This window comes from Leguminivora glycinivorella, chromosome 21 (assembly GCF_023078275.1).
Source record: "Leguminivora glycinivorella isolate SPB_JAAS2020 chromosome 21, LegGlyc_1.1, whole genome shotgun sequence".
Taxonomy (NCBI): domain Eukaryota; kingdom Metazoa; phylum Arthropoda; class Insecta; order Lepidoptera; family Tortricidae; genus Leguminivora; species Leguminivora glycinivorella.
In genome coordinates this window covers 5,958,955-6,100,325 of record NC_062991.1, presented here as the reverse complement: position 1 = coordinate 6,100,325, position 141,371 = coordinate 5,958,955, and the positions used below count along the sequence as shown (strand labels likewise).

The 141,371-nt window shown below is 40.7% G+C and overlaps 5 protein-coding genes and 1 pseudogene across 7 annotated transcripts in view; 4 read left to right on the top strand and 2 right to left on the bottom strand.

Moving 5' to 3' along the window:
* The first annotated feature begins 25,103 nt into the window (after nucleotides 1–25,103).
* Nucleotides 25,104–81,987, top strand: LOC125237316 (tyrosine-protein phosphatase 69D). The gene is given in 32 exon segments (XM_048144305.1): nucleotides 25,104–25,350; nucleotides 35,778–35,964; nucleotides 37,687–37,758; nucleotides 38,077–38,163; nucleotides 39,800–40,062; nucleotides 40,682–41,429; nucleotides 41,833–42,034; nucleotides 42,523–42,629; nucleotides 43,888–44,032; nucleotides 45,265–45,356; nucleotides 45,805–45,945; nucleotides 46,343–46,561; nucleotides 49,243–49,319; nucleotides 49,773–49,876; nucleotides 50,265–50,395; nucleotides 51,165–51,309; nucleotides 51,955–52,140; nucleotides 52,869–53,033; nucleotides 55,909–55,995; nucleotides 58,208–58,333; nucleotides 58,722–58,807; nucleotides 59,240–59,343; nucleotides 59,682–59,830; nucleotides 61,466–61,657; nucleotides 67,556–67,664; nucleotides 67,667–67,704; nucleotides 68,757–68,934; nucleotides 70,166–70,281; nucleotides 71,402–71,533; nucleotides 71,899–72,050; nucleotides 78,754–78,889; nucleotides 80,075–81,987. Coding segments are annotated over 32 exon segments (4,830 nt in total). The 5' UTR covers nucleotides 25,104–25,268; the 3' UTR covers nucleotides 80,147–81,987.
* Nucleotides 81,988–93,389: 11,402 nt separating this feature from the next.
* On the bottom strand, nucleotides 93,390–112,894 carry LOC125237391. The gene is made up of 7 exons (XM_048144412.1): nucleotides 112,377–112,894; nucleotides 98,343–98,512; nucleotides 97,258–97,430; nucleotides 96,733–96,833; nucleotides 96,072–96,232; nucleotides 95,077–95,172; nucleotides 93,390–93,581 (listed from the first exon to the last, which is right to left on the bottom strand). Exons 1-7 carry the CDS (start codon nucleotides 112,787–112,789, stop codon nucleotides 93,484–93,486), a joined length of 1,212 nt encoding a protein of 403 aa, XP_048000369.1. The 5' UTR covers nucleotides 112,790–112,894; the 3' UTR covers nucleotides 93,390–93,483.
* Nucleotides 107,006–107,871, top strand: LOC125237390 (protein lethal(2)essential for life-like). Its single transcript, XM_048144411.1, has one exon. The coding sequence runs from the start codon at nucleotides 107,110–107,112 to the stop codon at nucleotides 107,641–107,643; it is 534 nt and encodes a 177-aa protein (XP_048000368.1). The 5' UTR covers nucleotides 107,006–107,109; the 3' UTR covers nucleotides 107,644–107,871.
* A 3,765-nt stretch (nucleotides 112,895–116,659) lies between the features above and the next one.
* On the top strand, nucleotides 116,660–128,087 carry LOC125237454 (heat shock protein 68-like). The gene is made up of 2 exons (XM_048144544.1): nucleotides 116,660–118,733; nucleotides 127,986–128,087. Exon 1 carries the CDS (start codon nucleotides 116,738–116,740, stop codon nucleotides 118,709–118,711), a length of 1,974 nt encoding a protein of 657 aa, XP_048000501.1. The 5' UTR covers nucleotides 116,660–116,737; the 3' UTR covers nucleotides 118,712–118,733; nucleotides 127,986–128,087.
* LOC125237453 lies at nucleotides 125,860–128,087 on the top strand (annotated as a pseudogene).
* A 2,524-nt stretch (nucleotides 128,088–130,611) lies between these two features.
* The window catches only part of LOC125237385, a 42,374-nt gene continuing 31,614 nt past the window's right edge, over nucleotides 130,612–141,371 (bottom strand). For all 3 annotated transcript variants that reach the window (XM_048144403.1, XM_048144404.1, XM_048144405.1), the window contains one exon: nucleotides 130,612–130,744. The gene's annotated coding sequence lies outside the window, so the exon portion shown is untranslated. The remainder of the gene's footprint in view (nucleotides 130,745–141,371) is intronic.

Below are 141,371 nucleotides of genomic sequence, written 5' to 3'. Positions count from 1 at the left end.
CATACCTTAGGCTGCCCCTGTTCGTAGTACAGGACGTAGGCGATTTGCGTGGCGTCCTTATGCGGAGACGATGGTGTGAAGGACTTCTTAACGATCTCTATGTCGAGATGCTTGTCTATGCCGTCCGAGTGAATGTTGTGATCTGTGGCGTTGTCATGGCAACGCTTCATTTAAGTTTACATACCTTAGGCTGCCCCTGTTCGTAGTACAGGACGTAGGCGATTTGCGTGGCGTCCTTGTGCGGGGACGATGGTGTGAAGGACTTTTTCACGATCTCTATGTCTAAATGTGTGTCTATGCCGTCCGAGTGTTCCGAGTGAATGTTGTGCTCTGTGGCGTTGTCTTGACGACGTTTCCTGAAATAAAAAAGGTTTTGCATTTAAATATGGACCGTTTTGTCTTGTTGCGGCGCGCACAGTATTATAATGTATAATAAACTATTGTAAAAATCTGTGCAATTTCCTGTTTTCCAATATGTATTTTAATTCTTTTTTGTAACTTACTTATTTCTTTTCTGTAATCTGTGTGTATTGTGACAAGCAAATAAACGGATATCTATCTATATATCTATCTATCTATCTATATGGTACAGTACAGAGATAATGTGTCCAAGACGTCGACAGAGTCGATAATATTACGCCGACTTGACTAAGGCCATCACCCATTATTTACAATGCTAACTGTAGGAAATATCGGCCGGTCGGTGGAATACTGGCGTACAACAATGTTGGTTAGGAACACTGTCGATCATACGTAGGTAAGGCAAGAACTTTGACAAATTTTCTCAGGCTTCGAGGATATATATCAATGGATATATATCAAGATATATATCCGATATATATCCAGCTAGGTTCGACAATATATAAATATCCGATATATATCTTTTTTTTTAATAAATATTTCAATACAAAAATGGTTTTGTATGTAACATTGTTAAAAAACTTGTCTTTTTTCTACAAAATTTTATGTTTTTTAGTACATTTTTCCTCATCTAAAGTAGTATTCATAAATAACGCAATTACGCAACAAAAAAATGAAATGCCTTCCATACAAAATGGATATATATCAAAGTTGATATACTTATATCCGATATATATCATAAATATCCGATATTTTGATATTTATTTATACATATCGGATATTTTCGAACCCTGAATTTTCTGCCGAGTGTTTTCAAACAGGCAACGAAAGTCGTTGTAAATGCCGGAACATATGGCGTTGAAAATGTTGTAAATGCATCGTCCCATTTCAACTGCACGGTCTTTCCTATACCAGTCGAATAAGTCGAATTCCTTAGCTGGTTCGTCTGCTTGCAACTCTCTTCGGTTCACGGTGGCGGGTGATCGTTCCACCCAGGTGCGGTAATAAAAATGAAGTATGTAATCATCATCATTTCAGTCATTAATCGCCCACTGCTGAGCATAGGCCTCCCTTCGTGTACGCCACTTATCCCGGTCCTGGGCTAATCTCATCCAGAAGTGCCCCGCAGTTTTTCGAATGTCGTCCACCCAACGAGCCAACGGATGCCAGGCGCTTCTTACATCCGATAGTGGCCACCATTCGGTCAACATTTTGGTCCACCCTTGTAATAACAATATAAAAAAAATCGTTTATTCTCAACATAAACCCTTTTTAACAATATTAAATCTTCTGCCAAACTGCAGGACAGTTTGTTGGCAGAGGGGACTCCCTTACATAATCTAAGTGGGTAGAACTATCTAAGTAAAGTTTACGCTAGGTACAGTTTTGATGTATAAATCTTACCTATGCCTATGCGAGCGTAGATCTCTCGTCCTCATCCCGTTCAGAATATCAGACGACGAAAACTCATCATTATACTTCAACTGGTCTTTCTTATACCGGTCGATTTCTTTAGCCGGTTCATCTCCTTGTAATTCTCTCTTCGGTTCCGGGTGGCGTGTGAAGTTGTTCGGCGGGGCCCAGAAGAGGTGGATGTCTTCCGATGTCACTGCCTTCACGGTTAGGTTCTGTGGCGCGGACGGAACTGCAAGAATAGTAAACTTGTTAAATATAATGTTAATAACATCGGTGGGTCTAGGCGCATACGCATTCTCTAGAAGTGCGAAAAGCCCGCAAGTCTATATCTATATCACACTAGCATGGTAGGCCGCAGATTTTTTGTAGGTAAAAACCCTTATTCTAAGTCAGGGATCACCAATTAATAGTATGTTCAGAGGCCTGGATTATAATTGTATATTACTACGAGTGCGAAAAAAACGAATTTCCTTTTCGCACGTGTATCGTACGACGTTTTTCAGTACAGATGGCCCTTCTTAGTTTCGACCCGACATATAATGAACCACTTCTCGCACTAGTGCGTAAAAAAAAACACAAAAATAAAATTACGGTTGCCGTCTATTTTGGAGGGCAGCAAAACGGCTGTCTGGATCCGAAGACCATGGTGTGACCCACGTTCAAAGAAATAGACTTGAAATATTTTATCGAAGCAAATACATGCCGAATGGCGATAAACGCAAACGAATTAAGATACTAAACAATCACAGGAGCAACGAGCATTCGTGTGGCCAATTTTGTACACTTATTTGATTTAATAGCTATTTTTAATGCCTTTACAATTGTCTACGCTAAATAAACATTCATAAATCATTTTTCAGTACTGAAAAACGTCGTACGATACAGGTGCTAAAAGGAAATTCGTAACTAGTGTCCCTTAGGTCGTGTTTAATTTATCGCCACTCGTTTCAAACTTCCTTTTTTACGCACTTGTATCGTAATGTTCTATTATACTATTACAAAACACCATTTAATACCAACACGTTCATTTCATAATAAACCTTTTTTATTAGCTTGTACCTGCGACCATTTCTTAAACAAACGACCAATATTTAAAGCTTAAGCACAAATGTCAGAATAAACCTTGCAGTTTTCCTCTTTATCTCTCGGTTGACCCTTGAAAGTGGATCAAGACTGTCCATTTTACACGGCCCGAGAACTCGCAAGCGAGTTATACATTGCGGTATTTGATTGGTGTGCTGCTGTATGTAACCTAAACAGTCCGCAATGTAACTAAAATCGCACCTTTAGTACCGTTTCGTAACTAAAAATTGGTAACGAGCTTCGAAACGGGAAAAAGAATCCCGTGTTGTAACTGGTTACAAAATGAGACTAATTCATTACCGATTCATAGCCATGGTTGGTAACCAGCTTCCAAACGGAAAAAAATATCCCGTATTGTAGCTGGTTACAAAATGGGATTATTTTGCCTTGTGAACACATAGGGTTGCAAATAGAAAAAAAAACCAAATGTTTTTTTTTTTTCAGAATTATGAAAAAAAAACATGAAAAAAAACCGAGACCATGGTTTTTTTTCTAAATATGGTTTTTTTCAGATGAACAAATAATTCTACAATACCGGTTTTTCGTGACTTGTAACTTGTTTCAATAACAAAACATACATTTTAATTCGATTAACATTCAGTATACAAACGTTTATTGGGGAATCCCCGATGCTGCGAGCAGCGTGGAGAGGCGGTGGTGTTGCCAACAGTAAATAGTGATAACTACCAACTACAGATTTCGTAAATGTTACTTTTATAAGACCAGAAATTAAAGTTATTTGATTTAATTCGTTTAATAGTTGACATTAAGTCAAAAAACCGTATAAAAGTCTTAACTGCTTTGCAAATTTTGAGATTTCGTACTTTAGAAAAAAAACATACTCCAGAAAAAAACTGTTTTTTTTTTCAAGGTTTTTTTTCATGTTTTTTTTTTCAAGCCAGAAAAAAAACGTTTTTTTGCAACCCTATGATCACATGATTTATTCGAATAATGCTGACATTGAGGGTTCCGTAGTCAACTAGGTTGACTAGGAACCCTTATAGTTTCGCTTTGTCCGTCTGTCCGCCTGTAACCGGCTACAAACCGGGAATCTTGATTCCCAATTTGTAGCCAGTTACAAAACTTAGTTACCAAACGGTACTACTCTGGCCCCATACGTAACCATTTTGGCTACCAAACGGTACTAAACCAAATCGCATGGGATGGGAGTTCGCGCGCCGTCGCCGTCAGTAGTTCCTAATTAGACTCAAGTTCAACTTAATGAAGAATAGTCAAGTTATTAAAAATAGATGCGGACAAAGTGCCAAAAATATGTATCCACAACCTTAAAGTCAAGCAATAAAGTCGTGTATACAGATTTTTGGCACTTTATCCGCATCTATATTTATAACCTTGACTTGGTAAGATTCAATGAAAATGAAAATGAAATATTTATTTTTCAAGTAGGCATATTACAATGCGCATATGAACGTCAAATAAAGCTACGCCGGCTCTAACCCTACGCCTCAGCCTCGAGAAGATTTCAGTCCCCCCTCAGTTGGGAGGGGGGTATCCACTATGGGACCGGCAAGAAACTCGGCGGGCAAGTTTTTTTCAAAACATTACATCTTATAATTAACATGCATTCAATAACAAGATACAATTTAACATGCAAAAGTATTCATCAAAGAATATGAACAGACTAGGTACTCTATGGAAATTAATTTCAATAAATTATATTATTGCTTAATAATACGTCGTTCTTCTTCAGAGAAAACATATCAAATTGTCACAGAAGAAAAAGATAATATGAATCTCAATGTCATTAAATATGTAATTTACACAACATAAAATATTTGATGTGCTTTCTTATCTGAACTGTGTCCTCTACACATAATACAATTATTTTAATTGCTATTCGTTTTTTGTAGTTTCTGGTTCGGGCCATGCATGTTTGTCTGTCAAATAGTCCTCGACTCTGTAATAAGCCTTTAACATCAATGATTTTTCATTCAAATTAGAATGGTATTGGAATCGGGTGCATATGTAATGTGGTGAGTCAGTCTTGACGTCACGAGTCGAGATGGACCTAAAAGCTTTTGGCCCAGACTTATCTATATCAATAAAAATAAAATGTTGGGTGGTACCTGACGGTATTTTAACACCAGCACGGCGGTTTTTGTTCGGATTATGAGTTTTGAGATGATATTCTCACACAGGTCGAACGCGATTAACGTTTTTAACCACCGACGCAAAAACGACGGGGTGTTATAAGTTTGACGAGTCTGTCTGTGTGTGTGTCTGTCTGTTTGTCTGTCTGTCTGTGTGTGTCTGTCTGTGGCATCGTAGCTCCCGAACGGATGAACCGATTTGGATTTAGTTTTTTTGTCTGAAAGCTGAGTAAGTCGGGAGTGTTCTTAGACATGTTTCATGAAAATCGGTCTACTATGTCGCGGTCGGGGTTTTTTCAAAATTTTAATTTTGTGGTTAGGTTATTAGAGAATAACTTCGTGTTACAAGATTATCCCTTTAAACTGAAATAATGATCCAAAACAGACAGACAGACGGAGAGAGTCGCACCATATAAGTGCGTTTTGTACATTTTTGATGCGTAACCCTAAATATGAAAAATAACGTATCAATAACAGTATTTTTGTAAATACCAGTTTCACAATGTCTGCAAACATACATGTAGTCACACAATTCTCAGCGTCGTTAATGTTATCTATTATAGGCAAATCGCGTAACCTACTCCCAGAACTTAGGTAGGGCGCTGCGCTTGCAACTTTTGCGGGCATCGAATATAGGCCTATTTATTTACAAAACATTCTGTCGACCTCCAGTATAACGAGAACTGCGGGCCTGGCCCACTAGCACAGTATAATAAAGAGTACTACCGTACAGTATGGTCACTCTCTGCTTTCCGCTGAAAGTGCCGTCCACCCACCCGCTCTCGGTTACCTCAAAGTTACCACCTGTCAAGAACGCGACAAGTCGACCTGTCTATCGCACTCATACAAGCATGGTACGCGTTCGCCTACACGAGCTTAAGACTGTGTGCGTAGAAACGCGCCTCTTTCATATATTTGATCGCCATTGTCCGAGGTATACCACTACTGCCACTAGTGTGAATAGCCTATCCTATCGCGTCGGTGCATCCGTCCCTCTCTCACTTACAGAAAGGGATAAGGACATACCGACGCGATAGGCTATCACACGACCATTCTTGCCCACCTGTGCGACGATGTGTATACATTTTATCCTCATTAGGTCAATGTCCTATTTTAGAACAACAGGTCCTTTTTTATCTTGTCCTAAAAATAAAATAGGCTACGAAAATATTTACATTACATTAATTCATAAGGCTTTATTGATTCTTCCGGTAAACATGTCCCATGTTTACCGGATGGGTCCCGAGAGACTGCCGCGTGAAGTCTTTTCAAAGATTCCTGTAAACGGGATATGCAATCTTTTAGTATAAACCTAGACAGTTGGGAGACACGCGCTAGCATGAGACCTGAATGGCGCCGGGACTTATCCGACGGGGTGATGGAGCACGACAAAGCCTGGCTCGACAACCTTAAGCAGAAAAGGCTCCGTTCCAGAGCTCCTCCTCCTCTTGACTCGCGTTTCACCTGTGACAGATGTGGCAAAAGGTGTCGGGCTGCCATCGGACTACTAAGCCACCAAAGACGATGTACCGGCACCACACAATAAAATCACTGCAACAATCATCTGCTAAGATGTCGTGGCCAATGATGATGATGTATTGATTCTTTAAAAACTGTTGAGAAAGATGTATATCCACAAGGGATCCCAAGTAATTTAAAAAATGTAAATTTTAAGCATTTTTCCTTGTGTTTGCTGCTATAAATTGTGATGATCCATACTAATATTATAAATGGGAAAGTGTGTGTGTCTGTTTGTTTGTCCGTGTTTCACGGCAAAACGGAGCGACGAATTGTCGTGATTTTTTAAGTGGAGATAGTTGAAGTGATGGAGAGTGACAAAGGCTATTTTTTATCTCTTTCTAACCCCCCACTTCCCTAAAATGGGGGGTGAAAGTTTGTATGGAGCATTCTGCAATTTTCGAAGCAAAGCCGCGGGCAAAAGCTAGTCTTGAATATTAATAAATGTTAAGTCTAATATTAAGTTTCAGCAGTCCGTCTGTACCGTTCCTTATATCAAAATGTGGATTTAAAACTATGTCCCCTTGTACAAATAAGTGTTGACGTGGTTTATACTGAGCTCAAATTGATACTGGCTCTAACGAAGTGGCGAACGGGAGCCCGGTTGACACGCTTAGCAAGTCGGTTCGACCCAGTTTACGACGTTCATAATGATATAAAAGGAAGCATTATGCGGTTGCATAAACTGCAATTTCGTGTTTGACAAGACATGTGTCGAGTGCTTTTTGTGACATCGTCGTCATGTTACTTTGACTGCCACGCCTACCGTGCGCGGCGCGTTACCGTAAAGCACCGGCCACATCAGAGCGTCGCGTGTCTCGGGGCGCGCAACGGACGTCCGCGCCACGCCACCTGAGTATAATTCAAAAAGCGTCTCCTCAGTACATTTTGTATAGGAAGGACGTAAGGCGCGCCGCCAAGCGGCGCGGCGCGCGCCACGCCGCCGCCACGCCACCTGGGGCGCGTCTTACGTCCTTCCTATACAAAATGTACTGAGGAGACGCTTTTTGAATTACACTCAGGTGGCGTGGCGCGGACGTCCGTTGCGCGCCCCGAGACACGCGACGCTCTGGTGTGGCCGGTGCCTAAACGGGCCATATTTTTCAAAGTTTTCCACCCCACTATTTTTGTAACATGGGTATTTTTTACGCGATTCATACTCAGAATCGAGAGCTCTTTCGATCCTGATAGGAGAAAAAAAAATGTCCCAAGTATTCCATACATTTTTTCGAACCTTCCATTCCGTTACCGCCAAACATGTCGCAGCAATAGCGATATAAAAACGTGAGTAGAGCCGTAGATTCATTAATTATCTTAACTAGATTTTCAAAGCCTGTATTTTGCCTCTAAATGTATCAAGGGCCATTGCCATAAACCTGGCAGGTAAACAACACCATAACCCAGTTAACGAAGGCTAAGAACAAAGTCTGTATTGACTCGAGACAATGGTTGCACAATCCATTGTGCCGAGTCATTGACCGGCCGAAAACAAAACCATAGGGCGAATATGGAGCGCTGTTTTGGGGCACGGATCACTTACAGTAGGTGGAGCATATCACCCTTTTCATAGAATTACTTTAAGAAGCTTTGTTTTGTCACTTTCTAAGAAACGGAAATGACGGAATTAGATAGGGACAACTGATTATCTGATCGGCGATTGACCCTAGTCACACCTGATGGGAAGTGAAGACAGAGTCTAAGATGGAGCTCAGTTTAAAGAGACCGAGGTCGTATAAATAAAATAAATATAAAATAAATAACCGAGGTGTAAATATGTATGAACTAGCTTTCTTGCCCGCGGCATCGCTCGCGAGAAATTCAAAAATTGCGGAATGCTCCATACTCTTCCACCCTCCATTTCAGGGAAGTTGGGGGATAGAAAGACACAAAGAGTAGCCTATGTTACTGTCCATTCCTTCAACTATCTCTACTTAAAAAATCACGTCAATCCGTCGCTCCGTTTTGCCGTGAAAGACGGACAAACAAACAGACACACACTTTCCCATCTAAATATATAAAAGAAGAAGCTGACTGACTGACTGACATATCAACGCACAGCCGAAACCGCTGGTCCTAGAGATCTCAAATTTGGCACGTAGGTTCCTTATATAGTGTAGAGGAGCACTAAGAAAGGATTTTCCAAAATTCACCTCCTAAGGGGGTCAAATGGGGGTTCAAAGTTTGTATGGGGAAACAAGATTAGTTTGACTATTTTATTCGAAACTTCACAGGAAGATTCCTTAAGACATATGACTGAATACGTGTTTCAGGTTTTTTGAAAATTTAACCCCTAAAAGGGTGAAAAGGTGGTGGTAAAGTCAAAAAACTAATATGGGTATCATTTTTAGGGTTTATTGGGTCGCTGATCACGATAAATACAACGTTTTTAAAATCTAACGAGGCGGAAGTGAAATACCTTCTCCCCTGTTGTGGTGCAATGGGGTTTAAATATCAAAAAAATATATAAAAGAAGAAACTGACTGACTGACTGACTGACATATCAACGCACAGCCGAAACTGCTGGTCCTAGAGATTTCAAATTTGGCACATATGTTCCTCATATAGTGTAGAGGAGCATTAAGAAAGGATTTTTCAAAATTCCTCTCCTAAGGGGGTGAAATGGGGGTTCAAATTTTGTATGTGGAAACAAGATTAGTTTGATTATTTTATTCGAAACTTCACAGGAAGATTCCCAAAGACATAGACTAAATACATGTTTCAGGATTATTGAAAGTTTAATCCCTAAAAGGGTGAAAAGGGGGTGATAAAGTCAAGAAAACAATATGGGTATCGTTTTTATGATTAATCGGGTCGCTGATCACGATAAATACAACGCTTTTAAAATCTAACGAGGCGGAAGTGAAATACCTTCTCCCCTGTTGTAGTGCAATGGGGTTTAAATATCAAAAAATATATAAAAGAAGAAACTGACTGACTGACTAACTGACATATCAACACACAGCCGAAACCGCTGGTCCTAGAGATTTCAAATTTGGCACATAGGTTCCTTATATGGCGTAGAGGAGCACTAAGAAAGGATTTTTCAAAATTCTCCTCTTAAAAGGGTGAAATGGGGGTTCAAAGTTTGTATCGGGAAACAAGTTTAGTTTGACTATTTTATTCGAAACTTCACAGGAGGATTCCTAAAGACATGTTTCAGGTTTTTTGAAAATTTGACCCCTAAAGGGGTGCAAAGGGGGTAAAGTCAAAAACACAATATGGGTATCGTTTTTATGGTTTATCGGGTCGCTGATCACGATAAATATTTAAAATCGAATAAGGTGGAAAAGAAATTTTCTCCCCTGTTGTTGTGCAATGGGGTTAAAATATCCAAAATAGCCATAAGTATAGGTTTAGTTTTTATCTTTACTTCTGGTTCAAGAGATTTCAAATTGACACGGAAGTTCCTTAGAGGAGCACTAAGAAAGGATTTTTCAAAGTTCACCTCCTAGCATGATAATTTGACAGGGGCAAGGACAGGGACAGGGACAGGGACAGGGACAGGGTCAGGGACAGGAATGGGATAGGGTTAGGGTTAGGGATAGGGAAGGGATAGGGGTAGGGGTAGGGGGTAGGGGGTAGGCGTAGGGGTAGGGAAGGGGTAGGGGTAGGGATAGGGATAGGGATAGGGATAGGGATAGGGATAGGGATAGGGATAGGGATAGGGATAGGGATAGGGATAGGGATAGGGATAGGGATAGGGATAGGGATGCGGATGCGGATGCGGATGCGGATGCGGATGCGGATGCGGATAGGGATAGGGATAGGGATAGGGGACGGGGATAGGGATAGGGGAGGGACAGGGGCAGGGACGGGACGGGGACGGGGACGGGGACAAGGATAGAGATAGGGACGGGGATAAGAATAGGGATTGGGGTCGGAATAATCGGTCGGCTCAGTGGGAAGGGATTAGTAAGTATGCATCGGCGAGTATCCTGCATCCGTAATAACTATTACATTCAATGTGCTGTAAGAAGATCGTTGTTTGCTTGCCTTTTATATGTTTACGTTTGCAATAAGTATAAGCAAAATGGAAAAAATTGTAAGCGATAATGCAAGGGAGTACTTTTTACCCTACCGACCATAGCGTCGAGATACTGGCTATGTGGGTTGTATGAAGTTTCCCCAGTATAAATATTTATATAGGTAAAATACATACATATTCGTACCTACTACCTACGCTGTGGTCGCTGTGTAACAATTCTACAATCATTGCAAGAATTTCTTTTAAAACAATAGTAATATGTGTAAGGTACAGTCAGCCAAAAAAGTGGTTTACCACTTTTTGATCAATAGAGTCGAAAAGTGGGAAACCACTTTCATGGCTGACCGTACAGCAAATAGATCAGTTACAATGGCCCCCCCAGTCGAGAATTGCCCCGCTTTACCTTAATCAAAATAATCGCGGACAGATGTACCTACACAGAAACCTACGGATCCAAATGAAAATCTTATTTTTTGTAAACGTTTCAATAAGAATACTTTTATTACGCGGGCGAAGCCGCGGGTAAAAGCTAGTTTATAATATTAGTATCCGAATAACTTACTCGTAAAGTCTAACATCAGCATTCGTGCTTCCAGACTAGGGATTGCAATCCGGTCCGGCGGATCCGGTAATCCGGCCGGATCCGGTGCTTTTTTCATGCTACCGGATCCGGCCAAATTCGCCGGATCCGGTACCGGATCCGGTAATGTAATTTATATGTTAGGATAGTGCAAAAAATAACATTTACTTAGCGCATTTGAACGTAGCTCAATGGGGGATTGCAATCCGGTCTGATTTCCAATCAAAAAATAATTTAATACGTACGTTTTTTGGCATTACTAGGCCGTTTGGAAGTAAAATAATGTGCTCAAGTGACGCGTCAAACTTTCCGTCTTTGAATCTGTAGTGAAATCTGTGCAATTGTTTGCTTGGATACAAAATGTGGAATAGTGGAGAGTGACAACGGGCCATACGACAAAACCTTTCGTTAACATGTCACTGAGGTCGATCCTTCGCGTTTTCTGGCCAAACACTATCCGAAATCAAGACCTATTGAGTATGCCAGCAAACACCCATTAGTGAGGAAACCGCGACACAAAAAGTACATAGGTAGCACACAATTTCAAGAATTCCCTCTAACGAAATAACGCAACCATTTCTTTCGGCTGGAAATCGCCTGCCGCTGGAAGGAGCCTTGGCTCCGGGCGCCCTGTAAACTCATGGAAGCGGTCTGTTGAGGATGAACTACGAGCGACCGGGTCGAGCTGGAGCGAGGCCACGAGGGTAGCTGAAGATAGGAAGGCATGACGCGAGCTTTAGAAGGCCCTGTGCATCTCTGTGGTGACGTAGGACTACAAGAACAATAACGTTTTCAGCATTATATAAGAAGTATGAGAGCACATTGCTACAAGAATCATAAAAAAACAATTCAAAGCTATGAACATTTTAAAAAGGTATCCAGTAAGATTGTGGTTTTAGCAATAGCAAATAATACTAAGGTCAATTACTCTTGATAACTTTAATTTAGCTACTGTAGTTTTTTTAGTTCTTTGCGTGTGAGAAAAGTTAACTGTAAAACATAATTATTTTTTTTAAACAGTTACCTCATAATGCATGTAGGTAATGTTATAATGTCCATTCTTAATTGTATCTTGAAAGCTCTATAGGTATTAACGTAAAACAATACAGTAAAAATAATTTTGTTATCCTATGTAAGTTTAAAAAGAACGAAAGAATTTTATTTGCGACTGATTATTTTAGTAAAATTTACTTGTTCCCAGATAAAAATATTGATTTCTAAGCTTTCAACTTTTGGTTTATTGATCGTGAAGCAAAATACCATCATATTTCGCTGAAAACATACAAAAAAGTTACTATTTGGGTACTTTTAATCCTCAAGGCCAATCCGGCCGGATCCAGCCGGATTGGATATCAGACCGGATTGCAATCCCTATTCCAGACATATTTAGCTTAGCACTAAAGCGTGCGATTGTTTTATGATATACAATTCCGCTCCCCTTATCAGAGATGTGTGAGATGACTTAAGATAAAAAATATCAAATATTCTACACCGGAGCTCAAACGACCACGCCATTTCCTTGCAAAATCGAGACAGTAGTTTGTGCGTCAAGGAGTAATAGATCGACAAATATACAGATACAGTTACTTTTACGTTTATAATCACGTTAAAGTCGACCCCCCCCCTCCATTTTAATGAAGTGGGGAGTTAAAAGAGACAAAAGACCTATGTCACTCGCCATCCCTTCAATTAATCTTCACTTAAAAAAATACGTCAATTCATTGCTCCGTTTTACTGTGAAAGACAGACAAACAAACAGATAGACACACTTTCCCATTTATAATATGAGTATGAATAACATTGAACATGACATGAGAATGATAAGATGTACAAATTAGGGAATGCTCCCGGGAATTCCCGGTACTAAAAGTACCGGGAAATACCGGGATTTTTGAACTTTTTGGGTACCGGTACTGGTGTTAAAAATTCCCGGTTCTTCGGTACTTTTCGGTACTGAAAAATGGACAAAGATTACAAACTAAAACGCTTTCAATCACTTCAAAAATTTGAACGTAATCGATGTAATATTCACTTAATGGTGTAATGTAAAAATTTCAAACGCGTTAGACTCATTCCGCGCGGTAGGTCTTCATCGGCAAAGAGACCTCGGCGTCGGTTATACTTGGAGGGTAAACCAAACTAACTTTGCTAATGTTAGAATTAGTCTATGTAGAGGTGTATGATGTTTTGCACACTTCGTCCAGGTTTCTCAAAGTATGCTTGTCTGGTATACTAAAATTTTGGTTCTAATAGTGAGAAGTTTGTTACACCATACTTTTTACAAAATACAAAAAAGCAAAAAAGAACTTGCACATGGTGTTCGTGGATCTGGAAAAGGCATAAGATAGAGTTCCGCGTAAGGTTCTGGGGTGGTGTATGAAAGAGAAGGGAGTACCAGAAAAGTGCGGCTTGTTTAGGCGATGTATGATAGATAGAGTTCAATGTGGCGGTCTACACCAGGGGTCGACTTTAAGTCATTCAGTCTTAAAGACATACAGGAGGAAGGAAGCTCTGGTGTATGCTGTTCGCCGATGACATTGTTCTTGTTGGGGAAAATACACTCGAGGTCCAGAGCAGGCTGGGAAAATGGCAAGAAAGGCTGGAAAGTGTGGGACTGAAAATCAGCAGAACCAAGACTGAACAGATATCCTGCAATTTCGGTGGTCTATCCAGTTTTTCTCTTATTGCCTTAGATGGTGCATACCTGCCAGTCTGCTACGACTTCCGGTATCTTGGGTCATTATTCCAAAATGACGGAAGCATCGACCGTGACCTGGTGGATGACGAAAGACAGAAAAGAATGGAAGAGGAAGACACTTTGTACCGACCCCACATAACGTGGGATAAGGGTAGGAGGAAGAAGAAGACTCTTGAACGTAGCCTATGGTTGCCGCTTTGCCAATACGGATATCGATCTCTGCGTCAAGGGAGAGATTGTTGGATACGGTCGACCGAAGGTAGCAAAACTTATCAACGACTTCCAAAGCTGTGCCATCTACTAGTATTTCCGCACAGACCCGCACTAACACGACTGTCTTTTTGGCATTGATGGGCATGGAGAACAAAGTGCAAGCCTGCGCAAACCTGTCCACGATGTTTTGCAACTCGGCTGCAGAGTTCGCCACAAAAGCTGCATCGTCAGCAAACAAGAGACGGGAAAACAGGAGCGACGGCTAAACACTTTTCACATGCGCTGTCTACGACACATTTGGCATAATTTTCTTGTAAGTAGGTTGATGTTTTGCATTAACAGATTATTTGAAATACCTATTTAAAACTCATACAATAGGGTTTTCTTTTTATATTTTGTTTTGATATAGCTAATATTCGCATTAAATTACATATTTCATTCTTAATTTTATGTTTTATTCATAATTTTGTAACAAATGTACTAGTAAACCCTCAGTACCGAAAAGTACCGAAGAACCGGGATTTCCCGGTTCTTTCCCAGTACCGGAAATCTCAGTCCCGGTTCTGGGACTGGTACCGGTTCTGCATTCCCTAGTACAAATATAATTTTATTTCCTTTCCGGTAATTTCATGCAATTAAGGACAAATGATTTTTAACGCTTGCGCAGAAGCGTGACCGATCCGCAAGATGCAACCGTAGCGAAGGTGTATGTTTGACCGACCCTGACCGAAAATTGTAGGCCATGCACGTTCTTGCAAAGATTAAACAACATACAGAGAAACACAAAAACGACGTAAGTAATAGTAGTATCGTACAGAAAAGACACGGTACAAGACCGAAATCTGACAACGATACACCTTAGCGGAAATGACAATCGTTAGCGCTATCGCGATCGGAACATCGTCTGGCTCTGTCGCGCAACTACAGAACAGAAGAGCTATAGGGAGAGGAGCTTTGATACGCTTACGAAGCGATTGTGACGTTGACTAGGTGCCCAGGGATGAATCATATTGTTGTAGGATTGCTTGTAGGACAGTGTGGCACCACTGGTTATGTGTAAAACAAAACACAAACGTATTATTAAGCGTTTCAATTATTTGACCATCGCGCGCAATTCGTCATCGTCTTCGTGCACCTTGTAAGCTGTGAGAATGTACGGTCACGGACTTTAATTGTTGATCCACTTCTAGCTCATTTTATACTGGATATTTAAGCATATAGTTAAGCTATGACGTCCAGTATAAAATGAGCTATAAGTGGCTCAACAATTTAAGTCCGTGACCGTACCTGAGTCGATATATGGTACACGCGAATAGACATCTTTGGCGACGAAAGGGGAAATTCGCGGGCTGATGGCAGACGAGGTGAATGAATAGTTACAAATTTATTTTTCTATAAGAACTTTGCTAATAAACAGATATCTGCATTTCATATCGATTTATTAAAACTTCCGATTATAATTTTTTAATGTAAGTAGGTAATTTTCGTAACTTTTAAGTAGCTACTTCCTATATTAGCCAATTTATACCAAATTATGAGTGTTTAAATTGAATTGCTAATAAGAACTCATAATATATTTTTTGCCGGGTAAAATTCATCAATGTCTACTTGTATTATTGTTAATAATGTTTGTGGCGAAGTGTGAAATCCTTAAGCAATAGTACAATATTGTATAACTGAGTAATTACAGGAATAGGATGCACCTACATAAATAAACAATCTGTCGAAATATGTCAGCGAACGCGTTAAAATATAATAATTTATGTAAAAAACTTTACATAAGCACCAATTTTATGTATTATACAATATAGTCGCCATTATAGATATGTCGGAGCTTAAGTTGAGGTGAGGTGGTGAATTCGCAATGTAACGCTTCGACAACACTGGGCGCGAGCGGCGAGCGACGCGGCTTGCGGCCACCGCTGTCGAATAAAAACAGACTCATTGAAGTTTATACATTTTGTTCGAGCCGCTTGGGGAGATGTGCGTCGGGCGGCAAGATCGAAATATATTGTAAGGACCTGTTATAGACAGCATCGTGCGTCCTTCCAGTCAGCCTTACTAACCCAGTTGTTGTAGTTGGAGAATAGGAATTATAGCACAAATAAAATCTAGTACAAACGTAGTAGAAATAATATGGACCTTAATAAAAAAAATGTCAAAGGAGGTATCAAAACAAATTTCAATATAGTCATACTAGTTATGAAAAAAAAGCTGCACTTTTGGATGGAAGCAAGCCGCTTTGCATGGTGATAGTAGACATCATAGTAAACGATTTTTTCCGAGGATGTCGAAATTTCATCCTTAGGAAGCCGAGCGTAGCGAGGTGCTTTATGAAAATTAAAAAAATTCTATCTTTTTATTGTGTAGTCCGATTTTGACAAAACGTATCTCAAATGAAAGGTATTAATTTGTGTAATTAAAAAAAAATACAAAGAAAAAAAATTTTTTTTTTGTATCTGTTCGTAATTGCCTTTTAAGAAAGAGGTTAATGAGCAATGACACGATTAGAAAAGAAAGTCCAAAACATTACTGTTTACCAACAAAAACAAACAACAATAATCATACAATTGTGCCTCTACTTCGTTTTTAGGGTTCCGTACAGAAAAGGTACAAAAGGAACCCTTATGGTGCGACTCTGTCCGTCTGTCTGTCTGTTTTTATTATAAACTAGCTTTTGCCCGCGGCTTCGCTAGCGTCAGAAAGAGACAGAAAGTAGCCTATGTCACTCTTCATCCCTTCAACTATCTCCACTTAAAAAATCACGTCAATTCGACGCTACGTTTTGCCGTGAAACACGGACAAACAAACAGACACATACACTTTCCCATTTATAATATTAGTATGGATATGGATAAAGATACATAATATGATGATACTTTCTAGTACCAGTGTGCAAAATGATCATTTATGTGCCAATGTCGAAACTTCATAGGACCATATTAAACATTGTACAATACACATGTGAAGAGGGAATTCGTAATTCATGTTGTTTAAAGCAATCAGTGGTTTTAATTTATAAACCCCTAAAATAAGTCAAGCTCAAGGCACACCTCGGACACATGGCGATCAAATACATGAAAGAGGCGCGTTCCTAGCACACAGTCTAAGCTCGTGTAGGTGAACGCGTATTATGCTTGTATGAGTGAAATATGACAGGTCGACTGTTCGCGTTTTTGAGAGGCGGTAACTGTGAGGTAACCGAGAGGGGGCGGGCGGCACTTTCAGCGGGGAGCGGGAGTGACCATACTGTACGATAGTACTCATTATTATACTGAGCTCAAGGCAAACACATTATTAGTTTTTTAGGGTTCCGTTCCAAAAAGGTGCAAAGGAACCCTTATGGCGCCGCTCTGTCCGTCTGTCTGTCTATCTGTCTGTCTGTCACATTACTAATTCTTTAGAACTACTTATGCTATTGATATGAAGTTTGGAATATCACTTGACTGGTTTTTATTTTAAAATGGAATAATCATAAATCATATACATTATTTTGCTTTCATGAGCAATAGTCACTAATTACAACCCAATTAACAGATGTCATGATTGTTTACGGTTTTTCTAATGCTGAAAAAACTAATTAGTGATCATATGTAGTAAAAACAAAACCGAATGATTATACCCTTGGAATAAGATAAAATTCGACAGTCAATAGAATAAACAGTTTATTAGTAAATGAGGTTAATGACATGCGCATTTGGCACAGATTAAAATACCATAACAATATCATAATCACTTTGTTTATCACTCTATCACTGATAAGGTTTATGTGTTAATGAACGTTTTGGATCCTTTACTTAATGGATTTATTTACGATTCAACTTTAAATAATAAAGCAAATTATAACAGATCGAGTTCAGAAGAAGAGGCTATATAGAAAATAGATAACTGTGATTTACTTTGCTCAATATAATCTGTGTGGCTAGCGATGACGCTCTTACTCAAGTGAACTGTTTGGGATGCTGCTTTTCTTTTTATATCACAGGGTTTCCTAGTGTTGATTCTTTAGGTGCTGTTCCACGGGCAACACAATTGCCAGCAATTCACATACCATTGCCATGTTTGCTCCATAGTTAGTTGGTGAATATTGAACAAACGTGGCAATGGTGTGTTGCTTGTGTAAGAGCACCGTTAGACACAGAGATGTATTATTTATTTATTTAAACTTTATTGCACATAAATCAAAACAATGTACAAAATGTACAAATGGCGGACTTAATGCCTAATGGCATTCTCTACCAGTCAATTATTACATTAAACCCACTGTGTATGTCATTGACAACCTACCATTGGTCATGCGACCCTGGTAGATTGTCAATGACCTTAGTAGCATTTCTACATCTCACACTTATCTCACAAACACAAAATGACAACATTCATGCACATAAACCACACACACATTTTACAAAACCGGCTACACAACAAGAACACTTATTACACGCATCTGTTTATTTACTAATTATTAACTATAGAAACTCTCAAACCCACAGCTACGGTAATAACCCCTATACTAATATAAATATGGATCACTTTATTGTTTACACTCACAGACAAGTAAATTTAATTTATGGATAGTCAATTAGAAACCTTATGTGACATAGATAAAATTGAAATTGCGAAGTCTTGTAGTTGTGATGTCAGGGATCTTATCACGCGCATTCCTTTAAACAAAGTGGACCTTACTATAGTTTCACAGAACATACGTAGTATATATTGCAATTACAACGACCTACAAATTACCTTGGCTGATCTCAATGTCCAAATAGACATAATAATCCTCACCGAGTGTAGAATAAAGCCAAATAAGCCTATCCCGGTTATGCCTAGTTACACTTCGCTTGCAACCGCTAACAACCTTAATCAAAATGATGGTGTAGTTAGTTACACTAGAAATAACCTAAACTCAATTATAAAAGAAATTAAACTAACTCATGCTTCATGTATCCAAGTGAGGATTAATAGTACAGTAATTTTAGGTATATACCGATCGCCGTCAAACTTAAATGCAACTGAATTTATCCACTCCCTTAGCTTGCACTTAGACACCCTAAAGAACTTTAAAAATATTATTATAACTGGCGATATTAATATAAATCTTCTCCCACGTCCACATGAATCAACGCAAGAAAAAATTAACAGAAACAGCTATTTAAAAATTTAAACATGCTATCTACACATGGTCTTCTACCTGCTCATACGTTACCCACCAGGGACGCAAGTTGTTTGGATCATTTCATGGTAAAAACTGAACCGGGAAAATTTGCCCCATTCGTAGCTGTACTTAATACCTCCATTACTGACCATCTCACAATATTTCTATCGGTATCTACTATCGATAAAAATAAAAATACTGTAAAAGGGAAAAAAATAAATTACCAACAAGCACTCGCTTATTTCCGTGAGATCGATTTTGAATTTCTTCTGCAAAACCCGGATCCAGAATACATTATTCAACAATTAATCATAAAAATCAATGAATCGCTGGACAGCTGTACAATAAAAAAGATCTCAAAAAAACAAAAAACAATCAAACCTTGGATTACCCCTGGAGTTTTAAAATGTATCAGAAATAGAAATAATTTACAACGGAAGGCTAAATCTGATCCTGACAATGAGGTACTGAGAGTCACTTTTAAGAGATATCGCAATTTCTGCAACAATTTAATTAAAAAAGTAAAAAGACAATATGACAGGGAACAGCTGGAAAACGCAGGGAAAAACCCCAAAGCCTTATGGAAAACGATTAAAAAAATAACCCATTATAAATCTAAGGATAACAATGATAATTTTGAATTACTAAATGCTAAACCATCTCCTTCAGCAGCTACCAACCATGCAAATAATTTCTTTGCTACGGTGGGACAAGAACTAGCAGAGGATATACAAAGATCTCATAATACAAACTTTCCTTCACATGTCCCAAATAGTGTTTCGTCGTTTGTTCTCCTTGACACGGACCCAAAGGAAGTGGATTCCGTTCTAATGAGTCTCAAAAATGATAGCGCTCCGGGATGGGATGGAATCCCTACCAAGTTTTTGAAACTAGCTGGTCAAGTAGTCGTCCCGATCATTAGTCATCTCACAAACTTGTGCTTTGCTCGGGGTGTTTCCGCACCAGCTGAAACAAGCAATTGTTACACCTGTTTACAAGTCTGGGGAGAGAGACGATGTCAATAATTACCGTCCAATAGCTGTACTACCGTCTATCTCTAAAATTATAGAAAAACTAATAAACTACAGGCTCACAAATTACTTAGAAAAATTTAAACTTCTATCAGACGCCCAGTATGGCTTTAGAAAAGGGAAATCCACAGAAGATGCAGTCTTGGCACTAACAAATAAAATTACTCAGATCACAGATAAGGGCAATAAATGTCTTACAGTATTTCTAGACCTGCGCAAAGCTTTTGACACAGTCTCTCTCCCCTTGCTTGTGAACAAACTTGAAAATATTGGCATCCGGGGAGCACCGCTTAATCTTTTCAAGAGCTATCTTAATGACCGCACGCAACGGACAAAAATCGGGTCACATGTAAGCGATGAGATTAGAGTAACATTTGGCGTCCCTCAGGGGAGTGTTCTCGGCCCCACGCTCTTCCTTGCGTATATTAACGATCTTACAGATCTCAAGGTCGAGGGAGGGTGCGTCTTCTCGTACGCTGACGACACTGTGATAGTTTTTGACGGGTGCTCGTGGGATGCGGTGTTTGATAAAGCTGAAAAGGGGTTACACAAGATTGCCTTATGGCTGAATAGTAGTTTATTAACGCTTAACATCACTAAGACCAACTATATATGCTTTTCAAAATACAAAAACACTCAACCACCTAAAGACCTAAAAATTAAAATACACACATGCAACTTGTCAAACACCCTATCTTGTAACTGCCAACCCATTGAAAAGGTTTCTTCAACCAAATACCTTGGGATTATCCTTGACCAGCGTCTCTCCTGGCATAGCCACATTGATTATCTAAATGGAAGAATCCGGAAGCTGATATGGCTTTTTAAAATCCTGAAACATGTCGCATCTACTCAATTACTTACCCAGATTTACACTTCTCTTGCCCAATCTATTGTAACCTACTGCATTCCCATTTGGGGTGGAGCCAATAAAACAAAGTTTCTAGAGGTTGAAAGAGCGCAAAGGTGTTTACTCAAAGTTATTTTTTCGAAACCTTACAGATACCCAACAGATGCTTTATACAAAGAATGTAACTTGTTGTCTATAAGAAAACTCTATGTCTTGGGATGTGTTATTAAATTGCACTCTAGTATAAAGTATGACACTGTCAATATAAATCGAAGGAGAAAGCCAAAACCTGCAAAAGTCCCCTCTTTAAATTCGAAATTTGCTAAAAGACAATTTTGTTACCTATCTGCCAAACTATACAATTATGTAGATAAACAATTAAACATTTATCCGCAACTTACATATACCTGCAAACATAACATTACACAGTGGTTAAAAACATTATGTTACTCTGAAATTGAATCTTGTATGTAATCAATGTAATCACACACACCCACACACACACACACACACACACACACACACACACACACACACACACACACACACACACACACACACACACACACACACACACACACACACACACACACACACACACACACACACACACACACACACACACACACACACACACACACACACACACACACACACACACACACACACACACACACACACACACACACACACACACACACACACACACGCACACATGCGCACTCACGTTCGTTCGCACACGCATACACACATTGAGATGCCTACTTATTATGCTCTCAAATAGTTTAGAACTTTTCAATTAGATAAGTAGTTAAAAAAATAAAAATTTAAAATGTATAACTTTTCTGCCTTATACGCACGTATAAGCATGTTAATTAAGTTAATTGTAGTGAAATAAAATTAAGATTATGTACATTAAACATAAGTATAAATTGGTTTGTAACCCTCAAATTGTATTGAAGAGCGGAGGCTTCTAGCACAAGTAAATATCTTACTTAAAAGAAGTCTTCGGTTTGTTTCTAGTAATGTGTTAAAGTGTAACCAATAAATCATTTTTCATTTTCATTTTTCATTTTCAACCATCGGGCTAAACAGAGACAAGTAAAAATGGTGCAAAGAGAATGAAAAATAACAAAGATTAGAATATGCTAATTTCCTATACTTAAAATAAAATATTTTATGCAGTGCACGAAATAAAGCACCGCATAATTCAAAGAAAAATATGGACAGTATTTACTTTTAAACATAATTTTTTATTTAATAAGTCAAGCAGAAAGATATAAAGTAAATGAAATGACTGTGATGTCACTCCTCAGTATTTCATAGTAATTCCATATTAGCAAATTGTTTTGACAGTTAGTTAAAAAGAAGCTGATTTGACTTAGTAGGAAACTAGCCTATTATAATTAGTTAGTGTTATCATAATCAGTTTTGTTTATAAGCTATTAGCTAAAATTAAATAAGTAAACAATCAATTGTAATACAAGAATAATTTGTTGTAGTACAAATGTACTTATGAAGGTTCCAGTTTTATCAGACAAATCCCAGTTTATAAGCACTGATTATTTCTATCTACAAACATGTTTTGACTTCTTTATTTGATGCAGGGTGTAGATAAATTCATTCATGTTTTTTTTATGTTAACTGAGTAATAAACATGAAATTCTGCATTTCCACAAAATTTATTTGATATAATCTGTTTCTAGGTTACAAACTATTTTACTTCAGATTATGTATTTCAAAAGAATACCTAGCACATAAATTCATGCACTTATGCAGTGTTTTAAAACTAACTCCTACATAATTACAATATCATGCTAAAAGAAAAACTATAACAAATAAGTGGGGTGCTAAGCGACGATATACATACTTAAATAGATAAATACATACTTATATACATAGAAAACATCCATGACTCAGGAACAAATATCTGTGCTCATCACACAAATAAATGCCCTTACCGGGATTGGAACCCAGGACCGCGGCTCAGTAGACAGCGTCACTACCGACTGAGCCAGACCAGTCGTCAGTCTTCCAATAAATTGGAAGTAGCTGCCATACAAGGCAAAAGCATTTCATAAGGGTCATTTAAGGCTTTAAGATTTTTAGTAATAAGGACTAATTCTGATGGACTTTTGTCTGCAATAAATGTTTTTTTATTTATTTTCATGGAATGCACCCAGTGCTTTGTCTGACAGGGTCTTAAAATCCTCTACAATGTCTGTGTAAAGTCACCGTCAATAGTAATTGCAAACAATGTAAGTAAACTGAATTCCAGCATTCTTTTATTGTTTGTATGGTCTAGGCTCATGGTGTGATAAGAATTGACTGAATAACACATTTTAAAGCCAGTATTTGAATAGTCAGAATGGAAATTAAAGGCATTTTGAATACAAGGTTTGTTTACATTGTTTGCAAATTCTATTGACGGCGACTTTATCTTGTGAGATACTGTATCAATTAATCAGTAATATTTTGACTAAGCTGAATTTGGTCATTCGGTTTTAGTACATAATGAAAACCTCAGTTTATATATCTATATATGCACATGTATGTATAGGTCAATTCACAAGAGCTGGCACGAATGGAACGAATGTTTGAATGAAAATATGCATGTGTGTGACAGATTAACCAATAAAATGGTGGCTCTTGACAGTTACGACTGTATACCAATACAGGTGTCACTCACACAATCAAAGTTTCGTTCATTTCATTCGTGCCAGCTTTCGTGAATCGACCTGTAATGATAGGACAAAACAAAACTTAAGAATGGGATAGGACGACAATACCACATATTCCTAGGTTGGGTTATTATAATTCATCCAATTTCAGTCATTAATGTCATTATAGTTATGCATGTTATTTGTATTCATTTGGACACATTAAAATAAAATTATGGGCATACACTGTGTGTTACCAATATGTAAAAATTATGTTTGAAAATGCTGTGCTTTATAACAAAATGTAAATAGGTTATTGTTTGGAATTTTTTACATAATTTTAAACCTTAATTTTTTTTTATGTCTGGTGACCAATTAGAACAATTTTAGTCATGCTTTACTAACAGCATTGAAGGTCGCATTGCCGCGACAACGGCACACGACAGGTCATTTAACCTGTTAACAGGTTAATTAATATTTCATTAACCAAGCGCGCAACACGCAATACATTTGCAAATAATATTACACAGGCGGACACGGGATGAGATTGACAGATACGGATGTTCCAAAGAGGCGTGAACATCTCAATGCGACCATAACCACCAATCCCAACCACTAATCTACGCTTAAAACACTAAATAAAGATTACTAGATAGATTTACTCACCGTAAATTTCCTTGCTTTCGTTGTAATTAGCTGCATTATCACAATGAACGCACAAAATAAATATAATAAAAATGGCTCCTAACATACACCGAATATACATTTTATAGCACTATATGCACGCAGGAACGTGCATGAACTGTTAAAAGGCATCCATAATCCACATTTTCACTTAGATGACGAATAAATATGGAAATAATCCACTTAATAAGTCAAAAATCCTTAAATTAAAGTAAGCTGCCTTCGGTCGAGACCCCGCCGTCTGTCATTAGTCTTGTCAATAAACAATTAATGTTGCCATGTATTTTCTAATTTTAAAGCTTCGCTATAGCTGTCACAGAAAAGGATGCGAGTTGCAACACTGTCCCTAACAAAAAAAGAAAAATTGTCTTTGTCTTTGTCTAGAAATGTAATTTTATTGGAAATTTCATCAAATTGCATTTTTAATTCTAACGTATAACTCGTGTAAGGACATGGTTTAAAATTATGGACGATTTATGTTTCAAATCCTTGTTCAAATGCTATCAAATAGTTCAAATACAATGCAGTCAAAATATAATACCATATCAAAAAAATGAATCATGCGTTTTAGATCTATTAATACCAATTAGAACACAAATTAAGTTTTGATTCAATATTATTTAATGATAATCAATATGTTTTTGGATATCTTTTATTTACTCGAGGTTTTACAAAAATTATTTACAAATTTGACAGCAGACGTGAAAAAAACATTTTTCATTCCACTGGTAACATTAAGCACCGGATTGTTTGTTCGGCAGAGTTCGGCTTTGGGTGCAGCCGCTTTGTGAATTTGTTTTTGTTTTAATTAAAGTAATAGTGAGTGATAACGGTGTAACACTTTTTGTAAAATGATATAACCACCGTGCAATGTCTTTTACACAGCGTGATTACGTGCAGTGTTTGTGAAAAGCAGTCGCTTCCGCCATGACGATGGCTCTCTTGGTCGGGAAGTATTCCATGATTCCTGTATACGTTTTGTGTATCGCGCTCTGCTATCCTGTTTCGGGTGAGTAATTAACTATTTTACATTATTTTAATTGATCGTTTAGTTATTTTGAGGGGTTTTTTACTGCAGTCAAGGGTCGTGAGCCTATGTGTTATCTTGTGCGGCGCGCATTTTTTTTTTTGTTACCTGTTTATGTATAATGACACAGGATAGGTTTTGCCAGGATGTGATGTTATTCTTAATTTTTGAACAGTGGTTAATGATAAAGTGCAGAACTCTTAAATTATAGTATTTAAGTCTCTAAAAGCCGGTTTGCGGCTCGCGCTTCTATCGTAACCCTCGCACGACGTACTTATGTGAAATATAGTTAACCCTTGTAAAGAAACTTTTATAGCAATGAATAATTGAATTCTGGCGTTCTAATAAAGTAGCTATGGTTCACTGAACCAGTTAATAACAATTTATATGAAAAGCAAAAACTTACTATAATAATCATTTACCTATTCACCCTCACTTTTATGTGGTTTTCTAATTAGCTCAGTATTGTAGTTCAGCATTTAATTTTCCTGTGGGATACAGAACATTTGCTTTGTTCTTGCAACTAAGGTACTATAGCCACATATAAAACCTTAATAAGGCCTCTGATACATGCTTGTAGCTAGCACAACTGGTATGCCAGCCACATACAAAATACTTGCATGCCAGTCCATTTGCCAGTAATTTTGTACACTGCAGTCTTGCCAGTTGTGCAAGCTATAGGCATGTGTACCTATCGCAGGCTTGAGACTATAGTAGGGGTATTATAACTATTGTGAACAATTTAGACTTGCTGCAGAGAAGGGCTCTGCAGATTTTTTTTGTATGCCCTTGGCCTCTCCCATATTTCTCCACCCTTCTTTTTCTCTCTTCCTCTCTCTGGCTCTAATCTTTTCCATGTACCCCATTCCATTTAGTAAATATGCTAAAAATGGAATAATTAGATAACTATTTTCTGAAGTTTAATAAAAATAAAAGGGGACTTTTTTCATAAAGAAAAAAAATTGTACATTTTTTATAAAGAAAAATATTTTAGGGTATTATGTTAAGCCAAATGAGGATGCCCTTAATGTCATTAAATTTTCTTCAGAGCAGGGTTTTCTTCTTTAAATCCTGTTAAAACCTGACCAGAAATATAATATGACTATGTGCCATGTTGCGGATTTTCATTAGAGCTATTTTTTTTTTTTTTTCCTATCATGGCTTTTATTCCTTGCTATTTTGAGCCAGGTGGATTCTGCCAATGTCGTGGTGACTTTTGACTTTTTTTTTTAACGAGAGTGTTCGGTGATTTTGATTTAATTTTTGGAAGGATAGGTCGGGAACCAAGAACGAAAAATAAAACACAATGTTATGGACGACACAGACAAAAACAAAACATATTACATGACACATATGACACTGTACCAACATTAATGAAAAAGAGCGAGAAGCGGATGACAGTTTGTTAAAGCAAGCAACATAGCGGATGAAATAGAGGAAGAAAAAACAAAGAAATAGAAATATAGAGCTATTTTCTTCATACTAAACTGAACTGTCACCACATACATCAGAATAACAGCACCCCCTTGACAATATATTTCTGATCAGGCGTTACCCTTTATGAGAGTACTTATTTGAATCATTTAAGTTCCAATTGGCATTAATCTACTCGACTCTCATAGGAAATATCTACCTTTTTGAGCTCCTCTTCATATGAAAATTGGACAATTTGTTTTATCTATCTGTGTATAGATTTTGAGACACTCATTTGCTGCACCAATTTCATTAAAATACTTCTTTTAAACAATAATTAGGCCAAAGAGTACTTGATATGTATAAGAAAAATGTGGATCTGTTATTTTAAAAATTATATGGTTTTCCATCAGAGAAGGGACCCTTCAGCTTAAAACGAAAAAAAAATTGTTAGAATTTCAGATGAATACATCCTTGAAGAATCCTCCCTTACAGATGTATTTTCATACACATTTAATATTAATAAAGCCACTGGATCATTACAAATACCATGCAGAGTTAACCTGGCCAGACTCTAGAGACAGAATTCTTTGCATGAGGAATTTTGTTTGATTGAACAGTTTATGAAATTCCATGCGCAAACATTCTCTCTTAAAATATTTGTAAACAAAGGGATTCATCATGGATCATATTCAATTGAGGTTTACTCATTTTCATCAATAATACCACTGTTATTTATAATTACTTATATGTAAACAAATTAAGAATGGATTTATTTTGAGACGTCAGTTTCATCAGTTCACAGTTCACCTTTCAATTAATAAAATAAAATAAAGATAGTTTGAAAATAAACTTGTTTACTGTTTTCCTTATGACCTATTTGTTATTATTATATAAATATCAATTAAAATCCAAATTAATAAAAAGCCAGGTCCACACAGAGCGAGGCACGGCACGAAGCACTTCGCGAGGCAATGTGCTTGCGCAGCAAACTTCCAATGCCGACAGTATGCCCTGACCTAGGCAAAAAGTGTGCCCTGCAGGCACTTCTTACATAGCTTGTCTGGGAATTGCCTCTTGCCATGCCTCGTTCTGTGTGGACCCGGCTAAACATGATCATTATAGTCAAGACCAAGATAGATTCCATGATGGAAGGATCCATAACCACTGACATGCTTGCAGTAGCTAGAGCTATGAGCTTCTTCTTCTTCTTCTTCTTCTAGGTTAGGGGCTTTGTAAGGCTTCAGGGCGCCTTATGTATCACTGCGACCATTTCTGATCTATTGTGATCGCCACCTACTACAACTCTCGATCAAGTCCTACAAATTCAAAGACTTGTAGTATCTTTTTGAGATCGAGAAACCTCACATCCTCTGGGAGAAATTGGTAGCTGCCCAGAATCATGTTACGTGTGCGCATTAGAGAGGGGCACTCTGCCAGGATGTGCAGGGGCGTTTCATCAGACTCTAGACAGAATCTGCACCGCCCGTTTGCACGTTTCCCGATAGTGTGCATGTGCTTGTTCAGGTGGCAATGCCCTGTCAGCACCCTCACTAGGTTGCGAAGTTGGTTCCTTGACAGCGCCAAGGCATTTGAGGATGCCTTTTTGCTGTAGGCTCTGATGAGAGCCTTGGAATGGTTCATGCCTGGCGTGTTCCTCCAGAGCTGAATAGTTTTGTATTGACAGTAGGTCTTTAGGGTTAGTTTCGTAAGGCTTTTCGGGATACCGCAGAAAGGCACTGGGCCATGGTGCTTACCCTTTGCCCCCGTACGTGCAAGCTCGTCGGCTTTCTCGTTGCCTTCGATGCCTGCGTGCCCCGGGACCCATCTTAAGACAACCTTGTTTTTGGATCCAAGGTTGTTTAATAGTTGCCTGCAGTTCTCAACCAGCTTGGACGTTATGACGTCCGAAGTTAGGGCTAAGAGTGCCGCCTGGCTATCCGAGTGGATGTAAATAGTATGGTTGACGTAGTTGCATTGCAGGTTGATTGACGCGCATTCTAAGATGGCGTATACCTCTGCCTGGAATATAGAGCAATACCGTCCTAGATTTAGGCTTTTAGCCCTTCTAGGCGTTTCGCCGTATACTCCGCAGCCTACTTCAGATCCGGATTTGGAGCCGTCAGTGTACCACCTTAGGCTTCCTTCTTTCCATAATATTTGACTGTTTGACCAGTCCTCCCTTTCCGGGATTTCCACAGAGTAAAGTTTCTGTGGGCAGAACTGGGGGTGCATGGTGTCTGTCGGCATCCCCAGTACAGGGATATCAAGCACTGATTCAGTAAATAGTCTCAGTGTTTGTGATATCCACCCTCCTCTCTTTGTAGCCACTATTCTCAGTATGCTGGTAGCTAGCTATGAGCTTACACACTTCTGAATTGCTTGCTAGCTGTAGCTACATAGCAAAGTAATTGAAAAAGATATTAACCTTAGTTTGTAAGATTTATTTTTATTTTTGTAAAATTTACTATCAAACTTATGGACCCAAATAGAGTGAAATAAATGCTTTTTTTATTTATTTAAAGTATTGAAATGTTTGATTAATTTTATGTCAGAGCGATTTAGAGCTTCTTTTATAAAAAACCAAATCACGTGAGTGGTTATGCATCTAATGCAATAAGGTACTTTCTATTTGAGATTTTAATAGAAATGTGAAAAGTGGAATGAGCTCCCTGTCAACGTTTTCCTGAGGGCTTATGCATGTAACTCCTCTGGAGTTAGAGGTGTCCATGTGACTGCTTACTATAAGGGGCACGGTGGGCTGGATGGCTCGAAAAGAGGACATTCGCACTTCTTTCAAAAAATCATTTTTTGAAAAATGCTATCCGATAGAGAATTATATAGTGAACAATAAATGCGGTATACATTTTTTCGAAATAAGGCATATTGACAGCAGAAAAAAATAAAGTCTGTTTTTTTTGTATGGGACCCAAAAATAGGTATCTTGTTTCTCAGAAACTATTAGAGGTCCCGTCTTCTACCTCTCAAGACATTGTTTATCTACTTGTGTAGAGTAGGAAATGATAAGCAGATTTTTTATACAGGTGCTGTTTTTTTTTTAATCCAGTCAAAAGTCCACACATTTTCGATTTTTTTGTTAATGACTTTTTTTGGGTTTTTACATTATATTTCGATAGTTAAAAGTTAAAATGATAACAACACATAATGGATGTAACGTTTATTAAGTTATAAAAAAATCCTAAGTATATTTTTTACATTTTTCATACAACTAAAAAATAAAATAAAAATTGTATAATATTATTAACATTTTATGATTCATTTTGTTTTTTGCGAACAATAATTGTTTCAAGATAAAATAATACTTACTATTTTATCTTCCATAAAATGATTGAGTTGTAAATAACTAACAAATTTGAATCAAAATCAACTCTTTCCCAAACAAAAATTACAAAAAAGGTCGCATCTGTAACTTTTTATTATTATTATAGAATTTAACTATCGAAAAATATTGTGGAATCCCAAAAAAGTCATAAACGAAAAAATCGAAAATGTGTGGACTTTTGACTGGAGTAAAAAAAAAACAGCACCTGTATAAAAAATCTGCTTATCGTTTCCTACTCTACACAAGTAGATAAACAATGTCTTGAGAGGTAGAAGACGGGACCTCTAATAGTTTCTGAGAAACAAGATACCTATTTTTGGGTCCCATACAAAAAAAAACAGACTTTATTTTTTTCTGCTGTCAATATGCCTTATTTCGAAAAAATGTATACCACATTTATTGTTCCCTATATAATTCTCTATCGGATAGCATTTTTCAAAAAATGATTTTCTGAAAAAAGTGCGAATGTCCTCTTTTCGAGCCATCCAGCCCACCGTGAGGGAGGGCCCATTTTAAAAATCTGATAAAATTATCCTTATTGCACAAATATAAGTGCTAACCCTTGGAGAATTTAAAGCTGCATATCACAGTAATATCCATCCCATATGACATGATTCATTGTTTTAACACTGATAAATGGTTATTAATAATAACCACTGAAGACACAGTTAAAATATTAATAACTTATAAGTGAAAACTTTAAAGTATGATTTTTACTGTGCTATAAAATAAAGTCTTTCTTTTTCAAAATTGGTAAATATCCAGATCTACCCTCGATACCGCCAGCGCACCAACAAGGTAAGCACATGATGGGCGCAAAAGTATTTCGCCCTGTCAGGCAAGCACGGTCGCGCGATAAATGAATCGATAAAACATCAGGCCGTCCCTATCGAATTTACAAATAGTGCGATAGGGACGGCCAGATGTTTTATCATTTATCGCGCGACCATACTTGCCTGTCTGAAATAGAATGCCCGTCCCGTTGAAATTAATACAGTTGGATAGGACGAGTAGTCTATCAGCCATCATGTGCTGCAGTACGCAGCAAACGGCAGTGAGCACATCGGTGTCGGGGGATGCCGCGGCATGCCAATGGGGACTATCGTGTTTTTGCTCAGCAGTTGGCGCCACTGTTGAGTAAAGTCACAGTATAATAAAGAGTATTATCGTACAGTATGGCCACTCCCGCTCCCCGCTGAAAGTGCCGCCCACCCCCTCGCGGTTACCTCACAGTTACCGCCTGTCAAAAACGCGACCAGTCGACCTGTCATATCTCACTCATGCAAGCATGGTACGAGCTTAGAACGTGTGCTAGGAACGCGCCTCTTTCATATATTTGATCGCCAGTGTCCGAGGTGTGGTAAAGTCAAGCTGTCAAAGTTAAAGGCGACTTCTAAGGCACCGGCCACACCAGACCGTCCCGTGTCTCGGGGCGCGCAACGGGCGTCCGCGCCACGCCACCTGAGTGTAATCCAAAAAGCGTCTCCTCAGTACATTTTGTATAGGCCAGCGTTCCCACTTAAGCGTCGCGTGTCTCGGGGCGCGCAACGGACGTCCGCGCCACGCCACCTGAGTGTAATTCAAAAAACGTCTCCTCAGTACATTTTGTATAGGAAGGACGTAAGACGCGCCCCAGGTGGCGTGGCGGCGGCGTGGCGCGCCCCGAGACACGCGACGCTCTGATGTGGCCGGTCCCTAGGAAGGACGTAAGGCGCGCCACCAAGCGGCGCGGCGCGCGCCCCGCCGCCGCCACGCCACCTGGGGCGCGTCTTACGTCTTTCCTATACAAAATGTACTGAGGAGACGTTTTTTTAATTACACTGAAGCGGCGTGGCGCGGACGCCCGTTGCGCGCCCCGAGACACGCGACGGTCTGGTGTGGCCGGTCACTAAGATCGACGCCGAAACAAACTAATTATAAATAGCATCTAAATTATTAATTATAAATAACTTATCATCATATTTTTGCGCCTCTTTTTCTAAAAGCGCCGCTTTCAAAGCGTTCACATTCATCGCCAAATCTTATACTTTTAAACGAGCAATTCTTGTATATTTATTTATTTATTTATTTATATATACCGACGATCTCGGAAACCGCTCTAACGATTTCGCTGAAATTTGTTATGTGGGGGTTTTCGAAGGTGAAAAATCGATCTAGCGTAGCCTTAGATCCCGGAAAACGCGAATTTTCGAGTTTTCATGAGTTTTTCTTTCGCGTTAGTAAACATAAAATGTGGTCGTTAATTTCGCCGCGCGCGCATCGATTCTGCTTAGCTCAGTCGTACGAGGTCGGTCTAATGTAAGCAGATAGATCGTAGGTGTCAGGGTTTCGAATCCCGGCCAGAAATTAAGTTTTTGTTTTTTGTCTTTTTTTTTGTTTTTGTATTTTAAGAGTTTTTTTTATCTAAAGACGTGATATATTAAAATAGAACCGAGCGAAGCTCGGTCGCCCAGATATTAATCTTTATTTGCGATAATTTCACGAAGGAGATCACTGTTCAACAGGTAAATTAAAGAAATTTTAATTTATGTCATGAAGCCCGCCAAAACCAGTAGTGGTAATAGTTTTTTGGACCTCACGCGACAACAGCGCCTCTAGTGGCAAATTCATACGCGATAACCCCCATTGCCATCGCCTACCAGTCCTACTACCTATCACCACGTATCATCGTAAATGACACTATCTAAAAGTAGATTAATTTGTACAATAACCTCAATAATCACTACTCTTACTAGAGGTAATCAGTAATCAGTATGTTTATGGCATACAATACAAGGTGAGATAATTGATAAAAATATTGTTTACATTGTAATGAACACGGAAGTGTCAGAGAAATAGACTTATCCCAATCACTTAATCCATGTGGTTTGTTGCCTAAATTTCATGCACGATGGCGCTGCTACAAACGCAAACTGGATTATGGTTACTTTACCTATAACGTGTGTAATCAAAGTGGTCCTTCGAACCGGATTCGGTCAGTCAACCAAAAACCCCTAAATTTTAGGATTTATATCAAGCTGACCCCAGGCACCTACCAGTATAACGTGAGAAAAAACAGTGATAACGATAGGGAGATGATATATAAACAATAAAATCAATTTGCGGATAAGTTGTACAAATACCGCTATCACACATTGTGACATTTGTGACGTAAAATCATGACTCAAGCACACCTCGGACACTGGCGATCAAATATATGAAAGAGGCGCGTTCCTAGCATACAGTCTAAGCTCGTGTAGGTGAACGCATACTATGCTTGTATGAGTGAGATATGACAGGTCGACTGTTCACGTTTTTGACAGGCGGTAACTGTGAGGTAACCGAGAGGGGGTGGGCGGTACTTTCAGCGGGGAGCGGAAGTGGCCATACTGTACGATAGTACTCTTTATTATACTGTGACTCAAGCTTCAAACCTCACAATATGGTCATTTTTTCCTCTTTATTATACTGGTCCCGCAATTACAACATTTATTATCCCTATCTATGATTACATTCTAACTTTAGCATAAAGAGTAAATTTATTAACCACAAGCATTTTTTCCCAAATAAAAAAAAAACAGCAAAATAAAACCATACAGTAGGCCCTCCATATGCCTCTTCAGAGTGATAGAGTTAGCTATTTGCATGTAGCGATGTCCCTCTCGCACATAGAAGCGGCATGCGTACTTGCGTACTTATGGAAAATGTACAGGACCCTATACGATCAGAGTGACATTACAGTCATATTTTACTTAACACTTAGCCACCCCAATTCTCTTTACACACCTCTCAAGTACCCCCGCAGGGAAAAAAGGGTTGAATTTTTTAGGGTTTTCGTCATTGCGTCGTATTTATCCCTCCTCCTCCTTATTGAAGAACTCTGATATTAACAAGCTTATATTAAAAATCGACATATTTTATATTAAAAATCGACAAATTTCCTCTTCACCCGCGTATCGTACGACGTTTATCAGTACAAATGGCCCTTTTTACTTTCGATCTGACAAGAAATGTCCTACTGTATGAACTAGTGCGAAAAAAACACCATATGTACTGAAATAAATAAATAAATAGTATATAGGACATTCTTACACAGTTTGATTGAGCCCCACGGTAAGCTCAAGAAGGCTTATACAGTCGAGTTCATAAATATGTGTACATTTTTTCACCTTATTGCAACGAGTTAAGGTGAAGAAATGTACACATATTTGTGGGTACTCGGACAACGACATCCATACTAATATTATAAATGGGAAAGTTTGTGTGTCTGTTTGTTTGTCCGTCTTTCACGGCAGAACGGAGCGACGAATTGACGTGATTTTTGAAGTAGAGATAGTTGACGGGATGGAGAGTGACATAGGCTACTTTTTGTCTCTTTCTAACGCCAGCGAAGCTGCGGGCAAAAGCTAGTATATAATATCATCATATCAGCCCTTTATCGCCCACTGCTGAGCATAGGCCTCTCTTCTAGTACGCCACTTGTCCCGGTCCTGAGCTAGTCTCATCCAGTTGTGGCCCGCAATTTTCCGGATGTCGTCCACCCAACGAGCCAAGCGCTTCTTACATCTGTGGCGGCCACCATTCTGTTAACATTTTAATCCATCTGCCATCACTCTGCCTAGCAACATGTCCCGCCCAACTCCATTTTAGTTTGGTAATGACGAAACCCACGTCTAGCACCTTGGTGCGACGACGGATCTCGGCATTCCTCACCCGATCTTGAATCTTGATACCGAGCATGGCGCGCTCCATGGCTCTCTGTGCAACTCGGATCTTATGCACAGCCTTTTTAGTGAGCGTCCATGTTTCGGCACGGTGGGCAGGACACATTGGTTAAAGAGGCGAGTCTTCAGGCATTGTGGAATGTTAACAGGTTTGAGGATGTCCGCCAACTGGTGTGTTTTGTCAAAAGATAGAATATGTCCAAGATACACGTAACGCTTGACAGACTCTAGCTCTTCGTTCCCCACCATAATGGTTGAGACCGAATCACCAGAGATGTTCGTCATTACTTTAGTCTTGGACATATTCATCTTAAGACCTATCTTCAAAGAAGCATGGTAGAGGTCTTCGTCCATGCCTTGGAGCTCTTCTAGGGTCTCGGCAAACAATACAATATCGTCGGCAAACCAGTATATAATATACAAATATTTATATACATATTAGAAAAACATCCATGACTCAGGAACAAATATCTGTGCTACGAAATAGTACGTTACGATACAAGTGCGGAAAAGAGGAAGTTCGAAATGAGTGGCGATAAATTAATACACGATCGAAGGAGTGTTTTAAATCGACACGAGTTATGAATTTCCTTTTCGCATGTGTTTTCATACGACGATTTCAGTACAGATGGCCATCCAAAGTGTCGACTTGACAAAAAATGAACCACTTCTCGCACTAGTGCGTAAAAAAAGCACCATCTTTACTGAAAGATATCTATGGTGTTTTTTATTGTAGAATTGATATAATTTGTAGTTTTATTTACTTTGATTGCACGTTTGCCTTGATGGAGTACCGAATTACTATGATCCAAACGGCCATTGATCAGTGATCACCATAATTACAGCTGACTCATCTTTTAACAGAAAAGAGAGTGGCGAAAATTGATCTTTTGGTCATAATTTTTGCTAAATAATTGATTAGCCATAATAATAATTTACCTCTGTTTCAGGTGAGCCCGACCCAGCCCGCCACATACAGAACGTAACAGCCACGGGGGAGTATGGAAAAGACGCTATCCTCACATGTCTTATCAACAAGCTCGAGGAACCGGACGTCCAATGGATCATCGAGGGGAAAACTGAACCGATAATCTATGAAGTGACTGAAGCGACTACTGCTGTGGCTCCTGTTACTGGGTTAGTAATTTTTCAATGCAACTTTAGTTAGCACTCATAAGACGCATGTCTTGCGGCGCGCAACGGACGTCTCCGCCACGCCGCCTGGGGGCGCGTCTTACGTCCTTCCTATACAAAATGTACCGAGGAGACGTTTTTTGAAATACATTCAGGCGGCGTGGCGGAGACGTCCGTTGTGCGCCGCGAGACACGCGACGTCTAAGTGGGGACGCTAAGGCTGCGGATCGGAAACATGCGGCGCGGCAAGCTGATTTTTCAAAACACTTAACTTTGATTAATGACATTATTTTCTTTATTCTTTATTTTACTTTTATTATACATGCAAACATTTTATTTATTTTGTTAGTAGTAGTATGATTAGAACAATTTGACATTTGATTTTTTTTTCCGACCATCTTCTGTACTCCTTCTTTTATACTTATATTTGTAATTTAATGTAATAAATATTTGAATGCTGAAAATTCAGCCAAGCATGTAAAGATCTCGAATGTACATATTAACATCTTTATATCACTCGTGTTTTATCTAATAAAGAATTATCTTATCTTAACAACCCTTGAAACTCGGCGTCATGAGGGGCGCAAGCGGTGGTTCACGCGGAACTGAATGAATCCGTTTTGGACCGTCCCGTCACTCCGCCTATTAGGCACACACACCTACACCAGAAAGTATATAGTTCACTCGCGACCTGACTGATTAGTATGACTTGTATTGTTATAATGTCATGCGCGTTTTCATACTTCCAAGACTTAGGTAAAAGTCGCGTTAGATTCCTACGGATTTCCAATACAAAAGGGTCCTTAAGTTTTCAAATATCTTTTTATTTATAATTCCTACAGATTTTCTGATAATTCTTATTTTCGATTGAAATCCACATATAGTATTATGGAATCACGCGCGAGAACGCAACTCATGCTAAGCTGATCTGTCTTGAGTCTGATTAGCATGGATCAAGCGGGCTTACCATTATGCCTTTCGGTAGGGTAACCCTAGGGTTGCAAAAAAACGGTTTTTTTTCTGGCTTGAAAAAAAACATGAAAAAAAAACCGTGAAAAAAAACAGTTTTTTTTCTGGAGTATGTTTTTTTTCTAAAGTACGAAATCTCAAAATTTGCAAACTAGTTAATACTTTTATACGGTTTTTTAGACTTTGTTAACTATTAAACGAATTGAATTAAATAACTTTAATTTCTGGTCTTATAAAAGTAACATTTACGAAATCTGTAGTTGGTAGTTATCACTATTTACTGTTGGCAACACCACCGCCTCTCCACGCTACACGCAGCATCGGGAATTCCCCAATAAACGTTTGTATACTGAATGTTAATTGAATTAAAATGTACGTTATTGTTATTGAAACACGTTACAACTCACGAAAAACCGTTATTGTCGTATTATTTGTTCATCTGAAAAAAAACCATATTTAGAAAAAAAACCAGGGTGCTCGGTTTTTTTTCATGTTTTTTTTCACAATTCTGAAAAAAAAACATTTGGTTTTTTTTCTATTTACAACCCTATGTAACCCTATCAAATGGTTACCCAGATTACCTTAAAGTAAAGTCTATCAAGATGGAAACTACTTCGAACGGTCGATGAGTGCTTGCTACTTACTCAAATAATTAATGTGTCGGGTAGTGAGCCCCATATATGAAGGCCAAACACACTTATCCATATACCTTTTCTTGTATTGGCTATCTATTTATTTGACTATTTCCACACATAGGGACGTCAATGAAACTGCAGACGCAAGTGATGCGACAACTGCAGTACCATCTACTACGGTTTCTGACGGAGGGTTCGTTTTTTTTTTTGTTTTTAATTATTTTTCTTTTCTTTTTCACGATACCAGATATCGACCATGAACTTCGGAACTAGAGAGTCTAGAGTAGTTTCGACTATAATAGGTATAGTTTTCCTTATTGTCCATACAACAATACTTTTTTACGAACTTTTTGCTTGACTATTTCAAGATTTCGTCGTTCGTCGGCAAGAACATTGTCTGTTAATTATGCGACAACTATTGGCTCAAATTCCCGTATAAAACAAGATTTTTTTCTGTATTACCTTTTAATAGTAAAGTTAATACCTATGTATTTCACTTTTGAACATATAGGATCCTCGGTGTAAATTATACGATAACTACTGCGAACATGAGCGCAGTAACAACCACAGAGCCAACTACTACGGTTTCTGACGAAGGGTTCGCTTTTTTTCTTTTTTATTTGTTTGTTTTTAAACACCTGCTATTATAGCTTGAACTAGTTTGTATTTGTGACTTCTTACGCTACGACTCATGCTTACGCTATTATTAATGACGTGCCAATACTAATGTGAGTGCCGGCTGCCCTAAGATACCTTTTGCCATGGAACGCCACGTATAATATGGGCATTTTCAGAATTTGGGACACCCCAATTAGCGAAAGTTGTTAACAAAAATTAAGTCACTGCCAGTTTCGTGACGATAATTAAGCATGAAATCTCTATAAAAATATTGTTTTTGTGTTAATAACATAAACTTTAAGCGATAATCTACATTCAGAATGTGAAAAAAGTAAATTTTTAGACAGATTTTATGCTTAACTGTGGTCACAAAACTGACAGCGAGTTAATTTTTGTTAACAACTTTCGCTAATTGGGGTGTCCCAAATTCTGAAAATGCCCATATTTGCTTAATAATTTGTAACTTCAATTTTGAACTACTTCTCGGTCTTTTATTTTGCAATTTTAAGTAGGTATGTACTTCTTGATTTCGATGCTATTGCAATAACGATAGGTCTCGTCTCCCTAAACATATTGACGCTGAATCGGCTATAGCTCACCAAAAGGTCAGCTATAGCCGATTCAGCGTCGATAGGTTTGGGAAACCCTTACTTAACATGGAGCAGAACGGACAATATAGCCTCAACGAATTATTTTCTTAGCGGCGCGGCGTCTGTAGTTGTTAATCTTATGATTGTACCTAATTATTTTTTATATTACTGCTGTCATCGTACCATGGTAACTTTCGTTCGTAACACCAGGAAAAGTGAGTAAGGAAATGTTATTTTTTCCTTTACTATTTCCGTATGACAACACGCAATTTTAAGCAGTGGTGGTGGCGTTTACTCTATAGGTATTAGGGTTCAGACCAAGATAACCTTGCAGGTATAATTACAATACAACGTGTGTCACTGTCATCTCAATATTAAAATGTATGTATATGAAAATACGATCTGTATAATGCATTTTATTCGTGTTCAAATCAGCTCAAAGTTAGCTTAGACAGACATAAGAATCACCGGTAGTGGCCTATCCTATGTCCTCGAGCGATTGTAAATGCTTAGGTTTATATTTTCTTTTATGACAGCTTGATTGACGTTACGGTGTACGCTTAGCGTATTACATTGACTTAAAATAACCATTTTATGTTTACTTTATTGTAACGTGATAATATCTGCCGATTGTTCTATGTTTATTGAACTGTAACTAACATGCAGACATACACTCTGCACTGCTAAACAAACGAACCAGTTGAAACCAGGGACTCGCTATCCCTTCGACGAAACCCATTCATGTTTTTTCAAAGTTATAACCCGTATGACTAAGTAGTATCCTGACAATACAACAATGTCAATGAATACTGACTTGTTGCAAGATTTAATGTTGCTAAATTGTTAGGGTAGCCCAGGGGTATTTTAAACCGGTTCAAACCGTCTTAAATATCAATTGAAAAACTTTTATCGAAAAATGGTGGTCCGGTCCTTGGTTGAAACTGTGTCATATGAAAACGTCCCATTTATAAATAAATGGTTCTTACTTACACTATTTACAACTTTACAGTTATTATTATTTTACAGACCTACACCAACGGCAGTAAAATACACAACCGAGATCAAAAACCAGACTTACATCCTAAAAATCGCGAACGCCACAGAGGATGACGCCAGGAACTACACTTGCATAGTGCAAGGGGAAGCCAGGACTGAATACCTGAATCTAAGCTTCGCTGGGAAACCGGTCGCCATGAAATCTGACCCTAAGGCGGATGCTAATAATATTGTGCAGTTTAATTTGCCGGCGGATAAGAATAAGACGCTGACGCTCACTTGCGAGTTCGAGGGTATGTACTATAATAATTGTAGATACTTTTCACTAATCACAATGCATCATCGTCCTCCTTGCGTTATCCCGGCATTTGCCACGGCTCATGGGAGCCTGGGGTCCGCTTGACAACTAATCCCAAGAATTGGCGTAGGCACTAGTTTTACGAAAGCGAATGCCATCTGACCTTCCAACCCGAAGGGTAAAGAAACCCGAAGCTAATCACAATGCATGCAATGTTAATATCATTTCAAAATCTGCATGTCAGGAAATACCTAAAACTGCTGATTTGAATAAAACGTCAAAATCATCAATAAATAAAAAACTTCGTCCGTTCTTTGAGTTTCAAACTTTCTGAATGACATGGGTTGGATTTTGTATTATGTACATATGAAAACACAAACACATTCAGAACAAAACATAAATTATTAAAACATACATAATTGAAATATCCTATATTATCATCATGGGGGATTTTCCGCAAAGACACAAGGAAACTCGTCTATATATTACACATGAAACAGATAATTTATGTTGTTAAGTATATCACTTGTATCATGTTTAAATAAGTTTTCTTTTGATAAAGAGTACAGCTCAATTCTATTTATACATCAATTTCATCACATTTTCCTTTGCAGTCTATGACCAAACTGAGATCGAATGGATATTACAAAGATACAACGAAGAAGACATCCTTTTAAATGGAACCACAACCAAAAACATGAAAAAGCTCATCAGCACTTACAGTACGCAGATATCAAAAGAAACATTCGATATCCAGAATGGCACGCATATCTGTCGAGTTTGGGATTCCCATGGATACAAAAATCTAACCAGTAAAATACACGTTAAAATTGTCGCCCATCCCGTTGTCACGATCACTTTTGCTAAACCAGTCAGCTCGTCAGCAATTTATTTAAACTGGACGGTAAAACAATACAATTCTGACATTAAAAGATACGAATTGAGATACAAAAATACTACGGAAAATGACTACCACTTCAGTCCGACTTCCATTAACAAAACAGCGAATTTCTATGTTCTCAATGGATTAGCGAAGAACACAACATATGAATTGAAATTGAAGGTGGAAACTGGAGCTGGGAGTAATCACGATGAGGTGTCAAATTTGACGACATTGCCGAAAGACCCTGACTTCGTCCCTAATATTTCTATCAACGGGTTCACGGCACGTTCGATGACTATTGGTTTGAGTGCGCCGCCTACAGACGTTGCGGAGTATGTACATTATTACCAGCTTGAAGTGTGGAAGAAGAATGATAAGAACAATACAACGGAGAACGCAGTTCACATTAGGGATGAGAGGAACTTGCCTACATGTTCAATAACTCTTGATCCTCATACAACCTACGTGTTTAGGGTAAAGTCATTTGATCTTTTTGTATAAAAAAAGTAATGTAGACAGACATTAAATTATGTCAATGAACAAATAAATAAATGTGAGTGTATTTAAATAGTAAAATGTCCCACTTTGTTTTATCTGTACTTTATATGAATGAACTGACAAAGCGGCTGTAGTAACAATGTATTCTAATTTCAAAATTTGAGCATAATGCTTTATCTGTAAGGTACCTCATTAGGTAGCCGATAAAAAAAGACATGGCAAAACTAATTGTAAGAAAAAGACAATGGTACATAAAATTTAATGGATGGGCCCAGGATGTAATCCTTTATTTTTTGGGGATTTAGAAAGGAATACTCAAATGGGTTACCAGTTTAAACCTTCACTTGGGTTATCCTTGGGTTTTTTAAATGGTATCTTTTTCAGGCGAAAGCATGTTTCGAATACGGTGGCAACTACAACTGCTGCGGGAACTGGTCTAAGGAAATGGAAGCGATTGACTATGGATGGGATACCAAATGAGCCTAATAACTCTGTCATATACTGCGACTTTTCTGTGGAGCAGGGATATATGAATCTCACTTGGGAGCAACCTACTAGGCCCAATGCTGAGATTAAAGGGTATATGGTAAGTTATACAGGATTTTATTTAATTATGCTATGGAGATCCAACAGCTCTTGTAATCGAGAAATAAGTACACAACAAAAATGAGTGCAAATTTCTAATGGTTCGGCAAGGCGCATGTATTGCAGGCGTCCCTAGGTTATGGAGACCGCTTTCCATCAGACGGACCGTATGCTTGTTTGCCACCGACGTGGTATAAAAAAATGGAGCGGAATATCAAACGATTAATAAAAATGTTGTACGTCTTTCGGTGGTTGCCATTTTTTAACCCATCAACGGAGCTGTATCTTGACGTCCACCATGGTTCATGAATTTCATTATACATAGTCGTTAACCACTGTAAGAGATTTCGCCCGGTAGTCAATGACTCACGATATTTTGGCTTGGCAGTCTAATGGTCCTAAGGTCCATAGAATAATTATTATAGAATAGGACAGAAGGCCAAAAAACAATGAAAAGTACGTACATAATGAACATAAAATCTTTTACAGATGGAGGTGACAGGCAACGCGACTTATATCGACCGATTTGGCAAAATGAAGATGGACACTTTCGGACCGCTAACCAAGCTGTTCACAAACGAGACTTTTCTTGCCAGGTATCTGTTTAAATATCAGTTCATTGGGAAAATCTTACTGCGACCAATAATATACAGGGTTTTTGGCACATAACCCGATTAAATTATTTTCAAGACAAAAAGGACGGAAATGACACCACAAACCCCACAAAAAATTTATCGGATCATGTGCCAAATACCCTATACAGCGCGTAAACCTAATAAGGGCGATAAATGAAACCGGGCGAAAAATAATTCAATATTGTTATCATCAATTAAGAGGTGTATTTGAGTTACTCTTAATTTTCAGCCCATAATTAATTTTTGAAAAATTTCCCAGCAGCAATGTACTGTAAACGTGGTTGCGATGACAATCAATGACAACTGTCAACGAGCGTTAAACGCGAGTGTGTTTGCATTACGTTGCGGGCCGAATTAATTTGTATGGATAAATAAAATATTTCAATTTTAAGTAAAAGTTATCTAATTCCATTTTTTATGTCCTATACTCACCACCGTTAAGAGGTTCGCCCGTATTAGGTTTACACCCTGTATATTACATGATAAACTGGTACAACTAAAGAAAATAAAGTTAGACTGAAATAATGTATTTCCTAATTGTGATAGGATGGAACAGTCATGATTGTGGATGACTAAATTTTTCGTGAACCGTGTTTTTGCATGTTTTATAATTCAATTTGAATTGTCATGCGCCAAATTTTGACAGCCAGTACAGCACAATAGCAGTGTCTGACAATGATATCCGATTCAGCTAATAAATCAGCAGTTTAATTTTGAGTATTACATATAATTCGCAGAACAAAGATATGTTTTTATTTTATACTAGCTTTTTGCCCGCGGCTTCGCTCGCGTTAGAAAGAGACAAAAAGTAGCCTATGTCACTCTCCATCCCTTCAACTATCTCCACTTAAAAAAATCACGTCAATACGTCGCTCCGTTTTACCGTGAAAGACGGACAAACAAACAGACACACACACTTTCCCATTTATAATTAGTATGGATTAGTATGGATAAAATTGTAAGTAGAATATATGTATACTTCATCAAAGCTTAATATCGTTGTAATGCATGCTTTATTTTCTAATGATCCTACATTTTTAAATTTCGAGCAGTGATTGTGGAAACATTCTTTATGATTTGGTTACCTGCGTGACAGGCAATGCCTAGTGTAGGAACCAAAGCTAACTGATTGTAACTGATTGTGAATAAGTACCTTTAATGACTCAATAATATACCTTTTTCTTTCTTTTTTTATTAATATTCCAATTCCACATAACAGGGTGCCAGACTTGAAACCTAACATGAACTACACTGTCCGACTTATGGCCATGACGCGATCCCGTCGCCGAGGTCAGGAGAAGGTGGTCTACTGCACCACGGGCCGAGGCCCACCCGACTTCCCACCGAGACCGAGCTGGCGCAAGGTAATATAATTATATTATTAGTTCCGTTGTATGTTGTATATCCGAGATCTTCATTGAGAGAGTAACGTCGTGGACGTCGCATCAAACCGATAGATACCGCCACCGTTTGATGTAAGAGCTCCGTGTCACCACAGTATAATAAAGAGTACTATCGTACAGTATGGCCACTCCTGCTCCCCGCTGAAAGCACCGCCCACCCCCTCTCGGTTACCTCACAGTTACCGCCTGTCAAAAACGCGAACAGTCGACCTGTCATATTTCACTCATACAAGCACAGTACGCGTTCACCTACACGAGCTTAGACTCTGTGCTAGGAACGCGCCTCTTTCATATATTTGATCGCCAGTGTCCGAGGTGTGTCACGCTGCTGTGACGTGGGTTCCGTTTCCCCTCCAACCGGAACAAAAGGCCAGCGTGCCACGACTTGCTTCCGGCTTGTCATTGTTTCATCGACCGTCGTGATCGATTGTCCGCGGTTGTGGGGACGAGATGCTCTTATGGAACTTTCATCAAACCTAACATTAATTGCACAGTTCGACTGATGGCGATGATTTGATTTCGCCGAGCTGGCGCAAGGTAATCTATATATATAAACGGCAAAGTCCTGAGTGACTGACTGACTGACTGATTTAAATCAACGCACAGCCCAAACCGCTGGTGCTAGTAAACTATGAGCTATCGGCTATAAAAACGAACAAAAGATAAGCACCCCCGTGCAAATAAAAGAGACACGGCGATTTTGATAGCTCACCGCTGGACGACTATAAACATCGCAGTGTCTCTTTTATTTGCACGGGGGTGCCTAATTTTTGTTCGTTCTTTATAGCCGATAGCTCATAGCTTACTAGCTCGCGGTAGGACCAGTGCCATAGTTACTCGCCCAGCGGTGAGCTATCAATATCGCCGTGTCTCTTTTATATTTACACGGGAGTGATTATCTTTTGTTCGTTTTTATAGCCGATAGCTCATAGCTTACTCACCGCGAGCTAGTAAGCTCGCGGTGGGACCAGTGCCTTAGTACGGCGTTGTGTATGGAAGACTGATGTCAATGGAGGCAGCCGGACAATTTGGGTTATTGTACCTGGGGTTCAGGTCATTCCTATAACCCACCATGACCAATTTTGGCTCCCCATTGCGTTAGAGAAGGAAAACTGGTCTAATGCACTGACAGTCATGTTATCTCTTTTGTGGGCGTTTTAAAAACAGTTTTCTCATATTATATCTCTTTGCAGGTTGAAGAGAAAAAGGGGGATACTTCCGAATATTCTCTCAGAGTACGAGTTCCCCGGATCCCAGAGAGAAATGGACCTATCTGCTGTTACAGGTATGTGTCATTCACGAGGACCAGTTGTCACTTGCTAACGTAATTTTTCCATTGTCGTGTTCGCGCTCTTGGTTAGACTTGCTGTTTAAGCTCATGCGCGTTTTGAGAGCGTAGGCGGAGCGTTAGCGGAGCGCAATGATAGCGGTGCGCCGGACGAACGCTGGCGTTGCGCCCAGCGGACGCCGGCGGGAACTAACGTGCGCGGATTGCGAGCGGAACTTTCTAGCGGAACGCCAGCGTTCCTCCGGCACACCGCTATCAAAACGCTTTATGTGTGGCGGAGGCTTTAATCAGTTTTTGCTTAAATTTCTCGAGTAAACTAAGGGTCGGTTGCATCAAACCGTCTGTTTAGCGTTCGTAAAATTATTTGTATGGGTTTTTTCATAGACTGTCATTTTTTTAAACTGTGGTTGATGCAACTGGCCCTAAATGTGTTTGTTTCTTTCAGGGTGTACCTCGTGCGTCTACCGAAAGGCAAGGGCTGGATCTCCACCAACCCTCAAGATCTCCCGGTCATCACGTGGGCCGATGCGCACGCCGCAAACTCAGATTACGAGGAGGGCGCTTACGTCACCGATATATTCAACCAGTAAGATTCAATTTTATGGATCCGTAGGCAATGAGGACCCTTATAAGTTTCTCATGTCCTTTCTGTCTAGCGGTTTGTCCTTTGCAGTCTTACCACTATATTATAATACAAATACGAAGGTGAAATGTAAGCTTTTAAATTTCCCTAGTCAACTTGCTGACTGATGCCTCTTCTTCTGACAAAGCTGGTTACCAAAGCATAGGAAATTATAATTTCACGCCTCTTACAATCAATCGATGTCATTGTCATCATAGACTCGATTCGATGACGTGTTGCTGTTTTTTTAACAACTGCCAAAGAGTTATATATATATCCTCCTTTTGTACTTTTTTCATCATAGATGTCTCTCCTGAAAATATCACTTAATCTCTATTCAATAGTCGAATCTTTTTTTCAGCGAAAACTTCCCTAAAGTGGAACTTATACTCGGTGACAACTTAAGCGAAAGCATAACGCGTCCAGAAGGCAACAACACGTGCATCCGTTGTTTCGAGCGGCCACTGCGGAAAGAACCCCCTACCACTGCGAAGATTGCAATTGTCACCGCTGTTGATGAACCCGATTATGATGAGAAGACGACGGAAGCACCGAAGACTAAGAGATCTTTGGATATCAGGTAAAATTGCTGTTTACTGTTAAAATAAAGTATAGGTAGCTATTAGAACAGTAACAACATAATATAACTGGCAGGGCTCAGATACCGATAAAATTTTCAAACCGTTATCATGTACTTGCGGCAAAACCTTTAAATTTCGTTTTCGCTCGAAAAACCGCTATTTTTAAACCGGTTTTTAAGTGATCGCTTTCATAAAGGTTTCGTTCGATTAACCGGTTTAGAACAAAATAAACCGGTTTATTCTGTAGTATGATAGGTAATACTGTTCTAACCAAACAAAAAAGTCGCTGCGTGAACATAGGTATTTACGCAGCGCCGGTGCGTCTTGTCGTTCGTCGAATAAACCGGTTTATTTCGGTTAAAATAAAGTTCTCATAACGTTCGCGTTCTTTAAAAAGTTCGGAGTAAAACCGAACCGGTTATGAACCGGTAAAAAATAAACCGGTTCCGAGCCTTGATAACTGGTATTTTGATCGTCTATTGAGAAAAGAACCCCATATTACTGCGAAGATTGCTATCGTCACCGCTGTACCCGATTATAATGAGACTACAAAGTACCGAATACTTAGAGATCTTATGATATAAGGGACGTTTTTCGCTTACTATTCAGGGTTCAGATCAGAGATGGGCATCAATCGATTGATTTTTTAGTTAACTAATCAATCGACTAAAAATATCAATCGTCATTATTCAATCGCGATTGATTTAGTTGCGATTAAATTAGTTGTGTGAATGTTCGACTAACAACTAAATTAGTTTTAGTTTCAATCGACTAAATTCCACGAATAAATCATTAAAACTACACAGTCGACCGTTTTTGCATTTATATCTTATTTGTAACTACAAGTACATGTATACAACATTGGAGGTACTCGTATGTTGTAACTATGTTGGTTTGGGTGGAATTTTGTGGATTATTTTGAAGTAGATACATTCGACCGATTGAGCTAAAATTACGTATACACGTTTAATTTGTAATGCTTGAAAGACAATGCAATATTATAACGATATATCGGTAACGAAAAATAGCGAAAAACTGCAGTGTTCACAAGTAGCAAACAAAACAATTAAGTATGTTATTGCAATGTTAATACTTTGAATTATACGATACTGAGTAAATCTTAGACATAGAAATTACCAGTATTTTGCTGTCTCTGTCGATAGTAAAACTCTTTTTAGTGGCACGTGGTGACAAAACATTGGGCTAAATGACTAATCCTACTTACCTGGAAATAATTTCATTTTGGTGCAAGGGCCGACGCATCTTCTAAAAATAAGACGTTCTATTGAATCAAACATCTGCATATTGTTTATCTATTATCTACGCGCACTATTTTGTTGTCATTAAAATATTTAAACCTCTTTGTAATGTAAAGAACTCTCAGCGTTAATTATTGTTCATCTTCCTTGCACCATTCTACATTCAAATTTATATAATGGCAACAACGAATTTCACGATGTTTTTATTGAATTCCTTTAATTTTAAGGGAAGGTTCCTTAGGTCAAATACAATGAATTGCTCTAAAAAAACTAGCGACTTAACTCTTACGGTTGTAGAATTATTCAAAAAATAAATCAAACAATTTTTTTTTGGAAATGTATTTAAACCAGTCAACCGGGTACTTTTATTGTGTTTTTTTATTGTTATTTTACTAATGCACAAACAAAGTACCCATTTTTTATTTACCCTTAGATAAGAGAAATTTAATCCAATTTCAAAGTGATTGTAGTAGCAAAATAATAGTTAGAACACCGATCTAACTCCTTAGAAATGGTTAAAATATCTTAAGTAGGTAATACATGATGATATGTTTAAACATTCGTTAAGATGTCCTAATCAGTCTGTCAACATTAGTTGCGAGAAATAAGTCTAACTAATTAGTCGATTACAAAATGTAGTTGTCCGAAATCAATCGGCAACTAATTTAGTTGCAACTAAATTAGTCGCGCTCTATACAACTAAGATTGATCATTCGTGGTTTTCAATCGTCAGTCGCAATTAAATCTTGTAATTTTAATCGTTAATCGTTAGTCGATTACATTTTGCCCATCTCTGGTTCAGATAATGTTAAGTTCTAATAGCAACACGGCTTATAACCACCATCTACTGAGAAAAAAAACCCCATACTATTGCGAAGACTGCTACTTGCTAGTCACTGTTGAAGCCACAGATGTCATATATACCATAGATCAAGCAAACGTATCTACTTAGCGTGTCAAATGAACTCAGTGAAATCCACTGAGTTGTCCGTCTTTACTCGCAGCTTGCAGCTTTCGGGCGTCAATTTTTGTAAGTTGAAGTCAACCAAAACATGAAAAATGCCTCGTTACGTGATATTCAATTGCAACAACACAAAAATTATGAACAATCAAGAGCCTGAGATAAATTTAAAATTACAGGCAAGAATCAACTTCAGTACAAAATTTGACACGCTCGGCCCCTATACAAATATATGAATTTGTTTCTTCTATCTAAATTAAGTTCTGTGGTTGAAGCCGATTACGTTTAGAAGTGAAACTACTATTCACGGTTGATATTATGTTAGGCTTTTATTCATATAGCAACAACTATTATTTCGACCGTCTACTGAGAAAAGAACCCCCTACTCCTGCGAAGATTGTTCGAGTTACCACTAATCCTGTAATCCAAATTATTTTAATTTATCTCTTTTGTGTTACAGGGAAGACCAGTTAATCGCACCTACAGATGGGAAATTGGATCCTTCAGTGAATTATACACTCTTCGTTGAATTAATACGTAAGTTTTTTAGGCCCTTATTGCTTAATGCAACTGTACAGTCAACCTATTGGAACCCTAGGCCACTCTACAACAATGTCAAAATGACAAGCAATAAGAGATTTCTTACAATCAGCGCGATAAATGATAAAACATAAGGCCGACCCTATCGCACTTACAAATAGTGCGATAAGGACGGCCTGCCTGATTTATAACGTCACTTTGATAAGTTCTACAGTGACTTAGGGTTCCAATTGGTTGATTGTACATATTTAGACATTCAACAATACACTCGTATTATCATATTATCTAACTCGCCTTTCGGCTCGTTTCGTAAAACAACGCTCGTGTTTTGATGCCTCTCATTATGTACATACTAGTCACAAATATAACTATTCAATTGTAAGTTGCAAATTGTATTTAACTGTGTATGTGAGAAGTTAGAACATAAGATTTCTCTATTTTATTTTGTAGCGGGAACCGACGATCCATCTCTATACAGCAGTTACACCAATGCTCTGAACACGGCCATACCACCGCAGATTATCGCTGCTAATAACATGGAAACGGCATTACAGGTAAAATTTTATTTCTGCTATTTTCAATTATTATTATTATAAATTAATTTTATTTACCTACTAGCTTTTGCCCGCGGCTTCGCTCGCGTTAGAAAGAGACAAAAAGTAGCCTATGTCACTCTCCATCCTTTCAACTATCTCCACTTAAAAAATCACGTCAATTCGTCTCTCCGTTTTACCGTGAAAGACGGACAAACAAACAGACACACACACACTTTCCCATTTATAATATTATAAGTATAGATTACCGACTTTTTAGAGTATAATAAACTACACTGTGTGCGAAAGGGCGATTATATTTATCTGGTAAGGTACAATTTTATTCCTGTCTCTGTCTTTCAATAGCCTAAGTGCGAGATTCATTATATGTGGTTTTATGTGGTTACAGATCTGCTGCGGGGTAGCTGCTCTACTTCTATTGGCTACAATAATCTTCTGTGTCGTTCATACACGTCGTGCGCGTAAGCAGCCGCTACGTCACGCGCATGTCGAGCTCAACCCTATACAGGCTGCACTAAGGTAACAAATAACACATCTTATGAGTCAACACTGGTAATAGTTTTCTTCAACTTGTGTCTTTTCTGCTCAGAATGTTATTTTGTCCCCTACGAGATTTAATTGGATAAAAATTTGGCATAAAAGTAAATTACCTTTTTCTTGCACCATGTTTCTTCCAAAAACTGTAGAAATCGAGGGAAGGTCTTCTAAGACGGTTGTCGCGTAGCTTCCTCACTGACCCGCTATCAAAATTTATCCTGTATAAAAAATATGAGATCAAGAACACAGATAAACCCCTTCTAGATCCTCGATGATAGCTCATCATCATTTCAGACCTTAAAAAATATTTGATTCGAGAATGTTAGATTTTGTTTTTTTAATATTGTAATTATTTTATAAATTGTTAAATTGGATATTTTATCTCATACACCCATGAAATTGTTTAATTTATTTTTAGTTTAAGTTTAGTCTATAAGTATTCACTCTCGATTTTTTAAATTATTATTTTGACATGATTTTGTAAATATTAATTGCCTGTTTTCCAAATATTTGCACGCCTGCATGCAGACTGAATGCACGGATATATTTATTTTGTAACACCTTATAACTGTGTTCTATGCAAATAAATTCTTTGAATCTTTGTTAATCGCCCACTGCTGAGCATAGACCTCCCTTCGTGCACGGAACTTATCCCGGTCCTGGGCTAATCTCATCCAGAAGTGCCCCGCATATTTATGCGATGGTTAGATTGTATATCTCTCCTCCTTGTTAAGAATAATCTTATCCACAGATATGTGGTGGGTCACATCGGTGGTCGCACACCGCTAGTGTCCGCCCCACCTCCGGACATGCCACCCATCGCACTAGAAGATCTTGCTGCTGCCTATGCAGAGCGACAGGCTGATTCGGATTACGGTTTCCAAAAGGAATTCGAGGTACAAACCTTAACTATTAAATACATTAGCCGACGGTAAGAACAACTTCGATTTAAGGAGGAAAAAAAAACATCAATGTTGATGAAAAGAACATCCTTCACACCGCTAGGTTGGCGCTCTGCTTGCAAATTATTATTTATTTATTACAATAATTAGCACTAACAGTTAAACCTTACGTACTAATTTATAATAATTCAAATGCTAGCGACACAAAGTGAAGTAACGAAAAATTAGAATGCCACAGTTTTCATATCTAATAACAAAATAAGTGATTGACGGGTGATGTGTTCTTATAATACAAGCATCGCCAAACGTTAGCGTACTGTACAGATTTGATAGCTACTAGTTTTGTTTGTCCAGGTGCAATTCGAAAACGCATATCGTCTATCCTTGTCTATTCTTACCCGACTACGGCAATGCAAAAGGAGGTTATAACAATCGCGTTTCTAGTACTCTGTTTTAAGAAAAGTATGTAGTAAGTAGTAACCCCTTTATAAACGTTCACTAAAGTTATCAAGCCGATAAAGTTCGTTTGTCTCTTTCTGTCACACTTAATACGTTGGAAAGGGACAAACGAACTTTATCGGCTTGATAACTTTAGTGTACGTTTGTGAATAAGGGGGTAAGTATTTAATATCGTTACAGCTGCTACAAATGCTCCCCGAATGCTACCCGGACCGCACGACACACGCTTCCGAAGCGCGCGAAAACCAACCCAAGAATCGCTATCCAGACATCAAGGCGTACGACCAAACGAGAGTCAAGCTCTCACAGATAGATGGCATCACTGGCTCCGACTATATCAACGCCAACTATGTCATGGGATACAAGGTTAGTACCAGAAAATATCGAAAAACCAGGCCGGGTGAAGGTCCAGCCTCACAGATAGATGGCATCACTGGCTCAGACTATATCAACGCCAACTATGTCATGGGATACAAGGTTAGTACCAGAACATATCGAAAAACCAAGCCGGGTGAGGGTCAAGCTCTCACAGATAGATGGCATCACTGGCTCCGACTATATCAACGCCAACTATGTCATGGGATACAAGGTTAGTACCAGAACATATCGAAAAACCAGGCCGGGTGAGGGTCAAGCTCTCACAGATAGATGGCATCACTGGCTCCGACTATATCAACGCCAACTATGTCATGGGATACAAGGTTAGTACCAGAACATATCGAAAAACCAGGCCGGGTGAGGGTCAAGCCTCACAGATAGATGGCATCACTGGCTCCGACTATATCAACGCCAACTATGTCATGGGATACAAGGTTAGTACCAGAACATATCGAAAAACCAGGCCGGGTGAGGGTCAAGCTCTCACAGATAGATGGCATCACTGGCTCCGACTATATCAACGCCAACTATGTCATGGGATACAAGGTTAGTACCAGAACATATCGAAAAACCAGGCCGGGTGAGGGTCAAGCTCTCACAGATAGATGGCATCACTGGCTCCGACTATATCAACGCCAACTATGTCATGGGATACAAGGTTAGTACCAGAACATATCGAAAAACCAGGCCGGGTGAGGGTCAAGCCTCACAGATAGATGGCATCACTGGCTCCGACTATATCAACGCCAACTATGTCATGGGATACAAGGTTAGTACCAGAACATATCGAAAAACCAGGCCGGGTGAGGGTCAAGCTCTCACAGATAGATGGCATCACTGGCTCCGACTATATCAACGCCAACTATGTCATGGGATACAAGGTTAGTACCAGAACATATCGAAAAACCAGGCCGGGTGAGGGTCAAGCCTCACAGATAGATGGCGTCACTGGTTCTGACTATATATCACTGGCTGGCAACATCTTGCTGCTTCACCTGGCGTCGCTGGCTATATGCGTCGTATGATATCGTCTAGTGTATCCTTGGCTTCAAGTTCTCTTACAATAACAGCCCACTAAAGTCCGTCATCTAACTAAAGGTATACTTTCTATTAAGTCAGCATGTTTCATTTGTCATTAAAATTGAACCTCGGGTAAGCCGTTGAATTTCTGATGTTTGGCGGGATCGTCGTTCGATCGCGTCGATTTTATATTTACAGATTGCACTTTTTTTCTATGCAATTATAGTTTCATTTAGATTGCAGTGAGCCGCGCTGTTAATACCACTTGCAATCCGAATGAAAATTACACAAAAACGATAGCTAAACTAGCAAAAACTAATCATTCCAGCCGAAAATTGACGCAATATACCGCATTTTTTTGGAAACTAAGGCACTGGTACCGCCAAAAGCAGGAAGCGATGAGCTATCGGCTATAGAGACTTGATGATAGCGCGAGCGAGTTATAGTTCGCCTAGGGTTGTAAATAGAAAAAAAAAACAAATGTTTTTTTTTTTTCAGAATTATGAAAAAAAACCGAGCACCATGGTTTTTTTTTTCAAATATGGTTTTTTTTTTCAGATGAACAAATAATACAACAATAACGGTTTTTCGTGAGTTGTAACGTGTTTCAATAACAATAACGTACATTTTAATTCAATTAACATTCAGTATACAAACGTTTATTGGGGAATCCCCGATGCTGCGTGTTGCGTGGAGAGGCGGTGGTGTTGCCAACAGTAAATAGTGATAACTACCAACTACAGATTTCGTAAATGTTACTTTTATAAGACCAGAAATTAATGTTATTTTCACTAAATTCGTTTAATAGTTAACATTAAATCTAAAAAACCGTATAAAAGTATTAACTACTTTGCAAATTTTGAGATTTCGTACTTTAGAAAAAAAACATACTCCAGAACACAGAACTTAATTTAGATAGAAGAAACAAATTCATATATTTGTATAGGGGCCGAGCGTGTCAAATTTTGTACTGAAGTTGATTCTTGCCTGTAATTTTAAATATGTCTCAGGCTCTTGATTGTTCATAATTTTTGTGTTGTTGCAATTGAATATCACGTAACGAGGCATTTTTTATGTTTTGGTTGACTTCAACTTACAAAAATTGACGCCCGAAAGCTGCAAGCTGCGAGTAAAGACGGACAACTCAGTGGATTTCACTGAGTTCATTTGACACGCTAAGTAGATACGTTTGCTTGATCTATGGTATATATGACATCTGTGCTCCAGAAAGAAAAACTGTTTTTTTTTTTCACGGTTTTTTTTCATGTTTTTTTTTTCTCAAACTAGAAAAAAACCGTTTTTTTGCAACCCTAAGTTCGCCGCCGAGCGATGAACTTAAATCGCTCGCTCTCTCTTTAATTTACACGGAAGTAATCATTTCTTCGTTTCTATCGCGGATAGCTCATCGTTTTCTCGCTTTTGGTGGCACCAGTAGGGCTAGCACATGATTGTGGCCGCGAGATAGACTACCCGTCCTTATGTCATATACAATTATTGTCCCAGATTTGTAAGAACCTCTTTTTGACACATGACAGCGTCCACAATACGCAAACTCGCGCAACCTAATGAACTTTTAAATAAAATCCTGTAATAATATTTAAAAAAATCAAGAACTTAAAAACAATGTTTCGCTTACTTTAAACCAAAGAGGATATAGCTTTAAACATAATCTAGCACATGTTACATTTTTGCGGATCTTCGTTAGTGAGTATTTTACGATATTAATTTATCACGCAGGATTTACTTATCATGTCATTTATCATTTTTTTTATTTTTAAACTAGTGCTGTGGCAGTCTGTCATTTCGATTCAAATGACATTTCAGTAAGTTGATAGAAATCGTATATTTGTTTAAGCGCCTCCTTGTACATAGGGCCTAATCGATTCAACCAATTCGAAATTAATCGTTATATTTGGCAAACGACACGTCTTAGCCACATCGCAACATACTTCAAAACAAATGTGTCAAAAATGTGAACTTACAAATCCCGGACAATAGACAAACTGCTTTGGACTCAGTGGAGCGCAAAGCCAGGAGGATGATTGGCGACAAGAAGCTAACGGCCAAGGTCTTTGGCCCATCGTCGGAAAGTCGCCAGTCTGTCGGTGTTTTACAGGTTGCACTTCGGGGAGTGTGCTCAAGAGCTACACGAGCTTATTCCACCGTCCCCATTCTACCATCGGACTCTGAGACGCACTGCCGGTCTCCATCCTTACTTGGTAGATATTCCCCGAATCCGCACGAAGCGCTTTGCTTCTTCTTTTCTTATGCGCACTGCCAAAGAGTGGAAATTCTTGCCGGCGGCTGTATTTCCGAGCTCATATAACCCGGCAACCTTCAAATCAAGTGAACAGGCATCTTCTGGGCGAGCTCACTCCATCGTAGGCCACATCTTTGCCTTTGGCTAGTCTGTGTAATATGCGGCTCGTTTCTTTGTAAGAATTTTGTAGGTATTTAAAAAGGCGGCATTTCGTAAACATCAAAGCAGTGAGCCTTCTGTACTTGTACTATTATATATTCTGTGGTAATAGTAAGCCCATTTATAATAAATAAATAAAAAAGACGTGTTATCTATCTCGCGGCAATCATGTGCTAATCCTACAGTGCATAAGGGTGGTGGTTACAGCTTACAACACTATAACTGTGTTTTGTCTATTGATTTTGTTTTCATTAATTGTATAACTTGTGAAGTCCTTCCACACTAAACATCTCTGCTCCTTCCTCTATTATTTCCAGTTAAAAGAGTATGAGAAGGAAAAGGTGGAATCTGAAGGGTATTGGGATAATGAACAAGTGTCGGAAACCGGAGAGTATAACCATCGGGTAAAATACGTGTTTTCTTGTATGTAACTAATATTGGCTGCTATTTTTAACCCCTGACGCAAAAACGACGGGGTGTTATAAGTTTGACGTGTCTGTCTGTCCGTCTGTCTGTCTGTCTGTCTGTTTGTCTGTCTGTGTGTGTGTCTATTGTGGCATTTCCTGAACGGATGAACCGTTTTCAATTTAGTTTTTTTTATTTAAAAGTTTTATGACCCATGTTTCATTTTGTGCGGTCGGGGGTTTTTTCAAAATTTTAATTTTGTGGTTAGGTTATTTATGTTATCTATTGTTTCCCGTCAAAAGTTTTATGACCCGTCATTTTGTGCCTCGATGCAAAAAACAAAATAAAATTTTGAAAAAACACATGGCTAAGAACACTTCCAACTAATTCAGCTTTCTAACAAAAAAACTTCAAAATCTGTTCATCCGTTCGGGAGCTACAATGCCACAGACAGACACACACATAGACAGACAGACAGACATGTCAAACTTATAACACCCCGTCGTTTTTGCGTCGGGGGCGGGGGTTAAAAAGAATACTATTTAAAATGAGACGCCATTCATATATAATGCGAATTTTCCTATAAATCACTTCAAAGAAATGTCACATTTATTTAGCAATAAAAATGTTACCGATGGTCTTCGTGTAATGCTTAATTAGGAGGCTAACTGACATTTTATCCCTCTCAAGTGATGTTGATGTCACTATGCGGTCTGGCAAATAAATAGTAGAAAATACTTGTAGCAACTATTATAACACTTCTGCATAAGAAACAGTAAGTGTTGGTAGGATATAAAAAAATAGTTAAATTCTACTTATTTTTTGCCAAGCTGTAACCATAGAGGAAATAAGTTAGGGAAGAGTTGTAACTCCATACATCAGTAAATGCGAGTTATTTGTAGTGACATCTATCGTCATTCACTCGTCAATCACGCGCCAACTAGCGTAAATTATCAGTACTGCTACTCGACACTAGGTGCCGACAGTATTGCGTCTGCCAAAAATGTAATATTAAAACAGTTTACACCTTATATTATAAGCTGAAGTAATTGAAAGCAAAGTACTGATTAATACTATTGTAATATTAGCTAAAAATTGTTGAGCAATAGACTTTTTGTTCGTCGTGACGTCTATTGACAAGTAGCAGTACTGATAATTTACGCTAGTTGGCGCGTGATTGACGAGTGAATGACGATAGATGTCACTACAAATAACTCGCATTTACTGATGTATGGAGTTACAACTCTTCTCTTACTTATTTCCTCTATGGCTGTAACTCACTACAGTCATTTTTTATGACTTGGCAACACATGCCGCAGTCCGTAACTACGGCGGCTGCAGAGGAACGCAACTGTTAACCTTTCAGTGTGCCTCGTCTCCTCATTATTTAACTTAGCACCTGTGTCTTCCGTCTATAATAATTGTGCGTATACCTATCTAACGTGTATGTCTTTCCCTCTGCTTGCTAAGGATCAATCGGAGCCTAGCCAGGTACTGCTGATTGCGTTGCTTTTGACTGTTTGTTTTTTTTTTTGCCGCTCTGTATACATATAATTCTACATTTCTTGTTTTTACATGTTCTTGTTTTTATGTGTTGCAAATAAGCGAAGATATTATGGTTTTACTTTTATAACGTTATTAGTTTTGTTAAAATAAACATGTACCCGAATATAATATCGAACCTCCCCTTCTGAGTAAAGAAGTCGGTTAAAAATGTTACGTTATAAGTTTTGTTCGTACTTTAAAGTCAGTCCAAGATATGTATGCAACGATTTTGACAGCCTCGCCGGTAGAAATGTTATTTTAAACGACAAACTTCGATTAAATTATGACATTTACTTAACCCGTTTACAGGAAGAGCTATCAAAATAGTTGCTAAGTTATCTTGGCCTGACTCTACTTAATAACTCAATGATATATAATGAAAAATAATTATTTCACAATAAGAAGAAAAAATTAAAGTCTTTCGTTGAATTATTGGTAGAAATTATTCGTTTAAAAATTGTGTTTTAATATGAAGATCCTTATAAGTCCTTTTGTGCGTGCTAATTTTTGTATTTAAACTTTTACCAATAATTCTTTAACCTAGTCTTTCAAAACATATCCTATAGCCCTTGTTCAGACACAGCGGAAACCGCGCATTGTCAATAATTCTATAACAGGTAACCTAGTCCTTCAAAACATATCCTATAATCTCATTTTTCTCGACAGGAACACAAGCAGTTCATTTGCGCGCAAGGCCCAACGGACACGACAGTGAATGACTTCTGGCGAATGATATGGGAACACGGACTAGAGCTGATTGTGATGTTGACCAATTTGGAGGAGTATAGCAAGGTAGCCAAGGGTTCTTTGTTCCCACTAGTACACAACTCATGAGATTCTGTAGACTTCTTGATGACCCAGGAGTATAAGCAGTTCATTTGCGCGCAAGGCCCAACGGACACGACAGTGAATGGCTTCTGACGAACGATATGGGAGCACGGACTTTGAAGGAGTATAGCAAAGTATCCAAGGGTTCTTGTTCTCAGTAGTACAAAACTCACAGACACTGGATTTCTGAACTGTGGGAGTGCTGGAGGAACCATGTAACTATCATATCCGCAAGTCGACAACCATTGCGCATATATAAACGAGATAGCGCCCTCTAGCCACTTCAGCTCCTCAACGAAAACTAGCAGTCTTAAGATTGCTAAGTACATATTAAAAGTTGTTTTATTTTCAGGTGAAATGCTCAAAATACTGGCCGGATGAGGACCGCGGCTCGCGAGCCTTCGGCGCCATCACGGTACATCACGTCTCAGAGAAACGGTAAGAATATACACTTTATGATATGACTCCAAAGAGGTATGGAAGAGGACATGCTGCGCCGACTCTAAATAACTGGGATAAGGGCAGCCGAATCATAGTATAATAAAGAGTACTATCGTACAGTATGGCCACTCCCGCTCCCCGCTGAAAGTGCCGCCCACCCCCTATCGGTTACCTCACAGTTACCGCCTGTCAAAAACGCGAACAGTCGACCTGTCATATCTCACTCATACAAGCATAGTACGCGTTCACCTACACGAGTTTAGAATGTGTGCTTAGGAACGCGCCTCTTTCATATATTTGATCGCGTGTCTGAGATGTGGCCGAATGATTATCCTGGAATGTGTATAGATTGCAGTTGAGACGGTACTGAATGTGTGAAAAATGTTCTTTGTATTTCGATAGGTAAAATTATTATCTTCTTTGTTGCAGATACTCTGATTATATAGTGAGGGAGTTGAAAATCGTAAAGCAAGCCACCAACTCCGAGGGCCAACCGATCGTGGAAAACAACGGCGTAGCCAAAAGAAACGGAGGTAAATTGCTACTTGTAAGATACAAACACGGGATTTATTAAAATGACAGGCGCCTTGTTTTTTTTGGATATATAAACTGTAACTATTGAATTGACGTTTAATGTATCTGTGCATTTACGAAATAAATAAATATGAATATTAGCAAAGCCTTACGGCTGCAAAGAGATCAAAATGCCACAAATTGTCTTGAAAAGTGCTCAATTTGGTCGAAAGGACTAGAGCTAAATATTTAGTTCAATTAAAAAAATTGCTGCAGGCCACAGTTACGTCACTGTACCAGGTCTTGTGACCTAATGTGAGAATCGAATCGAATCTTAAAATGTTTATACTTGTTCTAGATTGCAAAGACCCAGAAAGTGGGAGCGCGCCCACATCCCCACGGGAAGTAAAGGACAACAACACACGCATTGTGCGACAGTACCACTTCCTTATGTGGAAGGACTTTGCTGCGCCTGAGCATCCGCAGTCCATACTCAAGTTCATCAAGGTAAGGAAGTTGCTAACCGGTCCTTAAAGTCAAGGTCGCCACAATACTTGCCCCCTAGTCTATCGCGGACGTGACGGCTTGGATAAACATTGCACGACAAACGAGCCGTACCAAGACACAGCGAGACATTAGCGAGATTTGATTCCACAGTCAAACTAAATAGTTTTGTACAAGATACAAGATACAAGACATTTATTGATAAAAGTCAATGTTTTACACGTCAAAAAAGTTTACAATTCATTATTATAAATTCAAGGTTACATACCTACATATTTAGACAAATAAATAGTGGTACAGCGTAGTCTAAGTTAACATTAATGTCAATTATTATGATATATTAAAAAAAATACAATTATTGAATTTATTACATGAGATAAAGTGAGTAGGTACCTAACGATTAGTGCACAGTTCAACAAATTCGTCAATGCTGTAGCATGCTAAGTCGGTTAACATTGATTTAAGACTTCGGTCAAACTTTTTGTGATCGCCAGTGACTTTCGGGCCCTTGCGAGCCTGCAACGCGGGGGAATTAAGCGGTTATTTCTACGGGCCTGCGAGTGGGTAGCGTATTGATTCAGATTGGTCCTAACATACTTACATGCGGTTAATATGTAAACACTCGGAAGAGTAAGTATCTTGAGTTTTGTAAATAAACTTTTTGCGGGATGATCATACGACTTCCTGCTAATGATGCGGACAGCGCGTTTCTGCAATTTGAAAGGCCTTTCGCGGTCGCCCGCCGTCGCCCACAAGTCGGCACCCATGATAAGAACAGAGTGAAAATACCCATAGTATGCCTTTAACACATTGTCATGTGACAAGGTCGGAGCTATTCTGGAAAGCGCATAACATGCAGACGACAGTTTATCGCACATACGGTCAATGTGAGGGGCCCATGTGAGACCGGAGTCCAGGACGAAGCCTAGGTACTTCACCTCATTAACTTGTGGAACCTCGATGTCTTTAAGTTTTATGTTATCTAGTTTGTTGTTAACGTTATGCCGTTTGTGGAGCTATATATTTAAAATAATGTTCTTGTGCCAACATGTGTAGTCATATCATCCTCCTTGCGTTATCCCGGCATTTGCCACGGCTCATGGGAGCCTGGGGTCCGCTCTGACAACAAATTCCAAGATTTGGCGTAGGCACTAGTTTTACGAAAGCGACTGCCATCTGACCTTCCAACCCGAAGGGTATCTAGGCCTTATTGGAATATGTGTAGTAATTGAATAAATAATAAAACAGAGATCATCTTATCTGTCGTTCACACCTACAGCACAGTATAATAAAGAGTAATATCGTACAGTATGGCCACTTCCGCTCCCCGCTGAAAGCGCCGCCCACCCCCTCTCGGTTACCTCACAGTTACCGACTGTCAAAAACGCGAACAGTGAACCTGTCATATCTTACTCATACAAGCATAGTACGCGTTCACCTACACGAGCTTAGAATGTGTGCTAGGAACGCGCCTACTTCATATATTTGATCGCCAGTGTCCGAGATGTGCCTACAGCCACCATTCGTCGCTGCCAATGTTGCAAAATACGTTTAAAATGCTTCTGCACATTCTACTATAGATGTCGTTCTTTTTATATACTTTTCCCAACTTTTTCAGTATGAGCTTATCTTTTTCAGCGTATGAACGAAGCATGGTCGCACCTAATGGGGCGGCCCGTGGTGGTGCACTGCTCCGCCGGCGTCGGCCGCACCGGCACGCTCGTGGCCCTGGACTGTCTGCTCGAGCAGCTGCGTACTACCCGCCGTGCGGCCGTGTTCACTACTGTTGCTGAACTGCGCCGCCAGAGGAACTTCCTCGTGCAGTCGCTGGTGAGTCTAACTACGGCCAGGAGCGGCTCACTGCTCCGCCGGCGTCGGCCGCACCGGCACGCTCGTGGCCCTGGACTGTCTGCTCGAGCAGCTGCGTACTACCCGCCGTGCGGCCGTGTTCACTACTGTTGCTGAACTGCGCCGCCAGAGGAACTTCCTCGTGCAGTCGCTGGTGAGTCTAACTACGGCCAGGAGCGGCTCACTGCTCCGCCGGCGTCGGCCGCACCGGCACGCTCGTGGCCCTGGACTGTCTGCTCGAGCAGCTGCGTACTACCCGCCGTGCGGCCGTGTTCACTACTGTTGCTGAACTGCGCCGCCAGAGGAACTTCCTCGTGCAGTCGCTGGTGAGTCTAACTACGGCCAGGAGCGGCTCACTGCTCCGCCGGCGTCGGCCGCACCGGCACGCTCGTGGCCCTGGACTGTCTGCTCGAGCAGCTGCGTACTACCCGCCGTGCGGCCGTGTTCACTACTGTTGCTGAACTGCGCCGCCAGAGGAACTTCCTCGTGCAGTCGCTGGTGAGTCTAACTACGGCCAGGAGCGGCTCACTGCTCCGCCGGCGTCGGCCGCACCGGCACGCTCGTGGCCCTGGACTGTCTGCTCGAGCAGCTGCGTACTACCCGCCGTGCGGCCGTGTTCACTACTGTTGCTGAACTGCGCCGCCAGAGGAACTTCCTCGTGCAGTCGCTGGTGAGTCTAACTACGGCCAGGAGCGGCTCACTGCTCCGCCGGCGTCGGCCGCACCGGCACGCTCGTGGCCCTGGACTGTCTGCTCGAGCAGCTGCGTACTACCCGCCGTGCGGCCGTGTTCACTACTGTTGCTGAACTGCGCCGCCAGAGGAACTTCCTCGTGCAGTCGCTGGTGAGTCTAACTACGGCCAGGAGCGGCTCACTGCTCCGCCGGCGTCGGCCGCACCGGCACGCTCGTGGCCCTGGACTGTCTGCTCGAGCAGCTGCGTACTACCCGCCGTGCGGCCGTGTTCACTACTGTTGCTGAACTGCGCCGCCAGAGGAACTTCCTCGTGCAGTCGCTGGTGAGTCTAACTACGGCCAGGAGCGGCTCACTGCTCCGCCGGCGTCGGCCGCACCGGCACGCTCGTGGCCCTGGACTGTCTGCTCGAGCAGCTGCGTACTACCCGCCGTGCGGCCGTGTTCACTACTGTTGCTGAACTGCGCCGCCAGAGGAACTTCCTCGTGCAGTCGCTGGTGAGTCTAACTACGGCCAGGAGCGGCTCACTGCTCCGCCGGCGTCGGCCGCACCGGCACGCTCGTGGCCCTGGACTGTCTGCTCGAGCAGCTGCGTACTACCCGCCGTGCGGCCGTGTTCACTACTGTTGCTGAACTGCGCCGCCAGAGGAACTTCCTCGTGCAGTCGCTGGTGAGTCTAACTACGGCCAGGAGCGGCTCACTGCTCCGCCGGCGTCGGCCGCACCGGCACGCTCGTGGCCCTGGACTGTCTGCTCGAGCAGCTGCGTACTACCCGCCGTGCGGCCGTGTTCACTACTGTTGCTGAACTGCGCCGCCAGAGGAACTTCCTCGTGCAGTCGCTGGTGAGTCTAACTACGGCCAGGAGCGGCTCACTGCTCCGCCGGCGTCGGCCGCACCGGCACGCTCGTGGCCCTGGACTGTCTGCTCGAGCAGCTGCGTACTACCCGCCGTGCGGCCGTGTTCACTACTGTTGCTGAACTGCGCCGCCAGAGGAACTTCCTCGTGCAGTCGCTGGTGAGTCTAACTACGGCCAGGAGCGGCTCACTGCTCCGCCGGCGTCGGCCGCACCGGCACGCTCGTGGCCCTGGACTGTCTGCTCGAGCAGCTGCGTACTACCCGCCGTGCGGCCGTGTTCACTACTGTTGCTGAACTGCGCCGCCAGAGGAACTTCCTCGTGCAGTCGCTGGTGAGTCTAACTACGGCCAGGAGCGGCTCACTGCTCCGCCGGCGTCGGCCGCACCGGCACGCTCGTGGCCCTGGACTGTCTGCTCGAGCAGCTGCGTACTACCCGCCGTGCGGCCGTGTTCACTACTGTTGCTGAACTGCGCCGCCAGAGGAACTTCCTCGTGCAGTCGCTGGTGAGTCTAACTACGGCCAGGAGCGGCTCACTGCTCCGCCGGCGTCGGCCGCACCGGCACGCTCGTGGCCCTGGACTGTCTGCTCGAGCAGCTGCGTACTACCCGCCGTGCGGCCGTGTTCACTACTGTTGCTGAACTGCGCCGCCAGAGGAACTTCCTCGTGCAGTCGCTGGTGAGTCTAACTACGGCCAGGAGCGGCTCACTGCTCCGCCGGCGTCGGCCGCACCGGCACGCTCGTGGCCCTGGACTGTCTGCTCGAGCAGCTGCGTACTACCCGCCGTGCGGCCGTGTTCACTACTGTTGCTGAACTGCGCCGCCAGAGGAACTTCCTCGTGCAGTCGCTGGTGAGTCTAACTACGGCCAGGAGCGGCTCACTGCTCCGCCGGCGTCGGCCGCACCGGCACGCTCGTGGCCCTGGACTGTCTGCTCGAGCAGCTGCGTACTACCCGCCGTGCGGCCGTGTTCACTACTGTTGCTGAACTGCGCCGCCAGAGGAACTTCCTCGTGCAGTCGCTGGTGAGTCTAACTACGGCCAGGAGCGGCTCACTGCTCCGCCGGCGTCGGCCGCACCGGCACGCTCGTGGCCCTGGACTGTCTGCTCGAGCAGCTGCGTACTACCCGCCGTGCGGCCGTGTTCACTACTGTTGCTGAACTGCGCCGCCAGAGGAACTTCCTCGTGCAGTCGCTGGTGAGTCTAACTACGGCCAGGAGCGGCTCACTGCTCCGCCGGCGTCGGCCGCACCGGCACGCTCGTGGCCCTGGACTGTCTGCTCGAGCAGCTGCGTACTACCCGCCGTGCGGCCGTGTTCACTACTGTTGCTGAACTGCGCCGCCAGAGGAACTTCCTCGTGCAGTCGCTGGTGAGTCTAACTACGGCCAGGAGCGGCTCACTGCTCCGCCGGCGTCGGCCGCACCGGCACGCTCGTGGCCCTGGACTGTCTGCTCGAGCAGCTGCGTACTACCCGCCGTGCGGCCGTGTTCACTACTGTTGCTGAACTGCGCCGCCAGAGGAACTTCCTCGTGCAGTCGCTGGTGAGTCTAACTACGGCCAGGAGCGGCTCACTGCTCCGCCGGCGTCGGCCGCACCGGCACGCTCGTGGCCCTGGACTGTCTGCTCGAGCAGCTGCGTACTACCCGCCGTGCGGCCGTGTTCACTACTGTTGCTGAACTGCGCCGCCAGAGGAACTTCCTCGTGCAGTCGCTGGTGAGTCTAACTACGGCCAGGAGCGGCTCACTGCTCCGCCGGCGTCGGCCGCACCGGCACGCTCGTGGCCCTGGACTGTCTGCTCGAGCAGCTGCGTACTACCCGCCGTGCGGCCGTGTTCACTACTGTTGCTGAACTGCGCCGCCAGAGGAACTTCCTCGTGCAGTCGCTGGTGAGTCTAACTACGGCCAGGAGCGGCTCACTGCTCCGCCGGCGTCGGCCGCACCGGCACGCTCGTGGCCCTGGACTGTCTGCTCGAGCAGCTGCGTACTACCCGCCGTGCGGCCGTGTTCACTACTGTTGCTGAACTGCGCCGCCAGAGGAACTTCCTCGTGCAGTCGCTGGTGAGTCTAACTACGGCCAGGAGCGGCTCACTGCTCCGCCGGCGTCGGCCGCACCGGCACGCTCGTGGCCCTGGACTGTCTGCTCGAGCAGCTGCGTACTACCCGCCGTGCGGCCGTGTTCACTACTGTTGCTGAACTGCGCCGCCAGAGGAACTTCCTCGTGCAGTCGCTGGTGAGTCTAACTACGGCCAGGAGCGGCTCACTGCTCCGCCGGCGTCGGCCGCACCGGCACGCTCGTGGCCCTGGACTGTCTGCTCGAGCAGCTGCGTACTACCCGCCGTGCGGCCGTGTTCACTACTGTTGCTGAACTGCGCCGCCAGAGGAACTTCCTCGTGCAGTCGCTGGTGAGTCTAACTACGGCCAGGAGCGGCTCACTGCTCCGCCGGCGTCGGCCGCACCGGCACGCTCGTGGCCCTGGACTGTCTGCTCGAGCAGCTGCGTACTACCCGCCGTGCGGCCGTGTTCACTACTGTTGCTGAACTGCGCCGCCAGAGGAACTTCCTCGTGCAGTCGCTGGTGAGTCTAACTACGGCCAGGAGCGGCTCACTGCTCCGCCGGCGTCGGCCGCACCGGCACGCTCGTGGCCCTGGACTGTCTGCTCGAGCAGCTGCGTACTACCCGCCGTGCGGCCGTGTTCACTACTGTTGCTGAACTGCGCCGCCAGAGGAACTTCCTCGTGCAGTCGCTGGTGAGTCTAACTACGGCCAGGAGCGGCTCACTGCTCCGCCGGCGTCGGCCGCACCGGCACGCTCGTGGCCCTGGACTGTCTGCTCGAGCAGCTGCGTACTACCCGCCGTGCGGCCGTGTTCACTACTGTTGCTGAACTGCGCCGCCAGAGGAACTTCCTCGTGCAGTCGCTGGTGAGTCTAACTACGGCCAGGAGCGGCTCACTGCTCCGCCGGCGTCGGCCGCACCGGCACGCTCGTGGCCCTGGACTGTCTGCTCGAGCAGCTGCGTACTACCCGCCGTGCGGCCGTGTTCACTACTGTTGCTGAACTGCGCCGCCAGAGGAACTTCCTCGTGCAGTCGCTGGTGAGTCTAACTACGGCCAGGAGCGGCTCACTGCTCCGCCGGCGTCGGCCGCACCGGCACGCTCGTGGCCCTGGACTGTCTGCTCGAGCAGCTGCGTACTACCCGCCGTGCGGCCGTGTTCACTACTGTTGCTGAACTGCGCCGCCAGAGGAACTTCCTCGTGCAGTCGCTGGTGAGTCTAACGGCCCAGCTAAGACATTGGTCTAAGCGCGACAGCGGTGAGCGGCGGCCATACATTGGAGCGAGACACAGCGATGAGACTTTTCATTTGCACGTATGTCTGCCGCTCACCGCTGTCGCGCTTAGACCAATGTCGTGGCTGGGCCGTAACTATCGCCAAGAGCGGCTCACTCCGTGATTCTTTCGCCGAGCTACAAGTACATGCCGTAGTTTGCGCATTCGCGGCACATTCAGTGGTGACGACCTTCGCGCGGCGGTCGGTACTTGGCGGCCAAAGCAGATTGGTAACGTTGGTCAAAGATTCGTCCATTTATTCCCAGACAATCGTCCCTTTATAAGGCATCAGCAGGTCAGGAATTACGCAAAATTGAACCCTATCACTATAGAGTTCAAAATTAGGTGGGAAATATATTCCCTATGCCTTAGAAAGGCTTAATAATTGATACCTCTTCAAGAAATTGTGTTGACGAAGGGCTTCAGCAAGTTTAGGATTGGGGAAGCCCGATAATCATATTTAGCACTTAAAAAAACAAATAAAATTTAGCAAAGCCTTTGGTAAACCAGGCCCGCCTCTGCGCTGGATTGACTGTTAGAACAACGGTTCATATTTTTTGTGTTCTTGCAATTAAATATACGTAATGAGTCATTTATGTTTTTGTTGACTTCAATTTACAAAAATAACGCCCGAATGCTGCAAGTAAAGACGGACAATTCAGAGGATTTGACAGACTTCGTTCGAAGATAAATTAAGCTTAATGGAACCCTTCTGTTATAAGAAGCCAATTGTATACTACACTGAGAGAAATTTGCATTGTGAATTTAACAAGTCCGACTTGTTGCGGTTTATCCGTTTGAATCAGCCAAATGTATGTTTAAAACAATATGTGTCAGGTTGTTTTTATAAAATCGATTGTTGATTCAAATATATTGCCGATTCAAATGACAAGTAGCTTGTTGTTTGAACCAAAGAGCACGTAGGCGCTATTTTAACCAAAAAACTTGTTGAACGAACATGAAAACTGGTTGTATTTTCTCTCAGTGTAGCAATACTTAGAAATCATTATCATGTTTCAGAAACAATACGTGTTCGTGTACCGAGCGCTAGTCGAATACGCTCACTACGGTGACACAGAAATCCCAGCGTCGCGGCTCAAATCCAGTATCGACCGGCTGAGGAACACCGCTGAGGTGCTGACAAGTGCCTCATGGAACATGAGTTTGAGGTATGTCCACAAAATATATTAAGGCAGTTTGACAGATTAGAAAACAAGACGGGCAATGATAAACGATATTGCGTCAGGCCGTCCTTTTCGCACTATTTGTAAGTGCGATGGGGACGCACCTGTGCGATAAAGTTTATCACACTAGTGTGCTCCGCCCGCAAGCGTATAAGCATGGTTGCGCGATAGGGACGGCCTGATATTTTATCATTTATCGCGCGACCATGCTTGCCTGCCTGATAACAGACCAAAATGAGAAGTGTTCAACTATTGCACTGACCACTAAGCAAATTGTGCCTACAATGATTTTTTGTCTGCATGCCTAAAGGATAATCAGGGTTGACGACCGGTCTGGCGCAGTCGGTAGTGACCCTGCCTGCTGCGCCGCGGTCCCGGGTTCGAATCCCAGTAAGGGCATTTATTTGTGTGATGAGCACAGATATTTGTTCCTGAGTCATGGATGTTTTCTATGTATATAAGTGTTTATATATTACATATATCGTTGTCTGAGTACCCACAACACAAGCCTTCTTGAGCTTACCGTGGGCCTCAGTCAATCTGTGTAAGAATGTCCTATGTTATACTTCTAGTGTAATAAGGAAGTTTTTATCTGAAATTCCATTTGATGTTAACAGACTTACCTATCTGATTTGTGTCTCCTACTAGTCCTACTGCTGCATAGGCCTTTCCCATTCATTTCATAGACAATTCCAGAAACTATTCCGCTATCTCGGTACCTATGGGCCTTTTCCGCCCGCTCCCCAAATTTAACCATTACGGCCCAGCCACGACATTGGTCTAAGCGCGACAGCGGTGAGCGGCAGCCATACGTGCGAATGAATAGTCTCATCGCTGTGTCTCGCTCCAATGTATGGCCGCCGCTCTTCGCTGTCGCGCTTAGACCAATGTCGTGGCTGAGCCGTTAATATAAACATTAATTGAGACTTCTGATCCACCGTCATTCATGTGCATGTGATAACCCTCAACCAGCCTTCAGCTCAAATCATTTTTATTCCTAAACTGTAGGTAGCTGTAAATCGGTTGTGTTTTCACAGAAAATGATGAACCCGCCAGTAACAGAGCCGCTAAAGTCCTGCTCAGCGGGCTCGGTGGAAGAAGCGCGGTCCAAGAACCGGAGCCCCGAATACTTACCCTACGACCGCAACCGCGTCATACTCGCCCCCGCGCCGCCTTTACATTACTCTACATACATCAACGCTTCATTCATTGAAGGTAAGCCTTGTAGTTTTTTAGGACAGGTTGATGATCCCTGAAGTACATATCTAAAGGTAAGAGAACGCATGTTTTGTGGAAGGTCAGTCAAAAAAAGATTGGCGACCTCATCAAAAAATTACTCGGAGACCGCAAATTTCTATGGTTTTCAGGTAGGAAAAAGGTTGACGACTTCCCAGATTGAGCACTTGACGATTTAATACTGTTCGCAAATAAGCGTTGTTCATTGATATGAAGGTAAGATTTCTTACTAACGGCGAATTGCATCGACCATAGATAACAGACACATCAACGTCATGCAGCAGAATTCTACGGAAATCCCCATACAAAAATTTAAGTGAACGCTAAATTCGTTAACGGGCGGTTTGGTTCAACCGTAACAGGCCAGATTAGTTTGCGTATTATGCCTGTAGGCGATAGTTTGTAGTTTGGTGGTAAAATTAGCTATATTAGTTACTCCGATTCGATTCCGTGTGGTGACGGGTTAAGATTCCGTGTGGTGACGGGTTAAGAATTTCACCACCCCCTTTCTTCCCGTGGGTGTCGTAGAAGGCGACATATGGGTTAAATTGAGGCGTAGGCGAGAGGCTGGCAACCTGTCACTGAAATGTCACAGTTTCGTTTTTCTATCAACCCCTTATTTGCCAAGAGTGGCACTGAAACTTGGGTAGTTTCATGTGCTCTGCCTACCCTTTCATGGGATACAGGCGTGATTGTATGTATGTATGTATGTATTAGTTACTAGCTTTTGTCCGCGGCTTCGCTCGCGTTAGAGACAAAATAAAATGTCACTTTCCATCCTTTCAACTATCTCTATTTGAAAAATCACGTCAATTCGTCGCTCCGGTTTGCCGTGAAAGACGGACAAACAAACAGACACACACACTTTCCCATTTATAATATTAGTATGGTATCAAACAAGTTAAAAGACGTTAAAAGTAACAAATCGTCACTACTGTTAAAAAATCTCGTATCTCACACTGCTCCTCAAAGACAAAAGGTAGTAAGTATATATGCATTCCATACATACTTAATACATATTTCTCTTCATTTACAGAAGAAGATACAAGTTTTTTTAAAAGTAGTGCCGTAATGATAAACCTGAAGTAGGTACTAAAGACAAACGACTGTTTTTTGTTAAACCAGTCTCCTCGGAATCAAGATAAAGAGATAAGGTTACAATTAGTAGCTAATTACGCTAAGTTTTAACTTTTTCGTTTTTTATTTCCAGCGTATGACAATTCAGAAGGCTTCATAATCACGCAGGACCCTCTGCCCAACACTATCATGGACTTCTGGCGGATGGTGTCCGAACACAACGTCTCCACCATCGTTATGTTAAGCGAGGTATGTATTGGACCATTCATGTTTTACCACACAAAGGCTGGGCTTACGGCCCAGCTAGGGTTGCAAATAGAAAAAAAAAACAAATGTTTTTTTTAGAATTATGAAAAAAAAAACATGAAAAAAAACCGTGCACCATTGTTGTTTTTCTAAATATTTTTTTTTTAGATAACTAACGACTAACGGTTTTTCGTGAGTTGTAACGTGTTTCAATAACATAACGTACATTTTGATTCAATTAACAATGTATACGTAAACATTTTTTGGGGAATCCCCGATGCGGCGTGCAGCGTGGAGAGGCGGTGGTGTTGCCAACAGTAAATAGTGATAACTACCAACTACAGATTTCGTAAATGTTACTTTTATAAGACCGGAAATTAAAGTTATTTGATTAAATTCCTTTAATAGTTAACATTAAGTCTACAGAATTGTATAAAAGTATTAACTGCTTTGCAAATTTTGAGATTTCGTACTTCAGAAAAAAAACATATTCTAGAATACAAACTGTTTTTTTGCACGGTTTTTTTTCATGTTTTTTTTTTCAAGCCAGAAAATAGACCGTTTTTTTGCAACCCTAGGCTCAGCCACGACATTGGTCTTAGCGCGACAGCGGTGAGCGGCGGCCATACATTGGAGCGAGACACAGCGATGGGACTTTTCATTCGCACGTATGGCTGCCGCTCACCGCTGTCGCGCTTAGACCAGTGTCGTGGCCGGGACGTTAGTGTCACGGGGACCATCTGCGCGACCAATTTGTATGAAGCTGATGTTGTCGCCCGCGCGGACCCCACTCTAACGCTCCCTGAAGTTAAGACGATACAGGAGGGGTCAATTCTCCATACAAACGCTCTCGACTAATTCTATCCTGGTTTTTGAAGATAGAGCAATGATTTTTTCAACACAGATTATTATTATTTTTATCTGTGTCGGACCGTTTTGATATTTTTATTTTTAAAGACGCTAGAGCCAACGAAAAATATCCAAAACCGGCCTTTTCATTATGGCGCAAAAAATGATGTGATACTCAAGATTGGTAACAATTAGCAAAAAAAAAACTAACGGTCCGACACAGACTATTTCATTGTTATTCAGATTCTCAAATTTCAAGTTTTTATCTTTACAGTTGGGTGAAGGCAAGTGTCCGCGTTACTGGGACGACGGTACAGCGCAATACGAACACATTTCAGTGCAGTATGAAGAAAGTGAATCCTGCCCTTACTACACGAGGCGGCAGTTCAGGGTTACTAACAACAAGGTACGACTACAACACCCTTTTTCCCAGAGGGGTAGGCAGATATCACGGATTTTCATATACGATTCTGACAAACAAGTTTCGCTTCAATTACTTTCATAACGTTCCTCATACACACTCGTCATTTTCTGGTACCTCTGACCTACCGACCTAGCCGAAATGACACTAGAATGACGAAACACAGTTTGGCTCTGTCACGCCAATAGGGAAGAGAGATAGCTAGCAACGATATGGTCGTGAAGGAAGCTTAGGTCTTCCACTACACCATGTTTTCCATAAAAAGATTCTAAATTTTTATGTTTCAATTTTTTATGAAAAACGAATTAATGTTTTCAACACCTGACTAATTCAACTGTAAACATTTTCAGAGCGGAGACGTGACTGTAGTCCGACAACTTCAATACCAGGGGTGGCCAACCGCGCCCGGCCACGTGCCCGAAGTGACGCGCGGGCTGGCGGAACTAGCCGACGCGGCGCGCCAGCAAGCCACCACCGATCCCACTATGGTGATGCACTGCCAGTGAGTAGTATACATACTTAGTTTTATTTTACAGCTTACTCTATCCACTTACACTTGGGAAAAGGTTGCTGACCACTGGAGGAAAATGTTTGCGACCTCTGACCCAGTTACACAACTGCTGTGCAGCCACTTGAGAAAAGATTGCCAATCGCTGAAAAATGTTGGCGAACTCTGGATTGACAGTTAAACACGATACTCTCATCTAGTAACACTTCGAGCTACAGTACCGGAGATAGTTACTTCCTAAGGTGACTAACTCAACGAGCTGGCCAACGCGGCGCTTCAGCAAGCCACAGCTTACTGAGTTTACTTACTCTAACCACTTGGAAAAAGGTTGCTGATCACTGGAGGAAAATGTTGGCGACCTCTAGCCCAGCTGCACTGCCTGTGAATACCTACTTCGGGAGTGGGACAAGGTTGCTGACGTCTGGTATGAAGAAAATGTTGGTGATCTCTTGACTGCCCTTCCAATAAAATTGTTATTATTTTGCCTGGTATATCCGAGGTCTTTATAGAGAGTACGTCGTAGACGTCGCATCGGACCGGTAGATGGCGCCATCGTTCGTTGTAAGTCGCTCCGGCGTCACACCGACGCGATGTTGGTAGTCCCGTTTTTCCCCACCTGCAACACAAGGCTCCCCGCGCCCCGACCCGCCACCAGCCACCCTCTTTGTTGAGGAGAAGTGCCGACGGTATATTAAGCCTACCAGGAAGGCATCACTCAGACCTCGGATATACCAGGCAAAATAATAACAATTTTATTGGAAGGTAAAATTATTATATTATTTGTGCCGTTTGTATATCCGAGGTCTTTATAGAGACCTGTTTATTATCTCCTGGTGGCGAGTCAGCTGGCGCGCAAGCCTTTGGTAGCCCTATTGGCATAGCATAGAAGAATAAGTGAATCAGTTGTTGAACCGATTTGACAGATGTATCAGTCGAAATAGCCTTCGATCCGCGAATATCTCGGTGCCAGAAACGCCTAAAGAGATTTTCGTGATGACGTTTAGCTTTAGTCAGCGAATAGTTAGAGAAATGACATTATTATACATCGCAGATCAAAACCAAAAAAGATGTAGGCGAGGCTGACTTGAACAAGATACAAAAACCTTAGATACACTATTATTATTAACAGACACGTTATTTTATCAGGTTATAAACCCAATTTCAGACACAAAGTGTGGAAATTAACTGTAAAAGTAGTGTAACTATCTGTACTGTAGCAGGGTAACGTAACGTACGTAATTGATACTGCTTTTGTCAACCCTTCGTAAAAATTATTTAAATCAATATTAGCTTTGATATGACTATTTAAAGTCCAACGTCTTACGTCCATATCAAACACAGAAAAAGGTCATCACTCACGCGCCCAAGGGCTATTTGTTACAATACTGGTATTTTCGATCAGACTATTTCGCGTCAAGCGAGCGCGGTTGCAAGCGAGACTCCTGAACTCTGAACTCTTTTTAGTGAGGGTATTTGAGGATACCGATCGCTCGGTAAAACTAGCCTAGAAGATGAAAAGTACGAGCGCTGTCGATTGCTACTACACTGGACGGAGGTATCAGTCGATTTCTTCAAGTCAGTCATTGACTCTTAGGGTAATCCATTACCTAATCCAAAACCCGATGCGACGGATTTCTACTTCGTGCAATGAAGGTCGACAGAGTAGACTGAGAGGTGGAGACGTCCGTGTCGCATCGCTGGTGGTTGCTGAACACGTCGTGGTAGCAGGTCAAGGGGTGAATTAAAACACCGCCACACATGCGCGCTTTAAGAGCGTAGGCGGAGCGCAATAATGGCGGTGCACCGCACAAACGCTGGCGTTGCGCCCAGTGGGCGCTAGCGGGAACTAACGAGCGCTGATTGCGAGCGCAACGCGCGCGGAATGCACGCGCATTCAGCGCGCTTATAGCGTAGCGTTAGCGCTATGTGTGGCGGAGGCTTAATATGTACCGTTGTACGGCGTAACGTAATGCAGGGCTCTCGCAGACGAAGAGGTACGATGACGGGCGAAGCAGAAGGCGAGGTCACCGAAGGTCACTTACTTGGCTCCCAGGGGGTGCATACTGACCTCGTACGACAGTCTGTTGGAGTCAGCAGTTACTGTCGTAGTTACTCGTAGCAGAAGAGATGTAGTCCTGCCATCGTACAGCATAACATAACATACAACCGAACTGTGCATAGCATATAGTGCTATGCGAACCTTAATCCGGCTGCATGTCACTTCAGTCGCCGGCGCCACCGCCTGTTGAAGATTATTTTCCATCGGAAGAGCTTTACTTCGTACAATGTTCCGATTATTGAAGGTCTTATCGGGCTGCAGAATTGCAGATGCAAGCAAAACAGGGGCGATTGGCCTACAGCTATCGGCAGCTGTACGAGGTAATGCTGGAAACTGCAGCGATGCAACCTTCCTCTGTAGACTACGAAAGTTGTGAAATTGATGAAATCAGGTTCTACGATCGAATCAAGCACTATATTAATTCAGTATAGTCGAGCCAGATGATAACTACTGAAGTCCTCCTGAGTTCCTGGCCCCTTTCGCTTTGAGCTGGAATCTCAAGTTCACTAAGGCGAAGCGGGTTTATTTTTCCCAATTTGTTTATTAGAGGCTCGGCGAATAAGTTAATCTCTCGAATGGACAGTGGGCGCCACAAGCCTCCGGGAAATCGTCGTGTACTTGGAACCCCCGCGGCCAGATTACCGATCGGTTTTGGTGTCCACCCGGTAAACAGACGCACGCTCAGGATGCAGGACGCTGGCTCGAATTCAGATCTGGACATTCTGAAAGAGATTTTTTTTTTTAATTCCGCAAACCTTTACGATGTCTTTGACCTACACAATGAGCGATGTACAGGAATCACAGGGTCGTCTCGCGAGGCGCCTCTCCGATTAGATAGCTCGCGAACATCGTCAGGACACCCTCGCAGCAGTGCGGCTCCTCGTCCGGTTATTGACGTCTTACCTCGTTCAACTATGGGTGTCCAAACCACGTTAGGACGTAGCATCTTTAGAATTTATCTGTTCTCACTTCGGCGACGGAGGAGTCCTTGGTCAAAATAGAGTGTAAATACTGTCGTACTTCACGGGAACTGGAAAGAGAAGAGTGGATACCATAGTGTACGGGATGTCAGCTGACAGCGGCGCCCGGCGTCACATTGGAGGGTAGTATCAGCCTGGTCAGCAACAGAGTCTGCAACGATACCGTAGCAGACGGAGCCTGGATATAGTCATGGTCGTGGCACCATTGTAGGGGAAGACAGTGTTCGCGGTGAGCGTGACATCTTAGGCGCGACGGGCGTTATCAGCGTGGCGGCTAGCGGCACCAAGGGCCCACATCAGCAATCTTACCAGCTTGTCACTGCAGCAGACGCTGTTATGCTCGGCGGTGAGATTGAGACGGCCGTCGTCAGCTCGAAAGGCGTCTCGATGCCCTGTCGCGTCACGCAGTATCGTGCTCGGTGGCCTTCTCGAGGTCGCCGCCGTCAGCGCGGGAGGCACCGGCGCCAGCGTGGCAGTCAGCTACATCGGTGAACAGCATCAACAGAGTTCGCGGCGTCGTCACGGCAAACGCGGCAGGAAAATTAGCGACGCCTTCGCGGCAGCCGCAGTATTGCGCTCGGTGGCGCGATGAAGGTCGCCGCGTCTGCAATCTTACCTCGTGCGATCGAGGCGACATCAAGGCGCCAGCATCAGCGTGTCGGCCGACGACACCGGTGGAAAACTTCAAGTAGCTTGCGGCGTTGTCACGGCAGACGCAGCAGAAGGATTGCGACGCCTGTGTAGCGGTTAACAGTATTACGCTCCGCATCACCACTGAAGCGCCAGCATAAGCGTGGCGCCCAGCAATACTGGTGGACAGCTTCAGCAGCATCGCGGCGTTGTCACGGCAGATGATCTCGCTGCATCACCATCGAGGCGCCAGCATAAGCGTGGCGGCCAGCGATACTGGTGGACAGCTACAGCAGGTGGACAGTCAGCAGGATCGCGGCGTTGTCACGGCAGACGAACGCTCTGCATCACCATCGAGGCGCCAGCATAAGCGTGGCGGCCAGCGATACTGGTGGACAGCTACAGCAGGTGGACAGTCAGCAGGATCGCGGCGTTGTCACGGCAGACGAACGCTCTGCATCACCATCGAGGCGCCAGCATAAGCGTGGCGGCCAGCGATATTGGTGGACAGCTTCAGCAGGCTCGCGGCGTTGTCAAGGCAGACGCACGCTCTGCATCACCATCGAGGCGCCAGCATAAGCGTGGCGGCCAGCGATACTGGTGGACAGCTTCAGCAGGATCGCGGCGTTGTCACGGCAGACGAACGCTCTGCATCACCATTGAGGCGCCAGCATAAGCGTGGCGGCCAGCGATACTGGTGGACAGCTTCAGCAGGATCGCGGCGTTGTCACGGCAGACGAACGCTCTGCATCATCGTCGAGGCGCCAGCATAAGCGTGGCGGCCAGCGATACTGGTGGACAGCTTCAGCAGGATCGCGGCGTTGTCACGGCAGACGAACGCTCTGCATCATCATCGAGGCGCCAGCATAAGCGTGGCGGCCAGCGATACTGGTGGACAGCTTCAGCAGGATCGCGGCGTTGTCACGGCAGACGAACGCTCTGCATCATCATCGAGGCGCCAGCATAAGCGTGGCGGCCAGCGATACTGGTGGACAGCTTCAGCAGGATCGCGGCGTTGTCACGGCAGACGAACGCTCTGCATCATCATCGAGGCGCCAGCATAAGCGTGGCGGCCAGCGATACTGGTGGACAGCTTCAGCAGGATCGCGGCGTTGTCACGGCAGACGAACGCTCTGCATCATCATCGAGGCGCCAGCATAAGCGTGGCGGCCAGCGATACTGGTGGACAGCTTCAGCAGGCTCGCGGCGTTGTGGCGGGGGCAGAAGGTGGCCGCGCTGGTAGCCTGCGTATTGACGACTGATCACTAACGGCACGGCGCTCACGTCGGGGCAGCAGCAGACATACTTATAGCGTCGCACGCGACGCCTATGCGGCGGCCACAATGTTGTTCGGCGGCACCGCAGAGATAGCCATAGTTAACGAGGAGGCAACTTATACGCAACCTCGGCGGCGCCGACGCAGCGGACAACACTGCCGCGGTCAGCGGCGCTATCGCAGCGCTACAGTAAGTTTCGGCGCCGACACGTGGCTTGGGGCCTCCGCACCGAATCGGAAAGCGAACATGTTCTTTCTAAAATAATATGAATCTGCTCACCCATTCGTCGGAGAAATTCAAACCTCCTTGGAGCGCGGTATTCCTCCACCGCGCCCGCCGCTGCCGCCGCCGCCGCAGGCCGCGAAGCACGTGGTCCCCGGAGCACGTGGTCCCCGGCGGAGCAACTTACCTACGTTACCGCTTATATTCTCGCGCGAAACTTTTAATACGCGGATAACACTTCCTACTTTAGTCTCGGAAATGCGAATAGTTTAAAAAGAAAACTGATTAACGGTAACGATTTTTGCAGCATGGAACTTTCTTACAAAAAAGTGGGTAGAATCATAAAGCACCGCTCGTTCATTTCTATAGTGAGAACCCCGAAAGACGAATAATGATCGCTAGCGAGGCATAATATATCTCATTATTCAAGACGAACGAGCGTAAATTAAAAGGGAAGAAAGAATTGACGGATGAAATTGAAAAATTTCATAATTCCGAAACGTTATAAGCCACTTTTTTAAATAAAAACACGAATAACTCTGGTTTAACCAGAAGTAACAAGGAAATAGAAACTAAAAGATTAATTTCGAGACACCATGCTGTAAAAATGTTCGAACGGAATACGCGACAACCGGTCACTTCGGCGTTCGACGAAACAAAGAGGGTGGCTGGTGGCGGGTCGGGGCGCGGGGGGCCTTGTGTTGCAGGTGGGGAAAAACGGGACTACCAACATCGCGGCGGTGTGACGCCGGAGCGACTTACAACGAACGATGGCGCCATCTACCGGTCCGATGCGACGTCTACGACGTACTCTCTATAAAGACCTCGGATATACAAACGGCACAAATAATATATGCTTTTTTATAATATTGGATATAATTTACTTTGGATTTATTTGAAATTTAAGTCGAATAGTCGTACCCAATAATATTAAAAACACTATAAATTATTGATGACGGTCTAAATAATAATTATATAATAGGAAAAATATTGATAAAGATAACCCCAATTTATTTTTGGTTTTAGCTGTTACTGAGAGTTAACTATAAATATAAAAATACCATGATTTACATGATTTCTGTAGGTAAAGAGAATTCATTTCGACTGAGTAGCGCATAAACTCGTATACGATTCTCGCATACGTGTTTTGTTTACACGGAGACATACGAACATCAAAGGCGAGGCGATTATCGCCTCCTCCCGTGCGATATCGTACGCATAGTTTACATGATGCGATATTTTTTCTCGTACTTCGATAATCGTACGTTCGAGGCGAGAAACTCGTACCATCTAAATGGGGCTTAAGCTCGTGTAGGTAAACGCGTACTATGCTTGTATGAGTGAAATATGACAGGTCGACTGTTCGCGTTTTTGGCAGGCGGTAACTGTGAGGTAACCGAGAGGGGGTGGGCGGCACTTTCAGCGGAGAGCGGGAGTGGCAATACTGTACGATAGTACCCTTTATTATGCTGTGACCGCACGCCCAGTATGAGCGTGCCTTACACTAATCTCAAACGGTTACTTTCCAGATACGGCACAGAGCGATCAGCGTTATTCGCGGCGCTGTGCATACTGATCGCGCAGCTGCGCAACGAGCGGCGAGTCGACGTGGCCGCCACGGCGCGCAAGGTGCGCTCGCAGCGCGCCGGCACCATCAACACTTTCGTGAGTATCACATACTGTCACATGTGATATACGGTGTAACATGAGGGAACCGAAAGATTTTAACTACGCGTTTTTGAGGGGAAAAAAAAAACCTGCCAAGAGCGTGTCGGGCCACGACACGCTCTTGGCTCTTCCGTAGTTTTCCGTAGCCTATCTAAAGTTGAAAACAATTTTCCTAGAAAGTCTTTATAATGTTCTACTTTTGTGATTTTTTTAACATATGGTTCAAAAGTTAGAGGGAGGGGAGACTTTTTTTTCTTTAGGATCGATTGTTTCCGAAAATATTAATATTATCAAAAAACGATTTTAGTAAACCCTTATTCATTTTTAAATACCTATCCAACTATATATCACACGTTGGGGTTGGAATGTAAAAAAAAAACAGTCCCCACTTTACATGTAGGTGGGATACCCTAACAAAAAAAATTTTTTTTTTTTTTTTTCACTTTTTATTTTACCACTTTGTCGGCGTGGTTGATATACATATTGGTACCAAATTTCAGCTTTCTAGTGCTAACGGTCACTGAAATTATCCGCGGACGGACGGACGGACGGATAGACAGACATGGCGAAACTATAAGGGTTCCTAGTTGACTACGGAACCCTAAAAATGTTACATGACAACAAGAAAATTTCGCTAAAAAAATTTTTTTGTGTTTTTGGGTGTATTTTCAGATAAAAACTAAATGTTATTCGTAAAACTGGCACTTAAAATAAAAAAATAACCCACTTTTTTGCAATGAGTTACTAATTATTTTTTGACATCTGTCAACGAGGATAGTCAGATTATGTCCGATAACGGCATTTTCGCCGCCAAAAAAGCCATCAAATGTTTTTTTTGCTTAGAAAAAGAAGTAGGACTGTGATAAGGACAAACAATAATAACATCGTTTTTAGGGTTCCGTATTTCTGCTAGTCTCAATTAAATTTTGCAAGATCGCTGTACTGTACAGTCAACCAATTGGAACCCTAGGCCACTCTACAAGCATGTCAAAATGACAAGCGCTAAGAGATTTCTTACAATCTGATTTATAACGTCACTGTGACATAGTTCTACAGTGGCCTAGGGTTTCAATTGGTTGACTGTACAGCCCCATCTTCTCAGTTATCAACTCACGTTTATCAAATTCACGTTTTAAGACATTGCATAATTTTTAAATGGTCTCATTATTATTTTCTTTACAGCTACAATACGAATTCCTCCACCGTGCCATACTCAACTACGCGGAGCTCCACAATCTTCTAGAAGACAGTTAAACTATCTTCCCCGCCTTTAGCGCTAAACGGACTAATCCCATGCACGGTAGGCTCTTTACCTGCACTCCCCAAGTGGGCAACGCTCAAACTTTTATAACGATACCTAGCCGACAATCGCTTACGATAATATTGTTAACGCTCTCTAAGTTAAAGCTGAGTTTACATCAGCAAGTTTTGAGACGCAACTATCGGTAAGAGTGAAAATATCTGCATCTCTTTCTTGCATATACCTATGTTTCAAAACTTGTAAACTCAGCTTTTGGCACTAGTCCCACCAAAAGCGAGTAAACTACAGCTTGACAAAAGTCTAGAAATGCATTTTTTTTATCATAGCAACACTCAAAGAAAAGTGTTGAAATAGTTGCCACATGCAAAACGGTTTACATAGACTGTGACGCCCCTATTATGTTCCTTTTTTTTTTGCCAGGCTGTATGAGCTATCGGCTATAGAAACGAACAAAAGATACTCGCTTCCGTGTAAATAAAAGAGCGAGCGATTTATAAGTTGATCGCTCGATGGAAAACTAACTCGCGCTATCATCGTATCGCTTATTTACACGGGAGCGACTTAGGGCCGGTTGCATCAAACCGTCTGTCACCGTTAAAGCGTTCGTTAAATTTTATTGTATGGGAAGTTCCATAGACATCTGCTGCGTGACGATGATGTGTCCGGCAAATGTGGTTGATGCAACTGGCCCTTAATCTATAGCTTTAGCTTTAAGTTTACTCGATTTTTGACCTGAGCCAGTTGAGTTTCGTCAACGATTGTCAGTTCCGCTAGGCTTTACGATATTTTATCTGTGGTATACTCGAGCGTGTGTTTATTGTTCTGTGGCACTAGTGATGTGAACGAGTGAGCGAGAGGGAAATTTGTAGCCTCTTCTTTGTATTATGTTCTGGTAGATATTCTACGCTTCTTATGCGTTAAAACATCACCATGTTTAAAGGCTGGAGTTAAACAAAGCTAACTTGATAACGATTTTGATAATCTCCTGAGTTCTAGAAGCATTTGTTTTCTTTTTGAATTTAGAACCGTTTGACAAAAGTTTAAAATAAAATTGAGAATACGTACAAAGTTGCGCGTGGTAAGTAAACGTCATAATTTAATTAACGTTAAAATAACCCTTGCGTGGTCTCTGTTATCAAAATCTTTGTTAATATGGCTCGGTCTGAAAAATATAATTGCAACTTATTGACATGGCAACACTAAATGTCATTTTAATTCGTGTTTTATGACCAATAGTGTTGCCATATCAATCTATTTGTAAACCGAATTGTGATTTCTTATAGCGTGGATTAATTTAATCTCTTTTAAATATATCCAAGAGCAATGTATACATTATTTAAGAAGTCTTTTATATGTATAAATTGCAGTGTTCTAGCTTCTTTTTAGGTGCTTTTTCGTCTTTCCATGACGCTCGACTACGCCTTTTGCTCACGAATTTATCTTTATTTTAAAAACCATGTTTATTTCTATTTTACGTTTAGTCTATGTACAAATCAGTGATCATAGTTTTTGTATCTCAGTATATGTTTATAATGTAGTTATTAGATAGGTTATGAAAAAACTGCTTTTTTTACCGAATATTTTGACATGATAGTTGACAATTTTGGAAATTAATGATAATTTATTTGTTTTGTTTAATTAATAATTACCATGATGGGTATGCTTAGTTTATGTACAGTAATTATAAATACTAGGCGAACAGCCTTTATTTCTTTAGTCTACAATAGATACCTGGTCCTGTGCGTTCGACCATCAATATTAAGTTTTTTATTTATTATCATTTGTTTAACTATAATCAAATGTTGAAATTTTTGACCCTGGTTATGGATCGATACTTAATAACTAAGGTTAGATGGGGTAAGGTAAGACAGACACTGGCAAGATTTGTAGGGAATCCTCAAACTGTTTCTCTTGTCCCTTTGTAAGTCTTACCTCATCTGGCAGGCAAGCATGGTCGTGCGATAAGTGATAAAACATCAGGCCGTCCCTATCGCACTTACAAATAGTGTGATAGGGATGGCCTGATGTTTTATCATTTATCGCGCGAACATACTTGCTTGCCTGATCTTCCATATTTCATATTTTACTACTGAAAATAAACAATCTCATATTAACAATCATGAAATGAAAATGTTACAGCTACAATAGTTATTTTGGATATTCGGACGCACATATATTTATAGTAACCATTTTATCAACCTATAGTAGATCTGTCACTTTAATATTAGGCTTTTGTATAGCTTTCGGCATTGTAATATGCCGGAAGCGAAATCGTGTCCAAAGAGTAAGTAGGAGTTAAAATGCCGAGAGATAAATTTAAATATTTATTTTGGTAACAGATAATACATTTGTATCATTTTAAGTCACTCTCTAGTACTGTCGCTGTCAGATATATCTAACCCCGTAGCCGAATGGTATTTCTGCGACGCGAAACGCCACCGAAACGCCGCAAAATGTAGTCTGGCTCAGTCGCCCCAATACGCAAGAGCGATAGAGATAGATAGCTAGGAAAGAGATATTATCGTGAGCGTTTCGTGAGCTACGCACACTGAACGGCCGGGGCTCGCAAAAGTGTGTTTAGATATTTGTGAGCACATTGACCGCTCCGATATCTCTGATGGCGACTGTACAGTCATATTCATAATTGTTTAATATTTTGGAAGTGGTTGTACCGCGTTCGGCATTAAAGTTAAAGGTTTTCAAAAAACCACACGTTACAGAAAGGCCGTTTTTGCAAAGTACCCCCAAGCACAAAAATTAAAGGTGCGTGCATACTGTCTCTCAAAACTATGAAAGATATATGGAAATATTGGTAATGTAAATAAATTAAAATACTCAAATAAGCAGTTAATATAGAAAATTAAAGTGTTATATTGTATCGCCCCCAGTGTGCACAACCCTTATCCATACAATTTTGAAATGTTTATATTTATGATTTTTTAGTATTTTTTTACACTTATACAAGACTCGTTTTGTCTTGTGACATGTATGACTGTCTGTATTTTTATGTAGAATAAGCGACGTAATTAGATTTTGTATGAGCTAAATGAAAATATACACTATGTTAATATTTTTTACCAAAAAAAATCGGTGGATGTGATATCATATTGCACTGCACACTATTACACTATAATTACTAAAATTATTTAAAAAATCATTTTGTGTTTAAAAAAAGCAATATAATTTAAGTGTTTTAAAATTTCTAAACAAGCTATTTTGTCTACCTTAACCATGTTATAGTGAAAAACATCATACAGTTGGTATTGAAGATTGCGTAAAAAAATCGACCTCTTTATTATATAAATATTTGTTAAAAACTTGTAAGACGTAATCATATGTCATTATAAGGACCTTTATACAGATGTAGTGCTAAAAGCTTTTCATTCGTATTTTTCCGGAAACGTTCGTATTTGTCATGCTAGTTCTGACAGTGTCAGTAGTCAGTACGTCTTTTACTTAGACTGACTGAAATAGCATGACACGTTCGTACGTTTCTTCTCTTCACATTACATCTGTACTTATTTTTGTGACATTTTAGATCAGGATTGGCTGTCCGATGCGTTTAATGGTCCTGTTTTTATGTCCACATTGTCTCGATGAAATCGCTTTCGAAGCATACTCACATCCATCCGACAACTTCCTGTAGAGGGCTTGCAGCATTCCACTGTAGGTTAAGGCTGAACAACGAGGCTTATTTGGTTATACCTCCCCTACTATTAGTTATAAGACACACATATGTTCCTTATCATCACCAACTTTTATAAAAAAAGGTAATGTTGGCTCAAACTAGTCTCAGAAAACAACATAATTTTAATTTTTAATTTCATGTATTAGTAAAGTAACAAATTTTAAGGTTGTCATTTCAACTGAAGTTAATAGATTTCTTTAAACTCAATAACGCTGCCATGAAATTGACCGTTGTTACCGAGCGCTGATTATAAGCGACTTTTTTAAAGACACACGGGTTGAACGCGATAAAATAACTCATCACACTCGCAATGTAAAAAATATGTAAATAGATGTAAAAAAGTTAAGTATGGTACAAGAAATTTCATTATTCCCTTGGGAGAACGATTTTTCTATAACTCACGCTCCGCCTGCGTGCAATATCACATTTAGAATGCGGGTGTGATTTTTTTATTTAATTTATTTATTCAAATACGTAAGTTTACAGTACTTAACCAAAACACTTACATATTAAATTAAAAGTACTTAATTACATTAAATTTCATGCATGTCAAAATTAAAACTTATTTCTAAACATTATTTTTATCATATTATAAATAATTCATGCATATCAAAAAATTATACAAATAAAAAAAAAAACAATAATTAATGTGATTGCTCTAAAAACAACTGCCAAGACACAGCCTAACACGCTTCAGGAATACGCCCAAACTATCATGGAATACATCTGTATCAGCATCCTGTGCGTACAAATTATTTAGCAGCTGAGCTGCTCTGCGCGTCGGAGCATTATCTCCCCGTCTTGTGCGCGCAACGATCCGCGCAAAGGGTGCGGGCGTCGCCGCGGCTCTACCGTGGCGCCGCCTCCGCGTCTCGGAACGGGGACATGTAGTCCAATCTGCGTTAGCACCGATGGATTGTCTACTCTGTTATTTAGAAGGTGGTAATAATGCACTATAAGCAACAGCTTCCTTCTCAATTCCAGAGTGTCCAAGTCCACCATAGCCGAAACAAATAGTGACGGATACATGTAGGGATAGTAACCATATTTCTTTTTGTATATGAACCGTGCAAATTTACGCTGTATTTTCTCGATATTTAGGTTATACTTTGCTTCGCTGGGATCCCAGACCATTGCTCCAAATTCCAGTCGACTGCGCACGTATGCATTGTAGAGCCGTATAGCGACGTTAGGATTAGGAAACTGGTATGCCATCCTCATGATAAACCCGAGTATTTTGCTCGATTTCAAACATATGGTGGTGATATGTTGCCGGAAGTTAAGTTCCCTGTCAAGCATTAATCCAAGGTCTCTAATCTCTGTGACGCGCTCCAACGGGATACCATGCAGAGTATACAGTGTGTTTAGCGGCTTCCGAATTCTGTTAAAAGTGATAGATTTACATTTAGAGACATTAAATTGTAATTTATTCTCTTTACTCCATTTAGCCACCGCATCTATATCATGCTGCAGCGCCTCACAGTCACTTACTTCGCCAACGCCTAGGAAAAGCTTGAGGTCGTCAGCAAACAATAAGCACTTTGCAGTGCTTACAGCTCCCGGCAAGTCATTTATCATTATCATGAATTGTGTCGGACCTAAGGTACTTCCTTGGCTTACCCCAGATCGTGTAAAATATGGGTTAGACTCGCACCCATCAACCTTGACCACCTGACACCGATCCTTTAAGTAGCTTGCGAAGAATTTGAGAAGCTTAGATGAGAAACCCATAAAAGCGCACTTTTGCAAGAGGATGTCATTATCAACAAGGTCAAACGCCTTCTTAAAATCAAAATAGGCGGCGTCGACCTGGCGACCCGCGTCCATTTCTGCAGCGGCATAGTCCACGAACACTGTGTGGTTGGTCGAAGTCGAGCGCCCCCTCCGGAACCCGTGCTGGCCGTCAGCAAGCTGGGTGGAAATCTGATGACTAATTCGACAGTCTATCATTGCTTCGAAAAGCTTGCCAAAGACAGAGAGGACAGCTATGGGTCTATACGTCTCTACTTCAGTACTTGAACCACTCTTAGGTACAGGAGTGACTCTGGTTTTTTTCCACACGTCCGGATATACTGCGCATTTCAACGCAAGATTATAAATATGCAAGAGCGGTTTCTCTAGAGCGGATATGCAGTCCTTTGCAAGATATGGAGGAATGCCATCAAGCCCTGCAGAACTCCGTGATTTAAGTCGCTTAGCAGCTTTTCGCAACTCTAGGGCGTCCACAGTGTCTACAGTGACTCGTGTCGCTTGCGCCTCTGCTTTACTCCCTATCTGCATCGCCTCAGCCTCATCGAGTCGCGGTTCATCCTTGTGGAATACCGAACTAAAGTAGTCAGCAAAAGCATCTGCAGCTCTTTGTCCCGACACCGTTTCACCCTTATAGGTAAATTCGGTCACCTGACTTCTGCTCCTTTGCTTACTCTTTACATAATTCCAGAACCTCGTTGGATCTTCAGTAATATCCTTCTCAAGGCTGCGGAGGTATTGTTGGTAAGCATTGTCGATGAGGAATTTAACACGGCCTCTATAGTAGCGGTATAATTCTCGATTGAAATCGAGACCCAACTCTTTAAATTTACGAAAATGATAAAATTTGCTTTGTATATTGCGGATTATTTCCGGTGTGTACCATGATGGATATACATAGCGCTTGGGGACCGGCTGCTTCTTCAATGGTACGCAGTTACCAATACATTCATTTAGTCTCGCGTAAAACCTTTCAGCAGCTACATCCACACATTGCGCACTCAGAACCTCAGTCCAATCTGTGTTTGCAATGCTAGAATATAATGTACCAAAATCAGCCCTACGAAAATTCCATGCTGGATTCCCGCTAGCATTTCCCAGTGCGGGATGGGGTGGTAGTTGTTCAAACTTGCCCCGGCGCAGCGCTAATGTTGCCTCGAGTGGTGGATGATACGCGTCTGGGGGCACCAGTGCATCTACTTCCCCCGTAACACTCACATTCTGCGGCTCAACCCCGCTCAGTACCAGATCCAAGACTCCATCATGCTCGTTTGTTACGCTATTATGCTGATACAGATTTCCAAATTCTAAAAAGGACTGAAACTGTGTCTTGACCGTTGCACTACACGAGTTTAAATTAAAGTCACCTACTATTACTATATCTAAATCCGAATATTTGCACATTATATTTTCCAGGCAATTTAAAACCTGCAAGTATTGGTCATCTCTATAATTAGGCGGTAAATAAACCACAGAACAAATGAATTTTAGATTTTTCCATTCTATTATGGCTGTTAACAATTCCATCTCGTCTGTTTGTCCATCAACATTAGGGACTAAGCGAACAGAGTAACAATTCCGCACAGCAAGCAAAACCCCTCCCCATCCGACGTCGCCAGCGCGATCGCGCCTTAGTACGACATATTCAGTGGGAAACAGTTCCGCGTCGCTTACGGAGCTAGTCAGAAACGTCTCAGTTAAAGCAATAACTTCAGATGGGCATGCCAATACATTTTTAAAAAAAGTACTAGTTTTAGACCGTAAGCCTCGAACATTCTGATAGAAAACGGATACACTTTTAAATTTAACACGTTTAATCAGCTTTGTCGATGTTTCGAAATTTCCGAAAATTATTTCGCCATGGTTTAATACATATATCTCTAGCCCAGTTATCAGAGTCCATGACTTTCTCTTCTAGGGTCGCTGGGATCCCTATCTTGAAAGAGGCATATTTGCCTCGTGCTTTTAGTTCTTCAACAGTGCAGTCATTACTCCCGCAAATGTTGATCAAGTGCGTATGCACCTGCTCCTGAGTAGTGCCCAGTTTAACATAGTACAGGTGTAGGTATGTCCACCGTTCTGCTGCCTCTAGAGAGCATGTGGTTCCTGGAACGGCTGTTCCACGCCGGATACTAGGAAGCGATGTGTCTAGAGGACTCTTGCTCATCGCGTGAGACTTGTTTACCTGCCTTTCTAGTACTTGTGCTGCTTCTTTAACCTGCTCGGCTGACTCAAGAAGTTCGCCTGCCTCTCGGGCGGGACGCCGTTGACTCGCAGTTTGTTGCTTTCCCGACGGTTTTTCTGGCGCACCTTTGGGGACCCGGGCAGCATCAGCGTATTTCCTTCTATCTCCTTGCTTTGAGGTGTTAGACTGAGTTATACTAGGAGCCTGTGTCTTACCGCTAGTAATATCTACCGTAGTGGCCGTTTTGGGAACTTTTGTCTTAGGCCATGCTGGAGAAAGTGAAACTGCAGTAGCTTTGGAATCTACTGGAACACTACTACTGGTAGCAAGGGCAGTCTTCATTGCAGAGGTGCAAGACTCGGTATCGAGTGTCTCGCCAGTCGAATGGGAGGTGGCAGGCTGTCGGAATGAGGAGTTTGCATCTTGCATGCACTTGCAGTTTAGCCTTCCCTCCAACACTGTTACTTTCTCCTGCAGTGCTCCAACAATGTTTCTTATTTCTTTAATAACAGCTTGGTTTCTCTCATCAAGGGAGCGGCAAATGAGGGCCGTCAGTGAATAATTTACATTATTTTGGAGTTCTTCGCAGATAATAGAGCGAACTTCTTCCAATGTGACAGGAGTGTTGCTGGTTTCAGGCGATTGATTATACTTCGCACCAGCTCGCCTGTAGGTGACATTTTCACTGTCGTCTCCGCCGGTCCGCTGTATGGCGCTTTTTGGTGTCATTTTTGGGGCGTCATTGATACAATAGCTGCGATCTGCTTGTCGAACAGGTGTGTGTGTATTGTCACCCCGTGGTAGTTTCCCGCGGCACATAAAACACATCCATTTGTCTGATTCACCCGAGAGTAAATCATCTTTTGTGATATTGGCGCAGATAAGATCATAATCAAGTTTACACTTACAACAAGTTATGTACGCATCGTCTATCCCAATATCAATTGGGCAACCTGCACACTTCGTGGGTTTCGACATTCTTGATACGTTTTATTTATTTTTCCTTATATTCCAAGTAGCGACTGAACAGTAGTGTCACCAAGCGGTAGTCTCCGGAACTAATGATAATTTGACAGCTATCTTCGTAAACGCGCTTCGACTTGTAGTAACTGAACGCAACCTTGGGTATTTTAGTGTGGTAATACTGACTTGCTGGTGCGATGTCACTTCTGTCAGCTGTCACTAGTTACTCCAATCAGCTGTCGACTAGTCCCGTTATTTTGTTTTGGAAAAAGCGGATTTCGAAGTTATGTGGTTCAAAAATAGTGAAGTAACGGCTAATTTAGTTTTCTCACCGTCTATTTTAGTGGCCAGTGCTTGATTCTTGTGAAATTAACACTGTGTTTCCGATGTAAGTACCTCACTTTACTTGCTCCACTCCAAACTTGTCTTCTAGATTACGTTTTGTACATTTTCCGATATAATAAAGAACAGAGCTTTTCAAAATAGTGTTTACTTGGCGAATGTTGCCAGACCTCCTGATCTTGCCAGACCTCTGTGATGAAAAATAACATTTTTATCTTTTATCCATTTCGGCCAGGTTGCACAAGCCGTGGTCTCGAAAGACCTGGTGCAACCTGGCCGAAACTTTGGCCCGTGTGTTTTTAAAAAATGTGTACAAAACGCTAGAACTTGAAAGTATTATATAAAAGACTTGTTCAAAAATGTTGTTTCTTTGTGAGGCGTGATATGAAAGGTCTCTAGTCCTATAAACCTATCAAAGCCACATCGAACAGACTATTTGGAAACACATTATAATTATGTCTTCAATCAAAAAACTCAAGCTTTCACACTTAAAAACTACCTTAAACTTTACTTAGGAATTATTTCGTCGCTACTTTGAAAAAATCTCGTATCTCACGCTGCTCCTCAAAGATAAAACGCAGTAAGTCTATATGCATTCCATACATACTTACTACAATTTTCTTTTCATTGACAGACGAAGATACAAGTTTTTTTAAAAGTAGTGACGATTTTTTGATATGAGTGGAAGATGACACAAAAACGAATTTTGCCAACACTTTTACCTTTTATGATTTGTATTAACGGCCTACTAACTCGATCTCCCATGTGTTCAGTATTAAGTTTGGGAATGCTCGGGCCCCGCGACTGAGGTTAGCTTTTTGTAACGATGTAACATGTAGGAACGTTATGACTTTTATAAAACGACTAGATTAAGTTTAGGTTAGTACAAATTGGAGACTTACTGCGTGGTGGGGCGAGTTGAATGGTGTCATGTTATGTTAGTTTTATGTTTAGTAAACTTAGAGTGTTTTAATGTTACTCAGGGTTGATCATCAGTATCAGATACCGTGCTACTACTCTAAAATGTGGGTCCCTCCCATAATTGTATCTATCATTTTCAATAATCAGAGGAATCAGAGACGAGTGGATCTCGATGCGAAACGCGACGAGTTCAAGGCCCGACCACCTGCGGTCATAAATTATAATTTCGTTGGAGGGGTGCTGACCTGCTGTGTGGTCGCACATTCGCGGCAAAATAGGCTACGTTAGTCACCTGACGGCCCACGACCGTCGCTCTCACTAACCGGTACAGACCCAGTCGCCGAGGCCGAAACCGTCCAGGACAGGATGATGATAAATGTAATAATATGGTAATGTCACCATAAATATTAATTTTCCATGAAAATGTGATGGGTATGGTATTGTTGCCAAATTATTAAAAGGGGTCCAAAGACTATCCGGTCGGACGATACTGTGAAGTTCCACTCCCTAATAGGTGTCTTAATGAATGGGCCTTGTTATGAAAAAGTGTGGAAACGTCATTATTGAATATGACAGTTTTACAAGAGAATTTTAGTGATTATTTCTAACTCTTATTTTTTAGTTAAAACTGATTAAACCATATCTTAAGATGCGTAAAATATTTTTTTTTCTTATGTTCTATTCTATTGGTTCACTTGACTCGCCCCACCAGGACGGTGACAAGCCCCTTTAGGGGCGCAAAATTATAATTTTAACGATAATTTGAACAATTCGAGCTCACACCGCTTCTAGTAGACGCGCTTTTTATCGTGTAAGCTGTTTTTTAACTGGACACATTACTAGAAAGTAACATTTTTACCTCTAGCCTAGCAGGTAAATATAGATGCCCAATAGACAGCAGCATAATGCTATGCTGCTTTCTATTGCCCAATAGACAGCAGCATAATGCTATGCTGCTGTCTATTGGGCATCTACTGTATAAAAAAGAAAGGAACCTCGACAGGTTAAGAAGACGAATCACAGAACACCCCACTAGAAGCCAAATGCAAGCGATATTGTTCGAGACGCAAATCACCAATCCTTGCGGGGTGAGGCGGGCGCGCACGGTGCTGCCATTGGTCGTTTCAAATAATGGCGCGCCTTTATGATTAGCAGTAGGGATGGGAATGGGACATGTCTATTATAGACAATGGTACCGGTACCAGTACTGTGGTGAATTTGTTTTGCAACAAATTATAATATTATAATTAAATTATAATAAGGCCTAGTTACCCTTCGGGTTGGAAGGTCAGATGGCAGTCGCTTTCATAAAACTAGTGCCTACGCCAAATCTTGGTAGTAGTTTCCAAAGCGGACCCCAGGCTCCCATGAGCCGTGGCGAATGCCGATGCCGGGATAACGCAAGGAGGATGATAATTGTGATAGCATCTCAATAAAAATCATTCTAGTAACTAATAACTAAACTGTGCATTTTTACTTACGTTTACTAAGTTAAATAACCAACTAAATATTCTAAACTAATCAATGAACTAAATACCACTACAGACTCTACAGATTCTAGATAATTATTCACTATTACAAATCTGCTTTCTTTTATATTTCATAAAATGGTAGCACATGGTACGAACGGCAGTACGAAGTTCCCGCAACAGACATAAACTAACATGGCCCCATGCCTAGTCGTTTACGTGAAAGGGATAGCATATCACATTGTTAACTCGGTAAAGAGGGATGGACGCGCCTCGGCGCCGCTCAGCACAACCATATTGACCAGTATAAATGAACTACGCGGACAATAAACAATATTCAACAAAATAATTAATTTGACTTAACTGTGGAATGTTGTTCCATCTTTTTTACATGTAGAAGTGTTAGAAGACTTGCCACACCACTTTATGCTGTAAGAGACCATTGTTTGCAACCAAAATTGATTATTTAAGATTTTTTCCCGAGCGGACACGGACACTGTTAGCGGGTCGTATACTTGGGCGCTACTGATCGGTGTCGCACGCGTTCAAACTTTTATAAACCTGATTTGTCGTAAGCTTGGTGACCGCGAGTCGCCCTGTAAGGGCCATCTTGTTGTATTGATCTGTGAGACGAATACATTATTGGTAAAATTGCAAACAAAGAACTAATGACATTAGAAAATAGAGTAAAATTGCTTTTGTTTGACAATCGAACAAAACAAAACCAACCAATCTTCAAAGGAAAGGGAGCATAATGTATTTGAAGATAAGATATTTTTGTGATCAGATTAAAGGAACTTAGTTTATACAGCAACGAAATTCTTAAGCACACATTTAAAACTCTAAAAATGATTTTTTTTGCCGACTTAAAAAAATATGAAATGTAATAATCTAGTAGTGTGTTCAGTTAAAAATGTTGCCTAAATGAAATAAATATTACAACCTGTGAAAGGAACGGACTACGTTAATCAATCTTGTAATATGTGTAGTAAATGTACTCAATTACATCCTGAACCCATATGCGGCAATCCATCGCAGAAGGTACCTTATGATCAAGTGCTATAAGGACATTTTCATATGAAATTCCATCACAAATTAACCTTATTGCTGATTAAGGGTATGACCCTTCTCTAATGGAAACACACAATAATAAAATTATGCATTTAAATGAGTGCCATAACTGTATACATTTTTCTCACGCCGAGTTTTACTACACATATTAAAAGATAAACAAAACAAAAAATATATGTATGCTTCTGATGTAAATATACTGCTAAGTCTTATATATCGCCCTTGATATTGTATGTTTTTATTTAATTTTTGTACCTAAGCATTGGCGGTTGTAAAACTGGGAATATTAATTTTATTGTGTTTTTATTTTTGTAAATATATAATGCAGGTCATGTAACAATATTTTTGAAAATATACCATTATTTAGACGTGCTGTGTTTGATTTTTAAACTGTGGGGGGTTTCATTTTATATAGTTGTGAGGCCTTCCTGGCTTCTGGCCCTTCGTTTTATTGTTTTTGAATCGTCTGCGACGATGTTCATTCTCTTCAGTTACCTACTCATTAAAATTGAGAATAAGCCTGTCACTTCAAGGATCATAGAGCTTAAAGCCTGACTAGAAAGATACCTGATACGCGCCACGTTGCGGAATTTTATTAGAACTATTTTTTTGAAATAACAGCGCCCTCTTCACAATATTCATATTTTTCTGCACGGGAAGCATGGTCGCGCGATAGACGATAAAATATCAGGCCGTCCCTATCGCACTTACATATAGTGCGATAGGGACGGCCTGCTATTTTATCACTTATCGCGCGACCATAATTGCCTGCCGTCAGGCCTTAAAATAAGCTTAGGGAATATAACATAATTAAAAGCAAGGTTAAATAGTAGAACTTGACAAACAGGTTCTTGATTAAAATTAATATATTTGCCACTTAGTAAATATCATTATGAAAGTATACTTTTACATTATATTTAAATCGTATTCAGTCCTAACAGCTCATAACGCCGAAGTGTGTCCTGCATTGTGTGGCGGTACTTCTATCATCAGCTCTGTCAGGTCCTCACTTATTTTCACATGCACCATCTTCTTCCATTCTGAAACAGAAAATATAACTACAATATAAACATAGCGACGTAAGCGAAAAACTAACGTATTGATCGCCATCTGCTGTGGCTGTTATTGTGTATCAGGAACATTATTTAAGAATTAAAAGATAAATCACATTAAGACACATATCGTCACTAATTATTAAAAAACTTGTATCTTCGTCTGTCAATGAAAATCACAGACCAACCCCTATAGACATCTATTACAAGACGACTCGCTGTGGCCAGCCTTCCTAATATTTGCACTGATATAAGCGCGGGCGCTCGCCGTGCCCGATCAGTATCGACCAAGTAACAGACCCGAAAGCAGCGCGTGTTTTTCGCACAAAAAAATTGGAAAAGGGTATTTTGATGCCTTAAAGATGTCCACCTGTAGTGTGAAATGGTGTGGAAAGGTAACAAGAAGCTCAAATTTAAAAACAGACGGCATTACATTCCACAAATAAGTCATATTTATAATTTATTCAGAGCCGGCATAGGTCAACTTACATTGGCCACTTACGCGTCAGTAGAGGGACAGTCATACTTCTGTCCCTTTTCATCTGGCGCGACTGCCCGCCGTCCTTGAAACGGCCAATCACAGCGCGCTTAACACATTCCCCGCCCGCTCCTCGCACCCCAAACACTGGTGACTCGTATCGCGAACCAAATATACAAGACTGCCACTCTATAGGAGGTTCTCTGTGATGAAAATAAATTGTAAGTATGTATGGAAGGCATATAGACTTACTGCGTTTTAACTTTGAGGAACAGCGTGAGATACGACATTTTTTAAAAGTAGTGATAATATGTCACAGCTGTAGCTCATCGGAAGGGCTTGCTAAAAACGACTAAAGCTGACAGATTCGCTTGTGCAATTTGGTTTTAATAAATAATAATAAATATTGGAGGACACCTTACACAGATCAACCTAGCCCCAAACTAAGCAAAGCTTGTACTATGAGTGCTAGACGACGATATAGGTACATACTTATACAGATAAATACATACTTATAAATATACATAGAAAACATCCATGACTCAGGAACAAATATCTGTGTTCACCACACAAATAAATGCCCTTACCGGGATTCGAACCCGGGACCGCGGCTTAACAGGCAGGGTCACTACCAACTACGTCAGACCGGTCGCCGCCGGTTTTGGACTTAAAGCCTGACCACAGAACTATTGTCAGGAGGGCACTGTTATTCTGATGTATGGGGTGAGTTCAGTTTAGTACTTTAGTATGAAGAAAACAGTTCTGTGCAATTCCCGTTAAGTTTGTACATTTGAATCACGTCTCCGATTTTGATAAAAATTGGTAGGCAAATAGAGTCTTTTGTTACCAGATTTCTATACATTTTCGGTAACAAAAAAGGAAAGTTTCATACAATCAACCCCAGGCTGCCCATGAGACATTAGAACACGACCGAATTAACGTCCAAATTTCACTTTAAATATAAGGACCTTTCTGTATGGAAAGCCAAGCATATTTTGTGAGTACCTTCTACAGAAACTTCGTGCTTCACTTCCAACAGCTGGTCTTCGTTGACGTCGGCAAACGCCACCTCCGGGACGCTCCGGTCCTCGTCATCATACCCTGGAAGTACAAAATAGCAGATTGTTTGAATTTATATCAGACTAGCTTTTGACCGCGGCTTCGCTCGCGTTAGAAAGAGACAAAAAGTAGCCTATGTCACTCTCCATCCCTTCAACTATCTATTTATAACTAGCTTTTGCCCGCAGCTTCGCTCGCGTAAAATCCAAAAATTGCGGAATTCTGTCAATACGAAGAGTAAGTAAATAAACAAATAATTTTAATAATATAATATATAATTTAATTTAATATTATATAATTTTTCTAGTGCAAGTCAGGTCCCCGCAAAAAACCAGCGCTGCGGATGTCCGCGGCATTATGCTGAGTGGGGGTCCTATTTTAGCGTCTAATGTTTTTTGTTTGCATGACTTCTGTTTTATTTGTACTTTGTTGTGGCGTTAAATAAATGTTTTCTATTCTATTTTATTCTAATGAAACAGCGTAATGTTTCAATCGATCATATAAATTTATAATGTCTTTAATAACATTCACCTTTTTAAACTCGGTTTAAAATTACACAATCAATTTTCACTGTGTTGTTTTCGCCTGATTAGGTAAAAGTATACTTTAAAAATATTATTTGCTGCTTTCAAATCATCCATACTAATATATATTATCCATACTACTATTATAAATGGGAAAGTGTGCGTGTCTGTTTGTTTGTCCGTCTTTCACGGCAAAACGGAGCGACGAATTGACGTGATTTTTGAAGTGGAGATAGTTGGAAGGATGGAGAGTGACATAGGCTACTTTTTGTCTCTTTCCAACCCCCACTTCCCTAAAATGGGGAGGTGGAAGTTAGTATAGAGCATTCCTCAATTTTCGAATTTAACGCGAACGAAGCCGCGGGAAAAAGCTAGTCCTATATAAATAATTCTTGCTTCTATCATTCTCGTACATACCTATAGTCCCGTCCATCCGTATCCTCTTGATCGGCCGCCGCTCCGGCGCAGTTTTCCTCTTAAGCTGCGGGTCCTCAGGATCTGGCAGTTTCGACACTCGAGCCACTTCCGCCCGGATCGCGCGTTTCACCTCTTCGGAGAGGTCCACACTGCTGTGATTCCTGTAATTTGTATTATTTTTTAAAGTAAAAAAACATCACATGTGTCCATTTTGTCGCTTGCCGTAAAGATGTTAAACATGATGCCTGTTAGGTGTTTGATGCTTGAAGCAAAACTTTTCGTGAAAAAAGATTCAAAAACGTTTTTTTCTGAAATAGGTAAATTTAATGTCTTCCCTACTCAGAATCAAAAGTCCTTTCGATCCTAGTAGGTAAAAAAAAGCGTCCCAAATTTATTTTTTCCACTTCGTTACCAGTTTTCAAACACTTTGTACACGGTTACAAAGTGCAAAATAATAGAAAATTTTGGGACCATTTTTTTTTCTCTTGTTTTTTGTCTAGATAAAGGATAAAAGGTTCGTCATTCTGAGTAGCAAAAACATAAAATTTACTTACTTACCTTGGAATTTTTTTTTGTGATCTCGCAAAAATGCCCATTTTAGTATTGTTATAAAAAGCAAGCTCACATTCCTTATTAGCTTATGTATAATATGTATCGTTACCTATATTTGGTGATGGGCTCATCATCACTGTCAGAGTCCGGCGTGGCATGCTTCGCGGAGAAGAACTCACGCCACTTGCCGATGAGATCGTCCGCAAGTTTCTGCAAGTATACAATGAACAGGCTCACTGACATTTTATTCCGCCAGGAGGCGCCTGTGCAAGTGCACAGGCATGTCAGTGTCATTCATATGTGAGAGAAAAAAAACATTTTCTCGCTCTCACATATGAAATTCTTTATCTGTGCAATGGACTAATAGGGTGGCGCAATCTGTTATAACCTTTGAGTGTACCTCCTCATTCTTTTTGGATTACATTCTCTCATCATCTTATGACAATAGGCTTGACAAGTTGACACGTCGTGAGGTAATGTCCTAGCGCGACAAATGACTCTGCATGCAGAGGCACGTTTTCAACAGCAACCTCACTCTGTTTTTTGTCTTTAATATTATGTCAGTTTATATAATATAACCCTGGAACCGTGACACAGTTATAATGGAGCATTGTATTTTGAGTGTGCAACTTACAAATTTCAAAGGCTTAGGCATCCTCAGCATGTAATGGTCCGGATGCGTCTCTCTCATCTCGCACTTCTGGCACAAATCGTAGTCCGCACACGAGACACATTTGTAGCGGAACCCGGAGACGGCCAGCCCGCAGCTGTCGCATACAATGCCTTTGTGCTCATGGAGTTCACTATCTGGAATATTATTATTATTCAATTATAGGCGAGCAGTCATTCAGCTGATGAGCCTATGTCACACAGTGTCTCATGATTTATAGTTAGCAGTCATGTCACTATCTTATTATTTAAAAGCCACTTGTCTAGTCTGTTTTTAAACATATTCACTGAGGGAGCAGTAACAATACTATCCGGTAAACGGTTCCAAGCCGCTATAACACGATTGGATAGGGAATGATATGCAGCTTTAGTAGTAGTAGGAGTGCAAATCAGTTTTAGGCTGTGACCTCGGGTCTCGCGGCCGGTACTTCTCATAGCGACTACTTTGTGAATGTCGGTGAGGTTGTAACAGTGGGTAACGATCTATAATATGTTGAACAATCAAAAATAGAATTTTCTAGAAAGATGAGCCGACAATGTGCTAAATTAAACATACAGCAAATGTGCTAGTGCTGTGCAGTGGTGGGCAAAGTACGGACAGCGAAGAGATGATATTCGGCCCGCCACCAGTCCTTCAAAATAGTGTGATATGGCCAGCACTGTAGTAAAAATTAAAAATGCATTTTTGTTGTAAATCTGACCCCCCTCTAATGTCACTGGAAAAGGTTTTTCAAATAAATAAACATCCAAACTTTTTGACCCTAGAACCATGGGTTCAAAGCTTGGCATTTACCTATGGTTGTTACTTGTTTTACTATTTAAATCCAAGCCTATGTAATGACTAAGACTGCAGTCTATATTGTAAGGGTCATTACTTCATTAGTGCTAGGATGAAGTCTAAATTCAAAATAAAACAATTTTTATGACTCCAAAATATGGTGTTATAAAAAATTGGTGCAGTGCCAGCTTGGCCGGGCTCTAAAACAGACAGAAGTTCGGTTGACGGTTTTTGTCCAATATTTAATTCACATTATAAATTAAAATAATCACCTTTTTCAATAGTCCCTGGTAGACACAGCGAGGGCACAGCAGTGTCACAAAGGTGCTTGTTTTTAATAGAAGACGGAGGGAAGTGTCTCGAGCAAAACCGGTGTGACACCAGCACTTTGTCTTTCTCTAGCAAGTCTGTGCGTCCCGCAGCTTGCAGCCATTGCACTTGTCTGCCAGAAGAGAAGAGAAGATGGTTATAAATGGATAATTTTCAATTTCAATATAGTTTTTATAAGACAGTGCTACGGCCCTGCAGGGTGACCATGTACCTAATCTATGTTATCTAACACCTTGTAACCATGGTTTTGCATGAAATAAATGAAAATGAAAAATAATAATGAACTTTTTGGGCCTGGATACATATTTGTCCATTTTGCAGTGGAGACGGCAGGATGCTGGGGTGCAGACGTGAAGCGTTTTGTACACGAGTTGGGCCGTCGACTCAGACAAAAAAGAGAAGACCCCCGCTCCGAGTCGTTCCTGGTGCAAAAGCTATGGAAAAGTAATTTATGGGAATGCGGTAAGCATTATGAGAACTTTTGCACCGCGAACGGCAGGGAGCGGTTTTTTTTAAACTGTTTATACTCTTAAGTTTTATTAAACTTTAGTACCCATAATAAACTTTTTCCATTTACAAAATTGACAAAAGCCCTTTCGAGTGAGGTCTGTAACTACAGTAGAACCTTTAATATCTAGTATAACATAAAAAAATCTAAGCTAAGTATGAATATAGCCATTTGTTTATCATTTACTTGTAGAATGTCTAACAGTAACACTAAACTTACTTCTAGAATTCGTTACAATGAAATTCATATACTTATGAAAACAAACATTAAGCCTTGTGTTAGTAAAGCTAGTTACTATGTAGAAGTTTTAAAATATTACTTATAAGGGTAAAGTTGATACAATACCGTCGCTTTTCCTTCGGTAAACTGTAATAGTTCAAATGTTTGTTTTGTTTGCTGTTACGGCCACATCCTTGTACGCAACAGTAATTCACCATTTTAACCTTAAATCTCAAGTAATGAAATATATGTTTATGCTTTTTCTATACATTAAAGGACCGATTTTTGAACAAAATTTTCAATTGATAAAAACAATCACTACAATCAGTATTGTTTTGGTTAGAGCCATTGACAAGGCAAGGCAACTTTGACATCGCCGGAAGATCAGCGCTGACCCCCGGGTCAGCATTTATGCTGAGGCGGGACCATTTCGTGGTAAACCATTTTTTTTTATCTCATCACTTATTAGAATTTTATATAATACTTATGTATATTAATTGTGTTTACCATTGAATAAATTATTGAATCTGAATTGAATCTGAATCTTTTTGACAGTTTTGACACTGACGCTAACATTTGTTTAATTATTTGACCATGATCATAATGATTTCAGCCTTCATTATGTTTAACCCAAGTTTAAAAAACTTTTAACTCCGTAATTTTAATATACTTGACTAATTTGTAGCTTTATTTAATTTATCATTCATAGTATAACACTAGTGTTTAACGTAATGGAACGTAACCTATGTATTGTGTGTTTTTTCCACAGAATTACAGTTAAACCAGAATGAGTAGTTAGGTCAAAAAGTGTGTCCACATGAGAGATCATTGTTTGGGCTGGTGTCCCTCTCGCACTTACTGACAATGTCAACATTATTCAGTGACGTCATCACTGTCATACATTGGGGATACCAGTCAATTTTCAAAGTTACTACCAAATCTACTAATACCCATTTGAACATATTTTTTAATTATACAAATCTTTGATTTATTGGCATCAAAATAATTACATTATAATTATATTCCAATTCTTTGTAAATATATCGAAACCCTAGTTTGAATATAACCCTAAAATAATGTAAGAAGTTATAAAGTCAGGTAATATAAAGATAAAAATACTACTACTATGGTAACCTCATTAACACTGGCAACACGTGTGAGAGGGACACCAGCCCAAACAATGCCCTCTCATGTGGACCGTTTTCGCTAGTCTGATACGATCACCTTTCTGTCTCAGTGATAAGGTTCAATTTAGTATGGCAAAAAATGTGATTCCACAATCTATTGGGTTAGTAAGAAAGTAATGAGCGAATCATAACCAATATTGTAATTTTTATTTAATTTATTATTTTAATCATTTATCAAAAATATAACGGCCTTCGTTATCTACTACTTGTCTCCATCGTTCTGGTAAAGAATGAATAGCATCGGCGAAGAAGTTCTTAGGTTTAGATTCAAAAAACTCAGCTATGTACTGTCGTAGATGGGCTTGATCATCGAACTTTTTTTCATTCAAGGCATTGCTTAGCGATCTGAACAATGCGTAATCTGTAGGTGCCAAGTCTGGAGAGTACGGTGGATGAGGTATCACTTTCCAACCTAGCTCCAATAGCTTTAGCCGAGTCACTTTTGCAATGTGTGGGCGAGCATTGTCGTGTAAGAAAAAAACTTTAGCATGCTGTGGACGATTCTGACAGATTTTTTGCTTTAAATTTTCAAGCTGAGTAATCAGCTTGAAAATTTAAAGCAAAAAATCTGTAAAGTATACTGTACTGTAAAGTATACTGATGCGGTAAAGCAAAAAATCTGTAAAGTATACTGATGCGGTAACAGTCATTCCACTTGGTAGGAGTTCCCAGTGAATAATACCATGAATATCCCACCAAACGGACAGCATAACTTTTTTCGGGTGAGGCTCTGTTTTTGGTGCCTCTCCTTTTTCGTTTGGAGCTAGCCACTGACGTTTGCGTGTGTGATTTATATATAAGACCCATTTTTCATTTCCAGTGATAAGATGGTCCAACCAGTTGAATGTGCGGCGAAAAGACAGAAGTTGTATGCAGATATCGGCACGGCGGTTTAGTTGATCTCTATCAAGATCGTGCGGTATCCAAACACTGTATTTGTAGTTTTTTCCCAACTCGTGTAAATGTGTTTCTATGGTGACATGAGAGCAGCCTAACTCGGTAGCAAGAGCACGACTCGTTAGCCTCGGATCTCCTTCAATTAAGGTTTTTAATTTGGCTACATCAATCTTCACCGGTCGACCAGACTTAGGTTGATCTGATAATGAAAAGTCGCCACTACGAAACCGCTGGAATCATCGTTTCGCCGTGGCCTCAGACACAACTTCAGGAGCAACACGCTGACATATTTTACGCACTGCTTCGGCGGCTGAATGGCCAGACTGAAATTCATATAGTAAGCAATGCCTTACGTGCACTTTTAATTCGTCCATTTTCTTCCTTATATTAGCTCGGCGACAGCTAGTTAGCAGACAGCTAGTATGTTGTTATTTAATGCATGTTAATTATAAGATGTAATGTTTTGAAAAGAAGTTGCCCGCCGAGTTTCTTGCCGGTCCCATAGTGGATACCCCCCTCCCAACTGAGGGGGGACTGAAATCTTCTCGAGGCTGAGGCGTAGGGTTAGAGCCGGCGTAGCTTTATTTAAATATTTCACTTTCATTTCATTTTCATTTTCATAGTGAATGACTGACGAGAAACTGTGCGACTCGCCCTTTATATACTTTCGACCATAGAAGATTCTAGAACTCTCTCAAAAATTTTATGTGGAATCAGGGGCGGCTCACTCCGCGATTCTATCGCCGCGCTACAAGTACATCCTGGCGGCCGCGAGTTCGCGGCCTACTCAGGGGTGGCGCGCGTTCTCACGGAATGCACGTTCGCACTTTCTATTGTTTCTTTACGTCGCGAGTTTTTTTAAGGTTCATATGCGATGTCCGCGTGTCGAATGGCTAATAATACTTAGTTAAATAGACATCATGAATAAAGTAAATACCATAGGACATTCTTACACAGATCTACTACTAATTAAGTCCCACGAAAAAGTTCAATAAGGCTTGTAATGTTGGAACTTGAACAAAAATATATAAATACAGTATATATACTTAGAAAGTACCCAAGACTTGAATATAATAGTATAACATTTTATGTGAGTATTAATTCGTTTTAATCCATCTTAGGTAACCCTATCGCCGGACGCCGCGCACGTGCGGCTCGTTTCTTTGTAAGAATTTTGTAGGTATTTAAAAAGGCGGCATTTCGTAAACATCAAAGCAGTGAGCCTTCTGTACTTGTACTATTATATATTCTGTGGTGGAATTCAATCGATCGCTCATTACTTTCTTACCAACCCAATAATTCTTAATCTATGGTTTTTTCATTAGTAAACTTTTAGCGCCATCTAGTGTCGAGTAGCTGAATATAACTAAATACAGAGCAGGGCTAGGCAACATTTTATTTGAACGGTTTCGTAGGTTCCAAAAGGGTAAATTATACACCGTGTAACACACAAGGGAAATGAAATAAATAAAAATAGAATATACTTATTTAATAAAAAAGATTTTACGTGCATTTCTAAAGCTAAAAGAAGGAAAAATGATCAAATTATCATAAATAATTATCGACCCCCTACTCTCTGTTAAATCAGTAATCTGAAGATCAAATACCTATATTATTATTAGCAACATTTTATGAAGTACAATACAAACCATATTTCAGATTTTTGAATAAAACTAGAAATAATAAATACATTTAGATTTTTTAATACAAAGCAAACCCACATAATTATAATCAAATAAGTAAACTAAGTATCATTTTAAGAAACTAATAGACAAAAGAAATAAATGAAAATTACATTTCTTTTTTCAATTATTTCCACATCTAAAATAGCTCTGAACCTGTGTATTAAAAAGAATAATAAATAATGAACATTGGGGGACACCTTACACAGATCAACCTAGCTAGGGCTTCCATTCCGTAATTACGTAATTACGCAATAACGTAATTCCGGATAGCTATTGAACTTTTTAGAATAACGTAATTGAAAGAATCAATTACGTAATTACGGAAATATGAACAATATAGTAATCGGATCAGATATGTGTGATATTTTAGCTCTAAATCATACAAAATTTTACTTTTTATATGAACGCATTTAGGTGTTTATAGCTGGTAACACATAAATATAATAAACATCAAGAGATTATGTAGTTTAAAATGTGTACGGTGTTGTTATTTAGCGCCATGATTAACTTTATTGAGAATTAGTACTCCTCGGTAAAATTAAATTCAATTGTCATGTAAGTATTATATTCTCTTATTAATATAGTACTACGGTTCTAAAAGTTGGTTTCGGTTAGCTCACGGTCAACCTAACACGCTTCCTCACTTCGCTCGTCGTCGCACCTAACTAGGCTCTGTTCCATATGAGATTACTGTTGCTATACTTACCTGTTACAAAATTTTAGGCATTTTAATTTTTTATTTCCAACAAAAATATGTAGGTATGTATGTGTATGTTGCTTTTACTTATTTCGAACTTGCCTAATGTATGAAAAAGGAACTTTTGCATCAAAGAGAAGTTATTGGCCGAAGAGTTGTTTGACCAAGTGAAAGATATGACAAATGATAAGATTGATAAGTCTCCCAAAATTTTAGAGGCGTTATAATAATCTGCTTTACAATAATTCTACCAATTGAAAATTTATTAAACAAAAAGTTGTTAATTGTTAGTTGTCAAAGTGAAACGTCGGCGAAATGTTGGTTGGCAAATGAAATTCGGCCTAAGATAGTTCTGCGAAAAGGCAGAAGACCAGTATCGAATACTACTCCATACTCATCTTTGTGCCTCTTAATGAAATCTGAATATTTATCCTATTATTATCTATACATACATATACATCAATAACTATGTCGTTAGGTTATAAATTTGATTGAAATTGTCGTTTTATTTTAAATCATGTATTTTGTCGATTACGGAATTACGTAATTACGTAATAAAAAATGAAAATTCCGTAATCAATTACGTAATTGACATATCCGTAATTTTGGAAGCCCTAAACCTAGCCCCAAACTAAGTAGCAGGGGGAAATTAGCTAAAATTACGGCATAATTAATGGAAGGTTTTTTTAAATTAAAATGTGTACGTTATAGACCGAAGTTATTTTTCATCAACCCTCCCCACTCCTCCCTCCTCTGCGTCACCCCTCTACCCTCCCTTAAAGTGCCAAAAATGCGGTTTTTCTCGATTTCTGACAAAACTGTTGAAGATACAGAAAAAGCGCGTAGGAACGAAGTAATCCTTAATAAATTTACTACAAATCATTCATTAACTTTTTGGTTCTAGCACTTATAGTTTACGCGTGATCCGTCACGAAAGTTGGTCCTTTGCTGCAATCTTCTTTAGTGAATGTTAAGTTTTCGCCCAAAATGCATACGAAATCGTCGAAATTTGTTTGATATAACTAAAATATTGTAACTCATGACTAAAATAAAATTAAGGGGGAAAAATCACTACCATGGGTGGAATTTCCAATATGTCTTGGAATTCCAGTAACTATTTAAGACGTAATATTTTCACGGTAGTAGTCGCTAGGAGTACCATTGATCTATATAGTGTATCTATGACTGGGGATGAGCTTTTGGTAGCTGTTGGTAGAGCCCTGGAGTATCAATCCAGTCGCCGTGAGTTCAAGTCCCACCCATGGTAGTGATTTTCCCCCTGAAATTCATTTTCAGTTTATAATATTTCAGTAATATCAAACAGATTTCGTAAGCAATTTGGGAGAAAACTTAACATTCACTAAATAAAATTGCAGTAAAGGACCAACTTTCGTGATGGATCACGCGAAACCTATAAGTGCTAGAACCAAAGTGTCAATGAACGATTTGTAGTAAATTTATCAAGGATTACTTTTTTCCTACACGCTTTTTCTGTATCTACGACGGTTTTGTCAGAAATCGCGAAAAACCGCATTTTCGGCTATTTAAGGGGGGGAAGAGGGGTGACGCAGAGGGGGGAGGGATGGGGAGGGTTGATGAAAAATAACTTCTGCCTGTAATGTACATATCCCAATCAAAAAAAATCTTCCATTAATTATGCCAACATTTTCATACATAACTTTCCAGAAGCAACGGACTATAAGCACAGCTTGTACTATGTGCGCTAGGCGACGATAGACTTACTTAAATAGATAAATACACACTTATATACATAGAAAACATCCATGACTCAGGAACAAATATTTGTGCTCATCACACAAATAAATGCCCTAACCGGGATTCGAACCCTGGACCGCGGCTTAGCAGACAGGGTCACTACGTGCTGGGCCAGACCGGTCGTCAAGAAGTTTAATTACTTTAATTTCATGGTCATGTTCCATTAATATTTCTTCGGGAGATATTCAGAACATTTCTCTCTGAGTTCTCTCGTCTACCGAGCATCGAATGACATTTTGTGATAACACCGATACTTTTAATAAACATTCCAACGGTTACGTACCTCTGGAGCTGAGCAACAAATGCAAGTTCTCGATAATTGAGAAGCTTCCTTTCTAGACTGTTTTTATTGATCGACGTATTCTAGACGGCTCATGACCTACCTCAAGGTTACTAGACTATTAGGGCAATATTAGATAATACATAGTAAGTACTTACCGGAAATAGTAAATACTATTATTAGTTATTAAAAAGTGAAAAGGAATGAATTATCGCTTATTTTTGCTATTCATATGTAGCTTAATAATTTTGAATGAAATAATAATTTAATTATATTTCAAAATAACAACGATCTTGATTGAATAACGATCGGTTGTTAGCTCTTCAAAAATGTTAATTTCGGTTGGTTATTAAATGCAAGGATTTCTAACTTTTTATAATTTCCAACAAGTTTCTAACTGTATAAGATAGTATGTATAAAGAAATGATGTGTGGATTATTTATTTTACGATTTATTATCAGGGCGAGCGTACTATTATAGTCAGATCTCAGCTGTCGAAATGTAGGTAAACAAATAATTTACAATTGATTACATAAAAATTACTAAGATTTTTCATCAAGTATACAGGATGTTATAAACGTGATAGCGTAGTATTTACATTTTAATGTCATGTCGGTGGCATATACGTCTAACACTGCTTGTAGCTATAATGTTAATAAAATTCGAAGTAAACAAACGTGTACACAAAACAAATATTTTTTTGGTGAAGCGGCTCTAGTTATTAATTGTAGATGGCGCTGTTCTCGATTATAAAATGATTGGATGCATAAATATAATATTAAAATATGTCCTTAATTTGGAAATCCGTGTAATTTAATTATAAAATATACAATGTAGTGACCCCAATCCGCAAAGTTTGAAATTAAAAGTTACCAATTTTCTCTACCTCAAAATATATATTATTTAAGTACAGTCATTATAATACTTTTACTATCTAATGCATATCTAATGACAAGTTTCAAATTATTTAATGGGAATAAAAATACTAGAAGTAAGTAAAATATTCATAAAATAATTAACCTACCTAAGAATTCTTCAAAGCTTTAAAATCCGACTTAATAATATAGCAACGGATTACTTTTTATGTCATTATGACGGTCTCTCTTATCATATCATAATTATGATGAATTAGTACGTACAGCAAAACAATACCTCCATTACGCGTCTAGACTAACGAAGAATGTACTGGAAGCACCTCGAAAGTCACATCAAAGTCATCAAACGGATCAATAACAGCTGTGCCTGTTGATACACACAGGCCGACTCACACATCGCCGCACGCTCCGCCTTTGTTCTCGAAATTTCTACTCGCCGCTAGATGTCTCACTCGACTATATATAAGCGCGCCGGCCGGCGAACCGGCATGTTATTCGAAAGAAAGCAACGCAACTGTAAACATTCGGTGCAACGCACTGCGATCTTATTTGAAGCGGAAGAGATCTAAACTAGTCAACGCAAAAATGTCTCTACTACCGTTCATCATGGGCTTGGACCATCCACATCGCCTGATGGAACAGGACTTCGGGCTCGCCTTGACTCCTGACGACTTACTCACCGCCGCCGTGTCTCCGATGCTGTCCAGAGATTACTACCGCCCCTGGAGGCAGCTTGCCGCCGCGGCGCGAGACGTCGGCTCCACCATCAAGTCCGACAAGGAGAAGTTCCAAGTAAACCTCGACGTGCAACACTTTGCGCCCGAAGAGATCTCCGTCAAAACAGCCGACGGGTTCGTCGTCATTGAAGGCAAACACGAGGAAAAGAAGGACGAGCATGGGTACATCTCCCGTCAGTTCACAAGACGGTACGCGCTCCCAGAAGGTTGCAACCCCGAGACCGTGGAGTCGAGGCTGTCGTCCGACGGTGTCCTGTCGGTTATCGCTCCCCGTGTGGCTCCAGCTTTGAAGAACGAAAGGAGCGTCCCCATCAACCAGACTGGACCCGTTAGGAAGGAAATCAAGGATCAGTCGCCACAGGCCAACGGCGATCAGAAGTAATTCCCTCTTGTAATTAGTTTCGCCGTAAAAAATTAGCCCTCTTAACTAAATGGCAGAGCCAATAAGGGAGCTAATGTTTTATGGGCACGTTTTAGTCGTGTCAGTATTTTCATACTCAATTGCATTTCCAAATTTTATGTTATGTGATAAAGACTGATTTTGTAAAAGTTAGGTCGATTGCGATCTTTATTGTGTCTAGGTTTAAATAAATTTCCTTTTATGTGTAAATGACTTTTTTTTTTAATCTACCTCCTATCCTACCACACATAATACAAGGTATAACAAAAACAGGGCGTCAACAACACAAATGAAAAAATGAAACTTAAATTTTCAATTCTTAATTTGAAATTGTTAGCCCTTGTATTTAATATACATTTATTTCGTAATAGACCCGACCGATTTATTTTAATCGAAATCATGGAATAATATTGAACTGCTGTACTTTATTAAATTAAGTACTATTTTTTTTAATTAAATTAGTTTTGTAATTGTCTTTCATGAAATAAAAGTAATTTAATGAAATGTACGAGTAACTATTTAAGCAAATTAATAAATATTGATATAAAAATACGACTTGGAAAATACCCCCACATGAAAAACAAATGCCAATACGAAGTCCCAGACAACCACACCAGCTTGCGATTGCTGTAGGTGAGGGCGCCACCGTCCATGCATACAGAGAAAACTAGTAGCGAAAATTACGATAGCATTGGTTAACCACCTGCACGGTTAAAATTGCGCGACAGTTATGCAAGCTTGGTATGTAGGTACGGTGCATGTTGCACTAGTGCATTGACCGATACAATGTAACGAGGAGCGACGCTTCTATTTATAGAATATTTCAAGGTTGGGTGGTAATAAAAGTTTGTTGCTAAGTTTATAAATAGACAAGTACATGATAAAGAAACCTGCCAAGCGTGAGTCGGTTTTAAGAACAAAAAATCAATATACTTGTTTTGTGTTACTTAGACCTACATATATAAGGCGTGAAATACACACAAGCGTCGTGTCATAAGTTAGGGATAGGGAATACAACTGAGATGCAGATTGCTATAAAATAATATAAAGGTTGTAACTGTAGTAAGTGGGTATTTCAAAGTATTCCTGCAAAACAAACGAATGTCAAGGGCCATTAAATATAGGATATATATTTATGAACCTTTGAAGTAGCCTATAACCATTTTTAAGAAGATATAATAGTACATTAAGACACAAGTGCGTAAAAAGGAAGTTCAAAACGAGTGGCGAATTTCCTTTTCGAACGTGTACACATCGTACAAAGTTTTTCAGTACAGATATGGCCCTCCAAAGTTTCTATCTGACATATATAATGAACCACTTCTCGCGTATAGTGTAAAAAAAACACCATCTACTGAAAACAATAAAATTTTTGGTGTAAGTATTTGAGAATATAGGCAACCCCGGTTTACCTATCGTAACGTAAAAGTAAGTAAGCCTTACCTATAAATCAAATAATATAATACGCACTATATGTATTATTATACACCCTGTTTTTATTGAATTCCGTTAACTTTTAAGGGAAGGTTCTTTCAAATACAATTAATATCTTTAAGATACTAGTGTCCTAACTCCTAAGTCTCCTAACTCTTACGGTTATTGAATTATTTAAAAAAAATCGAATTACTGAACACGTGTGTAGCATCCCTTACCACTTCCTTATGTTATTTGTTTTGACAGTTGCCGTCAGACACTTGACACTGACTTTAAGGCTGCTTTCAAGAAAAACGTCAAAATAATGTAAAATTGATCGTTTTAGTCGGTGAAATACAAACACTTTCCGTTATCTAATAGATATATTTAATTCAAATTTCAATTAGAGCATCTTATTATCTTGATACTTATCAGACTGGATTTTAGAAAAGTAGCTCATTAAATTAATTATGAATTTTTCTCTGCACGTTTAGGAAAACCCGCGTATTAGTCGATCTTATTTGTAATATTTGGACAATTTGGAATACTGAAACTGGTAAATTTATAATACGTATATCCTGTACTACAAACTTCTCAGACTATATTTTTATTATAAGGTTTTTAAAAAGAGTAAACAAGGCTAAGACGAATTCAATTTTTTTGAGAATTTACCTAAATTTATGAGACAATTTCTTTGAAAATCTACATCAAATCGGAGTTATTTTCGTACAAAATTAATCTGCAACGTTTACTAAAATTGCTCTTATGCCTTAGTGATTATAAGTTTCTATTATATATTTTTGGCAATTTTTTGAAAACGAGCCTTCTCCGTCACAATTATTGCCACTTCTGGACATTTTCTCATATTTTGTTAGACCAAGTAGAAAAAAATCTATAATTATGTTATATATTTGTAAACTACTCGGAAAGCTCTTTAATATATATGATACCACACACGGTATGATTAAGCGCTCGGTTGCGTGTTTCACTATTTTTCACATGAAAGCCCTCTTAATGTTATAAGATTAAGGTCCTCTCACACTAATTAATTAACTTATGATGTATGGAAAGGATTTTTTTTTTACTTCAACGAAAAGCGATATACAGGGTGGTTCCTGGAGGGCGATTTTTGAATCTCGCATACGGGATTTTGTCACTAAAATACAGGTTGAAAACGGTGACTTGCCTATTATTTTCAGTGACAATTTTCTGAATTCGAACGCGTGTGACTCAAAAATCGGCCCGCTGATGATGAACCTAACTGCGTGTCGAATTTAACGGAAAACAATAAAAACACGGTGTATAGTATGGCAACTGTAATTTAACTAATTGTTCAAATGATTTAATTTTATATAATTATGTATTATTTATTATTTATAGTGTGATCAGTCTCTTCCGTATATAAAGTAGATATAATTATATAAGTAGGTATACATATTTTGAAGTTTTCATTGAATTAATTGTAAACTCTTTATTCTCTCATATCTTATCAATGAAAATGTTTACCCAGGTATTGGCTGTTGTATTTATATCTTTAATGTAAGTACATCTTTTTTCGAGAAAGTTATTTACCCTGATGTTTAGATTTCAGTCTATAGCTGTGAAAAAATGTATAAATTGATTGGTGTTTATCACTTGTTTTTATTAAACCTCTCTATAATAATTTATTTTATATATAGAAACTTTAATGGATCACATTGATATACGCAATCACTTTATTCATTGCAGCAAAAACCGCACAGCACGAATTTAAAAACATGTACCTATAGGTACATGTTTTTAAATGTACATGTTTGCATGTCACTTTTAATATGTTTAAAGGCTCCAGTACACAATGGCCTGTGATGGGCCACGCTTTGCAATGCACAATTGTAGGCCACGATCACTTGGTGTTCAGTGTTCACACAGTGGCGCATGTCTCATTGCTGGCTGGCAAACCACTTGCGATGGACATAGAAGTAATTACGGCTGCGGCTATTTATTTATATACTGTTTACAAATATTACAGGCTCAGATTGATATAAATCAATAAACTTAAAAGTTTCTTCATTGCTCCACGATACTGATATTTTGAGCGATCAAAAATTCTAGTTCTAGCAACAAAAAAGTGCACTATCCCGGTCAGGCGGTCGGTGACAAACTAAACAATGGCCGATTGTGTGAACACCACAGGCCACGCTACGCCACGATTCCTTTGAAGTGTGCCCAAAAAACCGACAACTCCCCGATTGCGCACCACGATTGACAATTGTCCGCCATCATATACCATTACCCCCTGTACACAATGGCGATGGCCTGTAGTGGGCCAGCATGGGCCATTGTGTACTGGAGCCTTAAGACGATACGGTAGGGGTCAATTCTCCATACAAACGCTCTCGACTGTTTCCTCCCTGGTTTTTGAAGATAGAGCAATGATTTTTTCAACACAGATTGTTATTTTTTTATCTGTGTCGGACCGTTTTGATTTTTTTGATGTTCTGCTTTTTAAAGACTCTAGAGCCAATCAAAAATTTCCAAAAACGGCCTTTTTCATTGTGGCGCAAAAAAAGGTGTGATACGTACTCAAAATTGGTAACAATTAACCAAAAAAGCTTGTTAAGCTTGGTCCGACATAGATTATTTCATTGTTATTCAGATTCTCAAATTTCGTTCCGATTGATTAAGTTTTGAAGGAGGAAAGAGTCGAGAGCGGAACCTCGATTTTAAAGATTTTTTTGAAATATCTTTTGACTGAGTTGTTCTTAATGGACAATTTTTTTTCGATAAATCTTGTTAATAACACTTGTATATTTAACTAAAATTCCCAAGTTGAAAGGGAGGCTCCTTTCCATTATAGCATTTTCGCTACCGTATCCTCTTAAGATCATACCTAATAGTCATGCATATGTTAGCTTTTATTATTTTTGCCCACAATAGAGGTATTTACTCAGAGGGAAAATATGAGAAAATAAAAGCGAAAATTTAATAAGATTTTTTATTTATTAAAAAATCAGTCTTAAATAAGGAATTGATGAAATGACTAGGTACTGAAATTAACCAAAACGAGTTTCTAATTTTTCTTGGAGCAACTTTCTTTGTCACAGGTTTCCGTGTAGGGGTTCTTAGGGAGATCAGGGCTTTCGTTTATTTCCTTGATCTCTTTTCTGATCGGACCAGTCTGTGTGATGGGTACAACTCTTTCTGATTTGTTCTCCAGCTGCAACCTCCTTGGTGCTGACACAGTAAGGACTCCATCGCTGGATAGCTGGGACACAACTTTTTCTGGCTCCACACCCTCAGGCAAAGAGTACCTCCTCACAAACTGACGAGAGACGAAGCCATGTTCATCTTCCTTCTCCTCGTGTTTCCCTTCAATGACCACATAACCATCTGCAGTCTTAACTGTGATCTCATCAGGACTGAAGTGCTGAACGTCCAAGTTTATCTGGAACTGGTCCTTATCGGCCTTAATAGTGGATCCGACGTCTCTGTTGAGTGAAGCCAGGTGACGCCAGGGGCGGTAGTAGTCGTGGAACGAGAAGGGTGAAAACATGGAAGTCAGGAAGTCACCAGGCGAGAAGGCCAAGCCGAAGTCTTGATCGAATAAGCTGTTCCGCCGTCTGTACAGGTCCCGGCTGTCTGATCTCTCTCCACATTTCTCTTCAGCCAATACTAAATTGGCTCCAATGATGGCTAAGAAGATGAAAGTATACGTGTATGCACTGAATTTCTTCATTGTGAGCGTGTCTTGAGCGTACTTTAACTGTTTTTCTCGAAATCGCAGCGAAATTTACTTGGAAGAATTCACTTGAGAATTGATGCAAAACGCCGGCCGGCGCTTGTTTATATAGCAGTCCCGACATCTATCGGCGAGTAGAAACACGTGGAAGCTTCTCGTACTTACTGACGTGTTCGTATCGTTGTATGGACACGTTGGATGCATTGATATTATTGTTATCTTGGCCGATTCTCATTGGTGAAGGTGATTGATGATATTTTTTATTATGCGATTTTGGAAGGTGTTTATGTAAACAGGATATAACTTTATTGTTGGTTAACGTGCGTCAGATTACCTTTTTATGACTTATGACAGAAATGGCGCCTACCTTAAAAGTATATGAAAATTGGAACTTCTTATACATGAATAAATATTTTAGGAAATTATTACACATACTATTAACCCCATTCCCACGGGAAGTTCAAGGCTTATGTTGATATTATATAATTTATATACCAATCAGTAAATACATAGAAAACATCCATGGCTCAGTCCTAAACTGTTTAATAAATACCGTTACTAGAAGGTTTCTGGATTTGAACCTAGGACCGTCGGCTTAAAAGCATTTGTATAAAATACATTTAATAGATTTTTACCAAGTTCTGAGATAAATTTTGACAAATAATTACAGCGTTTTTTTATTTCCGTTTTTAAGGGAATATCTTTAGTTTAAATACACTTAATATCTCTAAATCTTACTGTTTGTTACTGAGTTATTAAAAAAAATTGATGGTTTGCAAGTGTATCGCGGCCTTACTCCTAGCACTATTTATTCTGAAATGTGCACACACATGACTTCACTGATAGAAAACGAACAAAAATAGTTTTTTTATCGAATTTAACAAAAAGCACATAAAAGCACATTCAACATACCACGAAGTTTTGTTCATGAACCTAACGTCACCGTGTCAAATTTAACGGAAATAATCAAATACACGGTGTATGAACTGAGTACCCACTGTGCCCTGTGAATAGTGATTATTGGGTACCTTCTACATAATTATTATGTATAGGCACCTTAAATAGGTGATTGTCTTATCTATCGGTCTAGTAAAAGTTTCATGTTTATTTTCTTATTTCTTGTCCCGGTTTTTGGCTTAATTTTCTAATAAAAAAAAAAAAATGTCTATTTCCAAGAAAATACAGTCATGTATACAATTAAACTGACCTCCACACTAGGCAGATGCCTGTCCCGTGGAGGAGATGGTTCAGTCTTAGGTATCAATTAAAATAATATCATAACTTCTTACATATAAAAGAAAAACAGAAAAAACAGTAAAGGTAAAAATTACTAAGTGTTAGCAGTAACAAGCACTTAAAGTTTTAAGACAAAATAAAACAAAACAATACAACAATGGTTACATCATTACTGTGTGTTTCTAATCGGTAAGTATTGAAAATAGTGTGAAACAATGAAATAAAAATTTAAAACAAAGATATAAAAAGTAGTAAAAAAAAATAGTAGTAGTAGTGAGTAGATATAAAGTAAGTTGTTCTTGTACAAAATTTTAAATTGACATTAAGAGAATATGTTGGTTGGACGTGTGTGTGTGTGTGTGTATGTGTGTGTCTATTGTGTGTGGTGTGTGTGCGAACGTGTGTGTGCGTGTGCGTGTGTGTGTGTTAAAATATTATTATATAATGCGTTGTTTGTCTATTGTCATTACAAATTACAGTAGAGGGATAGGGCTTATAATGAAACATAAGTATCTCTGCAAAACTACATCTGCATATTTGTAAATAATGCTAGATATGAACAAAAACCTAACGGCGAAAAATAAAAATATAATAAGAACATGTAAAAAATTGCATTAATTATAAATAAGCATTAATTATTACTGCTTATTTTTATATTGCGCGTTTTTTGGGACACTGTACAAAATATACAAGAATATAGAGTGTAGTAGTCTAGTAGTATACGCTTATTACGCTTAGCTAAGATAATAATAATTTCATCATTATTTAAGGGTATTGATGCTGCTACTCGCCACAAGATAGCGCTGTAACCACAATCACCGCAGGTCAACGCTTCAAGAAAATTCTGGAATGTTCAGTCTGTAGTACATTCGAGAAGATATGTCTATCTCTTTCTGGTGCGTGCTATACTATAGAGCTTTCTCTTTCTTGCTTAACATCTGGCTCTATAGAAGAGGGGAAGAGGGCGTAAACTGCTTAGGGATACCACATTAAAATTACAATTATCTTGAGATTCTTGAGTGAATTTAAATTCATGTTTTTTCTCTATCCCACGGATAGAGACAGCTCAAGGCAGAGGCGAGTAGAATTCCTTGGGGGAAGCTTCTACCCGGAAGGGGCCCCCATATTTATTTTAAGTTAATTTTATTTTTATCTTTTTTTTCCATTATATGTTTTCATTAAATGTTTCCATTAATTGTTTTCATTACATGTTTTAAGTATTTGTGGAACAAATAAAGCTTTCTTATTTTATTTAAAAGTTTCTCTGTTTTTAAAATACAAAGTGGTAAAAATTAATTACTTCATAATTCCAAATAATTCTAGAATATTTAACGGCCAATCAAAATTGTGGAGTGAACTAGTGAAGCATGGTGTTTTTGACTTACACAAATTACCCGATGTGTACATACTTATGTATGTATGCCTATTGCATTTAAGACATATTTACGATATAAAACAAATTTATAATTGGCAGGTGGTGTTTACTCAGTTTTATTGACAGTTTATTTATTACCATTTAAACATGTTCAAGAACTGTATATTTATGACTTTTAACAAGTGTACAATGAACCTACGACGGAACACACAACTTTTTTAGGGTTCCGTAGTCAACTGGGAAGTAGGAACCCTTATAGTTTCGCCATGTCTGTCTGTCCGTCCGTCCGCGGATAATCTCAGTAACCGTTAGCACTAGAAAGCTGAAATTTGGTACCAATATGTATATCAATCACGCCAACAAAGTGCAAAAATAAAAAATTGAAAAAATATTTTATTAGGGTACCCCCCCCTACATGTAAAGTGGGGGCTGATATTTTTTTTCATTCCAACCCCAACGTGTGATATATTGTTGGATAGGTATTTAAAAATGGATAAGGGTTTACTAAGATCGTTTTTTGATAATATTAATATTTTTGGAAATAATCGCTCCTAAAGGAAAAAAAAAGTGCGCCCCCCCTCTTACTTTTGAACCATATATTTAAAAAATATGAAAAAAATCACAAAAGTAGAACATTATAAAGACTTTCTAGGAAAATTATTTTAAACTTGATAGGTTCAGTAGTTTTTGAGAAAAATACAGAAAACTACGGAACCCTACACTGAGCGTGGACCGACACGCTCTTGGCCGGTTTTTTATATTGGAGTGAACTTACTTTTTCTACTGACTGAATCACACTTTAATTACACTTTTTCTTTAAAATACGGCGTAATTGGTATTTTGCGTTCATTGCATTTTTATTATATTGATTTTTGTTTTAAATAATAATTTTACACATACTCATTTCACTTATTTTCAAAGTAATACTTAAAAAATTATCAAAAACTATAAACATAATAAATATCATGGAAGTAAAATATTCTTAAAGAACTGGTATTACTACTCCATTGTTCGTCTCTCTCATTCTCACGTTGCATTGTACTCCGTCTCCCTCACTAATCGCGAACAGTCTAGAGTATTCGTGACTGAGCGTAAAAACTCGGCGTCAACGTGAATGGCCGCCGAACAGCTGTCGAGAATAATCTCGAAAATGCTGGGCTGTGATTGGCTGTTAGCGGCGGGGTATATAAGCGGCCGCGATCTGGCGCGAATTCAGTATTTTACTAAACACGAAAGCGATAGTACGAAGAAGTTGAGTGGTGAATACCTCTCGAGTTATTACGTGATACATTATTGTATTGTGCAAGGAAGTTATTACAGAGAATCAAGGAAAAATGCCAGCTGTAGGAATTGATCTTGGAACGACCTACTCCTGTGTGGGAGTGTATCAGCACGGGAATGTGGAGATCATCGCGAACGACCAGGGCAACCGGACCACACCATCCTACGTCGCGTTCACGGACACCGAGCGACTCATCGGCGACGCCGCGAAGAACCAAGTCGCGCTCAACCCCAACAACACGGTGTTCGACGCCAAGCGACTCATCGGACGCAAGTTCGACGACCCGAAGATACAGGCGGACATGAAGCACTGGCCGTTTAAAGTGATCAGCGAGTGTGGCAAGCCAAAGATCCAGGTCGAGTTCAAAGGCGAGACGAAGAGGTTCGCGCCGGAGGAGATCAGCAGCATGGTGTTGACGAAGATGAAGGAGACGGCCGAGGCGTACTTGGGCACGACAGTGCGGGACGCCGTCATCACGGTCCCGGCTTACTTCAACGACTCGCAGCGCCAAGCCACCAAGGACGCGGGCGCCATCGCCGGCCTCAACGTGCTGCGGATCATCAACGAGCCCACCGCCGCCGCGCTCGCGTACGGCTTGGACAAGAACTTGAAGGGCGAGCGCAACGTGTTGATCTTCGATCTCGGCGGCGGCACTTTCGACGTGTCCATCCTCACCATCGACGAGGGCTCGCTGTTCGAGGTGAAGGCGACGGCCGGCGACACGCATCTCGGAGGCGAGGACTTCGACAATAGGCTAGTGAACCATCTCGCGGACGAGTTCAAGCGCAAGTACAAGAAGGATCTGCGCGGCAACACCCGCGCGCTGCGCCGCCTGCGGACGGCCGCCGAGCGCGCCAAGCGCACCCTCTCGTCCAGCACCGAGGCGTCGATAGAGATCGACGCGCTGTACGAGGGCATCGACTACTACACGCGCGTCTCCCGCGCGCGCTTCGAAGAGCTCAACTCCGATCTGTTCCGCGGCACGCTGGAGCCGGTCGAGAAGGCGCTGCGCGACGCTAAACTGGACAAGAGCCAGATCCACGACGTCGTGCTCGTCGGGGGCTCGACTCGCATACCGAAGATCCAGAACCTTCTGCAGAACTTCTTCGGCGGCAAGCAGCTGAATCTCTCCATCAACCCCGACGAGGCGGTGGCGTACGGAGCGGCGGTGCAGGCGGCCATCCTCAGCGGATCCAACGACTCCAGGATCCAGGACGTGTTGCTGGTGGACGTGTCGCCGTTGTCTCTGGGCATCGAGACGGCCGGCGGCGTCATGACCAAAATCATCGAACGCAACTCTAAGATCCCGACCAAGCAGTCTCAGACCTTCACCACCTACTCGGACAACCAGCCGGCGGTCACCATCCAGGTGTACGAGGGCGAGCGCGCCATGACGAAGGACAACAACTTGTTGGGCACCTTCGACCTGACCGGCATCCCGCCCGCGCCCAGAGGGGTGCCCAAGATCGACGTCACCTTCGACATCGACGCTAACGGCATCTTGAACGTGTCGGCCAAGGAGAACAGCACCGGCCGGAGCAAGAACATCGTCATCAAGAACGACAGAGGCAGGCTGTCGCAGGCGGACATCGACAGAATGCTCGCCGAGGCCGAGCGCTACAAGGACGAAGATGAGAAGCAGAGGAAGAGGGTGGCAGCGAGAAACCAACTGGAGGCCTATGTGTTCAGCGTGAAGCAAGCCTTGGACGAGGCGGGAGACAAGCTGAGCGAGCAGGACAAGAACACGGCTCGCAGCGAGTGCGAGGAGGCGCTGAGATGGCTGGACAACAACTCTCTGGCCGAGGTGGAGGAGTACGAGCACAGGCTGAAGGAGGTGCAGCGCGCGTGCTCGCCGGTGATGGCTAAGATGCACGGCGGCGGCGCGGGCGCGGGCGCGGGACCCAACCAAGGGGGCATGCCTCCTGGAGGTATGCCCGGTGGCATGGGAGGCATGCCAGGAGGAATGGGAGGCATGCCGGGATACCAAAGCAGAAATGATGGCCCAACGATCGAAGAAGTGGACTAAACCTCTTTAGATGTAATAGGATTTTCAAATTAATTTTGTAAATATTGTACAAAGACTGATTAATTTTAAGTTATTTATGTTTAATAAATAAGTATGAGTTCCTCTTTAAAATGATTTGTTTTATTTACATTTACTCACTTTTGACTGGACATGAGCATGAAAATGAACAAAATATTTTTTTTTTGGATTCTCCCATATGCAGCTAGACGACCTAAAATTTAAAGAATCTAATATTCTTTTGCTCATGTCTGAATGTATGTTACGTTTTAAGCGATGCAATTTAATTTATTAGTAGGTACTTACATGTTTCATTAACTGGGGGGCGATTTTTGAATCTCGCATACAGGATTTTGTCACTAAAATACCGGTTGAAAACGGTGACTTGCTATTTTCAATGACAATTTTCTGAATTCGAACGCGTGAGACTCAAAAATCGGCCCCCTGATCAGAATAACGCCGTGTCTTGCGTGGGCGACGGTCGCGCGACCGTCGCCGTCGTGTCTCATACTTCCATTAAGATAAGGTTTGATTTCGTATGCGTCGCATCGCCGTCGCGCGACCATCGCGCGACCGTCGCCCACGCAAGCCACGGCGTAATATTAAAAAAATTGTATCGCTAGCAATTTACTTCTTTAACACCCGTCTTAGCACCAGTGGCCCGTTTCTCGAAAGGTACAAGCCTTGTATTACAAGTGTGTTTCCATGACAACCCATACGATTTGACAGTTCGCGCACTTGTAATATATACTTGTAGGGCACCGGCCACATCAGACCGTCGCGTGTCTTGGGGCGCGCAACGGGCGTCCGCGCCACGCCACCTGAGTGTAATTCAAAAAGCGTCTCCTCAGTACATTTTGTATAGGAAGGACGTAAGTGACCGGCCACACCAGACCGTCGCGTGTCTCGGGGCGCGCAACGGGCGTCCGCGCCACGCCGCTTCAGTGTAATTCAAAAAACGTCTCCTCAGTACATTTTGTATAGGAAAGACGTAAGACGCGCCCCAGGTGGCGTGGCGGCGGCGGGGCGCGCGCCGCGCCGCTTGGTGGCGCGCCTTACGTCCTTCCTATACAAAATGTACTGAGGAGACGCTTTTTGAATTACACTCAGGTGGCGTGGCGCGGACGCCCGTTGCGCGCCCCGAGACACGCGACGGTCTGGTGTGGCCGGTGCCTAAGGCGCGCCGCCAAGCGGCGCGCCTTACGTCCTTCCTATACAAAATGTACTGAGGAGACGCTTTTTGAATTACACTCAGGTCAGGTGGCATGGCGCGGACGTCCGTTGCGCGCCCCGAGACACGCGACGCTCTGATGTGGCCGGTGCCTAATGTATACTTGTACCTTTTGAGAAACGGGCCCCAGATCGCATACTTATAATTATTGTGCTAAGACTGTTGAAGTAACTCTAGAAATCATGTTGCGGGAGATTTTCAATTCAAAGGTTTAGGTAAAGGTCTGATAGTTTGCTTAAGTTAATACTGTTAATAGTAGGCAGCGATTTTAATAGCCCATCCAGCCTTTGCAAGTTTACGTTAAAGTCGCCGTCAATAGAATTTGTGAACAATGTAAACAAACCTTGTAGTCAAAATGTCTTTAATTTCCATTCTAACTCATCAGATACCGTGTCTAAATCCATGTGTTATTTAATCAATTCATCTCACATTATGATCCTCAACCTTTAAAATAATAAAATTGTGCTAAAATATTGATATTTTAAGCCGGGTACTCACTAGCGAGCTGTAACTGTAACCGTTGCATGACCTGTTACCAAAAAACATAGTGTGTACGTGGTTCGCGAACCTCCTGCGAGCGGTACGCGTTGCTGCTCGCAGCGAGCCGATGTTTACAACGTACTCATTTCCGAACCTGTAACGTTACAGGTAACCGTAACCGTTACTGTAACCAAAACCATAGTGTGTACATGGTTCGCGAACCTCCTGCGAGCGGTGCGCGTTGCTGCTCGCAGCGAACCAATGTTTACAACGTACTCATTTCAGAACCTGTAACATTGCATGTAACCGTAACCGTTACTGTAACCAAAAACATAGTGTGTACGTGGTTCACGAGCCTGCAACGAACGCAACACGAGCGGCTCACAGCGAGCCGATAATTGTCGGTTTTTGCCCCGAATCAAAGGGCGCTCGCAGTGCGCTCGTGGACGTCGAGAAGAGAGGTTGTAACAATCCGCTGCGAACGTCAAACTTTTCATCGTGAGTGAATGGTCAGAGGAGAAATTTAATAGCTTCTATTGATAGACTCCTACAGGGAGAAATGGAGAATAGTGTCCTGTAGACTCCTAAATTTATTAAATATTCGAAATCGGTTGCACTCATTCGAGTGATTTTTTATAATGGTTACAATTTTTTTTATTTTTCATTATTTACAGTAGATCACTTCTTTTCCGGTACATTCTCTGAATCCACCTTCTTCGTGGCCGATAGGTATCATGAAGTAATGCATCTATAAATATACATATACATATCTGCTGCACAAGCGAGAGACACCTTCGTCCGACATTGTGGAGTTACAATCCAAAAATGCAGATACATCCGGCTTGTCATTAATTTTACAGTGATGTGGCCTTCTCGTACACACTAGAACCTGGTTACTGTATCTTTTTGGTTACAGTTACTGCTCACAAATGAGTACGCTCCAGGAAATGGATCCGGCGACGTCACGAGCCTGAACTGTAACACGCGTACACACTAGACCTCGTTACTGTATCTGTTCGGTTACAGTTACGGCTCGCTAAATGAGTACGCTCGGGGTACTGGATCCGGCGACGTCGCGAGCCCGAACTGTAACATGCGTACACACTAGAACCTCGTTACAGTATCTGTTCGGTAACAGTTACAGCTCGCTAGTGAGTACCCGGCTTTATATAATAGTTTGTTTACATTGTTGAGAATTTATATTGACGGCGATTTATACACTTTATTTCATGGAAGAATGCATAATAGTTATTTGTTTTACAAGGGGGCAAAGTTGTTTAACCGAATGTGTCAAAATTGATACCCGAGCAAGCGAAAGATTCCAATATTGAACCGCGAGCGTATTGCGAGTGGTCCAAATGTGGAATCCTGAGCGTTGTGAGAGTTTCAAGGCACGAAAGTTAAACAAACAGGCCAAACAGCCACCGAGTGTGACACAACATTTTTCACCGCGCCAAGACGATCACGAAGTGTATGAAAACATTGAAAACTAAATCAAATCTATCAATTTATTAAGCTTTTGCCCGCGGTTTCGCTCGCGTTAAATTCGAAAATTGCGGAATGCTCCAAACAAATTACCACCGCCCATTTTAGGGAAGTAGGGAGTTAGAAATAGACAAAAAGTAGCCTATGTCACTCTCCGTCTCTTCAACTATCACCAACTAAAAAATCACGTCAATTCGTCGCTCCGTTTTGTCGTGAAAGACGGACAAACAGACACACACACTTTCCCATTTTAAATATTAGTATGGATTTTATTATTCAAAATCATCATTCTATAAATTTGTTTTTTATCAAGCAAAAACGTCTGCGAGCTATTTTACATAAGGTACAGCGGGACAAATCTCGACTGGGGGGCAAATGTAACTTATTTTTAAATTAAAGTAAAAATGGAAAAATGTACACCTCCGACCACTCTGTGCCTCCGGCAGACGCGAAGTACTCGAACCTGCGACCTCTGGCCTTGCGGGGTCATCATTTATAGGTAAAATCTACTAGCCACTTACAATTCTACACTCGCACGATACACGTTCGAAAAGGAAATTCGTAACTCGTGTCGGTTTAAAACGTGTTTTAATTTATCACCACACATATGGGTATTTCACTAAAAAAAGCTGGCCATTAGTCGATATAAATAAGTAAACTTAAAAATAAATTAAAATAGCATATTTGGATTGACACAATGGAACTACTTATAAAAATGTACCTAACATGTGCGCCAGTCGTCCAACTTCCTTTTTTAGCACTTGTATCGTAATGTAGGTACTATTTAACAAATAAATATTGATTTTTTAGGAACACTATACTTGGACACTATAGGATTATTTTTTAAGTTTTTTTTTTTAATACAGGCTGTCCCGTAAACCAACTCCAAAATAAAAACGGGTGATGGAACATCTCATTAGTTATATTTAATTTGCTTAATATGATAGCTAATGAGATGTCCTATCACCCCTTTCTATTTTAGGGTTGGTTTTACGGGACACCCTGTATAAATAAAAATCGATATACGAGTAGGGCTGCCATCTCGAATTTCGCTAAACCCGGACAAGATACAAAAAAACCCGGACATTTGGCGAAAATCGCATTTTTTCCCCGGACGAGTCAGAATTTATTTTTATGAACCTTTAATTTTCATGCATTTATTTTTTTAATTTCACACAATGTGTAATTTGTGTAATGTGTAATTTTCTTACAAAAAAAAAAATTGTCTCTTTTTAGGTTACTAAGTTACTAGGTCAAATGGGGTATCGTTAGAAATAGCTCAAATTGCACATATCAAATTATTTCTTATAATTTTTAGTTGGAGAAAAAAAAAGAATTTCCAAAGTTTACCAACGAAAAATTGTGAAAATTTTACGATAAATATTACAGGAAAAATTAAATCTTGGAAACTTTTCTTTAATTGACAAAAAACTTTTTCCCCTCACTAGCTCGGAAACACGTGTTTTGTCCTTTAATACCAGCGGGTAAAAACGCATTTTATCCACTAGTGGGTAAAGTAATTTGACCTTGAAAATAGTCAAATTAACTGCTTTAAAATTGATAAAAGTAGGTGAATCTAGTAATAAAGATGATTTACCACCTGTGGAACTACTGGAAGCAGTGATAAACGCATTTTTTGCGTTTGTAGTTTCCTCGCTATAGTGAGGGGGGAAAAGTTTTGTGTTACACTTGGGTGCAAATGTATTTTACTTCTCGTGTTTTAAAAAACTCGCAAGTTCAGGATTCTATTCTCGAACTACTCGCTTCGCTCGTGGTTCAACTATAGAATCCTTTCACTTGCTCGTTTTTCAATTCCACACTCGGCGTTAAAATACATCTTTGCCCCCTTGTATAACAAATAACTATTCCATTTCAACTTTCAATTTTACCACCCTTGCATATTACATCCATATCGTATTTCAAAATTATACGAAATTTTATCTAAAACGTTATTTTTCAAATAAAGTAAAAACTGTCGAAATCGGTTAACATTATAAAGAATTATCCCTGAAAAACCATCATACAATACAGGTCGCGCAAATTAGTTAGAAAATTCACCGAGAGACGGCACTATACTATACACAATAATGCTCATTAGTACCTATACTTCTAGTCAAGTCATTATATCTACATACCTACTTATATATGAACTGAGATTTTTTTAACCATTGAAAGTTTGTACGAATACGGAACCCTCGGTGGGCGAGTCCGAGTCGCACTTGGCCGGTTTTCTATTATGTAAACAGATATTAGTTAATCAGTCAACTTAAATTCGCTGATAATACTTAAATTCAATGGGGTGCTTCCTTACGTGAAAAGTGTCCGGGTTTTCCCCGGACACTTCTTGACTCCCCGCCCGGACGGCACCCGGACGGCCTCCAAACTAGGACAAATCCGGGGAAACCCGGACGGATGGCAGCCCTATATACGAGTAAGGTACCATAATTATATGAAAGGAAAAACTAGTTTTTCATATCTCATCTTGTTTATAGGTATGTATTTTTAATAATTTATATCATTAAAATTTTCATTTTTAAGTTTTAACCATGTTTTCACCTTCCAATTTCACTTTTCTAGAATTTTCGAGTTTATTCCCGAGCTTCACTGCATCAATTCAGTATTTACTGGCAGGTCATATCATTAAGACTGTCACTTTCAGTTCTGTGGACTATCACATAAATCTATCCTTTGCTTACTAGACTAGCCCTAGAGAGTACGCTACTCGTCACGAGATGGCGCTGTAAGAACACCTATTTTTAGCTGATTACAATTGCATTATCGGTTGTGTTTTCGATAGCGTTTATCTTGTTTATAATCATAAAACAAACAGAAAAATTTGAATTATCTAATTTCAGATGTTTACAAAATTACTTTCGCTTTTCACGAAAATTCTCGAATATATTTGTCTCATTCTGATATGTGTTTTGACATACAGCACTGTCCTTTTCTTACGCTGTAGGCCAATGGCACGTACGATGATAAACAACCATTGTAAAGGTCAGTGATACCACAGCATAAACTAAAACTAACGGAATACCACAAATGAAGGTTTCGTTTTTGTTTCAAAATTCAAATAGCTTAGTTACTCAACATACTTTGAATATACCTACTAATTAAGGACATAATGTGATGTGTGTTTAGTAAAACGTCCCACTTTGTCGGTTACCATTAAGGCAAGATTTACTTGTATCTTCATAACAAAGCGAACATGACAAAGCGGCTTTATAACAATCGTCAAAGTGGTAAGTTTTCCCGTGTACACTCACTAATACAGAGTTGTGTATACGGAAAAATATATTTAATGTAACATTTATTAAACAAATGCATAGTTGGCAACTTGGCACGAGCTTAAAGGTTGATAAAAGAACATTCAATGAATAGTGTTAATAATTGAATATCATCAGTATCAATTTTAACTGCCTCCCTCACAATTAAGAATTGTGAAAGTGTTATAATTTACCACTTACTGCTTTTACGTTCTCTCTAATGTTAAAAAAATTAGATATACAACACGTCATCACGACCCAATAGTCTTTGGGAAATCTTGAATGCAATATTGAAGTTCAATTTTTGAAATAAACAATAATAATAACAAAATAAAAATAGTAACAGTTCTGATACCACATCTAAAACATTTATTATTGACAACATAGGTTATATATTTTGTTCAATATATATTTTCAATATATTGCAAACACATGCAAATTAATAAATATCATATATCTCGATTGTTTTATTCACCTGGTATTACTAACATTTCATCCATCTCTTTCTCACACATACAAAAAGTTTTGTCTGTCTTTTTCTTCAACGCCGAATAGTCGAGAACATGCGAGACTCGACATCGTACCCATTGGCCGCCGAACAGTTGTCGAGAATAATCTAGAAAATGCTGGGCTGTGATTGGCTGTTAGCGGTGGGGTATATAAGCGGCCGCGCTCTGGCGCAAATTCAGTATTTTACTAAACACGAAAGCGAAAGTACGGACAAGTTGAGTGGTGAATACCTCTCGAGTTATTACGTGACACATTATTGTTTGTATTGTGCAAGGAAGTTATTACAGAGAATCAAGGAAAAATGCCAGCTGTAGGAATTGATCTTGGAACGACCTACTCCTGTGTGGGAGTGTACCAGCACGGGAATGTGGAGATCATCGCGAACGACCAGGGCAACCGGACCACACCATCCTACGTCGCGTTCACGGACACCGAGCGACTCATCGGCGACGCCGCGAAGAACCAAGTCGCGCTCAACCCCAACAACACGGTGTTCGACGCCAAGCGACTCATCGGACGCAAGTTCGACGACCCAAAGATACAGGCGGACATGAAGCACTGGCCGTTTAAAGTGATCAGCGAGTGTGGCAAGCCAAAGATCCAGGTCGAGTTCAAAGGCGAGACGAAGAGGTTCGCGCCGGAGGAGATCAGCAGCATGGTGTTGACGAAGATGAAGGAGACGGCCGAGGCGTACTTGGGCACGACAGTGCGGGACGCCGTCATCACGGTCCCGGCTTACTTCAACGACTCGCAGCGCCAAGCCACCAAGGACGCGGGCGCCATCGCCGGCCTCAACGTGCTGCGGATCATCAACGAGCCCACCGCCGCCGCGCTCGCGTACGGCTTGGACAAGAACTTGAAGGGCGAGCGCAACGTGTTGATCTTCGATCTCGGCGGCGGCACTTTCGACGTGTCCATCCTCACCATCGACGAGGGCTCGCTGTTCGAGGTGAAGGCGACGGCCGGCGACACGCATCTCGGAGGCGAGGACTTCGACAATAGGCTAGTGAACCATCTCGCGGACGAGTTCAAGCGCAAGTACAAGAAGGATCTGCGCGGCAACACCCGCGCGCTGCGCCGCCTGCGGACGGCCGCCGAGCGCGCCAAGCGCACCCTCTCGTCCAGCACCGAGGCGTCGATAGAGATCGACGCGCTGTACGAGGGCATCGACTACTACACGCGCGTCTCCCGCGCGCGCTTCGAAGAGCTCAACTCCGATCTGTTCCGCGGCACGCTGGAGCCGGTCGAGAAGGCGCTGCGCGACGCTAAACTGGACAAGAGCCAGATCCACGACGTCGTGCTCGTCGGGGGCTCGACTCGCATACCGAAGATCCAGAACCTTCTGCAGAACTTCTTCGGCGGCAAGCAGCTGAATCTCTCCATCAACCCCGACGAGGCGGTGGCGTACGGAGCGGCGGTGCAGGCGGCCATCCTCAGCGGATCCAACGACTCCAGGATCCAGGACGTGTTGCTGGTGGACGTGTCGCCGTTGTCTCTGGGCATCGAGACGGCCGGCGGCGTCATGACCAAAATCATCGAACGCAACTCTAAGATCCCGACCAAGCAGTCTCAGACCTTCACCACCTACTCGGACAACCAGCCGGCGGTCACCATCCAGGTGTACGAGGGCGAGCGCGCCATGACGAAGGACAACAACTTGTTGGGCACCTTCGACCTGACCGGCATCCCGCCCGCGCCCAGAGGGGTGCCCAAGATCGACGTCACCTTCGACATCGACGCTAACGGCATCTTGAACGTGTCGGCCAAGGAGAACAGCACCGGCCGGAGCAAGAACATCGTCATCAAGAACGACAGAGGCAGGCTGTCGCAGGCGGACATCGACAGAATGCTCGCCGAGGCCGAGCGCTACAAGGACGAAGATGAGAAGCAGAGGAAGAGGGTGGCAGCGAGAAACCAACTGGAGGCCTATGTGTTCAGCGTGAAGCAAGCCTTGGACGAGGCGGGAGACAAGCTGAGCGAGCAGGACAAGAACACGGCTCGCAGCGAGTGTGAGGAGGCGCTGAGATGGCTGGACAACAACTCTCTGGCCGAGGTGGAGGAGTACGAGCACAGGCTGAAGGAGGTGCAGCGCGTGTGCTCGCCGGTGATGGCCAAGATGCACGGCGGCGGCGGAGCCGCGGGCGCGGGACCCAACCAAGGGGGCATGCCTGGAGGTATGCCGGAAGGCATGCCGGAGGCATGCCCGGGGGCATGGGAGGAATGGGAGGCATGCCGGGATACCAAAGCAGAAATGATGGCCCAACAATCGAAGAAGTGGACTAAACCTCTTTAGATGTAATAGGATTTTCAAATTGATTATGTTTCTAATTTTATTACTTACCAAGACTGTGATTTACTTAAGTTAAGATAAGTTAAATAAAACTCATACTTATTTGTTATTTTTAAATATTTTGTTTTATTCAAACATCAACTTAATTAACATGGGCAGTCAGATTGTAGTGTGAAAAGAATTGCCTTCGTATTGTTACAGAAACGTACGAACGTGTCATGCTATTTCAGTCAGTAGTACAAGATGTACTTACCTAGTAAACTGACATTGATTAAACTATTTAGCATGACAAATACGAACGTTTCCGGAGAAATACGAAGGAAACCTTTTTCGCACTACATCTGTAGTTATTTTTCTGTATAAACACATGCGACATCTGTTTGCCCCTGGCTAAAATGTACGGTCATATAATTTGAATCCTGGACCACTTTAGAAGACTATTGAGACTGATATTATTTTGCATAGAAGTTTGAAGTTTACTGTGAAAAGGTTCTACACTGGTCTAGTATTCCAAAATTGGTTTACTGTGCATTACACCCCATAATGAGCGATGGAAACTGTTAGTTTGAGCAGGGGCGGCTCACTCCGCGATCCTTTCGCCGCGCTACAAGTATGTACATGCCGGCGGCCGCGAGTTCGCGGCCCATTCAGTGGCGACGACCTTCGCGCGGCGCAATAGAATTCAATGTCGTCTGCACGTGCGCGGTCCGTTTGTTAATGTAGGTAAGAATTTAGAATGGCGGCGTTTTGTAAACATCAAAGGAGTGAGCCTTCTGTACTTGTACTATTATATATTCTGTGGTTTGAGTCGTTCTTGGTTTGAGTTAATTTTTTAAAAATGGATTTTGATTTCATTGCTTTTAGTAAAATTCGAGGAATTTCGTTTTATTGAGATTTTCACCGCCACATTAATCAAATAGTGTTATCAATAATGGTGGTGAATAGGCAAATGTAATACAGCCTGCTTAGACAAGGTACTGATTGCTTACGCTTCATCACAACATGATGAAGAATAGTATTTTATACAATCGTGATTGCAATTTGCTTTTTGATAGCTAGTCCAATGTTTTGGGAATGCAAGATCTCTCCTCGCTTCGTTCGTCGTCGTACTTAACGGGGCCTCTGGGGCTGTATTTCCTTTTCGATAGCGTTTCATAATTCTGCACTTGTAATAGTATGCTATACAATTATTATGGTACAGTCACCGGCATAAAGAAGTGACGATTTCTGTACCTTGTCGCTTTTAATCGTTTGATAATTTCGTATGACATTTCAAAAAAGACGTTAACATGACAAGGTACAAAAATCATCACTTATTTATGCCGGTGACTATACATACAATTATGTTAAATCAAAGTCGACCAAATTAATGTTCTGTAAAACAATATTCTGCCAAATGTGTCGTATGCGTGGTAGTAATAATGTCAACTAAAAAAAAAACAAATGCCAACTAAGTTTTCTCCAAAATTACCGTTCGACCGAAAGTGTTTCTGCGAATCAAGTTATGTGAATTGTGTTTCTGACCAAGATTATTCTGCCAGATGAGGGTAACCCCTTCTGGCTCTGGCGAAAGCTATTGGAATGTTTGACCGAGAACCCGTTTTCTATGATCATGATGCGTCGAAATATAGGGAGCTCAGCGTCTAATGTTTATCACTAACAGTGAATCAAAACCATAGCGTATTCAAAACTCTTTTTTATTGGTATATTGTTTAGGCATTCTGCATCTACCAAATGCTTATGAACTGTCTTCATTTGAGTTTAGTATAGGCATAGCTGGGCATTAACTCGTTAATCCGTTAATCGTTAATTAACGAAGTTAACATTTCGGTTAACGGATTAACTTTTAAGTTAACTTTAAAAAATGTTAACGGATTCGTTAACTTCCGTTAAATTTCATCGAGTCCGTTAATCGTTAATCCAGCACCCCAAGCGGCTCGCTGCGCCGCGAAAACCACGTCCTGACTGCTACTGTAAAAGCCCGTAGTACGGCAAAACCTAGGATTTATCGGTAAAAGCAGATCCGTCGGTTATAAACAGTCTAATAAAGACCAATTGGCGACTTTGGATCACTTATTCGAGATCTTCTAAATCTTATTAGACGTGCTAGATCGATCACTAATCTGGGAATAGAGTGCAATCATCAGGCATGACATGACAGACAAATCGCGCAACCAAGTTATCGTGACCCACAGCATCGAGTTGTCGTCTCAAATCTCAATCTGAAGAACCGACGCACCACGATCGCGACCGCATGAATGACCCAATAATTACCAATCCAAAGTAAAACCTAGGATTTAGCTAACCAAGGGCGGTAAAAGCTCGAAGAGACCGTAATTATTACATTTCGGTTTTTTACCGATTGGCGTCACAGGTTTTAATGGTTTTTGGTGGATACTTAGTAAATACAAATACATAATACCTACAGTGAAGTCCTATTTTTATGACGTGTCGTGACGTGACGTGGATTATCGATTAACTTTAACTTCCGTTAAATCTACCGAAATGTATCGCTTTAACGATTAACGAAGTTAACTTTTTAAGTAACGGATTAACGATTATCGAAGTTAACTATTTGATTAACGGTGCCCAGCTATGAGTATAGGTTACGTTTGGTTCTAGCACAAATCATACAACATAATAAGTTGAACATGTTTTATTCAACAGTTTTGTCAAGTTGTGATTTGTAACAGTATTATTGGGCGCCTACTGGAACGAGATGAGTCCGGGCGGCGGTTCCGGTGGCATGAACGCGGGCATTGGCACGTTGGGGTCTGAAATAAAACGGAATAAAGTTATTGAATTTGAAATAAATAGTAAGCTTCGTTGTTTATGAAAATGAAGTGTTTTTTATTTTATTTTGGTTTTGTTTTGACTTTAGCTATGTGGTTGTTTACTTCCGCAATGAAATACCACTCCCATGTTTTTATCATTTCTTCAATTTCTGTAAAAACTGTTGTATACCAAATGAAAGGTGAGGTTTTACTTTAGAAAGGGTATAGCCGTGTTTGTATGGGACATTGGCCCCAGAAGCCAAATCGATTGCCGTTTTGCCAATTTATAAACCCAAATGATAGATGCTTTTTCATAAAAAAAAAACACCCTAATTGCTGCAGGTTTTTGAGAAAATTAAAAAAATCGAAAATTGGTTTTAATTTTTTTTTATCTAAACTACAAAACCGATTTTTTTGTAAGTTACACACATTATGTAAGCAATAAAGATGCATTATTTAAAAAAAATGAATTTCCAAATATCTTTATAAGTAGTGAAATTTTCAGTTTAAAGTTTTAAAAAAAAATTTTTTTATATTTCCGTGATAGGGACACCCACCAATTTTGGTTATATTATGTATAAACTAATATTCTATAACATATATTTTTTTCTAAAACATTCACTTGGATCAACAGGGTGAAAGTACCATGTGTATGTGCAGGGAGAATTCGCCCGGTCCCGGATCTTCCGCCGCTCTGTACGAATTTGAATTTCGAACGTGACAAATTGCTCAAAAGGAATAACTCATATTTTTATTGGCTGTATGCGGCTTAGTTGGTGTCACGTCACGAAATTAAAAAATAAAAAAGGCGGGAAACGCGGCTTATTAAGGAGTTCTGTTCCGTTAAATATTAGTTTTGCAATGGAAAAAAAGGAGATTATCCGCAAAATATTCTCCAAATCTCCAAGATCGTTACATTATTACGTTCTTAGTAATATCAGCGAACGGCTACGCAAATATGCGATCGATTATATAGAAAATAAATTTATAGTTTAAAAAAACTAGAAAAACACGCTTTTATAAACGCACGTAAAAGCCAAAAATAAATTATGGATCGTTCAAGTTGTCTCTATTTCTGAGATGAAGAGTAAACTATGTGCTTTTAATTATAATATTTGATTGTAAAAGCGTGGGGCGCTGCAGTCGTGCTGTAAGTCCAGTTAGCGCGCCAATCTGTGTAAACTGCTTCTCGTAACCACAACATAAGCCTTAACTTGATTTCTCAGCAAGTTATACAAAAAGTTTTTCCTGTTACAGCGCCCCACGCTTTTACAATCAAATATTATAATTAAAAGCACATAGTTTACTCTTCATCTCAGAAATAGAGACAACTTGAACGATCCATAATTTATTTTTGGCTTTTACGTGCGTTTATAAAAGCGTGTTTTTCTAGTTTTTTTAAACTATAAATTTATTTTATACTTTTTAGTCGTTAATAATGAAATATCTTTAAAATTTAAACACAAATTTATTTCAAGTAGGCGAATTTCGCAAGCCATTTGTGGCTTAACACGTATTGCTACTTAATAACAATTAACACCAACTGATGTATAGGTACTAAGTTTATCGCAATAAAGTCGTTCATTGATTCATTGAATTCTTACTTTTATTTCAATTTATATTTTATTCAGCCCACATTCTCTCCATCTCCGCCAGTGTGTCTGTATTGCATAGTGTTTTACCTGTCAGCTTAGAAAAATCTAGGTCTTCTATCTGAAGAGCACTAAGTGATTTTACTCTACTCAGGGCCACATGCGCCTGTCCAACCGCAAAAGTACTGGACCCTAAGTACACCACTGCGTAGTGCCTTGCATCTTGTGAACGGTAGATGCCCAACTTGAAATCACTAGGAGCCAGTGCCGGCCTGTGCAATTGATTAGGGTTGTGTGGGTTGGTTGAGCGAATTTGAGTTTCGGCAGGTTTGGGAAGAAAATCTAGCATGTAGGGAAAAAACCGCGAGCGTAGCGAGCGCGAAATTTTTTCTATAGTGGTGCGCTAATTTGACGATGAATACAATAGAGAACTTAAGGATTTCATCTTACAGAGTGGGAAATAGACAAAGGGTTGAATTTTCTCAGTCACACATCTGTCTTTTATGCGGGCCCCCTTTATTTGCTCTTAAGGGTCAAAAGAAAACCCTAACCCAAATTTAAATACTACTACGTTGATCTTTCTTTTATGCGCGGGGCTTTGCCCCCGAGCCCCCTTTATTTGCTCTTCAGGGTCACAAGAAAACCATAACCCAACTTATTTTAAATATTACGATGATCTTTCTTTTATGCGGGGGGCTTTGCCCCCCGAGCCCCTCTTACTTTTGCTCTGGGTCACAAGAAAACCCTAACCCAACATATTTTAAATACTACGTTGATCTTTCTTTTATGCGGGGGGCTTCGCCCCCCGAACCCCCCTTTTCGTTACTCTTTAAGGTCACAAGAAAACCCTAACCCAACTTATTTTAAATACTACGTTGATCTTTCTTTTATGCGGGGGGCTTCGCCCCCGAGCCCCCCTTTTCTTTACTCTTAAGGGTCACAAGAAAACCCTAAACCGCGAGCCACCCCTTTGTTTGCTCTTAAAGGTCACAAGAAAACGCTAACCCAACTTATTTTAAATACAACGTTGATCTTTCTTTTATGCGGGGGGCTTCGCCCCCCGAGCCCCCCTTTGTTTGCTCTTAAAGGTCACAAGAAAACGCTAACCCAACTTATTCTAAATACTACGTTGATCTTTCTTTCATGCGGGGGCTTCGCCCCCGAGCCCCCTTTTCTTGACTCTTAAGGATCACAAGAAAACCTTAACCCAACTTATTTTAAATACAACGTTGATCTTTCTTTTATGCGGGGGGCTTCGCCCCCCGAACCCCCTTTGTTTGCTCTTAAAGGTCACAAGAAAACGCTAACCCAACTTATTTTAAATACAACGTTGATCTTTCTTTTATGCGGGGGGCTTCGCCCCCGAGCCCCCTTTGTTTGCTCTTAAAGGTCACAAGAAAACGCTAACCCAACTTATTCTAAATACTACGTTGATCTTTCTTTCATGCGGGGGGCTTCGCCCCCCGAGCCCCCCTTTTCTTGACTCTTAAGGATCACAAGAAAACCTTAACCCAACTTATTTTAAATACAACGTTGATCTTTCTTTTATGCGGGGGGCTTCGCCCCCCGAGCCCCCCTTTGTTTGCTCTTAAAGGTCACAAGAAAACGCTAACCCAACTTATTTTAAATACAACGTTGATCTTTCTTTTATGCGGGGGCTTCGCCCCCGAGCCCCCCTTTGTTTGCTCTTAAAGGTCACAAGAAAACGCTAACCCAACTTATTCTAAATACTACGTTGATCTTTCTTTCATGCGGGGGCTTCGCCCCCGAGCCCCCTTTGTTTGCTCTGAAAGGTCACAAGAAAACGCTAACCCAACTTATTTTAAATACTACGTTGATCTTTCTTTCATGCTTCCCCCCTCGAGCCCCCCCCCCCCCCTTTTCTGTTCTTATCTTCCGGCACCATCATCAGGCCTTGAAACCTAATCGTAGTCATAGTTCATTACAAGACTTTTCTAAGAAGCCCAAAAACAGCTATGATACGATGTTCCATCATGTAGTTCCAGTTCATATCTTCCGGCTCCATCATCAGACCTTGAAACCTAATCGTAGTCAAAGTTCATTACAAGACTTTTCTAAGAAGCCCAAAAACAGCTATGATACGATGTTCCATCATGTAGTTCCAGCTCATATCTTCCGGCTCCATCATCAGACCTTGAAACCTAATTGTAGTCAAAGTTCATTACAAGACTTTCCTAAGAAGCCCAAAAACAGCTATGATACGATGTTCCATCATGTAGTTCCAGTTCATATCTTCCGGCTCCATCATCAGACCTTGAAATCTAATCGTAGTCAAAGTTCATTACAAGACTTTCCTAAGAAGCCCAAAAACAGCTATGATACGATGTTCCATCATGTAGTTCCAGTTCATATCTTCCAGCTCCATCATCAGACCTTGAAACCTAATCGTAGTCAAAGTTCATTACAAGACTTTTCTAAGAAACCCAAAAACAGCTATGATACGATGTTCCATCATGTAGATCCAGTTCATATCTTCCGACTCTATCATCAGATCAGCTCAACAGTACCATATTATTGTATTGTCATCGGAACTACATATAGCTGCCAATTTTCGTTACGCTACGACTCCTGGAAGATGGTTAAATTAGCTTCCTTAGATTCCATTACATACATAGTTACATACACGACGACCTAATAAAAGCGTGTTAAAAATCGGCTATTCTATAGAAATGAGCGGCAACGAGACAATCTAAGGGCCACTTGCACCAACGAAGATGGAGGGTTAACCCACCATTTTATACGGAATTTGACAGATGACAGCCCACTAACCCTGAGTTAAGAGGTTGGTGCAAGCACACCTCGGACACTGGCGATCAAATATATTGAAAGAGGCGCGTTCCTAGCACACAGTCTTAGCTCGTTTATATAGGTGAACGCGTACTATGCTTGTATGAGTGAAATATGACAGGTCGTTGTTCGTGTTTTTGACAGGCGGTAACTGTGAGGTAACCGAGAGGGGGTGGGCGGGGAGCGGGAGTGGCCATACTGTACGATAGTACTCTTTATTATACTGTGGTGCAAGTGGGCCTTAATGTATGAAACAGCCAATTTTTTTTGCGATTTCAGCATTGGTCCCATAACAACAGTTGTTAATTATGACCTCAGAAGTCACTATGCAAAGTTGTCTCTGTGTCTGTCTGTCTATCTGTCTGTCTGTCCGTCTGTCTGTCTGTCTGTCTGCTTGTCTGTCTGTCTGTGTGTGTCTGTCTGCGACATCGTAGCTCCCGAACGGATGAACCGATTTAGATTTAGTTTTTTTTTGTTTGAAAGCTGAGTTAGTCGGGAGTGTTCTTAGCCATGTTTCATGAAAATCGGTCCACTATGTCGGGTCGGGGCTTTTTTCAAAATTTTAATTTTGTGGTTAGGTTATATTTCACCGTGTATAACACGACCTTCAATAAGAGCGTAGGTTTTGAAAAGGAAGGAGAATATTAATAATTCTTAAAAACGTACACTGAGAGAAAAATCAACCAGTTTTCATGTTCGTTTAACAAGTTTTTTGGTTAATAATAGCGCCTACGTGTTCCTTGGTTCAAACAACAATCACAGAATACATCAATTACATAGTACATTATATTTTGTTGAGTGTAACTAGTACATTCTACAAGTTACTCGTCATTTGAATAAAAAATATATTTGAATCAACAAGTCGATTTTATAAAAGCAACATGACACATATTATTTTAAACATATGTTTGGCTGATCCAATCAAATATCTTTTAACAAGTTTGACCTTGTTGTTTGAATAAATTCGACTTGTATCATCAATATTGTGATTTATATTGTTTACTAAAATACTTTTGTTTCAAACGGATAAACTCGCAGCAAGTCGAACTTGTTAAGCTCACAATGCAAATTTCTCTCAGTGTATAGGAACTCTTATAATCCTCCATGCAAGTTTACGCAGGTTACTTCATTCCATCTTAAAGGCCAGTAACGCTCTTGCAATATCTTTGGTTTATAAGCCGGCGGACGCTGGCTTTGGGGAGTAGACTTTTATGTAGGGTTTTAAAGACGGTTCCCCTTGTTTTGGCATAATTTTACAATCAAGAATTCTTTTTGGCATAATTCACCTTTCGCATAATCTGTTATGGCATAGTATAATTACTCATAATTTGTCTAGGCATATTTTTGTTTGTCCGAATATATTTCATGCATAAAGGTTATTCGCCGAATGGTTTAAACGCATAAATTATTTCTGCATAACATGGTTTAGTCGAAATTCAGCACGCAGAATTTTTATCATACGTAATACTACTATATTAATGTGGCAGTTCTAACCTAACTTAACCGAAATTCTTGACAAAATGTTGTATTTGTTGAGGTCGCAGTTCTAACCTAACCAAACCGACTCTCTTGACAGCATTTAGTATGGGTGGATATTCTGATTTTAAGAAATATGCCAAATGCAATTACGCGAATCAATTTTATTCATAAAAACAATAGGCGTAAACAGAATTATGCGAACTTATTTTCGGACAAAGTAATATTCGTGTTATTTTATATTATGACAAATAAGTTTTCTGCCAAATTAACATTTGTCGAAAATCGATTATGCGAAGTTTGTTATGCGAAAATCGTTTCGGACTATTAAAGTTATGCCAAATAGAGGGAACCCTTTAAAGACCTATGCACGACCCTGTAAATGAAGAATAACAGTTCGGGAGTAGAAAAAATACTATTTTTATCCGCTATTAATCGTCGCTGACTGTACATAGTTATTATACGTTTTCATTCAATGCCTTAATTAATTTCCATTCACAGCGTACTTCATTGTAATTAATGGTTTAATTAATTTCTACATGGGACCTTAAGTGAATGCCAATATGAAACGAATGTAAGTTACTATATACAGCATGTAAAACTAATACGGGCGAAACTCAGAAATGTAATTAGATGTGCTTTTGGTTTTAAATGAACAAATAAAATAAGATTTTAATTTTTAGATTGCACCTTTATAATTTGTGCTGTAACCCCTTTATAACTTTTATTGTGTAATTAAGTAGTGTGTAGAAATAGTTAGTTATCTTTTTTTCTCATTAATGAAGCCATTGTCCTAATTTGACTGTTGTTGTTAATTTTAAATTTAGTTATTCCGTATTAGTTAGTCTTTAATGATATATTAAGTGGTGGCAACTGTATTGGTTCATAAATTATGTATTTACTTTAGCTATAAGAAACATGTACGGTTTGTGCCCAAATAAACATTAAAACATAAATTGTACTTAGAATCATAAAGGAATATGTAAGGGAAGAGTGGTATCTCCTTTGACGACCGGTCTGGCGCAGTCGGTAGTGACCCTGCCTGCTGCGCCGCGGTCCCGGGTTTGAATCCCGGTAAGGGCATTTATTTGTGTGATGAGCACAGATATTTGTTCCTGAGTCATGGATGTTTTCTATGTATATAAGTATTTATATATATATATATCGTTGTCTGAGTACCCACAACACAAGCCTTCTTGAGCTTACCGTGGGCCTCAGTCAATCTGTGTAAGAATGTTCTATAATAATCTCCATACATCAGTAAATGCGAGTTATTTGTATAGGCATAGTTATAGTGACATCTAGCGACAATCACGATTCACGCGTCAAATAGCGTGAATTATCAGTACTACTCGATACTAGGTGACAACAGTGTCTTGTCTGCGAAAAATTTAATATTAGAACAGTTTACAACTTATATTACAAGCAGAAGAAATTGAATAACAGAATACTGATCAATAACTATTGTAATATTAGCTGAAAATTGGTGAGCATTAGACTCTTCGTTCGTCGCGACATCTATTGACAAGTAGCAGTATTGATTACGCTAGTTGACGCGTGATTGTCGCTAGATGTCACTATAATTAACTCGCATTTACTGATGTATGGAGTTACAACTTCCCTTATCCTTTATTCCTCTATGTTTAGAAATGAAATTAAAAATAAATTTATAGTTTAAAAAACACTAGTAAAACACGCTTTTATAAATGCACGTAAAAGCCAAAAATAAATTATGGATCGTTCAAGTTGTGATATTTCTGGGATGAAGAGTAAACTATGTGCTTTTAATTATAATATTTGATTGTAAAAGCGTGGGGCGCTTCAGTCGTGCTGCAAGTCCAGTTAGCGCGCCAATCTGTCTAAACTGCTTCTCGTAACATAGCTTAACTTGATTTCTCAGCAAGTTATACAAAAACTTTTTTCTGTTACAGCGCCCCACGCTTTTACAATCAAATATTATAATTAAAAGCACATAGTTTACTCTTCATCCCAGAAATATCACAACTTGAACGATCCATAATTTATTTTTGGCTTTTACGTGCATTTATAAAAGCGTGTTTTACTAGTGTTTTTTAAACTATAAATTTATTTTATACTTTTTAGTCGTTAATAATGAAATATCTTTAAAATTTAAACCTAAATTTATTTCAAGTAGGCAAATTTCGAAAGCCATTTGTGGCTTAACACGTATTGCTACTTAATAATAATTAATACCACCTGATGTATAGGTACCAAGTTTATCGCAATAAAGTCATTCATTGATTCATTGAATTTTTGTTTTTATTTTAATTCATATTTTATTGAGCCCACATTCTCTTATTTGCTCTGAAGGGTCACAAGAAAACCCTAACCCAACTTATTTTGAATACCACGTTGATCATTCATTTTTGCGGGGGGCTTCGCCCCCGAGACCCCCATTATTTGCTCTGAAAGGTCACAAGAAAACCCGAACCCAACTTATTTTAAATACTACGTCGATCTTTCTTTTATGCAGGGGGCTTCGCCCCCCGAGCCCCCCTTATTCGTGCTCTTCGGGGTCACAAGAAAACCCAAACCCAACTTATTTTAAATAATACGTCGATCTTTTTTTATGCGGGGGGTTGCAAGAAAACCCGAAACCAACTTATTTTAAATACTACGTTGTTCCTTCTTTTTTGCGGGGGGGCTTCGCCCCCCGAGCCCCCTTTATTTGCTCTGAAGGATCACAAGAAAACCCGTAAACAACTTATTTTTTGAATACTACGTTGATCTTTCTTTTTTGCGGGGGGCTTCGCCCCCCCTAACTCCCCTTTATTTGCTCTGAAGGGTCACAAGAAAATCCTGACCCAACTTATTTTAAATACTACGTTGATCTTTCGTTTTTGCGGGGGGCCTTGCCCCTCGAGCCCCCCCTATTTCTTACTCTTCAGGGTCACAAGAAAACCCGCACCCAACTTACTTTAAATACTACGTTGATCTTACCTTTTTGCGGAGGGCTTCGCCCCCCGAGCCCCCCTTTATTTGCTCTGAAGGGTCACAAGAAAACCCTAACCCATTTTATTTTGAATACCACGCTGATCATTCTTTTTTGCGGGGGCTTCGCCCCCCGAGCCCCCCATTATTTGCTCTGATGGGACACAAGAAAACCCGAACCCAACTTATTTTAAATACTACGTCGATCTTTCTTTTATGCGGGGGGCCCCCCTTATTCGTGCTCTTCGGGGTCACAAGAAAACCCGAACCCATCTTATTTTAAATACTACGTTGATGCTACTTTTTTGTGGGGGCTTCGGCCCCAAGCTCCCCTTTATTTGCTCTGAAGGGTCACAAGAAAACCCGAACCCAACTTATTTTAAATACTACGTCTATCTTTTTTTTATGCGGGGGGCTTCGCCCCCGAACCCTCCTTATTCGTGCTCTTCGGGGTTACATGAAAACCCGAAACCAACTTATTTTAAATACTACGTTGTTCCTTCTTTTTTGCGGGGGCTTTGCCCCCCGAGCCCCCCTTTATTTTGCTCTGAACGGTCACAAGAAAACCGGAACACGACTTATTTTAAATACTACGTTGATCTTTCTTTTTTGCGGGGGGCTTCGCCCCCGAGCCCCCCTTTATTTTCTCTGAAGGGTTACAAGAAAACCCGAACACGACTTATTTTAAATACTATTTTGATCTTTCTTTTATGCGGGGGGCTTCGCCCCCCGAGCCCCCCTTTTCGTTACTCTTAAGGGTCACAAGAAAACCCTAAACCAACTTATTTTAAATACAACGTTGATCTTTCTTTCATGCGGGGGGCTTCGCCCCCCGAGCCCCCTTTGTTTGCTCTTAAAGGTCACAAGAAAACGCTAACCCAACTTATTTTAAATACAACGTTGATCTTTCTTTTATGCGGGGGCTTCGCCCCCGAGCCCCCTTTGTTTGCTCTTAAAGGTCACAAGAAAACGCTTACCCAACTTATTCTAAATACTACGTTGATCTTCCTTTCATGGGGGGGCTTCGCCCCCGAGCCCCCCTTTGTTTGCTCTTAAAGGTCACAAGAAAACGCTAACCCAACTTATTTTAAATACTACGTTGATCTTTCTTTTATGCGGGGGGCTTCGCCCCCCGAGCCCCCCTTTTCGTTACTCTTAAGGGTCACAAGAAAACCCTAACCCAACTTATTTTAAATACTACGCTGATCTTTCTTTTCAGCCCCCCTTTTCGTTACTCTTAAGGGTCACAAGAAAACCCTAAACCAACTTATTTTAAATACAACGTTGATCTTTCTTTTATGCGGGGGGCTTCGCCCCCCGAGCCCCCCTTTCTTTGCTCTGAAAGGTCACAAGAAAACGCTAACCCAACTTATTTTAAATACTACGTTGATCTTTCTTTTATGGGGGCTTCGCCCCCGAGCCCCCTTTTCGTTACTCTTAAGGGTCACAAGAAAACCCTAAACCAACTTATTTTAAATACAACGTTGATCTTTCTTTCATGCGGAGAGCTTCGCCCCCCGAGCCCCCCTTTGTTTGCTCTTAAAGGTCACAAGAAAACGCTAACCCAACTTATCTTAAATACTACGTTGATCTTCCTTTCATGCGGGGGGCTTCGCCCCCCGAACCCCCCTTTGTTTGCTCTTAAAGGTCACAAGAAAACGCTAACCCTACTTATTCTAAATACTACGTTGATCTTTTTTTCATGCGGGGGGCTTCGCCCCCCGAGCCCCCCTTTCCTTTACTCTTAAGGATCACAAGAAAACCTTAACCCAACTTATTTTAAATACAACGTTGATCTT

Excerpts from the sequence above, each read along its gene's own strand:
- LOC125237391 (XM_048144412.1), bottom strand. The coding sequence starts at position 112,789 with ATGAAGAAATTCAGTGCATACACGTATACTTTCATCTTCTTAGCCATC. Across the intron at positions 98,513-112,376 it reads CATGGCTTCGTCTCTCGTCA|ACAAGTGCAATGGCTGCAAG; the intron begins GTTTGTGAGGAG and ends CTCTTCTGGCAG. Across the intron at positions 95,173-96,071 it reads ACGGATGGACGGGACTATAG|GGTATGATGACGAGGACCGG; the intron begins GTATGTACGAGA and ends TTGTACTTCCAG.
- LOC125237390 (XM_048144411.1), top strand. The coding sequence starts at position 107,110 with ATGTCTCTACTACCGTTCATCATGGGCTTGGACCATCCACATCGCCTG.
- LOC125237454 (XM_048144544.1), top strand. The coding sequence starts at position 116,738 with ATGCCAGCTGTAGGAATTGATCTTGGAACGACCTACTCCTGTGTGGGA.